Below are 104,510 nucleotides of genomic sequence, written 5' to 3' on the forward strand. Positions count from 1 at the left end.
CTCACAGGCAACAAATCAACAGGTCCTTTTAGTTCATCTTTACTTCCCATGTTTCCTTTTTTTTACTTTTGGCACACTTATATACTAAGATGGATCCTGCCAAGCACAAAATCATGTATTTCAGTACTCCAGGTAAGCCTGAGGACTGAGAAGTCAACCCCTGCAGGCTGGCATTCACTCCGCCTCACTCAAGTAGCACCAGGCCCCACTGTGTGCCAGCACCTCCCTTACTGCTTCCTGCTGCTGCGCAGATGCCTGTGCTCATGGCCCTTCAAGGTTGGGGCGGTCCACCCCCCCACAGGTCACCAGCCATTAGCCAGCTCTGAGCAAGGTCTCAGCAGCAGTGGAGATGAGCTTCCTCATCACGTTCATCACTGTTTCCAGTGCAGTGGGCAAGTTCGCCAACTCACCCAGTCTAAGACCAGGGAAATCGCCAAGTTGTGCCTTTAGGTCTCACCTCACAAAGCAGCCCCTATGCCACGCGAGCTCGAGCCAAGATGAGCAAGCTGGCATTTGCTCCTTCCATGCAGCGTCTACACTTCAGCCTGACCTTCCTCCCCACCCCAGCGGGGCAGCCACAGAAGATGACCGACACCAAGTGCAGGTTGTACAGGTTTATTTTTCCAATACCACAAGAAACATACAAGAGCAGTGCTTTCCCTGGGCAGCCCCATGGACCAAACCAGTTTCAGACTGTACCCTAGAGTGGCCCCAGCAGTCACGACTGAAGGAAGAGGAGGGTCGACCCGCTTGGACCTCTGCTCCCTGTCTTTGGTAAACAGACTCTTGAAGTTGACAACTTGGACTTGGCCAATACTGCACTTAAACCACCACATCATTGCCAACTTCTCACTCATGCTTCAGATGATAAAAATACCACACTGGATGAAATGGGGAGGGGACCTCTCAGATAAAGAGATCTGCAGAAGTCATACCAACTTTTATACTTCACACATAAGCACTCACACAGGGAGACTGAAGTTAAACAAGGACTCAACTCTGCAATAAGTCAAGGTACAAGAAATAAGGCAGGAAGCAGGGTGAGAAAAGACAGCTATGGAGACATCTGTTAGAAATGTGTTAGGAGAGAAGCAGGCAGCAGGCCTGCCTGTTTCTTCCCCTACCTGTGGTCAAGAGTATGTCAAAAGGAGCCCTATGGCCCCGGGAGAGCATGGTCCCAAGTATTACTGACAGGCGGTGGCCCTGGAGCCAGGTCTAGAAAGCCTACCTGGGCGCTTCCCAGGGCACTCACCCTTGCATTCAGAAGCACTTAACACTGGTGGTGGTGATTTGTCACATATGGCAGTGAGCAGCCAGTGAAGGTTGGAGAAGAGATGTGAGGAGCAAGACACATTTGCTCAGTAGTGGGCAGGCAGACTAACTGGCTCTGCAGGCTGCAGCAGGTCCCCCGGGTGACCCGTGATAGGGCACCAGGCCAACCTGGCAGATCACAAGTCAATCACTCCACCCTCAGTTGGGCAGAACAGCATGCAGTAGCTCTGACACAGGTGGAGAGAAGTCTATTACACCAATTTAATGCAATGATGCCCAAGACGTAAAGTAAGGGAGAGACGTTCATGTTCTCTGTACAATACATCCATTTACAGAATCGGCCAGTACTGTGTACAACATATAAATACATGATAAAACATTAGAGGTGCATAGAGCATACTTACAGAAGCCAAAAAATTCACTTTATACATCCAAGGGTAAAGAGTTAAAAATATAAAAATAAGAAACACACACTGCTTTAAAATGTAAAATGACTTTCACATACACAGGTGTGTGGAGATGCCCACTCCCATGAGTCCAAAGTGACAGGGAGGGTATCAGGCAGAGGAATTCAACTGCCAAACACCTGGACATCTGACTTACAAGGTCTACAGATGGCATTTGAAGATAGACAACCTTATGCCTGACCCCATTGTCCAAGCAGGTCTATTCAAGGTTCCAAAAGCTCCTGTGGGCCAGTGGATTGTAACGAAACAACAAAGTCCGAAATTGGCTTCAGCAACAGAACCAAAGGTTGTATCCATCAACTGGCATCAGAATGAACTGTGACCCTGAGGTCAGCAGGTGCTTGAGCCCCCTGGTGGGCACTGCTGGGAGTTACCTTAACCCTGTGCTGGTTCTTCCCTAACCACCAGCTTCCCCCAGTAGCAGGAGGAAAGGTGGCAGGGAGGGGGCAGTGGAAGACTGACTTTACTACAAATGCAACCTCCTTTCTTCAGTTTCAAGTCCCTCTGGGTGTCAGGCAGGCTTCCCACACCACACCAGGCTCTGTCTACATGAGGGTGCTGCTGGCCAGTTGGGCTTGAGCAGCCCAATGAGTTGCCCTATGGGAACCACTCCCCTCCCCCCAGCAAGACAGGAAGGTTGCTAAGTGATAGTGGGGGACTGTAGCATTATAAATGTTAGGGACAGGCAAGAGTGCTCCTGCCTGAAGAGACAGTCTATTATATCAATGATATTCTGTATACAGATTTAAGAACAATCATTATCAAAATACACACTAAATATACAACTTTTCCCATGGCCATAATTTATTATCTCACCACAAGGCACAATACACAGAGCTTTGAGGGTCCAATACAGTCATCATGACAGAATGCACCACAGCCCTGGCACATGATCATGGCTTTCAGGCTGCAAGCACACTGGAGCGAGATGCTTTCCACTGTGCTGCTGTCGGCGAACATTTGCAAGGAAAGTGATGCACTGTGGCTCGCACCAAAGTTTGCTTTGTGGCTCAGCTGCACCACACTTCCAGCAAGGCCTTTGGGAAAGGTTGGGGAGCTGGAGGAATAATTAAAGCTGGTGGAACTTAGCTGGAGTTTAGAAAGCTTCCCATAAAATGCCTGTTTGATGTTGAGTTGGGAGGGGATAGAAGAAGGCTCCAGAGGCTGACCGAGCCCTTTCCCAGGCTCTCGGGGCAATTTCCAGAAGGGCAGGTCAAGGACAAAGGGCATCGCTTGCAAGTGATCCACCAGATCCCGAGGACCAGGCCCAGCTGCATTTCTGTTCTCTGCATTCGCCTTGAGAGGCGCCCCCACAAAAGTCTTCTCACTCTTGATGCTGCCAACAGAGGCAGGCGGTGGCTTTGGAGCCCAGTCTTCCCTGGCAGTCTGTACCCCTCCAGATACAGAGTTTTTACTTGGCCCCAACTTCCTACTGAGAAAACCAGGAGGGGCATCAGCCGGCAGTGGCGTTGGCTCCACAGGCCTGGGGCACTGAAGGGTTGCAGCCAGGTTCCTGGAGCCAAAGAGCTTCTTCCCTTGACCTCCAGCACTGTTCTGACCACCCAGGGCCCGACCTGTCTGATCAGGACCCAAGGTGATCACATTTGGAGATGAGAAACAAGGGGCTCTCGAGGTAGTGAGATTTCCTGGACTTTTGTCTGGGGCAGCATTTGAATTACTGCACTGGGGCAGATCTTGGCCTTCCTTCTGTTCACAACTAAAGGGAGAGAACTGCTCTTTGGAATCCACTTCTATTTTCCCAGAGGCAGCCGTTGAATTTGTCACTGGATATAGGGAATCTAAACTTGGGACCGTCTTAGAAATCTTTTGGGGCGTTCCAGGAGTCTGGGTGGCCTCCAGCCTGGCAAGCCCAGTGTTTGCTTCACGGCTATCAAGTAGAAGAGGTTCCTTTGAAGCTCTTAAAGAACTGGGGCTGCTCTTGCCAACCACACAATTTTTCCCCCCAGGATCTTGCAAAGATCCCATCCCCTGCTCTTTCACAAATGGGAGTAGTGGGGATTCGAGTTTGCTGCCAGAGAGGGCTGGAGGAAGAACCTTCTCCAGGGGCAAGTTGCCCCGTAGCAACTGCATCACAAGTGGGTTAGTGGCCTCCACTGAGGACCCAGGCCTGCCCAGGGACACAGGTCTCGGCTGGTACTCGGTGCTGGCCAGCAGCAGGGAATCTGGGATCTTTTGGGGGACTGCACATACACGAGACACCCAACTCTGAGGAGCAACCACCCTATCTGTCCTTGTAACCAGACTATGGTCACCATTTACTTTGGAGAGTGAGGTGGAGCGGTTCCAATCATGCTTCTCCTCTTTGTCCACCACTGAGGATCGTTTTACCACTGTGGCTTCACGAGGGTCAGCCTCACTGCTGTCCTCAGAGAGGTGGCCTTCAAAGTCAGAGGCTGTATCTGTGGATTCACTGCGAGGACTCAGTGCTTCAGAGTTTCCACTGATTTTCAGCTTTTCGACTTCCACCTGTTTGCAGTTATTGCCTGTGCTGTCACTGCACGCCTGTGATGGCACTGTCCAGAGTGAAGGACAGTTGGGGAGATCCAGACCCTCTTCAGCTGTCAACTCCACAGGCAATGCAGGAATGAGGGGAGCAGCCTTCTCCCATTCTCCTCCAACCATGGGCTCAATAGATGGACCGTTCTCTCTGGAGCCTGGTTCCAGCTGTCCCACTGCCTCCTCATTTGAAAGGCCAGGCATCCAAGGAGCAGCACCATCAGAGAAGAGAGCCTCGGTTTTCAAGTCTTCTTGTCTAGTAGCACTTTCCCTCACGGGTGAGCATGAGTCACCAATTCCTAATTTGTCATCAAATTGTCTGTCCTGTAGGCAATTAGCCAATGACGATTCAGGGGTGGAACTGGAGGTCACATTCACAGGATCCTTCATGGTTGGATTACCGTCCCTGTCTAGAGCCTGACCAGTTCCTTCTTCTAACACAACATCCCCCACCAGAGACTGAACAGGACCATTGTCGGGGGGAAGAGTGGGTCCTGGCTCCTCATTATCCCTTTCCCAGGAAGTGGTGCCAGACTCACATTCAGTTCTAACATCTAGATGCAACGTAGGCTGCTCAACCAATCTCTCAGGTGCTGGGGTTTTGGAGGACAGTGGGGGCAAAGCCTGGCATGGCTGGTCCCCAGTGGGAGCAATGGGGAATTGGGAGGCATCTTCTAGCTCACTTGCATCTGGTGCCCTCTGTAGTGGGCAGCTCTCCTCCTCTCTGAGAGAAGCCAGGTGTTCCCTCCTGGCTCTGGGTGTGGCAGTTCCAGCCTTAGTGTGCTCCCCATTTAGAGGACGAGGCGGCAGTAGTTGTGTTCGCTGTAGATCTGACGCACACTCTCCAGGGGTGCTCGGGGCTCCCCCGGGCTCAGGGTGGCCACAGGCCTCACCACCATCACCACTGCTGCCTCTGCCACCTCCCTCATCGGTGATTCTGCTGCCACCTCCACCCGGGCCACCCCCCCCTCCGATGGCAGTGGTGGCCGCCTCTCCATGGCAGTGGTGGCCTCTCGCCCCTCGGACCTGCAGAGCACGGGCTTTAATGTCTGCGAGGGTCCTGGCGCCAGTCCAGCCCCGGCAGGAGGACTCCGTGATGGGGACAATGCGGGGGCATATCTGGTAAGTGGGCTGACCTTTAACCACCCAGGGTGGTTTGATACGTGAAAGTTGTATCTGCAAGAGAAGAAGCAGAAAACAATTTTAAATGACGGGGTGTTCTGACCTGGCACTGTAAAGCTAAATTGGGATTCTAGTACCTTAGGGGCCATGGCCCAGAGAATTAAATAATCCTTAAAAATGAAACTGTCATGGTAAAATGGCTGTCCACAACAATACATCATTCTGAGAAAGTTCTGCTCAATGGCTATTACATCCCATACTTCTAAATTTAATTTCTGGTGGGACTATGGGAGTCACTACACAAAGAATCTAAGACCACCTAATAAAAAAATTAAAAACCCACAGGATTCTGACCTCTAGAGATAACTTCAACAGAGTGAACAAAAAGTGAAGCAGAAAAGACCCTTATTCCCAATTGTCAAATTGGCCTCAGGAATGGCTCTTGTAGAGGGGTTCTACATGCCCACATAATCAACACAAGGGTCCTGCAAAGGGGCTCAACAAATCTCCTGGCCCTCAAAGGGAAACAGCCTCCTACCCGGATGGGCGGGACTTTGGGCTCCTCTTTGGTGGGCTGTGGCTTTTCGGAGTGAACACTTTCAATTGTGTTACGAAAGGACTGACGATCTTCAAGCCGGGGCTTCTTTTCGGGAAAGGATGCAGAGGCTCCCTCCTCAAAGGATTTCCTCTTCTGATCCTTAGGTTCCTGATCAATAGTTTCCTGATGCAAGCTGGGAATTCTGTCTGGAGAGGCTGAGGCCAGTGCCAGGTTGTCTGGATCAGTCTGGATCCGAGAAGCCCCCGTTTCGACTGGGAATCTGGGACCCTCAGGGTCAGGCACTGCAGAGGATGTGCCAGGCAGGTGGGGATTGCTTACCCCTGCTGAGTCAGTCTTAGCCTCCCCATCCTTGTAGAGGGGGATGTCAGATGCCACAGACTGTGCGTCTTTAACAATCCCTCCTTGTTCTAGCTCTTGTTTTTTGTACAGATTCCTTCTGGCTCTGGTTCGGAGATCTGGCCGAGAGCGTTTCTTGAAATGCCCATCTCGCTGCCGGGTGGCCGGACCACGCTGTGGCCGTGCTGGTTCTCCTGGGACACGCAAGTCACTCTTGATTTCAGCCTCCTCCTGGCCCACGTTCTGCTGCAACAACTCTTCTCTGGTCAAACCCAATCTGCAAAAGAAACTCGCACCATCAGTTACAGGGTAGAGAAGACAAGCCTATTTTATTTCTACCAATGACACACACCAAGGTATTACACATCTCAAAACAAAATAAATCTACACAGTGCCTAACACTAACCATAGGAAAACCTCTGGTAGCTTCCCTATGAATGGCATCAAGCTAAATGAGCCAAGTCGCAACCTCCACATTCTCATCCAACACAGAAGACACATGGCTTGGAGAACATCTGCCTTTACCCCCAAAACCAACACCCGCAGCAAGCAAGTGCCTTACTTCTGTCCATAGTAGTCCTCAAAGAACTTTTCTTTCCATTGCTCCACCTTCTTCTCCTTCTCCATTTCCTGTCGTATCCTGACTTGCATCTCATGAGTGAATTCACCTAGAGAGAAATAAAACCTTTTGAGTACATGCATTCAGGACATTCGGGTCTTATGGAAAGCAGTTCTACATCCTCAGTTTTCAAAATACATGTGACTCTGGTGAGTTTAGAGATCTTTTTTTACTCTCACTATCTTCACACTGGTTCCAGTCTCCGCGAAAGGATCTTTCACATCATGCTCTTCTCAGGACAGAACTAACATGTCTGTTACAGGGAAATTTAGCCTTCAAGCAGCAAGCAATACATTGTACAAAAAAACAAAACAAAATCCAACCAAACAAAAGAACCATTCTTACTTCCTGTGCAGAAAAAAGTTAACCTAGCAGGCCTGATTGCTTATCCTTAAGAAAGGCCTGCTTTCAAGGTTGGCCCCTGACATCTGGGAACCTGCATTTGGGAAGGGTTCCCACCCCCAAACTGGTATGAATGGCTCTCTGTGCCTAAACCTTTTCTGCAAACAAGATGGCTTATGGTGAGCACCTGCTTTCCTTTGGGGAATCTGGAATTGGGTATGTGCCAGACAAAGGCATGCTACATGATCAGCTCCCAATAAAACCCTAGGCGCCAAGTCTTTAACAAGCTTCCCTGGTAGACTACATTTCACATGTGCTGTCACAGCTCATTGCTGGGAGGATTGAGCACATCCTGTGTGACTCCACTGGGAGAGGACCTCGGAAGCTTGCTCCTGGATTCCCTGGACTTCACCTCAGACATCTTTTCCCTCTGCTGATTTCACTCTATATTCTTTCACTATAATAAACTCTAGCTGTGAAGAAAACTCTAAGCTGAGTGCTATGAGTCCTAGTGAATCACTGAACCTGGAGAAGGTCTCAAGGACCTCCCAATACACTCTCCTTGCAGCTTCCCCACAAAACTAAATTAGAAGAAGCTAACAATCACTCCAGGTGACAATGTCTAAGAATAGGGCATCTAGTAAAGATTAACACTGCAAGTCAATGTCATGGTGCACTTTCCTCCACCCATCCAGACGCCGCCACGATTACTGGAAAGAATGGGAATTAACAGTTTTAATGATGAAGAGGCAATGCAGATGGATATATACACACAAAACAGCGCCCCAATACTATGTACCTTCTTTAGAGCTATGGAGCACATTAATATCTGCCACATGTATTAGTATTTTGAGAAAAGCCTGCCTTTTACTAAATACGCCTTGGAAAAAAAGAGAAATTGGTAAAAATGAGGTTTGAAATACCAGGAAACAAGTGACACCACACATGGCAGGTACCTCTGAAACTGAGATGAGAATGTCTACTCACCGTCAGCCAGGCGTTCCCGCCAGCTCTGAGCTGCGTGGGTGAAAAACTCATTATTCAGTGCACTGCTGCTGAGACGCAACAGGCCATCTGTCCCCACCTAGAAGGATCAAGCAAATAATCAAATAAATAAAAAACTTAAGACAACAGAAGCTCGCCCAGAGGGAAGCAAAGAGGAGGCTCCCTATCCATACCTGTCTGTCCACTTCGGGCAGGAGGAAGAGGAGCTGCTGCTGGAAGTGGGATGGCAGGGCATGGAAGGTCCGAGAGTTTATCAGGGCCCGGAGGTTGGTATTGACAAGAATGGACCCAGGTGTCTCAAAATCTATCTCTTCCCCTCTGTTGCGCTTCATCTGACCTGTGATTTTTGAAGCAGTAAAAAGCAAGGTATAGATTTTCGGCTTCTTAAAGCAAAAACAAAAACAAATGCTGAGGGGAAAAAACTTTGGTGGCAGCACCCAAGCTACTCAGAATTGGCACACAATCTACTCAACTGTCCAGAGTCCACCCTAACCTACATGTTACAATTATTCTTTCCAGGTTACTGTTATTGCCACTAAACCTAAAAGAAGACTTGGGCTTGCATCCTTTCAGATAAGATTGTACCACACTATGTCACAGCCTGAAGACGACCCTCTTCCCACAGAAAACCAGGCAGGGGGTAGGCTCTAACCTTCTCTCCAAAGCTAAAGAACAGGATCCACAAAGTCAACTGGTGAAATGATGAAAGTTATCTAAAAGCAAATCTAGTTAGTGTATTACAGGAAAATCTGCAGAACCCTTCTTGTGAATGGTCTGAAGAGTTATGATCTCCATGCAGAAAGGTATTAAGGGCTGCTTAAAGCCCATGGAAATGTCAATAGCTCTCACAGAAGCCTCAGCAAATGTTATTTATTTTTAAAAATCACTTAGAATAAACCCATTAAGACCTTAGACTGAGCACTGCTGATGAGTTGGAAAAGCACACCTAGTTCCAACTTGGGCAATGGTTTATTCTAATTTTCATAAGCCAAGGCTAGCTCTTAATGTTTTTTTGTGGCCCATCTATAGCCAGCCAGCATGTGGGCTTTGAGATATAAATCCTGAAATAGCATACTGGCCTTGCAGGTAGACCTACTGGGTATGGGAGGTGCACAGTACTGAATTTGTTTGCATCTCCCAAATTCAACTTAGGCTTCCACTCAACATACTGACTGGTTACAGAAAAGGGCATTTGAAAGAGACTACAATGTTGAGAACAAATGTGGCAGGATGCTACCAAAGAAAAAAAACAGATGTTGGAATTCTTCACTGAGAAGCTCAGAAGCAATTTTTACTCAAACACTGAATGAGCAGTACCACCAAGGCAGGCACAGACTAGGGGACATATAAGGAGCAATGTGGCATCTCTGCCCTCAAGGAGCTCTCTCAGTCTAGCGGAGATCTATTTGTGGAATAACCAAAATGCAAGGTAAAAATAAACAAAAACTAGAGGGCCACCCAAGATAAACTGTTAAAAGAAGTACAGTAGACTTTCATCATTTCATTTGGCCTGCAGGGGTCCCCTTTATAGACAGAGAAATGGGTGCCAAGCCACTCACCTGTGGCTGGCTTCCGGAAGCCTCTCAGGAGCGGGGCAGGGTCCCGGGCGACCTCGGCCTGGCCACGAATAGCAGTGCTGCCCAGGGCCAGAGAGCCACTGCTGCTGCTGGATGGGCTGCCACTCTCGCCATCGGCGTGGCGGCCCGAGAACCCTGAAGGCACAGCATTCCACTGGTCAAAAATATCACCCGCCACGCCCACAGATCTCAGACAAGCTTACTTTTTCCCAGCTCTCGCTGAGATGCTGCCAGTGATACCAGGTGCTTCTGTGGCCCAGCCTTGGGCTTTCAGAGCTCAACCCCTCATGGGCTGGCTTTAAAATATCACATAAGAATGCCAAACTGCCATCTTAGTGTACAGCACCGCACCTTTTAAAAAAAGCACCTGCACACTTCTTCATTGGACCCTCATGGCCACCCTGTGAGGCAAAGGGGAAGGCATAGCAGAGCCCAGCATTGGAACTTAGGTCAGGTCTCACCACCACAGCGTGCTACCTGCCAAAGGAGGGAATTCTGATTCTACTGGCTTCGCACTACCCAGGTCAGAAACCGCTGACAGAGGGAGGCAGGTCCCCAGGACCTGAGGAAGAGGCACTACAATCAAAAGCTTACACATACCTGATGCAGATTCCACGTGGGCCCCGTTTACCTTCAGAGGAGTCAGGACAACTCGAGGCAGCATCACCCCGGTCTTTTTCTTTTGCTTGTTTGCCTGTATTCCCAGAGGGAATACAAAAGAGTCTGAGTCACCTACAAGGCCACAGCAGCAGTCCCCCTTGACTGTCTCCACTAACTGTCTTGTAAAACTGACAATGTTTGTATTGGACCAGCTCAGACAGGTAATGCCAACAGCAGCACTATCACTGGGCTAGGTGCCAGCGCCTGTGCCAAGCATCACCCAAGCTGAAAAGAATCTATCATTATCCCCATTCTACAGATAAGGCATTTGCCTAAGGTCCCAAAGCTAGTGAGTGAAAGGGCCAAAATTCAAACCACTGACTCCCAGGCTCTCCACTCTGCACTGTGCTCTACTTCTCCGTTGATTATCCAGCCATGGTAAAGACAAAAAACAAATCACTCTGCTCTCAGATCTATGACACACTTTTAAGGTGGTACTAACAGGTGGAGACCAAATTGATTTTCTCCACTCTTCAAAATGCTCAGAGTTAACTGCAGGAGGGAGAGTCCTGTCTGCGCCTGGCCTCACTTATCCCCACAGCCTAATTACCAACTCTCCTCCCTACCTGTGAGGAAGCTCTGCAGCTGTCCCTGGGATTGGAAAGAGGCCGACTCTGAGATTCTGTAGAACAGGATGCATTCGAAGACGTTTCATCAAGTGATACTGGAAGGGAAGGAAATAAAGGTTAGTGCCTAGCAACTTCTTGTGGCTCTTCACCCATCTTGTTAAAAGCACTTACCATCATTTTCACCACTCACAGTGCTGGTTTCATTAGACCCACAGCTCTCTACATCGGCTGTGTCCTCTGGCTCCTCTCCCTCCACTGCAGCCGGACTGCGAGACCACTGCAGGGCATCCTTCTGTGACAGCAAGGAAAACTCAGGTGAGCAAAACCCCACAAATCATCCAAGCATAATAGTCATTTCTAAATGTGTATTGTTTTCCCCTAACTGACCTTTCTCAGCATATACCAAGAAAGGAAGATAACACTTTGTATTCAATCACTCATTAAACATTTAATGGGTGTCTCCTATAAGCTACACCATGCCAGTTTCTGGGAGGAGGGCGGGATGTCAGGGACAGGAAGCAGGACCCTTCCCTCAAGGAGCAGAACTGAGTAAGGGAGAAAATAAAATCTATTATACTACAAAGCACAGTGAGAAAGGTATCAGAGAAATGTAGCAGCTTAGAAGAGGGGGCATCTAAGTCGTTAAGTTTACGGAAAGAGGGAATGAAGTACAGAAAGTGAGTAAGGATCTGGGAGGTAAGGCTTCCAAAAAGCTGAGTTTTAAAATATGTTAGCTAAACGCTGGTTGGTATGGCTCAGTTGGTTGAAGCGTCGTCCCGTATGCCAAAAGGTGTTGGGGTCGATTCCTGATCAGGACACATACCCACGTGAGGGTTCGATCCCCGGTCAGAAGCGCAGAAGCGCATGCAGGAGGCAACCAACTGATGTTTCTCTCAATTTTTTAAAAATCTTTTTTTAAAAATATATTCTTTTAAAAGAGGATGTTAGCTAAAAAAAAATTAAAAAGTTGTAAAAAAAAAAGACATTAGCTAGTAGGCAAATGGGTTGGCAGTGGGAAGAAAGTAGGGAGCTCTAGATAATGAGATGAGCAATGTGGCAGAACATTCCAAACTCAAGGAAACTGCAGGTTTCAGCAGGCATGTGGGGAATCAAGTATGTGAGGGGGCCAGAGATCTCTCTAGCAAGAGGGCAGATAAGAAACTGTGTGCTGACGGATTAAGATTTTGATTGTTTTGGAGTCTCTGTAGTCGGGGGAATGACTTGAGTTTTAAAAATTTCATTGTTAAGCACAGGAAGTCTGGAGGGAGGAAGAAGAGTTAGACTGTGACAGAAGTGAAAATGATCTAAAGTAAGACAGTGAAAATGAAGCTAGAGTGTAGAGGACAGCGCCACTCCAAGTTTCATCTAACAAATGCGTCTTCCAACAGGCTCAGTATAGTCTCAGAATTAAACTCCACCCATTCCCAAGGAAAACTTAGGAGCTACCTCACACTTGGAAACTAGGAAGGAGTATGATTGAATACTGGAGTATGGAGAGAAGAGGAGCAGAGATAAGTTGCGACGGGATGTCGTCTTCTTTGAATAAGTGTGAAGAAGGGTAAAATCATGTCTTTACCCCTTACAAATATACCAGAAATTTATAAGAGACATCCACAAAATTCTAACTCATCAATTTCATGGGCCCCTCAATCTACTATATTAAGTTTTCATTAATCTATTTTCATTAACTTAAGCCCAAATCAGGTCAGGCTTAAATTAATAAAAAAGAAAATGGCGTTTTAGATCTTTATCTCTTTTCCCTACCGGCTAGAAATACTCCTGGAATCAGAAGCTAAAGAATATTTTTAGTATTAAGTTTGCAATTATACTTGACTGCCATGTTCTTGGAATGATGCAACGAATTTATCTCTGGCACCAAGGGCAAACTAAGATAAGCTCATTAATGAATAGGGTAGGTCTACTACACTGGAAAACCTGACCCCAAGATTTGGTTCTGGCAAGAGTGTGGGGAAGTTATGCATACTCTGTTGGTGAGTGAAAATGTATCAAAGGTTCAGACACTTCCAGCGGGAAAGCAAACTATAAGCCAAAAATCTTAAAAGTGTACATATCTTTTAACCAAACACTTCTATTTCTGAAACTTAAGAATAATGTGTTTAGCCCGGCCGGGCGTGGCTCAGCGGTTGAGCATTGACCTAGGATCCAGGCGATCGGGGTTCGATTCCCGGTCAGGCACATGCCCTGGTTGCGGGCTAGGCAGCCGATCAATGACTCTCTCATCATTGATGTTTCTCTCTCTCTCTCCCCCCCTCCTTTCCTCTCTCTGAAATCAATAAAGACATATTTTAAAAATAATAATAATGTGTTTAAATGTAATGAACTTAAAATGAATCATCCTTCAAAAGGAAAAAATCAATTGAACTACATTAAAATTACGATCCTTTGTTCATCAAAAGACACCATTAATGGAGTAAAAAGGGCAAGCTGCCTACAGAGTTGGAGAAGATATTTACAACTCATACAACCAATAAAGAACTTGTATCTAGACCATATAAATCAGTAAGAAAAGGGCAACCCAGAAGAAAAGTAGGCATAAGATGTGAATTAGGCACTGCACCGAAAAGGATATTACTCACATTAAAAGGTATTTAAACTAACAATAAAGACACAAAATTATGCAAATTAAAACCACAATGAGGTATCATCACATCCAAGCAGTGTTAGTGAGGATGTAAAATAGGTACACTGAAAATGGATCCAACCACTTGAGAATATAGTTCGGCATTATCTGGTAAAGTTGAAGATACAAACATCCTATGACCCAGCAATGTCAGTCCTAGGTTTGGATTCCCTACAGAAATGTATGTTTATACACATCAAAATTCACATCCAGATGTTAATGGCAACACCATCTGTAACTTGGGCTATAAACAACTAAAATGCCCATCATCAGCAGAATCAATACACTGTTAGTGTACTCAATAAATGGACATTATAAAACAAAAAAATGAATTAGCTACAGCTACTCACAACAATATGGATAATTCTTAAAAACAAAATATTGGCCCGGCCAATATTTTGGCGTGGCTCAGCGGTTGAGCGTCAACCTGGGATCCAGACGATCGGGGTTTGATTCCCGGTCAGGGCACATGCCCAGGTTGCAGGCTCGATCAATGACTCTCTCATCATTGGTGTTCCTGTTTCTCTCTCTCCCTCTCCTTTCCTCTCTCTGAAATCAATAAAGATATATTTAAAAATATATATATATTGAATGAAAATATTATTGAAAATATTATTCAATTAAGAATGCATACTGTAATTGATTTCATTTGTAAAAAGTTCAAAGACAGGCAAAATTAAACTACAGTGTTGGGAATGCAAATATAAGTGGAAATCAATAAAGAAAAGCAAAAAAATAACTTCCACGAAGTCAGGATAGTAGTTACCTTTAGAGGCATGAAGGGTGTTGTAATTAGGAAGGGGTACATGGTGGCTCCTGGCTACTGGCCATGTTAGATGTATTTGAACTGAGTAGCAGTTAGAAAGGTGTTTACAGGCATACCTCTGATATTGCCAGTTCAATTCCAGACCACCGCAATAAAGCAGTAAGAAGTCACATGAATTTTTTGGTTTCCCAATGATATAAAAGTATGTTCGCACTATATGTGCAATAGCATTATGCCTTAAAAACAACAACAATGTGCCCTGGCCAGTGTTGCTCAGTGCTCAGAGTGTCGAGGGTCACGGGTTCGATTCCAGATCAATGGCACATACCTGGGTTACAGGTTCTATTCCCTGCCCCAGTTGGGGGTATGCAGGAGGCAACCAATCAATGTGTCTCTCTCATATTGGTGTTTCTCTCCCCTTCCCTCCCTTCCACTCTCCCTAAAAAAAAAAAAAAAAAAAATCAATGGAAAAAAATATCCTCAGGTGAGGATTAGCCCCCCAAAAAAGTGGCCCTGCCTACACCACAGAAATTTTGGGAGACCCCAGGAGATAATGCATTACTTATAGTTGGTGCTATATGGTTTCTATAGGATCCCATTGAGCTGTTCTAATGTTTCATGCAAGATTCAGGCTCTTTTATCACTTGCTTTGCAATCTAGAAATAGGGTTATCAGCCCCAACCTCCAGCACTGTTCTGTACAAAATATTCTTTAGTACTCTCATCTGTTTGTTCTTCCAAAAAGATTTTAGAATCACGTTACGTTCTAGGAAAAAGTCCTCTTGGGTTTTCGAGATGAATTTGCACAAAAAGTTGACATCATTGCAATATTTTATCTGCCTACTAGAAAAAGGGCAGAGACATCTTTATTTTTTCAAGTTTCCTATTTTCAGGAAATAATGTGTTGTAGCCTCAGGTGTCTATGCCTGAGGCAGTCCTGTATTGAGAGAATATCTGGTTCGGGGAAGCTGTGTTCTCATTCTCACTCCTGAAGGGGATGGCATGGAGGGAGGGTAAGCTTTATAGCCACCATGGGCCACCTGTGCTCTTTCCCCAGAGCTCTGGTGCTACTGATTGCTCAGGAGCAGGACAGGATGGTGGTTGTTGAAGGCTGGGTAGTTGTGGCAATTTCTTAAGGCAACAATGAAGTTTGTAGCATCAACTAATTCTTCCTTTCATGAACATTTCTCCACAGCCTGCCATGCTATTTGATAACATTTTACCCACAGCAGAACTTCTTTCAAAACTGGAGTCAATCCTCTCAAACCCTGCAACTGCGGGAGGTGACCAATCAATGTTTCTCTCACATCAATGTTTCACTCTATCTCTCTCTCTTCCCCTTCCACTCTCTCTGAAAAGCAATGGAAAAAATATCCTCGAGGATTAAACAACAAACAAACCAACCCCCACTTTTTCTTTGCTCGTCCATGAGAAACAACTGTTAAAGTTTTGTCGTGAGATTGTAGCAATTCAGTCACACCTTCAGACTCCACTTCTAAAGCTAGTTCCACTATGTCTGCGGTTACTTCCTCCACTAAAGTTTTGAACCCCTCAAAGTCACCCATGAGGGTTGAAATTAACTTCTTCCAAACTCTTGTTAATGTGGATATTTTATCTTTTCCCATGAATCATGAATGTCCTTAATGGCATCTAGAATGGTGAATCCTTTCCAGAAGGTTTTCAATTTATGTTGCCCAGATCCATCAGAGGAATCACTATCTACAGCAGCTATTATAGCCTTACAAAATGTACTGCTTAAATAACAAGACTTGAAAGTCAAAATTACTCCTTGATCCATGGGCTGCAGAAAAGATGTTGTGTTAGTAGGCATGAAAACAACATTAATCTCGTCCATCTCCATCAGAGCTCTTGGGTGATCAGGTGCATTGTCAATGAGGAGTAATATTTTGAAAGGAAATATTTTTTTCTAAGCAATAGGTCTCAACAGTGGCTTAAAATAGTCAGTCAACTAAGATAAACAGATGTGTTATCATCTAGGCTTTGTTGTCCCATTTATAGAGCAAAGGCAGAGTAGATTTAGCATACTTGTTAAGGATCCTAGGATTTCCAGAATGGTATTATCAGCATTGGCTTTAAGTTAATGTCATCAGCTGCATTAACCCCTAAAAGAGTCAGTCTGTCCTTTGAAGCTTTGAGGTTGGTCACTGAATTCTCCTCTCTGGCTATTAAAGTCCTAGATGGCATCTCCTTCTAATATAATATAAGGCTGTTTGGTCTACACTGAAAATCTGTTGTTTAGTGTAGCCACCTTCATGAATTATCTTAGCTACATCTTCTAGATAACGTGCTGCAGCTTCTACATCAGCACTTGCTTTACCTTACATTTTCATGTTACAGAGATGGCCCTCTTTCCTTAAACCTCATGAAACTACCTCTGCTAGCTTCAAACTTTCTTCTGCAGTTTCCTCACCTCTCTCTGTCTTCAAGGAATTAAAGTTACAGCCTTGCTCTGGGTAAGACATTGGCTTAAGGAATGTTGTGTGGCTAGTTTGATTTTATATGCAGATCACTAAAACTCTATGTATCAGCAATAAGGCTGTTTTGCTTTCTTATCACTCATGTGTTCACTGAAGTAGCACTTTTAATTTCCTTCAAGAACTTTTCCTTTGCAGTCACAACATGGCTAACTGTTTGGCATAAGAGGCCCAGCTCTGGCCTATCTGGCTTTCAACATGCCTTCCTCACTGAGCTTAATCGTATCTAGCTTTTGATTTAAAGTGAGAGATATGCAACTCTTCCTTTGACTAGAACACTTAGAGGCCATTGTACTGTTACTAATTGGCCCAATTTTAATATTCTTGTGTCTCAGGGAACAGGGAGGCCCAAGGACAGGGAGAGAGATGGGGTAACAGGCAGCTGGAGCAAGCACAACATACACAACAGTTACCAAGTTGTCTTATATGGATGCAGTTCATGGCACCCCAAAAACAATTACAAAAGTATAGGATCAAAGATCACTGATCACAGATCACCTTAACAACTATAATAATAAAGTTTGAAATATTGCAAAAATTACCAAATGTCACACAGAAAAACGAAGTGAGCAAATGCTGTTGGGAAAATGGTGCTGACAGACTTGTTGGATGTGGAGTTGCCATAAACTTTCAACTGTAAAACACGCAGTATCTGTGAAGTGCAATAAAGCAAAGCACAATATAACAAAGTGTGCCTGTACAGTATTTCCATTCAATTGGGAAAAAGCTTCAGAATATTTAATAAGAGAAATTTTGAAGCAGCAGCAAGTGAATTAACCAGCTAAATTCATACAGTATGATTCCATCATGTTTTTAAAAATTAAAATTGTGTGTTTGCATAGACAAAGGCAGGAGAAATATACCTAAGGTGTTAGCCATCACCAGCTCTAGGTGGTAGAGTTGTGAGTACTTCACCACCTTCTTGACTTTGGGCATTTTCTACAATTAACATGGAATTTTGTGTTTGTGTCTGACCAAGAAAATAACATTTAAAAAGAAAAATTAGGATACTGAGCACTTCACCAACAGCTAAGGCAAATTTCCTTTCTCTAAATCCCAGCCAGAGTCCAGGGTAGACCCAATGGCGACACCCAGTGGTGATTAAAAATCTTAGCAATTGCCGGGCGGGAAGTGGCTCAGCGGTGGAGTATCAATGTATGATCCAGGAGTTCACGCACGGTTCGATTCCCGGTCAGGGCACATGCCCAGGTTGTGGGCTCCATCCCCAGTTGGGGCATGCAGGAGGCAGCCGATCAATGACTCTCTCATCATTGATGTTTCTACCTCTCCCTCTCCCTCTCCTTTCCTCTCTCTGAAATTAATAAAGATATATTTTTTTTAAAAAAAGATTTTTAAAAACAGATATATAACAGGTAATGGATGACGAACCATTCACTAAAGCCTGAATATAAAAAATAATGTAAGAGACAATATTGGAAGATGGAAGAATTTGAGTGTGAACTACATAATAAACAGTAGAGCTGCATTAATGTTAAATTTCCTGAGTGTGACAATTGTGCTTACGTAGGTAACTGCCCTTGGGTCAATATATACCCCTGGGTCCTGTCCTTTCCCTCATTTTAAAAAAATTGAGGTATAATTTACATAAGAGTGACACGCACAGATCTTAAGTATTTTATCTGATGAGTTTTGACAAACGCACATCACGATATAGAACATATTCAACATCCCTAAAAGTTCTTTGTGCCCCTTCCTAATCAACCAACCCCCATTCTATACATTGCACCTTCCTCCCACTGAGACAATGGCAGTTCTCATTTCCATCACCAAAAATTAGTTTTGCCTGTTCTTGGTCTTCATGTAAATGGAATCATACAGTATATACTCTTTTGTGTATGGCTTGTTTCACTCTGTTTAACATTTACAAGATTCATCTGTGCTGCTGCATGCCTCAGTAGTTTATTATTTCCTAACACAGAGTGGTGGTATTCACATACAGCCATTTGTTTATTCTCCTATTGAAGGACATTTAAGTTATTTCCAGATTTTGGCTATTATGTTTGTTGTTATTTCTTAATTTATGTAACACACATCCTCCAATTGCTTCCTGAGAACAGGTGCATAGGAGGTAAATTGAGACCTTACATGTCTTTATTCTAAATTCCATACTGGATTATGATTTGACTTGGAATTCCAGAAGATATTAATCTACTGTATTTCCACAAAAAAGAGTGATGCTGTCTTGATTTTGCAGCAAGGTTGTGAAATTCAAGATCATATTAAAAACAAGTGATCCTAACATCAGCAGTAACATCACCGTTTAGAAAATGTAATTTAAAACATCAAAGAAAACAAGTTACTCAGAGATAAATTTAACAAAAGAAATACAGTCATCCTATGAAAAAAACAAAACTTCATCGAGAAAGGTTTAAAACCTGAATAAATGGAGAGCTACAACATGTCCTTGATGAAAAAGACTCCACACATTGTAAAGATGTCAAATCTCCCAAATTGATTTGTAGATTCAACAAAATTCCAACAAAGCAGGATTTTTTTTTTAAAGAACTTGAAATACATGGAATACAAAGGGCCACATACGGCCAAGCAACACTCTTGAAGAATAAGAAGACAGGAGGGCCTGTTTTTTAATAAAGCTCTTCGTAACTGAGTAGATCAGCAGTTGCTAGGGGATAGGAGGAAAGAACAGAGAATGACTGGTTCAAGGGCACAAGGTTTCTTTTGGTGTGGTTGGAAATGCTCTGGCATTAAATAATGATGAGGATTGCGTAACTTTATGAATATCCTAAAAGGCACTGAATTGTACACTTTAAACGGGAGAACTGTATAATCTGTTAGTTATATTCCAAAAAAATTTGATTAAAAATGGCTTACTCAATTAAACAGAGTTAGGAAAACATGAATGAATTTGATCACAATTTGTAAAAACCACACAAAAAGCATTAATGTATACAGAAAGTTTATAGACCCAAAGTTAAAATTCAACTTTAGACAATGGAGGCTAAAATGGCCTGTTAATGTTTTAATTTTGTTACACGAATCCTAAAGAATAAAAACTAGTAAAGCAACCTCTGTGTATGCTTGAAAAAGGCTTCAGTTTTTTTGAAATACTTAATGTAAAACAAAGTTCTATTAAATTTAAAGTCTATTTGCATTATCACAAGCACTTTTAATATTATACCTATCAAAGAAAGAAAAGAGCTGTAGATTTAAAAATGAACACTATTGGAATACAACTTAAATTGTAACCATATCACCCCAATAAACTTAGTTTTATAAATAAACAAACAGAAGAAAATTGTCTGAGTTCTCATTAATGACCAAAAAAAGTTTTCATCAACCATAAATAAAACAAATTTTCTATTGCAAGCAAAGTTTCTAGTAAATGGTGACTACAGGCCCATTACTCCTCTGAATTCCTGGGTCTAGATGGTTTTAGAATTCAGGCTTTCTTGAACTGTAGAATGGTAATATAGTGTTACAGTTTTAATATATCATAAATTAATACCACCAGCCATCCATTAACGTTTTTTGAAATAACATATATGTACATACCAAGTGAAATAAATGCGTTTAAATTAGCCCTGTCAGTCTAGGTCAGAGTTTTGCCAACAAAAAAGGTTTTACTGACAAATCTGTTAGGAAAAAATGTTTCTGTTCTCAAAATTGTTAATAACAGATTATGGACCATTAAAAAAACACGTTTCCAATAAAATTTTGAAAAGATTTTAAAGTTTTAATTCTACTTTTCTCATCAGTATAAAATGTAAAGAAAATTTAATTCAATATTTTCCTCATGTCCCACAGAGAGCCTCCAAATCACCTCCATCGTACCCATTAAAAAGTAAGGAAGTAGCCCTGGCCAGGTGGCTCAGTTGGTTGGGCACTGCCCCATGCAGTGAAAGGCTGCAGGTTCAATTCCTGGTCAAGGCATATGCCTGGGTTGTGGGCTCCATCCCCTGTGAGGGGAGTGCAGGAGGCAGCCAACGGATGTTTTGCTCTCACACTGATGTTCCTCTCTCCCTCCCTCCCCCTCCCTTCTTCTCTCACTAAAAATCAATAAAAATAAAAAAGTAGTAGTCTCCTAGAGAAATTCTCACACATTTGCACATGGAGACTACAAAAGGAAAAAAAGGATGATTACTGCAGCAGTCAAGAACTGGAAAAACAGCAAAAGATGTCAAAAATAAGGAGCTGGAAAAAATGAGGTATACTGATATGATGCACTACTAAACAGTAGTTAAAAGGAATAAAAATATATCTATGTAAGCAAATCACACATTTTTCATGGATACATATGAATAGGAGGGATTCACATTAAATTAATGACAGTGGCTGTTACTGGGAAGGAAAAGAGCTATAAGCCTGGGTGGCAGATGGGGTTTATAGGGATAGGGTTTGGCATAGAAGTCAAGGGCATTTCCCACTTTCTCTGCACAAAAACTTGAGCTTCCATTTTAAACACAGCAAAATAAACACACTGTTCTTTGCATCCTCCTGAAGCCTCATTATAATGACTATAAGAAAAAAACAAAAATATAAATGCACAACGACAAAAAGGGGAGAAAAAGGCAGATAAGAAATGTCAACAGAATTCTGGAAGATGGATTGCAGGAAGACAAGAAGTAACTGACTCAGCAAGGGGAAAAGAAAGCCAAAGTCTAAAAGCTGAAGGGAAAAGCCACAAAAAAGCAAGCCAGTTAGTACTACAAAACCCCAAGGGGCAGGGATTAAGAGGTACCAAGAACCACGCAGAAGGAGGTGAAGCATGAGAATGAAAACAGGAGAACTGGTTAGAAGTCTGAAAAAGAAATTAGACCCCTTCAGGTCCCCTCTCTGTCCCCAAGAAGACACCAGATTGATATTCTGATTGGACCAAAGGTTCTGGAATAAAAGATACCAGGCACAGCTAAAGGAGTTAGGGAGAGTGTGTGGTGCCACATTACGTCCTGAACAGGAGCAGTAAGTTGAAAACAAGGTACAAAATGGTGACACTACCACCTCCCCCCTCCCCCAACTTGACTCCCAAACCTCTGCAAATAGTGGTAGACCAACAACTCCAAACCCAACCTACTCTGAACTAGCTGACATGAGATGAGAGGATTTCTTCTCCTGGAAAAAGCGACCAGCTAAAAGAAAACCTGCAGGTACAGATAATTGGGGGATTCCAAAGAAGCATCTGGGTCCCCACTCTCTATCACTGCCAAGAAATAGATTCCACTATCACAGAATCCATCAGTTCTCTCACCAAGAATGACCTATCAAGGACCAACAGATATTTGAGCATAGCTGTTATATGAAAGATAGCAAACAAAATAAAAGGAGGAATTAGAAGGAAACAGGTAATTAAGGTTCACAGTAAATGTTCTCAAAGAGATAGCCCAAAAGCCAGTACAGAATGCTATTTTTAAAAAATAAAGGAACACCAGCGAACATGAGCAATCTGCTAGAAATTCAAAATGAGATACACACACACACACACACACACACACCCAGCAACAAATAGGTTATTTCCCAAAGAACTGACTCAAAGAAAAAGAGAGCAGGCTTCATCAAGATAGTCCCACATCCAACAAACTTAAAGGTCCCAAAGGGGAGAACAGGAAAAGACAGAATTTATGTTTTCCCAAAATGAAAAGACCTGAGTTTCCAGGTTTAATAAGGCAAAATGCCCAGCATAATGAATAAAAAAAGACCCATTCCATAGTACCATACCATGAAATCTTAGAATACAGGATTGAAAAAAAGATCCTAAAACCTTCCGGTTACAGAAAACATCACAAAGAAATCAGAACAGCATCACTCTTCTCAAGAGCAACTATGGACAGTGCAATAGAGTAACATCTTCTGGAATTCTGAGTCAAATAATAATCCAGTATGGAATTTAGAATAGACATGCAAGGTCTCAATTTACCCCCTATGCGTCTGTTCTCAGGAAGCAACTGGAGGATGTGTGTTACATAAATTAAGAAATAACAGCAAACAAAAACTAACAAAACAAAAACTGAGATCTGCATGAAGTATGGGAAAGAGAGGCTGTAACTGGAAAAAAGATGAGAAGAATTCCCAAGGTGAGGCAGGGTAACCAACTTGTCCAATTTTGCCTTGGACTTTCTTGGTTTTAGCAACAGAAATCCTGTGCCCCAAGAAATGTCTCAGTCCTGGGCAAACTAGGACAGTTGGCCACAAAGAGTCCATACTGGGCTGGGAACAGGATAAACAACAGCTTCAGGACTGACTACCTTCAGAAAGAATTTTATAGCTGTTAACAGCATTAGGATTCATCTTTTCTGTTTATAATCCATTTTGTTTTTTATTTCTCATCTTCACCATTTTACTTATTTTTAAGTATGTAAAACATTACATGATTATAGAAGTCAAATCTATATAAAAGATTATACTCAGAGAATTGACAATGACCCCCCATTTTTTCTCTTCCCACCCCACCCCCCAACTTTTCCACTCTATTCCTACAAACATCATTAGGTAAGCAATCTCATTAGTTTCTGGTTTATTCTTCTTGTGTTTCTTTTCCCACCAATGATACAATACACATCTATTTCATTTCCCCTCCATCCTCAGGGAAAAAATTGCATGTCATATAGGATTTTGCAATTTGCTTTTTTCACTTAACAATACATCCTGGAAGTCACTATCGTTTCAAAAATAATCTTCCTCATTCTCTTCTCAGCTGTAAATCCATGAAGCACAAATACTAAAGTTTATTTATGCAACCACTCCCCCAGCATTGAGATGGTTTTTAATATTGTGCAAATAGAAACACTACTTCCTTGAATAACCTTGTGAATTTGTACTTTTGTATTGCTGAAGTTATATCTTCAGGGTAAATTCTTGAAGTAGAAATGCTGGGTCAAAAGGAAGATGAAATGTAATTTTGTTAATAATGCCAAATTCCTCTTTTAAAAAAAGTTGTACTGATCTGTGTTCCTAACAGCAATGTATAAGAGCGCCTGTTTTCCCACAACCTTGAAAAGAGAAAGTGTAGTGATATTTAAAATTTTTTGCTAATGTGTATTTCAAATGACTGACATAACCACAGAGAAGGGGGCAGGAGGGGATCTAACCCAAGTAACTCTTGAACACTATTTTAAGTTTTTTTGTGTGTGTTTTTGGTAATTTCCTTAATTTTTTAAAATGTTTTTATTGACTTCAGAGAGGAAGGGAAAGGGAGAGAAACATAGATGAGAGAGAAATATCAACTGCGTCCTGCACACCCCCTACTGGGGATAGAACTCACAACTGTGGCACGTGGCCTGACAGGGAATCCGCACCAGCGACCTCCTGGTGCATAGGACAACACTCAGACCAGCTGAGCCACACAAACTGAGCTTGAACATTTTATGTACATTTGGGCTAAAGAACTAAATATAAACAAATACTGAGCTCTGATTAGATTTGTTTTTCCACAGTGAAATGGGTTGGCAATTCTGATACTATTAAATAATTACTCTAGAACTGAGCAAATAAATAGATATAAAGTAGATAATGGGGGCAGGTTTCTCACTGTTTTGAGTAGCAAATTACTATGTAAAGGGGTAAAACAAGAATGAACCCTGTAATAAGAGACTGGAATTAAAGATAAGTATCAGTATGAACCAACATATGTAAATAGAGACAAATACAAAATAGACATAGATGTGGGCATGTACACTGTTCTAAACTAAAAGGACCCAGAGCTCCCTGGGAAACAGCTGATTCCAGAGCTGAGGCTGTGAAAATACAAGTTAAGCTCAGACATCTTACTGGGTGGGCCAGAAAGCAAATAAATAAAAATATGTTCAGGAATGGGGGGGGAGACATGTTAGATTAGAAGGACACAAAAACTAGAGTAGAGGGAGTCCCACTGGACAACTCTACAATTTGTGCATTAAAGTTAAAAATTATAGCAACAGCCCGCCTGGCCTGGTACAGTGGTTGAGTGTCAACCTATGATCCAGGAGACCAAGGTTTGATTCCCAGTGAGGGCACATGCCTGGGTTGCGGGCTTGATCCCCAGCGGGAGGTGTGCATGAGGCAGCCAAGCAATGACTCTCATCATTGATGTTTCTCTCTCTCCCTCCCTCCCTCTCCCTTCCTCTCTCGGAAATCAATAAAAATATATTTTAAAAAATAAATAAATGTCAAATGAATGGTGGAATTTTAAAAGCACCACTTGACCACCATAACAATAGTGGTTGTTTCAGGAATCATTCATCACTAAAACTAGTGAATGCCAAGTTTGACGAAGACTATCTACATCTCACATGGTAATTTTATCCCTTTGTGGTCGTATGTCTACTCTCAGCCACCAAAGCTTTTTTACCGTTCCAGTCATATGTCTGCTCTCAGCCACCACAGCAAGGAACCGTACGAATCTTAACTCTATTCAGTCATGTATCAGTTCATAATTTCTCTGAAAGCTCTTAATTCCGACCAGTACGACACCCATGTCCAAATTTAATATGACCGCAAAGGGTTATTTATAGTGGAGAAACATGACAGATACCATCCTAAACAAGTGACTAAAGTTATCATTATCAAATTCAGGCAAACAGAAATCATTTATTTATCCCCTAATACAATGCACTGGGAAGAAACATCATTTCTGAAACATTCCTGTCAAAAATGTACTACTTGTATCTGATAATGAAAAAACACCAGGCTCTGGCTGGTTAGCTCAGTTGGTTAGAGCATCATCCAGATACACCAAGGTTGTGCGTTCAACTCCTGGTCAGGGCACATACAAGAATCAACCAATGAATGCATAAATGGGTGGAACAACAAATCACTGTTTTTCTCTCTCTGAAATCAATAATTTTTAAAAAATCTTTCTTTAAAAAAAATCAGCCCTGGCCAATGTGGCTCAGTTGGTTAAGCACTGTCCCATGCACCAAAAGGTCACCAGTTCAATTCCTGGTCAGGAAACATGCCCTGGTTGTAGGCTCAATTCCCAGGAAGGGACATGTAGGAGGCAGCAGATCGATGTTTCTCTCCCTTCCTCTCTTTCCAGAATAAAAATTTAAAAATACATTTTTTTAAAAATCAGATAAACCCAAACTGATTAACTTTTTAAAAAATAAATGCCCTACAGTCAGAGAAAGACAAATATCACATGATCTTACTCATATATGGAATCTAATGAACAAAATAAACCAAGGAACAAAATAGATCCAGAGACACAGAAGCATGGAACAGACTGACAAATCTTAGAGGGAAGGCAGGGGTGGGTGGGTGGGGAGTGAGTAACCTAGGAACTTACATGCATATATGCATAGCCCATGGACACAGACAATAGTGTGGTGAAGGCCTGGGGTGGGGGTGCAGGGTGGAGGGGATCAATGTGGTAAAAAGAGGGACACTTCTAATACTTTCAACAATGAAGATAATTAAAACATTAAAAAAAGGGCCTATACCCTTAAAAATATTAAGGTCACAATAATATTGTAATAACTATTACAGTATTAGTTGGGTACTAGACTTATCAGGTTGATCACTTTTTTAAGTTATATAAGTATCACTATGTTGTACACCTGAAACTAATATAATATTGTATATAAACTGTAATTGAGAAATAAATAATATTACGGTCACAAAAAATTTGTGGGAACTTTTCCAGATTAAAAGCAATGAGCTGGCCCGGCTGGGCGTGGCTCAGCGGTTGAGCATCAACCTAGGATCCAGGAGATTGTAGTTCGATTCCCTGTCAGGGCACATACCCAGGTTGCGGGCTCGATCCCCAGTCAGGGCATGCAGGAGACAGCCGATCAATGACGACTCTCTCATTGATATTTCAACTCTCTCTCCCTTCTTCTCTCTCTGAAATCAATAAAGATATACTTTAAAAAAATAATAATAATTTTAAAAAAATAAAAGCAATGAGTCTGTCTGGCTGGCTGGGAAGGAAAAGAACTTGCATGTTGGTGAAGTTGGGTGGGACAACAGATGAAATCTGGAGTAAAATATTTTCCCACTAAAACCTGCATGCAAATTTTCTCAGTAGCTTTATTAGTATAGTCCCAAACTGGTAACAACCCAAATGTTCTTCAATGGAAGAATGGCTAAACAACCTGTGCCCATAAAATGAACTACTGCTCTACAATAAAAAAAACACAGTGTTGATACACAAACTTGAAGAGATCTCAAAGGTATTACGCTGAGTGAAAAAAGTCAATCTCAAAGAGTAACATATTGTATAATTTTTATTTATATTATATTCTGGAAAGGATAAATTAGTCTAGTATTAAGTATTCTATAGTTGCATAACAAATTACTATAAACTTAGTGGCCTAAAACAACACACATTTATTAATCTCACGTTTTCAAGGGTGAGGAGTCTGGGAGTGGTTTGGCTGGATACTATATCAGCAGCTCAGTTTCCTTTGCCAAACTTACATGGTTATTGGCAAAAAACAATTTCTTGTGGTTTTAAGACACTTTCTTGCTGGCTGTCAACTGGGGCCTACACTCAGGGATCACTGCAGTTCTTGCCATGTGGCCCTCTCACAATACAGCAGCTTGCTTCTTCAAAGCCAACAGAACTGCTCACTTCTTCCGTCTCTGACCTTCAAGATCCTCTTTTAAAGGGCTAGTCTGATTGGGCCAAGCCAACACAAGATAATCTCTTTGGGTTAACTTCAAGTCAACTGACCTTAAGTAGATATGCTAAATCTCTTTGCTTCTGCCATATCCTATTGGTAAGAAGCAAACTATAGTTCTCATCCCATGCCAGAGAAAGAGATTACAGAAAGGCATGGGTATTAGGGAATCACCTTAGAATTTTGCCTAACACATCCAGCCTCTAGCAATCCCTCCATCTGACCACAGTCATATGAGAGAGGCCAGCACAGATAATCTAAAATAATCTGGGCCAGGCCAGACCCAAAAAAATGTCCATCCAACCCAAGGAACTGTAAGTTAAACATACAATTGTTGTTTTAAGGCACCAAATTTTGGGATGGTTTGTTATACTGCAAAAGCTAACTGATACAGAACATATAAAATACTTAGGCATCTAAAATAATCAGGTGAGGCTCAAAGATAAGGCAGATGTCTCTATCAATGGGGCCAGTAATTGCCAAAATAAACTGAATACACACACATTTCTAATCTAAAAATAAGACAAGAAATTAAGCCTCAACCATTTAATATACAGTTTAACACTGCTGCCCTTTCACATTTCCTATGTCACATTCAGTAGCCCTAAATTCACTTGTTTTCAGCATTTCTTATGCCTAATAGGTGGAGTAACAGACTTTATTTAGTTTTAAATCAGGCTTAAAAATATTGCCATAAAGAAAAGGAAGTTTGGAAATAATACTGATAATGCAAGTACAAAAGACACTAAGAAAACAGAAGAGCTGACATTTTTACACCAAGCATATATAAACCCTTCATCAGGTATGTTACAAGGTAATATCAACCATGAGCGAATCATGCCTGAAAAGAAGTTAACCAAAAGCATTCAAAATTAGATAAAACTAGTTGAACTAGTTGAAATCATTAATAATTTCACTCTGTTAAGTAATTATTTTTAAAAAAGAGTATAACTGGCCCGGCCGGGCGTGGCTTAGCGGTTGAGCATTGACATAGGATCCAGGAGATCAGGGTTCAATTCCTGGTCGGGGCACATGCCCGGGTTGCGGGCTCCATCCCCAATGACCCTCTCATCATTGGTGTTTCTCTCTCTCTCTCCCTCTGCTGCCCTCTCTCTGAAATCAAAGATATATAAAAAAAATTTTTTAAATAAAAAATAAAAGAGTATAACTTTAAAATACTTTTAAACTTCCATTTTAGGGTGTACTTAACAATGAACATATTATAAAAGAATATATGCTAACTTACATCTAGTAGTATGTGTATATAATGTATAAATAAACCTGTGTGTGTGTATACTGAATGAGTGATGGAAAGAGTCTGAAAACTAGAGCACTAATTAAGAGACTAATGCAATAATCAGGCCACAGGTAATTACTGTGTGAGTAAGAATGGAAGAACTGTAAGGAAAAAGACTGTAATTAGCATTAAATAAAAATGAAAGAAGAAATATAGGATACTTGTATAAAAGAAAGAAAAGGAAGTAAGAAAACATATACTGTATAGCTTTACAAAAATAAACACAGGAAGGATAAACCCCACCTAACAGCTTAAAAGTAAGACTCTAAAGGACACATTTCCACGTAACTTTATTCCCATTCCAGAACAAAGCTCAAAAAAATTGACATGAATACAAAAATATCCCCAGAATCCAAAATTTAATTTGCAATGTCTATCTCTGAATCAAAAATTATTAAGAATGCACAGAATCAGGGAAATTGGACCCATACTGACCAAAAAAAATTTTAAATAGACTAAAAAATGATGGTAAAATAAGAAGAACTGAAGTTATTATAACTATATTTAATGTGTTCAACATGTAAAACATTAACCCAACTAGAGCCCAGGCTGGTGTGGCTCAGTGTTTAGAGATATGGTTGCAGGTTCAATCCTGGATCAGGGGCAGACGGAAGGGAACTGATTGATGTTTCTCCCACACATCAATCTTTCTCTCTCTCCCTTCCTCTCTCTCTAAAAATCAATGAATACATACCCTCAGGTGAGGATTAAAAAAAAGAAATCAGTACCCAATTAGAAATATAAAGAAACTTAAATAAAAAGACAGATTAACAACAAAAGAATGAAAAATGTATACCATGCAAAAATTAACTGTAAGACAGCTGGATCAGCTATATCAATATCAAAGTAGATTTTGGGGCGGGGAGGGGGAAATATTGCCCAGGAGAAAAAGGAGAAATCTTACTGGAAAACAAAACACTTGAATGTAAGATGGTACAGCCACTTTGGAAAATAGGTGGGCTGTTTCTTAGAAAAGATAAAAAAATTACAGGAATCAGCAATTCCACTGCTAGGTATCTTCCCAAGAGAAATGAAAATGTAAGTCCACACAAAGTCTTGTATGCAAATATTCATAGCATTACTTTTATTTTTTTTAATTTTTTTTAAACGTTTTAATTGATTTCAGAGAGGAAGGAAGAGGGAGAGAAAGATAGAAACATCAATGATGAGTCACTGATAGGCTGCCTCCTGCACACCCCCTACTGGGGATCGAGCCCACAACCCAGTAATCAAACTGGAATCTCCTCCTTCATGGGTCCATGTTCAACCATTGAGCCACACTGGCTGGGCCATAGCATTACTCTTAAATATCCATCAATGAGGAATGGACCAGCAAAATGTGGTAAATCCATACAATGGGATACTGCTCAGCAATAAAAAGGAATGAACATTAAAAGATGACTAAATCTCAAATACCTCACACTAAGTAAAGAAAGCCAGACTCAAAGAGCTACATAATGTATGATTCCATTAACAGGACATTCTGAAAAAAGCAGAACTGCAAGGACAGAAAACAAATCCATGATTGGCAGGAGCTGGGGTGGGGAGAGAAGCTGACTACAAAAGGGCACATAGGAAGTTTCTGGGGTGATGAAACTATGTTCTATATCTTAATTATGGTAGTAATTACATACATGTATTAATTTGTCAAAACTCAAAGGACTATAATCTAAAAGGGTGAATTTTACTGTATGTAAATGTAAAACTGAATTTTTAGGGGAGGGAGAAGCATGTTAGCACCAAATTTACTGGAGTAAACTAAAGCCATGTATGGCAAACCTTTAAACGTTTTTTTAATCCCCACCCAAGGATATGTTTTTGTTTTTTTCATTGCTTTTAGAGAGAGAGGAAGGGGGAGAGAGAGAAACACTGATGTGATATAGAAAAATCAATCTGTTGCCTCCCAAACGTGCCCCAACCAGGGATCAAACACCCACAACCTAGGTATGTGCCCTGACTGGAAATCAAACCTCCAACCTTTTTTTGGGTGTACAGACAACACTCCAACCAACTGAGTCACTCAACCAGGGCTGGTATACCTTTAAATAGCACTGTTAAAACACCAGATAAAATGTCAAAACAGATATGAACTAAAAAACAAACAAAAGTTTTTTAAACTCATAGAACTGTCCACTAGCACATCAAAACGGGTACTGTGTGTAAATAATGCCATAATTTAAATACAAGGGGGGGGAACACAAGAAACTATTTTATACCCACAATACTCAAGCTGTGGAGCAACAGAAATTCTCATATACTGTGGAAGCAGTGTAAATTCACATGCTCATTTTGATAAACAGCTGTACTACCTAATAATGATGATCAGGTGCAAATCCTACTAGTCAGTCCCATTCCCAGCAATATACATACCAGAGAGAAGCTATTGCACACATGCATCAAAAGACATATATAGGAGTACTCAATGCAACCTGTTTACAGTGAGAACTAGAAACAACCCAAATGCACACCAAGTGCAGAATGGACAAAAAAATCAAGTTATACCCATACCATAAGACAGCATATAGCAGAAAATATGATGTATTTCAATTAAATGCACCAACACAGACAAGGCTCAGAAACAATAAGCAAAAGCAGCAAGTCAGAGAAAAACACACACAGTACGATTCCCTCGCATAAAGATATTTTTATAAGGCATGTTCAGCAACACATACATGTAGGTAAACCTAGCAGTAAAAGCAAGGGAATGATGAACATGAAAATCAGAATCGTGGTTACCTTCAGCAGGGAGAGAAAAGGGTATGCTCAGAGGCTTCAAAGAGTGTATAGGATGTTCAGTTCTTGAGCTGGCTGGTGGATACAGAAGTGTGCAGTTCATTTTTAAGCTACTATTCTTCAAAATAACACAAACTTGGTATACACTCTCTTTTGTATAAATTATGTACTTCACAATTTTAAAAAGTAAAAACAATATATTCTGAAAATAAAACACATCGTGCCCAGTAGGGTTTTATAAGAATGTTCTACTAAAGAAAACAATCTCCGTCTTAAAGAGACTACTGTAGAATCAAGAAAGGGAAAACAGCACAGCTTGTTTTGATACCAAACCAGGACAAGGTTTGAAATCGAAATATCAGCGATAAGTCACTTATGAATATAGATGTAAAAATGCTAAATAAAGTATTCACTCTAAAACCAGCAATGTGTATTTAAAAAGAAAACCATGTCAAAGTGACATTTATCCTAGGAATACAAGGACCCTTGAGCACTGGGGAAAAATCTATTAATATAATTCACTACATTACCAAATGAAAAGAAATAAACTATGATTCATTTATTCACAAATATATGAGTACCTACTTTTCTCCTAGGAGCTGGAGAGAGAACAGTTACTAAAATTAAGAACCCTTCCCCTAGTGGAGCTTATGTTCTAGTCAAAGCGGACAGACAACAACAATAAACAAACTATACACTACATAATACAGTATACCAAACAGTGATGAATACTAAAAAGAAAAACAAACGGCAGGAAACCAGGATTGGGAGTGCTATGGGGCATGGTGGGGTAATGGTGCAATTTGAGCAAGCTTGGAGTAAGGCATGCAAGTATTATTTGGAGAGAAATCATTTCAGACAGCTGAAACAGCAAGGGTAAAAGCCCTGAGAGGAACAAATAGTGAAAGCATGTTTAAGGATCACGAAGGAGGCCACTGTGTTTACCAAGCAAAGTGAACCAGGAGGAGAGAGTAAAAAGAAAACGTATGGGAGTTTCATGCAAACAGCTCAGGATTTTGGCCTTTACCCTGAGTGAAGGGGGGTGGGCAGATGAGAGCGTTTTGAGCATAGGAATGACAGGATCTAATTGATGTTTTTAAAAAATTTTCCTGGCTCTAGTGCTGAGGAGCATGGCAAGAGTGGAAGCAAGAGAACCAGTTAGAAAGTTACAATAATCTAGGAGAAAGATAATGGTGACTTAAACCAGGATGGTGGTGGCCTCGGAGTGGTAACAGGATATACTCTAAGCAAGCGGATTTATTGATGATTACACGTGCTATGAGAGAAAAACAAAGGAATCCAAGATAACTCCAAGGTTTCTAACCTAAGCAACTTAAAAAGTGGAATTTCCACTAATTAATACAGGGAAGAGAAGGTTGGAACAGGTTTGAGGTGGGAAAATCATGAGATTGGTTTTGTACATGCAAATTTTGAGATGTCATTAGTATTCAAATAAAGACACTGAATAGGCAATTGAATATATACAACTCTGACATTCAGGGAGGAATATCCAGGGTGGGACTATAATTTGCAAGTTGTCAGTGGCAGAGAAACCAAGAGACAAAGGAGACAAGTTAGCAAAACAAAGAAAGATGAAATCCTAGTGTTACAGAGGGAGATGCTGAAAATAATCAAGAGTATTCATCTCCTAAATTCTAGACAAGCCCAGAACTTAAGCTAGGTGTCATGGCAGACAAGGATGAGGTAGGATGAGCTAAGCTGTTAAAAATACGGAGATTGTTACAAGTCTGTATTAGGAGACAGAAATCCTCACTCCGGCAACACATCTAAGTGACAACCACTATCCACTGCTGCAGGAAACAAGTGAGCCATAAAACCACAACACACTGAAATTCCCACTAGTATTTATGAGCCTGATTCTCACGAACAGGCCCTCAACAAAGGATCATTAGACATTTGAATAAGGCACTTGGTGTAAAAATACACTAAAGTAGACCAAGGAAACAAGATGGCGGCATAGGCAGCAGCTGTACCCACCACCTCCAGCAACCACATCAAAATTACAACTAAATACAGAACAGCCATCACTCAGAGCATCCTGAAATCTAGCTGAACAGAGGCCCTACAACCAGCATACTGAAGAAGCACCGAGACCAGTAGGAGGGGCAAAGATGCAGGCAGATTGGGGCTGAATCCCAGGCCCACACCTGGTGCCCCGGGTTAAACCCCGGAGTGATATGTCGGCGGCGGCGGTTTCCCAGAGGAGTGAGGGATCCCAGCCCCACAGCAGGCCCCCAGCCCAGGGCTCCAGGCCGGGAAGAAACGTCCCCACAACTTCGGGCTGTGAAAACCAGCGGGGACTGTCACTGAGGGTCCCGGAGGCTGCGGGAGCCCCAGGCTTTCCTCTTAAAGGGCCCCCACACGGACTCACTCAGACGTGCTCCCCCTGAGCCCCAGCACCAGGCAGCAGCTGGAAAGGACCTGGGACATTCGGGGAGGAACACACCTGCCTGAAATTGGGGCAAGAGGTGAAGGGGCAGCTTCCTCCCAAACAGAAGAGCTGGCAGAGGCCATGGCTCCTTTGGCGAGTCCTCCCACACACAGCTGGCAGGTGGGCGCCACATTTGAATCTCCAGCACCTGACTCACACCTTTGGCCCCGCCCTGGTGATTCCTGGAGGCCCCGCCCCTCCCCACCTTCAGGCTCATCCAGGCCATTTCCAGGAGCTTTTCTGTACAAGTGGCCTCTCACGCCTTATGCTTAGGACTTTCCTAAAATCTCAAACAAGCAGCAGCGTGCCCCAGACAGCTTGATAAGGGGTCCCAGGCCTGGCACTAGTGGCAGCCTGCATTGGCTCATAGCTTGGCCTCTCCTGGACACCTCCAAGCCCAGCACAAGTAGCAGCCAACTACGGTTTGCTGTGTAGCTCATGCTGGGTGGCCCTGGGCAAGGCACTGGCAGAGGCTGACTTTGCACCTCCCAGGAGGCCCCAGAGACAGTGCACCTGGTGGTCAGGCTTGACTACGTTAGACTATAACTCTACCACATCCACGAGTGACACACTCAAGGGGCACACTTGGAGAACACCAAAGCTCCACTGTGTCTCCAGCACAGCAGCTAAATCTTAGGCTGTAGTTGTAGCAGGTCCTCACAGCCGACTGGCCTGGGAGTCAGTCCCTCCCAGTGACGCCAACAGCAACCAAGGCTCAACTACAACAGGACAGTGCACACAGACCACACAGGGGAGCACCTAGAAGGCCCAGCTCAGGTGACTGGGGAGGCTGAGCCACTGGGCCCCACAGGACACCTACTACACAAAGCCACTCTACAAATTCCAAGAGACATAGCAGCTCTACCTAAAACATAGAAACAAACACCTGGAAGCAGCCAAAAAGTGGAGGCAAAGAAACATGTCACAAAGGAAAGAACAGAAGAAATCTCTAGAAGAGGAACTAAATGAAATAGAACCAAGCAAGCTAACAGATACAGAGTTCAAAATTTTGTTTGTAAGGATGCTGAACCATATTAACAAGAGTATTACGAAAATAACTGAGAAAAATCAATGACATAATAAAGTACCAATGTGAAATGAAGGCTACACAAACTGAAATGAAGATTAATTTACAGGGAATCAACAGTAGAGTAGAGGACGCTGAGAATCAAATCAGCTATTTGGAACATGAGGAAACAAAAAACACCCAACCAGAAGAGCAAAAAGAAAAAAGAATCCAGAAATACGAAGATAGTATAGGAGCCTCTGGGACAACTTCAAGAGGCCCAACATTTGTATTATTAGGGTGACAGAAGGAGAAGAAAGAGAGCATGAAATTGAAAACCTATTTGAAAAAATAATTACAGAAACCTTCCCCTACCTGGGGAAAGAAATAGACTTACAAGTCCAGGAAGCACAGAGGGTCCCAAACAAGAGGAACCCAAACAGGCCCACAGCAAGACTCATCATTAAAATGCCAAAGGTTAAAGACAAAGAGAGAATCTTAAAAGCAGCAAGAGAAAAGCAGTTACCTACCTACAAGGGGGCACCCATACGACTGTCAGCTGATTTCTCAACGGAAACCTTGCAGGCCAGAAGGGAGTGGCAAGAAATATTCAAAGTGATAAAAAACATGGAACTACAACCAAGATTGCTCTACCCAGCAAAGCTATCATTTAGAACTGAAGGTCAGCCCGGCCGGGTGTGGCTCAGCAGTTGAGCATCGACCTAGAATCCAAGCGATCAGGGTTCAATTCCCGGTCAGGGCACATGCCCGGGTTGCGGGCTCAATCAATGACTCTCTCATCATTGATGTTTCTGTCTCTCTCTCTCCCTCGCCTTTCCTCTCTCTGAAATCAATAAAGATATATTTTTTTAAAAAAAGATAGAACTGAAGGTCAGATAAAGAGCTTCACAGATAAGAAAAAGCTAAAGGAGTTCATCACCACCAGACCAGCACTACAGGAAATGTTGAAGGTTCTTCTTTAAGAAGAAGCTAATGAACAAAACAATCTGACGAACTATCCAGAGACATTGACACAGGCAACAGATGATATTTCAGAGGAAAGAGGGAAGGGGGTGGAGGGTGAGAAGAGATTAACCAAAGAAGTTATATGCATATATGCACAACCCATGGACACAGTCAATAACGGGGTGAAGGCCTGGGGGGGTGGGAGCGAGGTGGAGGGTGTCAATTGGGGGAGAGGGGAATGGGACACCTGTAATATTTTCAACAATAAAGATACATTTTAAAAATAATAATAAAAATAAAAATACACTGAAGCATATAATCATGGAAGAGCCTAAAAGCTTTCAGGGAGAGGCAGTAGGAAAAAAGAGGGGGGCATATATAGAAGATCAAGAATCAATATGACACAAGATTTCAAAAGCTACATTGGACATTACTTTTTTCTTTTGAGAAAATAAAGCTTACACCTTGGAGGTTTTTAAATACTCCATTCCATGGGAACGAGATCGTAGTAAACACTCTATACTACATATTTCAATTTTAATACTAAAAATTACTATCTTGAATCAACTCAACTGTTTGGCATAGAGAACTGCTACCAATCAAGTTATAACAATCTCCTTCTATGTGTTTTTCCACTGCATTTATCCAGCAAACATTTACTGAGCACCTGCTATGATAGAATGCTAAGGATATAGCCAACAACAAAATAATACAGATTCTCTACCCCTAAAGGCTAGTCCAGAAAGACACATCAAACGATTATGCAAATAATTATGTAATTATAAACTTGTAAGTGATAACAAGTAAAGTTCAGGGTGCAACAAGAAAATCCAATTTAGAGATAAGGTTCCTCAGACGAACTGACATTTAAGTTGAGACCAGGCAAAAGTGGAGGGAAGAGAGTTCCAAATGGAAACCCTAAAACTGGAAAAGCTTTCAGAAATTCAAAGAACTGAAAGGGCAGTATGGTTGAGCAAGGTTTGATTTTCGGGTATATGCCATAGAAAACCATTAACAGGTATCAAACAGAAATATGTCATGATCAAACTATGTTTTGAAAAAAAATTCCTCTGGCTGCTATGTGAATTACAAAGGAGCAAAATGAATTCTAAAGGGGCAAAAGTAAAGTCAAGTAGACCAAGCAGGAGCTATTTCATATCCAGCATATGATGATAACTTGGACTAAGGTGGTGGCAACGGAAATGGAGACCAAAAAAAGAAAGAAGTTCTAAAAGTACTTGTCAGGAGATAATTTACCAAAAAAACAAACAAAACAAAACACCTGACATGAAGAGTCAAAGAAAAGACTAAACCAAAAGGATTAGCTGACACTTAAAGGCACACATTTCAAAGCCCATCTAGTCCAAAGTGAATAGAAAGAGAGCATCTTCCAAAACAGAAAAAAATAGACATCGTTTTTGCTCCATATTCCTCTCCCACAACATGATAAAAGAATTTGAATTTCTTTCACAACCTTGGGTATGTTTCTCAAATGTTTGACAACCAACTCATTTAGTCAAAACTTAAAACCTCCAAACCTGTCCCCCATGTGTTAAATTCACATCTCTCAAATAACCAAAAATGTGACTTTGTACCATTTATTTAAACTCTCTCAGGCTGTTTCCCCATCAGTTCAGACAGAGGAAACATATTTATGTTTCAAAAAGACCAATATGAGGAGCATCATGCCTGGCTGGTATATACTTAGCACTCAATTAAACATCAGCTTCCATATTTTCTTCCAGATTTAGCTATGCTAGATTAAGAAGCGACTTTCTTAGACAAAACAAGTTCCTCAAATAACTCTCCCAAAAAGTCTGATCTGAAGGACTGAGAAGAAATCGAATGCAGTTTTCATAATGGCTGACCCAAAGAAAAGTATTTTTTCAAACACAGCCCTGCAGCATGTACAACCTCATTTTCCTAGAACCCTGGTCCTTTAAAATCATACTTTAAAAATGTTTATAACCTTTATGTTTTAAAAATATACATCACTCCCCTAGCCAGTTTGCTCAGTGGTTAGAGCACTGGCCCGTGGACTGAAGGGTCCTGGGTTCAATTCTGGCCAAGGGCACGTACCTCAGTTACAGGCTCGATCCCTGGCCCTGGTCAGGGTGCATGCGGGAGGCAACCAATTGATGTGTCTCTCTCACATTGATGTTTCTCTCTTTCTCTCTCTCTCCCCCTTCCCCTCTCTCTGAAAAAGCAATGGAAAAAATATCCGCGGGTGAGGATTAAAAAATATATATACATAAAATATATATATATGTAAAATATATATAATGTCACTTTAGTAACCCTGAAATTATCAGCCTGCCCACACCCTCCTCCCCCTCCCCGCCCAGCTACCACAAAATCATCCCAGTGGAAGTGCTTTCCAAGGCCTCTGTTACCTGACCTTTACCAATTCATTCTTACAGGTCTTTGAACTTCAGGAAAAAAGACAGCTCATCTCTTAGGCATAAAACCAGAGTCTGCCCAGGGCTCCAAAAACAATCAAGTTCTATCTTTTCCCTGAGCTGGTGTGGAATCCTGTCAGATAACGGAACACCACTTTTTAGAGATGGTTCTAGGCATCCTTGAGAAATCATTCAAATAAGGAGTCTTTTACCAGCTGGGGGTCAAAGCCTTCATCAAAACCAAACTGCTACTGCCCTGGCCGGTGTGGCACAGTGGTTAGAGCATCGGCCCTCGCAATGAAAGGTCTGGGTTCGATTCCCGCTCACGGGCATGTACCTGGGTTGCAGGTTCAATCGCTGCCAGGGTATGGGCGCATGTGGGAGGCAACCAATTGATGTGTATTTCTCACATTGATGTTTCTCTCCCCCCTCTCCTTTCCACACTCCTCTTAAAATCAACAGGGGGAAAAATATCCTTGGGTGAGGATTAAAAACAAACAAAAACACTAAACTGCTGCTACCATTATCCAGAGCAAATGGAGCTGCTCTACTAACCAGGCCTTCTGTGCAGACCTCCTACAGTACAAAGTGGAACAGGGTTTGCAATGAAACAGTCAGCCTCCAGTAAACACCAAATGCATTACAAAAGGACAAGAAAGAAAAATATCCAGGGCTGCCTTACTTTTCACATAAAATAGTCTAGATATTAGAATGTGAGCACAGGAAGTATCTTTACTGATATTTTACTCTAGGAGATTTTCAACAGAGCTCCAGGGTCTGGGAAAGCTGCCTGGGATGCTTGGGGCATGGGGTAGGGGATGGTAGAACCCACCGAGATGGAGAAGCTGGGCCCTCATGCTTGTTTCAAACAGAATAGATTCACAGTCATCTATTTATATTTTGTAGCTCCATTTCATGAGATAAAAGGGTTTTACACATGATGCATTTAAAGGACCCATCAATTTCAACTCCTTAATGCTAGGGAAAAAGATGGACCAAGTGGAGATATACAGTAAGACATGAGGTGCTATGCTGGAACCTTGACTCCTGGAGTCCAGTGTTCTTACTACCACCACACATTACTCATTCCGGCATAGAAAAGAACACCTATGATCAGAAATGCCCCAATATAATTAATGCAGAGTGTAGAAATTCAAACCAACCAGCCATAATAAAGCGTTCACATCTAAGGATATGAAAAGTTACTTTTGCTGAACAACAATTTTCATTAATGAGAGTAAAACCAACATTTTGAGAGGAATACTAAGCAACTCATAAGATGCCTCAAAAAGGTGAAGTGACCAAAGGTCATAAAACCTGAAGAAAAACTCTTTATTCTAAATTGGTATAATGAAAATAAATGAAACTCAAAAAGTGGGTTCTAATCCCAACTTGACTACATCCATTTCTCACATAGATATATGGTCACAGATAAATTATTTGATCCCTTACAAGCTCAGTTTTCAATCTACAAAATGAAGGTGATTTGAGAGCCCCTGCCACACTAAAATTCTAGGATTCTAAGCATTTAAAAGATCATATATTTGATAAGACTAACACAGACCATAAAAGACACCATCTAAAAATGTCACTACAATTTTAAGTGAAAGTAGAAATTAGTCCAGCCGGAGTGGCTCAGCGGATGGGCATCGACCTAGGATCCAGAAGATCGAAGTTTGATTCCCAGTCAGTGCACATGCCTGGGTTGTGGGTTTGATACCCACTGGGGGGTGTGCAGGAGGCAGCCGATCAATGACTCTCTCATCATTGATGTTTCTCTCTCTCTCCCCCCCTCTTCCTTCCTCTCTCTGAAATCAATAAAGACATATAAAAATAAAAGCAGAAATTATTTTTTCTAACAAGATAAAAGTTCAAAACTCTAAAAGGAATAACAACATGATATCTAAAACATACCTAAAATGTTTAAATTGTTTCTAATGGCTCAGTTTCAGCCTTCAGCAATTAAGAGAAACCAGATTATGGCTACAGTCTGGGAAAGATTTCTAGTGTCAAGATTTTTTTTCACAGATTTATGTGTAACTGCCTAAAGAAGGCAAGGAAAAAAAGGTTTTTCAAAGTCGACTTGCTGAGAAGAAAAAAATAACCCCAAATATGCATATTCTATAATAAAACTGATATAAAAGGTGAAATACAAGAACTAGCTGGCTGAAGGTTTTGATGACGCCATCCTCTACTTTTCACTCAGCCAATATGTATTATGTGCCAGACAGAAGATACAGTGAAAACAAAGTCCCTGCACTTACATTCTAATGGGGGAGGCTAAAGATAACCAATTAACCAAACAAAGTAATTTCTGATACTGATAGGGCTATGAAACGAATAAAAAACCTCATAATGTTGTGGAATCAGATTGACAGAATTAGACTGGTAGTACTTAGAAAATATTTTTGGACAAAGAACCAAATGACACGAAGGTACCACAGAGCTTTCCAGGTAGCAAGTGCAAGGGCTCTGAGGGGGACACAAGTTTATGATGTTTGACAAACAGAGTAAAAGCCAGGGTGGCTGAAGTATAATGACCAAAGAGGAAGTGCTAGGAGAGCAGATCAGAGAGACAGGCAAGGGCCAGTCAGGAAGTGACATGATGTGATTTGCATTCTTAAAAGACCATTCACTCTGCCTGCTATGTACCTATCAAAAATCAAAATGAATTCTGCTACTGCCTCTCAAATGAGAGACGCCATGATTTTATTGCATCTAAGTCTAGGATTACTCCATTTGTTCTCAGTATATAATGATAATATAGTTTTGAAATTGCTGAAAATGTGGAGTTGTACATTAATATTTTAATTGTAGTCCTATAAATAACATTCCAAGGCTGCAATAATTATTTTCCTTTCTTCCTCCAATTGCTTTTCCCTTTATTTGTAAACTGTGGGTTTTAATGGACGAACACTTCAAGTGCAGTCATCTATGTCTTTTACCAAGATTTTTTAATATATTTTTAAAAGTCTGTATTATACATTAAAAAGATTAAACTGAGCTTGTTAATTAAAAGACCCTGAAGGCTGAGCCCTATATCACCATATGAGGTATTAATAAAGTGCAAATAGCCGTAAGTGACCTAAGTGACATTTTGACTTGAGCATCATCCCACAATAAAACTGAACCATGTTTGGATGATTGCAGTTATGCCTGACAGTGAGTGTTAGAATGACTATTCACCAACCCAGGTTAAACTCACCAGCACCACAACCACCAAGTCACAAAAGCATAGTAGTTCAACATGAAGTTCCTAAAAACGTAGAACACTACAAAGGAACTCACAGTGGTTTTATAGGACAGGAAATCCCAACTGTTAAAAAATGATATAAATCCTACCTCTAACCAGGCAATAATGGACACTGACAGATGACTTCAGGAACAGCTTAAAGAAAGCAATTCAAATCAGGAATTCAAAGCATGGATAGATTTCATCTATCCCATACATCTCTGTGGACTGATGCAAGCATCTATTAATAGACTCATAGAGAGAACAGACTGACAGCTGTCAGAGGGTAAGGAGTTTGGGGGACTGAGTGAAAAAAGTAGGATTAAGAAGAAAAATAAATGCCCTGGCTGGTCTGGCTCAGTGGTTAGAGTGTCGTCCTGTGCACGGAAGGGTCTTGGGTTCGATCCCCAGTCAGGGCACATACCCAGTTGCAGGTTCGATCCCTGGTCAGGGGGCATGTGTGAGGTAACAGATCGATGTTTCTCGCTCACATCAATGTTTCTCCCTCCCTCTCTCTCCCTCCCTCCTGGTCTCTCATCAATGAAAAACATATCCTCGTCTGGCCAGTGTGGCTCAGTGGATTGAGCATCGTCCCATGCACCAAAAGCTTGCTGGTTCTATTCCCGGTAAAGTCACATGCCCAAGTTGAGGGCTCGATCCCCAATGGGGGGGGGGGGCGTGCAGGAGGCAGCCGACTGATGTTTCTCTCTCTCTCCCTCTCTCTCTATAATCAATAAAAACATTTTTTTAAAAAAGAAAAACATATCCTCAGGTGAGCATTTGAAAAACGAAACAAAATAAAAAAACTCATAAACAGCAGTAAGGTGATTACTAGAGGGAAAAGAGGGTTGGGGAGGGTACAAAGGGTAAAGGGGAGATAAATGGTGATGGAAGGACACTTGACTTGGGGTGAACACAATACAATATACAGATGATGGATTATAAAATCATACACTTGAAACCTATGTAATTTTATTAACCAATGTTGCCCTAACAAATTCAACAAAAAATGTTTTTAAAATTAAAAAAATAAAGTGTCAACTATACTGTCTGTCACATTACCCAAAACAACTTTATCAGAGAAAGAACCCTGACATGCCCCAAAAAACTCCAGCGTATCAGAAAACCTTTGGTAATCATGGACAATGCTACACAAATGTATCCAGAACTGAAAAAATTCCTATTTTCAACTAAGCAAAACCACATAGATAAATATAAATCTGACCTTGATGGCCCATTAGAAGAATTTACAAACGGGGGAGAAAAACTACCAAGCAATTCTGCAAATGCTCTTTTCCTTAACACAAGAGAAAACTTAGGCCAAAAAAAAAAAATGCCACAGGATTTCAGAGGTGTCACTACCACCTCCAAAAGGAAAAATGAGAAATATGAGTTAAATAATCTGTGTCTTCCTGTCCCTCATTACAGGCAAGAACCTGACTCTTAAGACCACTACACAAAATATCCCATCACTTCCATCCTTCCTTCATGGCTGAGTGGCTCTGCTCTGGGCTACAATCTGGAATAGTAGACTTAATCTAGCAATACAAACATAAAGAGTCTGTGCTGGATTACAACCCTACTACATCCATGAGTGACACACTCAAGGGGCACACTTGGTGAACCAAAGCTCCACTGAAGTAAATCCTGCTCCACAGGGGTGTCTCCAGCACAGCAGCTCTTTGGCTGTAGTTGCAGCTGGTCCTCACAGCTGATTGATCTGGGGGTCAGTTCCTCCCAGTGATGCCAACAGCAACCAAGGCTCAACTACAACAGGACAGTGCACACAGCCCACACAGGGGAGCACCTAGAAGGCCCAGCTCAGCTGATTGGGGAGGCTCAGCCACTGGACCCTGCAGGACACCTACTACACAAAGCCACTCTACAAATTCCAGGAGACATAGCAGCTCTACCTAATACATAGAAACAAACATAAGGAGTCTGGAAATAACAAAGACTTCTATACTTTCATTAGTTCTTTAAAAATGGGGGTGGAATGGGTCATTGGGGAGAAAAAGGGACATCTATAATATTTTGAACAAAAATTTTAAAAAATAAAGTAAAAAAAATAAAATAAAAATTTTAAAATGTATTTAATTCCAAGACTAAATATATGTTTCTTGAATGTGATATTGATATTGCGGTTATATAGGATAATGTCTTTGCTCCTTTTTTCCCCCCCAAATATATCTTTATTGATTTCAGAGAGAGGAAAGGAGAGGGAGAGAGAGATAGAAACATCAATGACGACAGAATCATTGATCAGCTGCCTCCTGCACACCCCGACTGGGGATTGAGCCCGCAACCCGGGCAGCATGTGCCCTGACTAGGAATCAAACCTCAATCACCTGGATCCTAGGTCGAAACTCAACCACTGAGCCACACCCGGCCAGGCTGTCTTTGCTCTTAAGACATACATTCTAAAATATTTAAGGGTGAAATACAAGTAATAGTTAACACTTCCAAATGGTTCTGATAAAAAAAAATTTTAACTTTAAAAAAACATATATAGCCCAGCCAGGCGTGGCTCAGTGGTTAAGCATCGACCTGGGATCCAGGCGATCAGGGTTCGATTCCCGGTCAGGGCACATGCCCGGGTTGTGGGCTGCAGCCGATCAATGACTCTCTCATCATTGATGTTTCTCTCTCTCTCTCTCCCTCTCCTTTCCTCTCTCTGAAATCAATAAAGATATATTAAAAAAATAAAAATAAAAAATAAAAAAACATATATAGAGAGGGATAAAGCAAATGCACCAAATTTGTAACAATTAGTAAGAAAGCTGGATGGGTAGGGTGTTCACTGTAGTACTCCAATTTTTCTGTGTTTGATATTTTCTCAAAATAAAAAAATGGCGGATAAAAAATTTTTCTAAGTAGTTAACACAACCTTGAACTTGAGTGTTTATTGGGCAGACCTGGGTTCTCAATGACCAGGATGGTAATAATCAGCTGGTTCAGATTTTCGGTACACTTTCTTATTCACTCCTGAATAACAACAAAGTAAATGCCTGTACAACTTCTGGGAAATAGGGTGGTGATAATGAGGCATTTAACAAGAGACTAGTGATTAACACACATTCATAACCCGGAGTCTAGGATCCTACAAGTTTTTAATAAGAATAAGGTATGTCTATATGTACCATCATGGCAAATATGTTAACAAATAAAGCAAACAGCTATGCTATAAGGAAGGTATGTTCCAATTTTTTTTTTTTTTTAAATATATCTTTATTGACCTCAGAGAGTGGAAGGGAGAGGGAGAGAGAGAGACAGAAACATCAATGATGAGAGAGTCATTGATTGAGCCCATAACCCGGGAATGTGCCCTGACCGGGAATCGAACCCCAATCGCCTGGATCCCAGGTCGACGCTCAACCGCTGAGCCACGCCCGGCTGGGCTGTTCCAATTTTTTTCAAATATTAATATAAATTATTATTTAGGTTACAGGTGGCAGAATTTACGGGTTACTTTCACTTTCTCGGTTGCATCTGCATATACTGCTTTTATAGCAAGTCAAAATTAATAGACACACACAGATAATTAATCTAATGAAAATTCTACCAAAGCCATAACAGTAAACACCTTTCATTTTAGCTGAGACATGAGCTAGATGCCAAAGGCAGATCTAGGAATAGTTTCATCAAAATTATGAGCAGTATTTATCATCAAATGTCAAAACAAAAGGATAATAAAGTATCAGGATGTAGCCATTATGTACTAATCATTAATTAAATATGCATTTGATAGCTACTTTGCACACTATTCCTAGTGGATACTGAAATGAGTAAGAACTAGTCTCTACCCTCAAGGAGTTTACAGTCTCACTGGGGAAATCAGACAAGCAAACCATTATACCAAAAAAAGCACAAAAAATATCAGAGAGGTGATGTACAATTCCAACAAGCAAGACACTATGAAGACTAAGCAACAAAGCCAAAGGCAGATGAGAGGAAATGATGAGCACATCTTCAATCAACTCAGGGTGCTGCAGACTAACAGAACGCCTCAACCTTACATCGGAGTCACACAATGACATTTATTCACATACATTAAAATTAAAATTAAAAATTTAATTCAGTTCAAATATTTCTAAAGCATGGACTAAGCCAAGAATTCTGCCCAGAGCCAAATTTAAAGTAACTAAAACTCAGTTCCTACCCTTCAAGGTGTTCACAGAAAAAGGTATTTTTCTTCTCCCTCTTAAAATAGAAATTTGCCATTAACAAGCATATGTATTTGCAATATCCATAATGTGGATAATTATAATTATACATAATTACGTAAAATTGCATCGTATATAATATATAATATATAATAGAAAACTGCCATTAATAAGCAATTAAGGATGAGGAACCCAAAGGAATACCATAAAAGCTACCATTTATTAAGAACTCATTCTGTGTCAGGAACATATATCACTAGGATTTTAAACTCAGGGCAGTCTCTCCTACAGCTCAGTTCCTGATATTACATTATGCTGCCTCTTACCCCCCCAAAAAAAAGAAAAGTCCAAACTATTAGAAATTAACAGCACAGACATCTGAACATAAGACATACTTGACATATATACAAAGACCAAGTTTTATGACTGCAGACTATACAGTTAATATTTGTTCAAGTTTTTAATTTTGATTTAAAGAAAATAGGTCTATCAAGAAAACAGAACTAAAAGGGAAAAGTTTGTATATATGGACTACCGCAATTTAAACTACTATGGAAGAGTATAAAGGTCAGCATCAAATTCTCAGTTTCCTCACCGTCAATAGGTCATTCTAAACACCTTGCTGACCAGCTATTTCGAGCCAGAACTTGCCCAAGCAGGCGGCTACTATTTCATCATGACCCTTCAGCAAGGTATTTAAAATTACTTAAATTAATGTAAGTGCAGACACATGTTATCTCATGACTGGTCAGCAACCTTCAGACACCAAAACACATGTATACCAGTGACAGGTCAGCAAGGTTTTAAGTCTACATCAGGAGTGAGGAAACTACAGCCCCAAGCCAAATCTGATCTGTTGCTGAATTTTCTAAATAAACTTTTATTGGAACACAGCCAGGCCCATTCATTTGTGTGCTGTCTATGGTTGCTTTCCTGCTACAGTGGCAGAGCTGAATAGTTATGACAGATATAGTATGGTCCACAAAACCTAAAATATTATCTAGCCCTCTACATAAAAAGTTTGCAGACTCCAGGTTTAAATGATAACCATATATGTATCACAAATGGCAGAAAAATAATTAGCCTGTCACTTCAGCTTTATTAAAGCTTTATTATGAACTCTACCTAATTTAAGTTATTTTCCTTTGTAATTAGTGTCACTTAATAAATGCTAATGAGTTTTTGAATTTCCACAAGTATGTTCACAATTTCAGTTATTTTCCATAGAGGTCTTACTTTAGCTGCTCAGTAATTTATCCTTCATAATATTATTACAAACAAAATCCTAATTAAGGCACATCTGCAGTTACCCCCACATACATACTTATCCCTCTATTGCATACAAGCTACAAAGACATAGACAAGGAAAAGCTGAATATAGACACAACAGCTGATATGACTAAATATTTCCTTACACCCTGTTCACACTAGAACATCTCAGTCAATTGCCATTTTAGGACCAACAGCATCAACATCACCTACTTGCTTATTAGAAATGCAAATTCATGGGCCTCATTCCAGAACTACCACCAGGTGATTCTTATGCACACTAAAAGCTTAAGAACCACCGCATTAAAAAAGAGTTTACATTACTTACCTTGAGTGTGAAAAGGCTGATTCGGCCAGGAAGTTTATAAAATAGCCCCTCTCCTCCTCTTGAATTGGAATGTAGCATGGCATTGAGACATGCAAGAGGGGATGTCCCACTGTAAAAACATACAAGGATGGGTGAGGGTCACACAAGTTCATACGCCTACTTACTCAAAGATCTAAGACCTTCCAACTCCTTAAATCAAGAAGCAGAGCAGTAAATACAGAAAAAAAAATCCCATCACAACTCCACTTTGAAAGTAGCAAAAGATAAAATTCACATAAATCACAGCCAGGGAACTCGGAAGTTTTTTACCCAATATATAAATTTTAAATTAAAATTTACTATTAATTAAAAACAAAATCTAGTTTCCTAGCCTCTATACCATGCTCAGAAACTGCCACATAACATTACAAACACAAAGACAACATAATGAATCGTAATGAATGGTGCCCTACCAAGAAAACAAGCACACCTTTTCCCCCCCAACTAAATATTTTCTAATAAGCACACAAAAGAACAGTATTTCACTTGCTTTTCCCCTTCGGAAAGGGGAAGGATGGGTTTTATTCTACATCTACCCAGGAGCAATCACTTAAATTTGAATATACAAACAAAGGTAAGTGAAAAGGATTTGGTACCCAATAGTGCTCAAACATTAAACTAAAAACAGAGGGCATATTAAGTTATTTCACAGTCCCTGCTACAACAGAAGGCTGCAAAACAATGACAACTTAATGAATTAGAGACTACTTACTGGATCTTAAAATAAAAAAGCTGTCAAAAATACAGACAACTGCCCATTATTGTTAACTGAGTTTGGCACTAGCATGTACTTAGTGGTAGGGTTCACCTGTGCACCTTCTCTTCCCTCCCCCAGCATGTTAAAAAATACATAAATATAATAAGTAAAACCTCTTAGCATTTTTTTAGAACTAGAGGCCCTAATTTATGCAGTGTTAAAAATAATTTGAGTCTAAAAAAGACATTAAAAAAAAACCCTATTACTTATTCTGCTTTGGAACACACTGGATACTAAAAAAATTTTCACCAAGGACCAATCTCTAAAAGAAATCGAGCAGAATCTGAAATATCAAGCGAGTGTGTTAAAATCTCTGCTACAAGGAGGAACAGCACGTTGGCAGAATCCTTTTGCAAACTATGTGACTCCTACACACTATACCTCTGTCTACAAATTACAGAGCTGCTCACTCATCATAGCCACCATGACTGTTTCAGAATTCCTATACAAGCAAAAAGCAGAAACAAGTTAAGTTTCTTAATCCCATCTGTCCCAAAGGGACTAATTTACCTTCTACTGGCACAGTGGTCCAACAGCAGTGCAGACAGCAGCATGATGGGAAATAGCCCATAAAAACAAAAATAAAGCACAATTATAACACTACACAATGCATAGGTGCTATTTAAATGAATGTGATCTAGACAATCCTGATCTTCCCTCCCCACAAAATGTCAACTCGAGAATGTTTGAACTGATAACTGGAAAGTGAGTATCTTTTGACCCTAGAAGGTCAATTCCAAGAACCTAAAAAGCTTAACCAGCAAAAACACATGCTGTTTATTCTGAGTCCCAAGAAGAGACTGTGTTGAACTCTCCTCTTTCATTTAAAAAAAGACCACTCACTGGTTTTTGTGCAATTCCTTTTGTGTTTCTAATTTGTTGCTTCTCCAGGAAAACTGTATCATAGGATAACAAAACCAAGGTCACCCCAAAATTTACTATATTCATATCATAAATGGCTAGAATCAGTAGAAGAAAAAAAGGCCAGTGGGTTTTATGGTGATGAAACAAAGGACTCAGATCCTAAAACAAAGGACTTCCGAGATACAGTACAGAGAAAAGAGTACTTTTAGACTCAATATAGCCCATCAGAGTCCACCCCTTTTCTATTACCAAAACTTACAAAACAGAGTACAAGAGAAAATGTGAAGACTCCTTACATAAAAAACAAGCTCCATGTCGAGATTGGAGGGAGAGCAAGGATGGGGAAAGCCACTGGACCTCTGATGAAAACAAATGGATGCTCACACTCCCACCCTATATTCAGGAGGACATACAACTTGAGACAGTTCCACACTACCACCAGACACATGAGTGTGTGTACATATATGTATGTACATGTGGACTAAGTAACTACAGAAAGACATATGTCCTATGAAACCTTCATGTTAAGCAATAAAAGCAATACAAACCTCATTTCCTTCAGTCCTTCTGCTTCTATGACCTGCAGAATCTGTTTTGGTGTCATTGGAGCATCTGAGTAGTTTTCTAGTACCTGAAGAAATATAAATGTTCTGAATTCAGTATACTATTTCCATTTATATCCACCAATCTATATCATTGGCTATAGTTCTGCGATGAGGTATCACTGCTGACAATTTTGATATTTCCAGTTAAAATTACTTCAGAAAACAAGCTGAAACAGTCTAATTCTCAATTCTAAAAACACGTATCTTCTTAGCATACATGTTATGGTATGTAGGGCCTTAGCAATGTTGGTTAGTGCTTAACTTGATGTTAATATGACTAAACCACAGAATATATAGTACCACACAATAATTTATGACAGAAATGCGTTCAGATTTTCTTTCCCAAGGAATTTTGATTAGTACTAGTATTTTTAAATGATTTCTGCCAATGAGTTGTGAAATTCTGGTGTTAATTGCCACAGCACATTTTGCCATTTGCATGATGCTATGATTCTACATGGTTGGTGCGAACAAACAATGAAACAGAACGTCCCATTTACGTTAGCATCATCTACAAGTCATGGCAGTAGTTTCTCAGTAAGCAACTGCAGCTCTCTGACTTTAAGAGGTTAAGTTGTTTTAGAAATGTTGTCCTCCTCAGGGAGAAAAAGACAGGCTGTCAATATCTTTATACTGTCTCTACCTGAGCAAGTGCTGAGGTTACTCCAAGCCATACTAACATCCTGCAGTCATTCAACAACAGTAACAACTCCTGCTCTGTCACAAATAAAACATGACACAAGAAGCCTAACAGGACTGCTACTGAAGGTTCCCACTGTGGAAGAACATGAGCCCTTAGCACAAAAGGAAGTCAAGTTTTGGGGAAGTAGGTGCTCAGATAAAACCTCTATTTACCATGATCCCATACTTAGCTTCTCTCTTTTCAATTTTTCCATTCTCCTTTGGTAACATTATCATCTCTCACAGTTTCAACTACCTCAACTCTAGTAACTTCCAAATCCTTTAACCTGGATTTCTCCCCCAAACTTCAGACTGAAATATTCAGTTCTGTACTGGGCATTACCCCCTTGATCATCTAATTCATCTGCCCAGTGTTCTCCACTTTGGTCTAATCACCTAATTCAGAAACCTAGGGGTGATCCTTCACTCTCACCTGTACACCAGTTCCCACAGCCTGTTTCATACCAGACCCTGCAGCCAGCCCTGCTTTCCTCAAACCCATTCTTACCCTGCTGCCATTCTTCATTCAATAAATGCATGAATACTTTGTGCTAGAACAATTCTACAAATTCATCAGTAAACAAGACCAAATCCCTGCTTTCACAGAACTTACCTGCTTACTCTAGCCTGAGGTCAACCCAACAAAACAAGCATGCCCTTATCACTTTCCTGCTTTAAAATCCTCAACAGCAATCTAGCTTCCAGGGAATCCACTGGCCCACCAGAAAAACAAGACAGAACTGAAGTCAAATTCTGGCCTTCTAAACTTGGGCAGTAACCTACCCAATCTGAGCCTAGGTTCTCTCATTTATGAAGGACACTGATGTCTTCCTCTGAGTTGTTTTACAGGTTAGAGATAATGTAAGTGCCTACAGTGCCTGGCACAAAGTAGATGGTCACTGGCCTGGCATACAAGGCCCTCATAATCTGGTCTCTACCTGTCTCTCTACCTGATTGCCAAACATACCCCACAAACTTTATGTCCCAATAACTATGTGTAGTTCTACCCAATTCCCACAGTCTCCACCCTGCAAATTCTCCCTCCCTCCCCCCTCCCCCCCCTTTCTCTCCAAGACTGGGGAAGCCCCTTCCTCCAGGAAGTCTTCTCTGATTCTGCCAGGCAGAGGTAAATTGTCTTTTTAGTGTCCCCATAGTTCCACAACACACATAATTTACCTTCCAAAGCAGGGCACTTGACAGTGAAAGGAGAAACTGTTCATAATTATGCCTCGACAATAAGCAGGAACCAGGATGTCTGTTTACCACTTACACATTTATGAAGGCACTTATGATGCCTGTAGTAAAATTCTGTTCATGTGTCTAAACTTTCCCCATCCCCAGAACACCATAAGCTCCTCAAGGGCAAACCTTATTCATCTTTGTATTCCAAGGACCTAACTAAGTACCAAGTTAGGCACTGTTGACTTAAACCTACAACAAACCTTGGGACAAACTACTCATGTTCACTGCTACAGATATATTTCTTTGACACTAATTAAGTGTGAGCTGAGCTAGCAAATATTTGTAAGACAACTTTTTTTAAAGAAGCATGAATACGAAAAATTAATTACCAATTATTTAGACAATAATTAAGAAGAGCCTGAGAATCTAAGACAGAGGAAACAAAATCTCTAAAGGGAAGCTGCATTAAAAGATACAAGAAAGATACAAAGTATTAACTTTCCTTAAAACTGTATGCCTCCAGCTTTTAGTATAAGAACAATTCAGCAGTGTTTTAGCCCTAGTCTCTGTCTTTCTAGAGCACACTTTAAAGAAAGAGTAAAAAAATCTCTCCCCTTCTACTTCAAAGAGAAAAGAAATGTTTGATGTAAGAATGGTCAGTCATGAATCAAAGTGAAAGATAAAGCCCTGCAATGAAGAGTTTCTCAAAGCCAGGGAGAATCCATTTAAGGGCATTCAATCTAAAGGGAAATCCCCTTGGCTATTTCTCCCAAACAAACTGTTCCTAACTAGCAGAAGGATTTACACCCATCCAACCCGCTAAAGTCTACCTCTTACATCTAAAAAGAAAAATACTACAAAATGTTTGAAAGAATATCTACTTTTCAACAACATAATTAACATTTGCAAAAAATCAATCTCCTGGGGCGTACGGCACTAGTCTTTTCTTTCCTACCAAAATACTTTATAAAAGGGTTCCCAGTATCACTCCTGCCATTTAAACAAGGTCAGAAGAAATATGAAAGGCCCCAAGCAAGTGCATCTGATTGCCCTGGCAAGCACTTCAAATTCACCTGTCCAAAGAGTAGTTAAATCTAATCTATTGCCCTCCCATTTAAGTTTATACTAGTGAAGTTAATCTCCTGTGTAAATTCTCACAAACTCTCCAGCACTCAGATACAGCAAATATTTTTTTAATGAGTAGAGGTCCCTGAAAGTTCACCCTCACCAACCAAGAAAAATTCTAAAACAATAAGACACGCAAAATTATGCACCATATTCCCATGTGTTGTCTTTCACATTTTAGGTGCACCACAAAGTAATTTCCATTTGCATTACTATTTGTTAATGAAGAGCCACAGAAGAAAACTTACTCAGAAAATCTGGCATAAATTTGAGTTAATGATAAAACAGAAATAGCAACGTGGAGAATTAAGTTCAGATCACAGTCAATTCAAGAACTTAAACAGGCTTAACAGAATAGTACACTCCAAATTCCTAAAGTCTTTCAACTAGTAAGAGCCACACCAACAGAGCTTTGAGACAAGTAGACTTTAGAATTCTGTCGGGACATAAATAACAGGATTTAAAGGTACCTTCACCTACCTCTAACAAGTAAAACTCTGGCAAACAAATTTCCTTTTGGTGCCCAGAGCCATAAACACCTGCATAACAGAAACTCAGAAGAAAATTTCAATGAACACCCAAGACTCAACCTGGAGGAGAAAGAGAGTAGTACATCCTTTAGGCTCTCCTCTAACTCTCCTTTAGGCCTAAATTTGTTTGCAGGTGAAGGTAGCCAAAGCTTCCGGTTTTGACTGAATCAGAAAAAATAAATTAGGAACTTCAAAAGCTTCAAATTTCATATGCCAAAACAAATTAACTGAAGCACAGAACTTCAGTATACAAACAATTGTTATGTCTGTTCCTTGGACAACAAATGCCGAGGAAGCCGATCAGGAACACTAGTGAAAACTCTCCTATAAACCAAACAGCTTTCATTCTTGCACTGAGTTCTACAGACTTCAAGAGAGAAAACAGTGTACCATAGATCTGTAACAACTCCCAGCACATATTCATCTTTTTTGCACACCTTTGAGGCAGGAACCGCACTTCCCAATAAAATAAAAGATTAGAAGGCTGAGCTTCATTCATCATTACTTAAAAACTACAGGACGTCAAGAGACAAATAATGCCTATCTGCAATATAACCCTGCTCTGTGACAGTTCTGCAGAAGTGACATCTCTGAGAGAAATATAATCCATTACTACTGTCAACAGCAACATTTTATAACATGTCCCAAAGTGTTTGTTCTGTGGGTGCAAATTCAAAAGGGAGACATTTCACTTAAAGGGCCTCTGACACTTTAAAAACAAAAAATTCACAATGCCCCTCACCAGGCAGCTTCAAACACTCAAATTTACTCTCTCCCTTGCTAAGTCCCCAGCGAACGCATCTTCAAACAGAAACACTTGGTCTTTGTGCAACACTCCACGTATACCTGCACCAGGACACTAGGAATAAAGAGCACACAGATGCATTCTCTGCAAAGTGTAGTCAGTTCTTGCCTATCTCCAGTCTGATGTACGAAGTAAAACACTCTAGTTAGCGTTTCTCAAAGTGAGGTCCTTGGGCCACCTGCATTAGAATCAAGCCGGGCACCTGGTTAAAATGAAGATTCTCAGGCAGGGCTCAAGAATTTCAGACTCAGGTCTGAAGTAGGCTTTAGGACGAGCATCCTAACCACCTCCCCAGGTGTCCCCACAGAACTCTAAAGTTTGAGGACCAATGCTCAGGGTTCAAGCCTGGGAGTGAGCAAGCACTTGCTTCCCTCCACACACCTGGTTTAGACTGGGAAAGCTCAAAACGCCACTCGCGTCCTTGGAATTGGGGACGCTTCCCCACCCCTGGAGTCAAACGCACCACCCCACAGCCCACCAGGAAGCGAGGGAGGAGCTTCCGACCTTTCCCGGAAACCCAACTCCCCGCTAGAACATAAACCAAGCTTCCCCAGACCCCCAGACGCTGCCAAATAATGGGGGAGGGGAGGCTGGGGCCCCGCCGCCCGGAGGGGGAGGAGCCGGCCTGCCAGCTCGCCCCTCCGCAGGAATTTAGAGTTGGGGGGGTCGTGCAGAAAAAGGCGCCGCATCCATCCCGGCGGGGGGCCTTTCCCCACCCAGCGCCTCGGAGCTTAGTCCAGTTCCTAGAGGAAGAGGGGCCCCGCCCCTCCTGCAGTGGGCAGGGCCTCGCCCCTCCCCCTCCCGGTGGGGGTGCGCGGCGAGTCCACCCCCTAAGCCCCCCACCGAGCCCCCTTAGGCGACCCGCCTCACCAGGCGCGCGGCCTCGGCCCACGTGCGCTCCTTCTTCCTCTTCTGTTTGTCCTTCATCCTCCTCCTCCTCCCGGGCGGCGGCGGCGGCTCCACGCGGGACCTCCGGGCGGGGCGGGCTGGGGCGGCGACCGTGCGAGGCGGCGGGGGGCGCGTGGCGGCGGCGGCGGCGGCGCGCGAGAACTCGGGTGCGGCCGGGGATAGGGGGCGGGTGTGCGGGGACCGGCTGGCGCGAGACCCGGCGCGAGGGTGGCGATGGGGGAGGGGTGGCGGCGGCTCCACGCGCCCGCGCTGCGTCAGTCGCCCACGGCGGCGGCGGCTGCCCCACGATCGCTAAGGAATGCGGCGGCTCTGCATAACCACGGGGTCAGAGGTCACGGGTCCGGCCTCGGCTTTCCCGCTCCGCTGAGGTGTCGAGACAGGACTGGCGGTGGGGCGAGAAGGCGAGACGCGGCTTCCCTTTCGGCGCCCGGTTGTGTGAGTGTCTGCTGTGGGTGTGTGTGAGTGTGTGTGAAGAGTGAGGAGGGGGAGTGTGTGGGGGGGTTTTTTTTGAACAAAAACAAACCGAAAGGGCTGCTGGGAATCGTAGTCCTGGCTGCCTCTCTGGCCTCCCCCGCTCCGGAAGAATATGGCTGCGTGAAACGCTTGGACCACACTTCCCGGCCTGCTCCGCGGTTCGCCTTTCCGCACTCCCCTCCCTCCGCGCGTCTCTGAGCTCTGTAAGGAAGCGAGAGTGGCAGACGTTCGTGGAAGAGACTGGGCGGAGTCTCGCGAGGTGCGGGAACTGGCTGGGGGCCTGAGGCATTCTGGGAGGCAATGCTGGGAAGAGGCGGTGGCTTGACTACCCCCCGCCAGCCACGTTTAACCCCTTCTGTGCTTCTCGCCGCCTAGCCGCCGGGCGTGTAAGGGTGGGGATCAAGAATTGCTAGCTCCACTTCCAGTACCCACTTTGTGCCTCTAACCGACCAAGCGGTTCTCACTGACACTTCCCTTAGGTGACAAGAGGCAGGACTTTCCCTTTTGGTCCTCCCCTAAATGACTAACTGCTGCATAATAATGAGACAAAAACACTCATATCAGTAAAACGGTTATTCCACAATTGATAGTTCCCCATTTCTTCCTGTGCCTTCATGTCGCTGTATGTTTGCAGAAGCTGTATTTGCAGAAGTTGCACTTAGCAGCCTAGACCATTGGTGAATTCAATGATATGGTGACAGGCAGTGTAAAAAATATGGATTTGGGGGCCATACTGCACAGAATGCACCTGAGGCCTTTTTAGAGGCGGTATCCTGGACAGAACACGGCCCTGGAGTCAAACAGACGTAGACTGGATCCTGGCTAAACCACTCCCTGGCTACTGGCCTAAAATTAGGGGCTCAACCTGTCTGAGCCTCAGTTTTCTAATGTACATTAACCTAGTACCCCACAGCATTATTGGCATTAAAATTAACATAAAACTGGCAGATTGGAAGAGGGTATGAAGGGAAACCTTGATATTAGATCCATATAATTTGGCTCCTGGCATGGAGGAGGTGTTTAATAATTGGTGCCACCTGAGAGACAATGGGCACTGGTACTTAACCTCTTGGAGCCTTGATTGCAGAGGATGAGATGAAATGCAGCCAACACATAGGTTTTCTGTTCCTGTTTGTTGAATCAATGTCCAGAAACATGCCTAGAATCAGCCAGCTCTTAAGTAATAGGGAGGCAGGGTCAATGGCCACATTTTAAAGATTTCCCTGGATGAGAAAACATACCCTCCACTCCCTGGTGTTAGCACAGGGGAGAGCGAACGCTTAAAGAAAACTGATAATTGTGCTGCCCAGAGTTCAATGCTCCTGCTTCCAATGCTCGTCACACAGGCTTATACGTCCAATAAAATCCTGCAATGTGAATAAACTGTAGGAGGTGAAATAAGGCATATTTTTAAGTTTTCTCTCTTCCCATCTAACTTTACCCCCAAGATAGGGGAAAGGAAAAATAACCCCCTCCACCACCAAAAAATTGTTGGCCTGATTTTTTACAAAGGGTTTTTTTGTTCTGGTTTTGTTTTTAATTTAAAGCTGATACAGTAATCCCATTTGGAAAGTCATTTGGCTTCTTTCAAACATTTTTTTTCTTGAACAGCTTCACCACCACCACCACTCCTCTGATTTCCAAGTAGTAACAAGAAGATTCACTCTAAAATGTACATGTTTAGTACAGGCACTGTGATAGAATAATGCCGCCGCCTCCCCCCAAAAAAACTATACCCTAGTCCCTAGAACCAAAGGGACTTTGCCAATGGAATTAAGGACCTTAAGGTGGGGTGATGACCCAGTGTAACCATATGGACCCTTGGGAGCAGACAAGAGAGGCAGAGAAGAATCAGATCCCAAGTTCAAGGCAACTCAACCCACTGTTCCCGACTTTGAAGGGGCCTGAGCCGGGGAACATAAAGCTGACAACAGGCTCTGCCAACAAGTAATAGGGCTTCAGTCCGGCAGCCTCTCCAAACTGGATTTTCACAACCCGAATAAGCAGGAAACAGGTTCTCCCCCACTCTAGAGTCTGTGGAAAGGAACACAATCCTGCCAATACCTGGATTTTGGCCTTTTCGGGTTCAAAGCAGAGAACCAACTGAGCCACATTGTGGCCAACTTCTGGCCCACAGAACGTATGAGATGGAATGGGTGTTTTTTTGTCCTGGCCAGGTAGCTTAGGGAGTTACAGAGTCGTCCAGATATACCAAGGTTGTGGGTTCGATCGCTGGTCAGGGCATATACAAGAAGCAACTAGTTAATTCATACATAAGTGTAACAAGAAATTGATGTTTCTCCATCCCTTCCTCTCTCTAAAAATCAATAAAAATTTAAAAATAAACAAATGGATGTTGTTTTAAGCCACTATACCTGTGGTAACTTAAAGTAGCAAAAGAAAGCTAATACAGGCACTGTGAAAAATGCCTTTATTTAATTTGCAGCCAGTACTGCCTAGTTCCCACAGTTGGGTCAAGCCATGGGAGAATCCAGATGGGAATATTTCAGGGTCTCTGCCCTTGCAGAATCAAACAGACACTAATGAGTTAACATAGTTAAGATTAAAAAGAGAATATGTGTTGGAAAATTGGCTTTAGTCATTAAACCTTAAGTAGCTGTGATTTTTTTAAAAGCTAATGAGACTTAGGAGTCTCTTGTCAGAAGCACCAAAAAACAAACCTATATATTTTGGGGTGTCTGTTTTTATCACAGTGCTTTTATTACAAAGTATCTTTGAGGTCTACACAGGTGTCACAGGGCAGTGTAAGATGAACTGGACTGATAATCAACCCAGTCCTGTCTGAGGATGAGTCACTGTTTTCAAACAGCACAGTTATGAGCATAGCACATATTCAGGAATCTGAATAACAAATACAGCAGCACCACCAGGTACCCCAGAACTCCCAAAAGGGCACACGCACCCTGAACCCCACCATGAGATAATGTATTGCCACTGGCTTTGAACTAGAGCAGGCCTGGGTTTGAATCTTCTTGTAGTCATTCTCCAACTGTGTGGCCTTGTAAAACTCTCATTGACTCAGTGCCATCATTTGGACAACAGGATACATATCAAACTCAAAGGATGGAATTGGGATTAAATGGGATCTTTGTAAAGCTTTTTGCACACAGTAGACTCAATAAATGCTTCAATGAATGAAGCCCTGAAACAGTTTGCCACTCTAACAAATGTCCTCTCTCAATAACTCCATCTTCAAATGAAGTTGAGGTTCAGAGAGAGAGAGAAACACTGATGTGAGAGAGACACATTGATTGGTTGCCTCCCACATGCACCCTGACCAGGGCCAGGGATCAAACCTGCAATGCCCATGACAGGGAATCGAACCCGAGACCCCTCTGTGCGTGGGCAGACATTCTAACCATTGAGCAACACTGGCCAGGGCTAGAAGGGATCCTTTTAAAATATTCCTATCAGATTTCCCTCTTTTGGTTAAAATTCTCCAACGGTCTAGAAATAAAATTCACTTACAATTCAGAGTTGGCTCCTGGCCACCTTTCCAATCTCACTGCCCACTAGCCACACTTGCCTCTTTGCTACCCCCAACACACTCTCACCTCCAGGCCCCTGCGCTATGGTTCCTTTTCCCTGGAATACTCTTCATCTGAGTCCCAGATACCCACAGGCTTGCTCCCTAATTTTACTCAGGGCTCTGCTCAAATGTAGCACGTTACCATTGCAGACAAGCCTTCCCTGACCTCCCAATTTAATCCAAGCCATCACCTCCCCCAGCTCATCACTGTCTAACCCTTGACCTGCCTTGTTTCCCTTCAGATACAGCACATCCTTCCTTCTTTGTTAACCATCTATCTCCATGGCTAGAATGTGACATCCCTGGCTCTTTAGGACTAGAACAATGCCCAGAACATTGTAAATACTCAAAGAAATGAACCTGATGCTGAAGCCCCGGCTCCTCTTGCTGCTCCTGGGATAATCTTGCAAAGAGACTAATCACTGCATTTAACATGCTCCTTACTGAAATCTGCAACCCTCTCCACACCTTGTCAGGTCATTCCCTACCCGACTAGTTGTTCTGGAAGGGCAGAGTCTTGAACAACATATGTAAATCTTTTGTTGACTGGACAAGGAAGATAAATTTCAAAACCAATGGCAGAAGTTTAATTTCTCTGTTCTCAAACACAGCAAAGGGACCACCTTCCAGACCACTGCCCTGAAAAATCCCCCGGCCCCATTGTTAGGGAGCTAAGATCTTGAAGTCAAGTTCAAGTGCTCCTTGGAATTCCTTGTGTAGTGAGCTATGCCAGGGAAAGCTCCTTGCAGAATGGAATTTGCCAACTGAGCCCAGTAAACCTGTGTGAACAGCAGGCAAACTTAAAGCTGCACTTAGTGAAATTGCTTTCTGCTATCTCAAAGAGAAATAATAACATGTGAGGCTGGCTTAAGGAGAAAATGCTAAGTAGAGATGCGCTTCACTCCCACAAAGAAAAACAAAAGGCTTCTAGGTTTCTCCTACCTGCAAGATGTGCCATGGAGTCGAGACCTTTCCTAGCCCAGTTCTCGTTTCAACGTTCCCATCACCTGCAAGTCCCCAAGTGCTCATTCACGTTGCTCCCTTTGTCTGGCATGCTCTTCCCTCCTTCCCAAGTGGGTGAAACACTACCCATTCTTACAGAGCGCAACTCAAATGCTTTCACAAAGCTCTTCTCCACCTCTCCTGGCACATCATTCCTTCCTCTGACAAAAAAATTGTTGTGCTGAGCTGTAGGTGTCAGCACCTATTCAACCATCCAACTCAAGTACGTGTCAAACTTGGAGAAGACAATAGGGCATACCCTCAGGGAACCTACAGTCCTGTGGAGGAGACCAAAGCAAAGAAATACTTAGTTGCAAGCTGGGAAAAGGGGTAAGAAGGAAACAAGGTAAGGTAAGAGACACCATATAGCCAGGTAGAGGTGGGGGGAAACCAGAATGGATGGCTGGGAAGGTTTTGGGAAGAGGGGGCATGTAACTGGTACCTGATGGGTGAGTAGGAGTTAGCCAAGCAAAGGGCAGGGAGAAGCCTCTTGAAAGAGATCATAACATGTGAAGGTGCTAAGGCATGAAAGCTGTTGGCATAACCCAAAGGAGGCCTGTGTGGCTCCAGCCTCGGAGGACTGGGAGAGTGGTGTGAGGAGAGAAGGCAGGCCTTCTGGTAGGTCCTAATCGTCTGAATTACCATCAGTGGGTGTTTCTGTCTCCTAAGGGCTGGCGTACATTTTACTCCTCTCCATCCCCAGTGCAGAGCAAGACACCTGGTGCACAACAGGCACTCAGCAAGTTCCTGTGGGCTATACTATCCCCAGAGATGCAGGTGATCTCTCGCTCTGCCCATTTCTCTCACCCCAAAAGCAAGTCCCCAGTTGACTCGACTAACTGAAGCACCCAGGAACGGTTAACCACAAGACTGGTGATAGGAACACAGGATGAAACAGGAGCAGCTGCAAGAGCTACAGTTACATCCTTGACAAATTTCAGTGGCAGATGTGACCACAGCATGGTCCTTGGAGACCATTCTGGGGGTAAACTTCAATCAGATGGCAAGTCTAGTACAAGAGGGCATACCAAAATCACATGCCCCAAAACTAAACCATCAGTGTGGAGTTCAAAATACAGTTTTTAAGGTCAACTGTTATTCACAACACTTCTGACAACGATATGTATGGGTTTTCCTCTCCACTCAACAACCAGTTCTCTGATTCTCCAGCTACCGACTGCATATCCTATAATTCTGACACTACCCGGAGTTAGCACAGATCCACAGGTGAAGGGCTCAGTCCCACAAGCCTACTCCCACTTCAGATTCCAGTCTGAAGTCCCAGGTTGCCACTTTTACTTCTGATTAACTATAAATTGGTTTGATAATTTAGTATCAAACCTCTTCCCAGGTTTGATAATTACTACAATGGCTTACAGAATTCAGGAAAGGGCTTTAGTTACTATTACCTATTTATTGTAAAGGATGCATCTACCAGGAACAGCCAAATGGAAGAAATGCATAGTAGAAGGTGGGGTTGGGAGGGAGCGGGTAGCCTCCATGCCCTCTTTGAGTATGCCTTCCTCCTAGAACCTCAGTGTGTTGACCAGCCTGGGAGTTCTCCAAACCCCCATTGTTTAGGGGCTTTTATGGTGGTTCCATTACATAGTCATGATTAAATCATTGGCTATTGTTGATTAACTCAATCTCCAGTTCCTCTCCCCTCCATGGAGGTCAGGGGGTGGGACTGAAAGTTCCAAACCTCTAATCACAAGATCAGTTGCTCTGGCAACCAGCCCCCATCCTGAAGCTATCTAGGGGCCCACCTAGAGTCATTTATTAGCATAAACTCAGATGCGGCTGAAAGGGGCTTGTTAGGAATACCAAATGATACTCCTATCACTCAGGAAATCCCAAGGGTTGTAGCAGCTCTTCATGGACAAAGACCAAATATATTTCTTACAGAATCATACAAGGTTTGAGTAGTTTGTTGATTTGATTTTTTTTTAACAATCCAGAAGATGAGAAGACAGCATGGTGCGTGGCAGGAATTTCCAAGTTGCTTAGCATCCCTGCCCTGTACGACCTGTGTGAATTAGCCCGTCCCAACCCAGAATTCTGCCACTTCCAAGAACACACGCATAATTCCTCAAGTCACATTCTGAACTCTGACTTCATGGCTAATGGATTTTGAACTATTCTAAACTAACAATCATTTAGGCTAAGCCAAGGTATGGTTTTTAACTCTTTTTAGAAAAAAGGAGTAGAGGGACAATGCATAGTTTGAGAGCATCTTATGAGAAAACACAATTAAGAATCCTTTTCCTAAGTCACATAGGCCACTGTCCTCTCTGTGCTCTATAAATATCTTGTTGGTATTTTTAAAAGTCCTGTACTGTAATCTTTTCTAAAATAATTCTCCATGTTTCCCTCTAGTGAGAGTAGAAAAGGACTGCAGATACCTTACGAAATTCTACTCTGTTATACAAAGCCTTCACAAATGCTGTTCCCGCTTTCACAAATTCCTTTCCCTCCTCTCTTGCCCGCTAACTCCTTGTTCTCGAGATCTCACTGTAAATGCCATTCCTTCAGCAAGCCATTCTCTTATTTACCCACCCAATCCAAATCAGGCCCCTATTATTCTTTTATAATATCCTATAATATCACTTCATGGCATTTGTCATAATTTTTAATAATACATTTGTGTGTGTTTGGTTAACACTTACCCTGTCTCCTTCCCCATTAAAGTACAAGCTCTGTGTCGTCAGGAGTCATTTCAGTGTTGCTCACATCTATATATCCAGTGCCTAGTACAGCGTGGCACATAGTGTATTCAATATATATTTGTTGAGAAGCAGTTTGCCCTGGCCAGGTAGCTCAGTTGGTTAGAGCATTGTCTCATACGCCAATGCTGCGGGTTCGATCCCCGGTAAGGGCACATACAAGAAGCAACCAATGAATGCATACATAAATGGAACAACAAATCGATGTTTCTCACTCTCTTTTTCTCTCTCCCCTTCTCTCTCTCTCTTAAAAAAAAATTAAAAAGCAGCTTTTCTGTAGGGGCCTAGGATTTTCTGAACATGATTTGCCCAGTACTAGCTTCTAGTGTCTTGGGATACAAGCTGTTCATGGTATTTTCTGAACACAGGGCCCTTGTCACAACAATAAGCACAGTTTTAAATGTCTGCTCTAGGCCCTGGCCAGGGTGGCTCCTTGGTTAGAGTGTCGGCCAGAGGATTGAAGGGTCTCAGGTTCAATTCCTAGTCATAGGCACGTACCTGGGTTGCAGGTTCAATCCCCTGCCCCAGTCCAGGTGTGTGTAGGAGGCAACCAATCGACGTGTCTCTTTCACATCGATGTTTCTCTCTCTCCCCCTCTCCCTTCCCTTCCACACACTCTAAAAATTAATGGAAAAATAAACTTGGGTGAGGGTTAACAAAAATGTCGCTCTAGTCCACATACTGTGTGCTTGTTGCTTTAAACCTTTGCTAATCCTCACAATGGTTCTGCAAGGTAGGGATTATCACCCTATTTTACAGACAAGGACCCCAAGATTCAGAGAGGCAAATTAAATTCCTCATAGTCGTATGGTTAGTAAGCAGACAACCAGAATTCAGACCCAGTTCTAGAGGCCGGGGCCTGTGCTCTCTACGCAGCTCCTACTTCTCACCAGGAAGCACAACCCCCAGGGATATACTTCAGCAGGCCTGAGAATATGAGGAACCGCAAGACCAACACATGGCCCATTTCTGGTATTTCTTTTTTCCTGATGGTAAATTAAAAAATATTTTTGTATTAAAAAGACATATTTTAAAGTATAATATGTAATAAATTTAAAGAAATTTAAGAAAACAAAACACAATAGTTAAAAAGGCATTTCATGGCTGTTGCCCAGGCTGGTCTCGGGAACGTCCATGGGAAAACATGAGCAGCATTTATTTGTCACTCTGTTTTGCTTCATTTTATGTCCCTTTACCTTGTTGCTATATTTTTTAAATACCAGCATTCCAACTCAATCTTCATTTCCACTCGCACCTTCCTTTCACTAGAAAAATTAAAATGTTTAAAGAAAGTGGCAGTGTATCAGCCACTGGCATATCATTTTAAAAAGCGTTAGTCATTTATGAGGACACCTTTTTGTAGGTACAATAAATCTGATTGATTTTTATTACACATCTTAGTTTAGAATCACTTTTACATTCCTAGACAAAGAGATGATACAAATAAATATCAATTGTAAAACTCAGAGCCCCAAGTATTGGCATATTCTTTGTCTAAAGGTAGCCAAAGAGAAGGTCAAGATCAATTGTAACTCTAACGAGCCATAAAGCCCACTGCCTCCTTCCTGCACCAGGATTACTCATTTCATGAACAGCCTCAAAGGTATTTCATTCAAGAAACAAGGGCAGGGATAAAGGTGGCAGATTTCTGAATAGTAGAAGACAAAACCTTGTGAGAGAGACAATAGCCAGGCCCACTATTCTTATCCAGTCCCCTCTGAACATTTTGATTATGGCTTTTAGAGTACATTAATAGCCCCATTTTCGTCCACTGATGGTGTTCAGATGGCCCAAGGTGTTGCTTGCAGTGAGCCTTGACCTCAAGTGGGAAATGCGAGGCAAAACTGATATCCCATGTTAACATTAGGGAATCGACACTTCTCAGCAACTTGGCAACAATTTTACATTCAGTGAGTGAGGACTTATAAGAGTCACACAGGAAAAACAGAGAATGGCCCAGGCCTGAGCTGTAGAACTCTCTGGTGCCCTTGGTCATGGAGGTGTGGGTGGTGCAATTCAAGCAGCATGCAGGCAGGCATTTGACGGGGAACAATCCAACGTTAGGTCTGAGTCTCAAGAAAGTGCTTCATGCCTATGATTTCTGGCCTTGGGTTCTGGATCCAGGTGTCTGGGAGACATGTGACTTTAAAATATGAAGCCAGATACATTCGTACTGATCAGAGCAAAAAGGCTCCTGTTGAGGGTTGCACACAAAGCCTCAAACTCCTCTCAGATGATCTTCTTAATTACTGTTAGGCTGGCTTCGAGACTTCACTACCTGCTGCTGGCATGAAGGCCCTCAGATGGCTTGGAACATTCTAGCATGGCTACAGAAAGGAAAACCTGGTCCCTCAGTGGGCTTGGGAGATCCTCCATACATTTGGCTCAATTCAGAGCCCAAAGCAGCAGCTTTCTGGTAACAGTAAGATATTCTACTGTCTGCTCTATTCAACTATTTATCGGATCCACTTTGAGAAAAGCACCAGAGACTGTTGGAAAGGGACAGCTTCACCTCCACTCAGGTGTTCCACTCTTTCAGAGACCACCAGATGAACACGGCTGAGTACAAGGCACGCTTGTTTTACTGACCCTGCTTGTCAACTTGGCTTTCTTCTTTTGCCTTCTTAGAAAAGTTCTATGGTCACGCAATCACCCTTGGCCAGAATAGCCACCTTGAGACATCAGTATTAAGGTACCGTGTTATCTGCAGTGTTCAGTTCTCAGACTTGCCAGATGAATATTTTCAGCCTACAGAATTCATACTAGCTTTGAAAAATGTGGTGCAAGAGACAGGTGTAAGTGGCAGATAACCATCTTAGGCACCACCTCATCATGTGGTTCCTACTCAAACAGGTAGTCTTAGTAAATAAGAGAGAAGCAGGGTTTGATCCCAAGGAAGATGAGAGGAGGCTCCATTATGCACTGGGAATTACTGAAAAGGGGCCTGGATTCAGAAAGAATGATAACTAAAGAGATAAGCTGCCAGATGACAGATCTCCATTTGTAGAATGCTAAGACATTGCACTTGGTACCTCCTCTTTCCCACTGGTTCTGATCCAGAAATGTGCCCTGGGAACTGAGCAGCGGAGTTAAAATATAACTCAAGGCCCACCTGAGTTGCCACCTTCCTGAGGCACCATGCCAGCAAGGTACACCAGAGTGGCAGACCTGGGGACTCACACTGTCCCCTCAGGCTTGGCTTGTGGACTCAGACACCCACATAGGAGTGCTTCCAGCCTGGATGAGTCATTCAACGGGCCTTTAATACAGACAAAGGCAACAACTGTACATTAGTGTATTTCTAAAACTGAGCAAGTTCTTGGTCTCTATCTCTCTCTTACAGACATGGACACACTCAAAGAACACAGGCACCATTGTGCTTGCACACCTGCACACACTTATGAGCGTCTCTTGGGGGGAAAGGAGTAACATTCACCTAATGACCAACATAAAATGAAGCTTTGAATTTCAACAATACAAAGAACTAAAACTTATAAACCAAACTAGTATATGTAAATGGGGAATGTCTAACCCTCTCCTCTGAGCCTATTCAATCACACAGCATCTCCTGCCACCACTGTAGGCCCTGCCCAGGGGGAGCCACAGTTCTAGGATTGAATGTTTCAGCTGATGGCAGGCAGGGTTCCTTTGCTTCCACCTGTTGTCTTCCCTTAACACTGCACTGAGCCTCGTGTCCCTGTCTCTGCATCTGCCCAGTCACTCTTATGCTCTCTATGCAAATATGGAACAAAATGGGGAATTCAAAAGTGCCACCATAAGTCTCATTCCCCCTACTCCTGTCCCAACAGAGAAGGCAGAGCCAGCCTCCCTTCTCCCACACAACAGGCCACTGCAGAGCATGCGCTGGGGCAGACGGGCCTAGGAAGGGATGCTCCGAGTACACGCGCTTGGCTAAAGATGGTGACAAATGAGGAGTAACATGACACGGTGTATGGACACGGCATCAGCTTACAGATTTATGTCTTTCACAGAATAGTCATGGTTTTGAGGTTTTAAAGAAGCTGTTTTGCTAAACTCCCCGAGGGGCAAAGGGAATTGATTTCCGTTGCTTCCAACATTCATCCCTCAGGGGCGAACCCGGGAGCCTCCCTGGAAAACATCTCATGCAGCAGGTCCCAAAGGCAGGTTCACTTTTTACCGAGAAACATGGATCGTGCCTACTAGCGGCTTAGATCCAAATGAGATTTCTCATTTCAACCTACAAGAACAAGCACCTATTCAAGTTCTAGGGCTTTCACTTTTCAACCTCACTGTCATTTTATTCTGAGGCTCCAAAGACTTGGTCCCGCTCAGGTGACTCCTGATTCTGCCCTATTGTTCAATAAGAAGGGAGCCCAGTGTAAAGAACAGGCTAGAAAAGGAGAGGGGAGAGGAAGGGAAGGCAAGGAGAGGGGGAGAAGGCAAGGGAGAAGGGAAGCAAGGTCACTGGTCATTCTCTTGCTTTCCACTTCGACTATCTCACTTTACCTTACCCATGCATTTCTGAGATGCTAATTAAGGGACGTTGCCCAGAGGATCTGAATGCCAGATTAGGACCAGCACCTTTCAGCCAGATTAAGTTGGTTAATCTGCAAAGAGGCCGTCGCTTCTCCCCAGGGGAATGGTTCTGAGTTTGGGCTGGAGTCCTCTCTGCAGGTATTTGCTCATCTCTTCTCTCAGAAGGCAAATGCTGTTTACACCCCCGGAGAGCAGGAACTGGCTTTACTTTGGAACCAGCCCCCGAGACTGTGGATAGAGCTGAGATGCAGGGGTTCCTGAGGAAGAGGAGGAGGATCCCGACTTCCTTCCACTTTTAGGCCTGCGAAAGTCAAGCACGTGTTCACAATTATTCCATGGCCCATCTTTGTCAACAACACAGATCAGACTCCTTTCCCATCATCAAGTGCCATGAACATTTCAACGTGGCATGAAAGCCAGTCTACTTTCGGCTGTGAAACCACCAGACTGGCATAGCCTGGCCCTCTGCACATGGCCCACACGACCTGCCAGCCAAGGTGTGATTCTCAGCAATTGTTCTTCCACTTAAGTCCTATTTTGACTGTCTTCTCCAAATTGGCAAAAAAATATTAAGTTTCCAGGTAGAATTTCTTCCATTTTGGGGTTTTCACCAGTTGTTTTCCTTAAACTTCTAATCCAGAATTTAATTTAATATTAGATATAATTTCACTAGAACACAAGCTCCTTACTGTAGGAACTGGCACATTTGGCTTTCTGGTACTCAGTCTACCTGACATAATGCCTGAACCATAAATATTAGTGTAATAAATGAATAAACACAGGGTTAATAAGGCAATATTTTCTGGTGTATTCTGTAAAGCATTCTATGATAAACGAGCACTCTTGCCACCCTCTACTTTCATTTGTCCTTGATCAAACATGTTCTATTCAAACACAGGTCATCAAGAGACACTCACCTGGCCTTGGATTTCTTATTTGCAGTACTTTCAAAGGATGATGCGTCCACCTGTATCTCATCTTCATCCTGCAGAGCCGCATCCAACGCGGCCTGGACTTTGGGGGCAATGGCGGGGCCCTCATAGTCCCTGGTGGTCCGGCTGGGCATGTCCAGCTCTAATAGCACGATGTTTTCTGCCTGCAGAAGCACAGCCGTAACCAGCTAGGTTGGTTTCCCATCAGACATGAGAGTACAAGCAATGTAGACCCTTTCCAAAAACAGAACTGCAAATTGCTTGCTACTCAGAGCCTACTGAGAACCTGCCTAGAAGTGATGTAGTTTTGTAACTTTCTTCCTGGTGGGATTACAGATGGTTTTTATTTTCTTCTCTAGGCTTTTTTCTATTTTCCTTTTGTAAAAAAAAATTTTTTTAAACAATGAATATGTATTATACCCTAAGGGGAATAATAATAAATTAAGTAAAACCCACTTGTTGTAGACAATGTAAAAATACAAAAAGGTATAAAGAAGAAAATAGTAATCATGAATAATCTCACCACCTACAGCAGCTTTGGTGAATGTTTTAGTTGCCAAGGGCAGGAGGCAGGTATGGTGTATGTGTGCGGAGAGTGTGTGTGGCAGTGTCTGTAACCACATTTTCAAAATCAGTCTGGGGGGAAAAAATAATAAAAATAATAAGGCCTCATAATCGGCCTTGTGGATAGATTCCTTCACTTGATATCCTGTGGTGGGCCTTTTCCTAGCTCCTACATACCAAGGCACATGCATAAAGGAAGAGCCCAGGTTACACATCTTGTCCTCTAGCTCCTCCCACTCAGTGGAGTTCAGGCCCCAGCGCTCCAGAGCAGGCAGAAGGGGCCACTGCAGGGAGACGGTGAGGAGAGGGTGTGGCTCTATTTCTCAATTTTATATACTGAGATACAGCTTAAAATTTCTCTTAATGGAGTGGGTCTACTGCTAAAAACATCTAAGAGCCACCGCTTTAAATTCTACCTTTGGCTCAGGTTAGCTCCCTGGAAACCCACATATTTGATTTGTAGGCTTTAAAAGCATGTTTTTGGCTTAAGACATGAAATAACCAGAAAGATATGCACCCTCTGAAACTGCTAGAAAAATGCTTCTGAGGCATCTGACACATCATTCATCTTCCACTATATAAAACCCTATCTAATATATCTTTTTTGCTTTTTTTCCTTTATTTTAAATAACTCGATGCCAGGAAGAACAGCACCTGAGGAGCTAACTAATCCTAATCTGTTTTGCTGTGGTTGCCAAGGGAGACTCAAAAATATTTTAAATGAAAATCTTTCATTATCAAAAAAATAGAGGTTCCCTACTGAGAATTATAAAATACAGATGAGCAAATAGAAGAAAATTTAAATTGAGTGCACTTCTATTAACCAGGAATAACCAGTTCACATTTCTATATATTTTTGCCCCAGATTTTTTTAATTCACATATACACCTGCAGTACCAATTGTTTCATAACATAACAATACATCATGTCTCCTGGTTCATCCACTTACCAGTTACCTACTAAGCCACAGGACTACTCATAGAGTAGGTGGGAGGGTTTAGTAGAGAAAGCAATAAAGCACTGAGTACACTGCCTGGCACACAGCAAGAGCTTATAAATAGAAGCACATACAATATTATTATATGTTTGGGTCATTAAATGGGCCTTAATTATGGCACTTTAAATAACTACATGACTGCCCCACTTTATGTTAAATGGAAGTACCGTAACTCCTTCAGCACATCTCCATCTCCCGTCACTGACACCAGCACTCTTCCCAGGCTTCCCACAGGCGATCCTAAAGCTCATCATTAATGTTTATTGGCCATTATGGGCAGGATGCTTGTACTCTCCTCCTTCCCTAGTCCTGATTTTCTAAACCTCATTCTATTTTACCTTTTTATGTATAATGATTTGTTGCTGTTTTTTTTATTTGTTATTTTTTGTTAAAATTGTTATGTTAATATAAGTTTCCTCAGGTGCCTCTGGAAAGAGTCAGGATGAAAACTGTGACTTTGCAGAACGGCGCTAAGGGTTTACATGAATCTAAACTCCTCTAAAAGAGAGGGCAGAGGAACGCAAGGACAATCTCCTCACCCGATATCGGGCCTCTGGACGAATCATCATGGACATTCTCGCATGCTGGCTCAACGGTCTCTTATATCCCACAGCGGAGACTGGCCGCTTCATCATCTGCTGATTCCTGGAAAGGGACTGCAGTGGTTAAAGCCCTGGCTGGCGTGTTCCACAGTCCCAGGGTTGGTCCTGTGGAACCAGCACCCAGAAGACCCCGAGCCTGCTTAAACAGACCCTGGAGCAAGTGACCCCCTGGACTGAGGGCTGACATGGAGGCGATGCAGGAGCTGCTGATACCACCTGCCCGAGCTGCTTTCTTAGATGGTCGGCATGAAGCATAGCTGTCAACACTCCCCACCCCTGCGTCCTTGGCAGACATCTCCCATTTTTCTAGCAGGACCCAGACTATACTGAGAGTCCTTCTCAACGCTGGGTCGGACTGACACATAAGATAACACCTGTGTACTGCCCCTCACTTGGCCTAGCACGCTTCACCTGACAGCTGGGGAAGCTGAAATGAGGAACTTGGGAAAGGTCATTAGTTCACTGTGACAAAGTCTCCCAGTTCCTAATACTGTACTCATCATCAAACTTTTATCTCATGGAACTATGACCATCACAAAATCAGAGATACAACTGGTTGCAACTTTAAATGAATCAAACTGCATTCTTACCATACCCCTCTGGCCAAGTCCAGCTTATCAACATTCTTTCCCTCTTCCTAACCTTAAGTCTACTTAAAGGCAAGTGACTTACTCCAGTCTGGTTATAGGATGTAATTTCCAATGATCTTCCTCTTCATCAAAGAAGGATCTATTCATAATTTTACTTTTTTCTTCCAGAGGGATAAAGTTTTCTATAATAAGATGCCTGTAAGAGCACACATACAAGGGTGAATACAGATAAAGAAAGAATACACGTGGAGTGTTGGAGATCTGTAGTAATTAGATAAGTCAAGTCACTCAGCAAACATATACTAAGCAGGTACTATGAGTGTACCATCATACAAAGAACTGTGATACAGACACGCATGACACTTGATCCCTGCCTGAAACAGAGAGGTGACAGTGCAGCACTCTTAGGTATGACAGGTGCTGACAGTTGTCTGCCCTAGAAATATGGAGAGGTCACTTCTGCCCAAGGAGGAGCAGCTTGAGGTGAAAGAACTGAAGAGGGAGGTGGTGCCTGGGCCATATTGGAGTGACCTGTGCTCTTTGAAGTACCTTTTGGAGGGCGACTGGTACTGCTAACCCAGCTCATTAACTTCAATATGCTGAAAACAGGTTAGAAATTTAACTGCCTTCCTCCAATCCCTGGGATTGTTGCCAGAGATGGAAAATTCCACATTCTAATCATCAGGACAAAGAACAGAACCAAATGGATTTCAGTCCCTTAGACTTCTCAGAATGGAAACCATTCCTGACACAAGGCTGCGTGAGAAGTGACCAGGGAACATGGCAAACAATGAAACTGGAGCCCACTGGATTGTGTCTCGCCATGGTGATGACTATCTCCTGCCACATCTCTGCATTCACTCTTTCAAAACCTTAGGGAAGAACAATGTCAAAGGGGTGTTAACGTGAGAGAGATGCACAACAAACACCAGAGGTGAAGGGTACTGGCTGTAAGAAACAGGTTGAATCACTTTTTAGTTAAAAGATGTAAGAGCTATAACAATAAAAACACCTTCTTTAGAGAAAAAATACAGTATTTTGGAGAGATAAAATTTTCTCTTCATTTTATCTGACATTTAAGAAATTATTTTTCATACCATACATTTAGTTTTTTTCTGATTTTAAAGGGCCTATTTACACATTAGGAAATTTGAAAAATATCACTGCACACAATATCACTATGCAGAGATAGCTATTATTAATATTTTGCCATATTTTGTTCTTATCTTTCTCCAGGTGCGCATACCTAGAAAGAGGATTGGTACATACATTTAAATTTTTTTTATTTCAACCTTTTTAAAAAAATTATTATTATTATTTTTAAGCATATCTTTATTGATTTCAGAGAGAGGAAAGGAGGGGGAGAGAGAGAGAGAGAGAAACATCAATCATGAGAGAGTCATTGATTGGCTGCCTCCTGCACACCCCTGAATGGGGGTAGAGCCCACAACCCGGGCATGTGTCCTGACCGGGAATCGAACCCCCATAGCCTGGATCCTAGGTTGATGCTCAACCACTGAGCCACGCCCGGCCAGGCTTAAAAAATTATTGATGTTAGAGAGAAGAAGGGGGGAGAGAGAGAGAAAAACATCGATTTGCTGTTCCACTCATTCGTGCACTCATTGGTTGTTTCCTGTATGTGCCGTGCCCAGGGATTGAAACCCACAACTTTGGCATATCGGGACAACACTCTAACCAGCTGAGCTACCTGGCCAGGGTAAATATATATATTTTTAAAACTGACTTGTATACTTTAAATAGGTGAACTGTAAGGTTTGTGAATTATATTTCAATGAAGCCTTTTAAAAATAGCATTGTGGTTATGTATGTAAATATGTAGGAGTGACATAACATGAGATAAAATTTGCTTTAAAATATTTTTACAAAAGACAGATGACAAAAGATGGTTTATCACTGAATCTGGGTGATGGGCATTTGAGTATTCTTTATACCATTCAGAAAATTCCAGTTAATAAAAGACTCCTTATCAATAGATAAAGGTGAGGCCAGAGTCTTGAAAAGCTTTAGGAAGGCAGAGTGAAAGGAAACTTGGAGATCATCTGGTGAAATCATTCAGTTAACAGATGAAGCCCAGAGACAGAAAGTGACTTTCTCAACAATAAAGAGATGACAAAGTGGCAGGAGATGAGCTGGAGAGAAGGGGCCCTGTCCTCAGGGAAGTGTTTCTTACTTAACAAACAACAACCCAGCAAGTGGCTGGGGCGCCATGGAAGACCCAGAACTTACTTGAGTTTCAGCTCCCTGGTGAGCTCATTCTGAGTCTGCTCCAGCTCCTGACGCTCCTTGATGTGCTCTTCCTGGAGATCGTGGATCTCTGCCTTCACTGCCTGAAGCTTGGAGAAGAGCTGGAACCCAGGGGAGAGGCAGTTGAGGAGGGCAGCTCTCCAGACAATGAGCTCGCCCTTTCCCCCAAGCCTCAAGACACCTCTCCCTGGTCTTGTTCCTTTTATACCTTTTTGAGTTTTTTGGTCTTGATGTCCACCTCTTGTTGCAACGAGCTGTATGTCTCTTTAAGTTCCAAGGTCTCCTCATCTCGACTTTCCATCTGTTGCTGGATTTCTCTTTCTCGACGTTTCTGAGCAACATTCCAAAATTCATCAGCTTGCCTAGGGACAATGTCTATACAAGAATAATAGGGCAGGGCTGCTCCAGATCAGGGTCTCCCACTAGGAAGGAACGACCACAGCTCACTTCCATTCCCTTTGAAGAGTCTAATATAAGAGATACTTGCTTTGTAGCATGAACGTGCCTTACCCCACCACATTCTCCCCAAAAAGGTATGAAAAGTTACCTGCTCTGCAATTTCCTGTCGTTTTTGCTCCAGGATTTTCTGCTGTTCATTGGTATGATCTACTATATTTTTTCCTCCAACAAGCAGCTTACTCTCCATGGCCTGAATGAGAAAAAAGTAGAATCCATCTTGTGAATGATCTCCCTCAGAAATTACCTCCTCACAGGAAGCTTGGAATGGGCCAAAGGGGGTGCACTCTGGGGGGAAAATATATTGTGTTCAGCTGTGTCCTGTGCATCACTGGGATGGGTCTGAGGTGGCTCCACCTTGCGAATGCTGAAGATATTGCTTCTCCAGACATACACAAACTTCAGCTTTCTTTAAAAAAAATGTTTTCAGTATGAATCACAAAGCTGAGAGTCCACTGAGGGCCACAGACAAGTAAGCAGGCTCTTACCATATGTGTCAGAAGCCATCATGAGGAAAAGACCAAGTAATAATGGGAGGGGCACACTGAGGGAGAGAGAATTCAGGCTTTTGGAGGGGTCAGGGAAAGCTTCCTGTCTCAGGGACATCTGCACAGAGTGCTGAAGCAAAAATAGGAATCAACTAAGAAAAAAATATTTGTGTGAGAGGGTAGGATAGGGAGTGGTGATACATGAAGTTGGCAAAGCAATCAGGGGTCAGTCGGTTCAACAACCTCAAAGCTCTGTTATGGGAGACTAAACTTGATCCTGAGAACAGCAGCAAACACTGTCATGTTCTTTGAGCATGATGGCACACAATCAGATTTATGTTTTAGAAACATTACTCCCATGCCACAAGAAGAATGAGTGGAAAAGGGTAGGCTGAGTGCAGGGAGACCAGACAGGCAGCTGTTCTGAGGGTCCAGGCCTGGGCTAGGGCAGTAGTGGTGGGGAAAGCAATGGGGATGATGGGTCCAAGAGATCCTAATGAGACAGGAGTCAGAGGCGGTGGGACTGACTGGGCCCTAAGGGAGAGGGAGAGGCAGATCCTAGGAGTCTGTCTAGTTTGAGAAAAAGGTAGGCAGGTTCTGGGTGCCTGGGGGCATCTCTGTGGAAATGTCTAGTAGGCTGAGGGTATCAGCTTGGATGTTAGGAGACAGTTCTGGGTTGGTTATATAGACTGGGAGCCTTCAACATTTAGATGCTTGTTGAAGACACTGGGATGATTTGCACCTGAAAAGCATGGAATCCAAAAGCTCCACAACCTTGCTTTTAAGAAACTTATTAACATTAACTGTAGCCCTGCTGCCATCTTTCAATGTGTCTGTGAGACTGTTTCCTTGACTCTTAAAATAAAGAGGCTGGACTGATTGCTACTCCCATTTAACACCCACTCGCCTGCCACACACACACACCTTCCAGCTCTAAATTCTTTTGTCCTATGATTTTATAGCAGTGAGGGGTTGGGAAAGACAGAAGTAATGTCATTCTCCCATAAACAAAGCTATCAGTATGAATCACCAAAGCTGTGTTAAGAGATTCAGTGATCTTGAGGTAATGCTGAGTCCGGCCACACTGGGCTTCTGAGAGTTGCCTAAATACACCAGGTAGTTTAGGGAGTCTAGGCGTTCCCGAGCCTGAATAACAGAAGTGATCCTAAAACACAGCACACAAATCAAACATGGGCACTCCCAGTTACACTTCACTGCAGGAGCAAGGAGGGGTGACGTGGTGTTTGACATAATGGAACCCCATAGAAAGCCCTTCCCTGGAACAAAATTACCTCCTAATTACTTTGTACACGAATCCATTTTTACATTACGTCTTGAAAGTCCTGGTAAGGACCCCTGTGTCTGAAGTAAATTAGTACCCAGCTCTGTGTAAGGGCCACTGTGAGCCACAGATAAAGTATGGCTTCATATAGTAAGGGAAGGGGAGGTGAGAGAGAGATCACTTGTCATTTTTAAATTAATAAACATAGATACATTTTAGAGTAGAAATCAAAAGTTTGCATAAATCCAATGCAATAGAACCCACTCAACATGTCAAAGGAATTCTGGCTTGTGGTCTGGCAGTAGTCATCCTAGGATGCCAGGGATAGCTCTGCACCCTCCTCTGCCATTAAAGCCCTGCGGCAGCCAGGGTCCAAGCACCTGATGGAGCAGTACAAGGCCACCAGGGAGAAGATTCAACACAGGGAGCCTCCTTGCTCTAGAGTACTACCCTGGCACACAGGGTTGGAGGTTGGGGGAGGGTTTGACTACAGGGAGCATTTGTGGGGTGATGAAACTGTTCTGTATCTTGTGTGATCACTGCACTGCATATTAAAATCACACTGAGCCCTGGCTGGTGTGGCTCCGTTGGTTGGGTGTTCTCCTGTGCACTGAGGGGTTGCCGGTTCGATTCCCAGTCAGGGCACATGCCTGGGATGTGGGCTCAATCCCCAGTAGGGGGCGTGCAGGAGGCAGCCAATTGATGTTTCTCTCTCCCCCCCTTCCTCTTTCTCTAAAAATCAATTTTAAAATATATATAAGCCACAATGAGTTACCATTTTATATTTACTAGATATACAAAAAAAGTCTGATGATCACAAGTGTTGGTAAGGATGAGAAGCAACCTGATCTCGTAGGCTCCTGGTGGAAGTTTCAATTCACGGGGCCACTTTAGAAAACAACTTATCATCTAGTAAAGTCGAAGCTGCTCATACTCTAGGACCTAGCGGTGCCAGACAAGTAATTCTTGTATGAACATGTTCTCCTGGAGCCAAGTACAAGAATGTTCATAGCAGAAAAAGGAAACAACCCACAGTCTCAGGAGAATGGAATACTCGGAATTCTCCGAACAGTAATAATGAATGAATCACAGGTCAGGCATCAATATGGGTAAATCTCATTAACATAATATTGAGTGAATAAAAGCAAATTGCAGCAGTGAGAATCCATTTATATAAAAGTAAAAAACGATGTGAAACTAAAACTATCTTTAACTTAGAGATATATACATATATGGGAAACTATAAAGAAAATAAACCAACAAATCCAAGATAATGGTTACCTGGTGGGGGGACACACAAAGGATTTGTAAAGACATGGCTGTTGTTCTGTTTGTTACACTGGGTGGGTGGAGGGTAACGTGGGTGTTAGTTTTATCGCTGCTTTTTATACCTTGCACATATGTAATAATTATTCTTACTGTGAATTCAAAATTTAATTTTTTTTAATTTAGAAAAATTTTTGTTTTTCATTCAATACAATTCGACAAATGTTTATCGGCACTAGATACATCATCCCTCATATCATTTTTTTCTTTTTATAAAGCAAAAGGCTTTGAAAGAAACAAAGGGGCCCAGGAAGGGAAGGGCCTAGTACCTTGATTTTGGCGCCCAGCATCTCAGCAGCATCCTTCTCGCGCCGCAGGTCCTCCATCTTCTTCTCCTTCTCTCTCAGCAGCTTCATCTTCTCCTCTGCAACCAGGCTGTGGTCCTCGACGATGGCCCGCTTCTCAGTCTCCAGCTTCTCCTGCTGTTCTCGCCAGTAGTCGTCCTTCTCGTCGCCTTCCTCCTCGCCCTCCTCCCCCTCCTCCTCCTCCTCTTCCCCGCCGCCCTCCCTCCGCTTCTCTCGCCTCTTTTTCCTGCCAATGGACCGTTTTTCCAGTTGGGCCTTAAGCCGAGCAATCTCTTCCTGGAATTCTCGAAGAAGGGCATCCTTGGGGTCCTCGTTGACTCTTGGCTTGTTCTTAATGTTTTTGGCACGGTTGGCATATCTCAGAGTGGTCAGAGTCTCTTCCACATTGTAAGAGGCGGGCCCCACATTGGCCACCATAACAGTTTTAGCATTGCCACCGAGAGAGTCTTGGAGGAGCCTGGTAAGCTTTGAGTCCCGATATGGAATGTGAGTGCTTTTGCCATCCACCAGGGCAGAGATGACATTACCCAAGGCTGACAGGGACAGGTTGATCTTGGTCGCTTCCTTCAGTCTTTCCCCTTGGGCACCGGTCTTGGCTTGCCGCTCGCTGCCAGCAAGGTCTACAAGGTTCAGTTTCCCTACACGGATGTGGTTTTCTCCATCGAGGCCCACCTCACTGCACTCTATGGTGATGACAAAAATTGCATGAGAACGCGAACTGTGCTCATTCATGTTGGTAGCACCAACCGAACGGTTCTGGTTCCCCACATTCATCACGTGCTCTATTTCCTTCACGCTCTTGGTGACAAAGGAAGACAGGTCTTTCACATACACTCCAGTGTCAGGCCTCTCTTTGAGCTCAAGCCTTTTGGTCTGATCCTTTGAGAGCAGATCTCGGATCTCCTCCTGGTAGATCTCTAAGTAAGAAGCCCTGACCAGGTACTGTTGATTCTGGGATCGAGAGATATGGGTGAAGATGTGATCAAATGAGTTAGGGATGACCCCTCTTTTTTCAGGGTCACCACGGACTCCTTCCATTGTGTAGGTTTTCCCAGTCCCGGTTTGTCCATAGGCAAAAATCGTCCCATTGAAACCCTGCAGAACAGAGTCCACGAGCGGTCGGAATGTCTCATCATAGAGTTCAAACTGCTTGGCATTCCAGTCATAGACTGCATCAAAGGTGAAGGTCTTGGGCATTTCGTGGGTCACTCCTCTGGGGTTCTTCACAGACACCTGCCCCAGCTTCACATCCACATCTACCACCTTGTCATACGAAGCGGCCTTTTCCTTGCCATTCATGGGCCGACAGCGAACCACCACCCTGACTGACTCTGAGCTTTTTAACTTGGACATGATGAACTTGGACCAGGTCAACCTTGAAAGCTATGAATGTCTCAGGATGCTAAGGTCCTAGAAAAAAAAGCAAAAGTAAGTAAGGGCAGTACAGTTGTCATTCGAGGCTGCTCAAAAGCAGCTGACACACCCAAGTCACTTTCATCTTGCTAGCCTTCTGATAGCTACTTTTTTTTCTTTTTTAAAAACTTTTATTAATTTCTTTATTTTTCAGCTACAGTTTACTTTCACTATTATTTTATATTGGTTTCAGGTGTACAGAGTAGTGGTTAGACAATCACATACTTTACAAAGTATTTCCCCTAGGAATTCCAGTACCCTACCCACCTGGCACCATACATAGTTATCCCAATACTACTGACTATATCTGACAGCTACATTTAATAACTTTAGTACACTGTATTTTCTCACAGGATCTTAACCAACTTCAGTGGAAAAAATGAAAACTCTAATCCACCAATAGTGTTAACTAGCTTGTCCTCCCTTCAACCAATATTTTATCTTATACTACAGGTTGAGGCAGCTGGAAACATTTCAGAAGCCTGAGTAATCTTACATCCTGTTGAACTACTACAACCTCTGCATAAAGCAATTTGGAACCATCTATCAAAATTTTATTTATTTATTTATTTTTTAAATATATCTTTATTGATTTCAGAGAGAGGAAGGGAGAGGGAGAGACAGAGATAGAAACATCAATGATGAGAGAGTCATTGATCGAGCCCGCAACCTGGGCATGTGCCCTGACCGGGAATCGAACCCTGATCGCCTGGATCCTAGGTCGATGCTCAACCGCTGAGCCACGCCCAGCCGGGCTCTATCAAAATTTTAAATGCACATACTTTTGATCTAGCAGTTGCAACGCTAACAATTTATCTTACAGATACAAGGATATTTGTTGTGGCAGCAGTAGACTATGGATAACCCCAATTCCCATCAAAAGGGGGCTGATTAAATAAATTAAATATATTTAACCCTTTGGGGTCATATTAAATTTGGACATGGGTGTCGTACTGGTCGGAATTAATTTCCACTGAAAGAGGAGTGATACATAACATGCAAGATTATGAAGGATAAACAAGAGAAATTATGAACTGATACATGAATGAATAGAGTTAAGATTCGTACGGTTCCTTGTTGTGGTGGCTGAGAGCAGACATACGACCGGAAAGGTAAAAAAGCTTTGGTGGCTGAGAGTAGACAAACGACTGCAAAGGGTTAACATATGTAGTGGAATCCTATGCAGTTACTAAAAAGAATGTGCTGATCTAAATGTAGCCCTATACTAAGATATGTTAAGTGGAAAAACTAGATGAGGAACAGTGTGTATCGTATAGTTTACACAGTGCGTTAGGAGGGGGATATATGCATGTTTATGCTTGATATGCAGACCACATTATTAGAAGTACACACGTAAAAGCAGTAATAGTAGCAGCCTGCAGGGGAACTATGGGCCTAGGGGACTCAGAGGTCTACAGAGATAAAAAACACACAAAACTTCCCACTGTATGCTCCTTTGTACTGTTTGAATTTCCTATCTTGTGCTGATAATACTTTTCCATTCCAAAATCATAAACAATGGTTTGTGCAAAATGTATTCAAATAAATGAGGATGTGAGATAACACATTACATAGAAAGCAATTACCTAATCAACAAATTTAATACACTTTGAATGCAAATAAGAAAATAGCCCTAGCCGGTAAGCTCAGTGGTTTCAGCGTCAAGGGCAAGTACCTACGTTGCAGGTTCGATCTTAGCCTCGGTCGGGGCAGGTGCGGGAGGCAACCAGTCAATGTGTCTCTCTCACATCGATATTTCTCCTTCTCTCTCTTTTCCCCTCCCTCCCATCCACTCTCTAAAAAGCAATGGAAGAAATATCCTCGGGAGAGGATTATAAATAAATAAATAAATAAATAAATAAATAAATAAATAAATAAATAAATAAATAAATCTTCATTTGGTGCCAGAAAACTCAAGGAACAGAAGAAAGGGTGATTAGAGTCTTTTGGAAGAAGTAGGGAGCAAGGACCTCAAACTCCTGAAAACCTCAGTGCAGGGTTTTTTAAATAGGTAATTCACATGGTTCTTGATTCAAAAGGCCCTTGGGTGACAGTTCCCTCTACTTCACCTGCTTTCCAACCACTCAGTTCCCTGCCCATGAGGCAGTGTTATTAGGTTTTAATCTTCCTGAGCTAATGTATAACAAGCAAGTATGTATTAACATATACTTTCCCCCTCCCTTTGTACACAAGCATAGTATGTTATACACAGTAATGCAGTGTCCTGCATCTTCTTTTTCTCACTAAACCATGTATCTTGGAGTTTGTTTCTTCAGGAAATCTAAAGCTGCCTCATTCTTTATGAAAGCAGCTATATATCCCACTGTATGGAAGCATCATAATTTATTTAACCACTACCCTAGCACTTCAGCTGTTTCTGATTTTTCCTATGAAAAACCTAGGAACACAACCTTTCATGTGTGGGAAAGTATGTGTAACATAAATTTCTAAAAGTGCAATTCCTGGATTACAAGACATATGCATTTGTAATTTTAATAGACACTTACAGCAGTGATACGATATATTTTTTATTTGTGAGAATGACCTATTCCCTGCCAACAAAAGGGAGAGGGCCAATGTGAAGCAGTGGCTGGCCACTCTAGGCATACATGCTGAAGCTTAATAAACAGTGAAAGTCAGTATGTCTCCCATTGATCTTTCATTAAAAAAACTGTTCTGCTGCTTAGCACATGGAAACATAAAAAGCTGTTTTCATACTTCTTAGTTGTTACATGTAATAAAATAATGTTGTCTAGAATAAAGAAGCGGAAAACCTCTTACCCTCCCTGAACCCCTTTTCTGTAAAATCTGTAAAACTGGAATCACTGTTCTTCCTTTAAATGAGGGATGGGGAATGTCCAAACTGTGGGCCATATATGGCCACGAATATTTTGGTCTGGCCCTGCCAAGGCAACCACAGGTGGAACTCGAAATTCAATAAATCTAGGAGCTTTTTTTAAAAAAATATCTCTTTATTGATTTCAGAGAGGGAAGGAGAGGGAGAGAAATAGAAACATCAATGATGAGAGAGTCATTGATCAGCTGCCTCCTGCATGCCCCCTACGGGGGATCAAGCCCGCAACCCGGGCATGTGCCCTGACCGGGAATCTAACTTCGATCTCCTGGATCATAGGTTGATGCTCAATCACTGAGCCATGCCAGCCGGGCAAGGAGCTCTTTTCATAGCTAATTTTTAAGTTGATAATTTTGTATGGCCTGTGAATAATATTATAAATATACAAATGACCTTTGGCAGAAAAAAGGTTCCCCACTCCTGCTTTAAATGATTATGAGACTAATAGGCACTTAGAAAGATGGAAGTGCTTTGTGAACTAATATAAAGCTGGATTAAAAATAATTAACACATCCATCTAAATGACCTGGCAAAGGGTCATTCTAGAGATTACCAGTCAGCCCTAATTTTAGGCATTAAACATCACTAGATTAGCATTTTCCCTTCTTCCATTGGGAGTCATCATCCTAAAAAAATAAATCAGATTAAATTGAGATCCAAATACCTAACTAATGTTCAATTAGAAGTAAATCTCAAGCCAATTTTTGGTTTGTTTGTTTTTGTAAATCCCCACTAGAGGATTTTTTTCCACTGATTTTTTTTTTTTTTTTTTTTTTAGAGAGAGTGAAGAGGAGGAAGGAGGGGGAGGCGGAGAAAGAGAGAAACATCTTTCTGTTGCTTTCTGTACGTGCCCCAACCAGGGATACGCAAGGCAGGTATGCGACCCGAACCAGCAACCTTCTGGTGCACAAGACAACTTTCAATCAACTAAGCCACTCCAGCTGGGCAAATGTCAAGCCATTTAAAGAAAACTATGTAAAAGGCAGCCCTTTCACCCATCCCCTTCTAGATGCTATTAAATTTTTGCCCGAAGAGAAGGAACCAGGTGTTGGAACGGCCAGTCCGCCTGCCGAGTCTTCTTTCCCAGGGAATGGCTCCAGGCTACAGCTGTGGCTAATCCCTTGCCTGTCTCTCCCTCCGTTTGAACGAAATGTCTAGGTGCCGCCCTGGCTGGTGTGGCTTAGTGGGTAGGGCGTCGCCCACACACTGAAGGGCCTCAGGTTCGTTTCCCGGTCAGGGACACATACCTGGGTTGCATGTTCGATCCCTGGCCCTGGTCGGGGCACTCGAGGGAGGCCACCAATGGATGTGTCTCGCTCGCAGAGATGTTTTTCTCTCTCTCCCCTTCTCTCCCTCTCCCTCCCTCCCTTCCACTCTCTGAAAGGCAATGGAAAAAATGTCCTCGGGTGAGGAATAACAACAAAACGTCTAGGTGCCAAGCTCAAATCCCATGCCCTTAGCCTCCTGTGGGGAGGTCTCTGCTGCAGTGCGTGGTACAGACAGGCAAGATCCCTGACTTGAAGGAGTAACAGAAAGGTAAGGGGGTGGGTGGGGAACGGGTCATCGAAGATGACCCATTCTTCTGCACTACAGACCCCAGAAGGGGCAGAGCTGTCCAGCTTTCACCTATCAAAACAATGTGTCCCCAAGCTCGTTAAAAAAAGCCTGCAGCAGGCTGACTGATGTTCAGCTGCTTCTGTTACAGCCCCCTGTATTTTTTGAGCTCTCCAAAACAATAAAAACAAAAGAATGATAATGACCTACAATATTCTTAAAAATCTTTTAAAAAGAAGGAATTCCCAAAGCTCCAGTCCCCTTAATTAAATCTCAACTCAGCACACAGAACACCATTTCTTTTCTGAACTCACTGAGCTCAACTGAACTAGTCATGTCTTATTGATGTATTATTTCAGGAAGATGGACTAATTTAATTTCCTGCCACCAGGGCTTAAAGTCTTCCTCTGGGTCAGCCTCAAAAAAGAGGGTTTTCTTGGAAGGAATGCCTTGCTACTCTCTTTACTTTATTACCTTCCTTACTCTTCTTCTACTGGTCCAATTACAGTGATAAATCTTTAGAGGAACTAAGGGGATTGCCAGGAATGACGGAACCACCGGTCAGCAGCTCATCACCTTCATCCTAAATTCTTTTTCTACTAGAACCTGTCATTCTGATGTTAACAAGTACCGTTTTAATGGCTACTGCACGTGAAAAATTGAGTTTTTCCACAACTTCATCTCTTTGTCCTCAGCAGAAATCAGTTACACATTTCTCAGGAAAGCCACATTCTTCCAGACCACTCTCTACCTCTTCCCTGTTTGGATTCATATACACTCTCACCTTTGCTAGTTCTCATGAAGTCTTACCTCAAATTCTAGAACTAGGTGTGGATTGACTTCTCAACAACTATTGGCTTCCTGTAGAGATTCTAGGATAAAGGTCAGAAACTGGCCACATTCTACCTGAAGCATTTTATTTGACCCACCTCTGGTTAAAATAGAAAGAGAAAAAACCCTTCAGCAATTCCACTTTTATATATGTGTATGTCTTAGTGAAAAACCTTCGCACAGAGGCACAAAGATGCTTTTTGAAGCACAGTTAAAATAGGAGGAAAACTGAAAACAACCTAAAAATCCATTTATAGGGGAATCAAAAAATAAAATATGATATGCTCATATTATAAACAGTAAACTATTCAGTAATTAAAAGGAATAAATTAGAGCAGGAGTCAGCAAACTACAGCCCACAGGCCAAATCTGGCCCACAGCCTGTTTTGTAAACAAAGTTTTATTGTAACACAGCTATAATCCTTTGTTTACATATTATCTATGTATGGCTGCATTAGCTATAAAATAGGAGTAGGTGCAGCAGAAATAGTATGGCCCACAAAACCTAAACTATTTACTACCTGATCTTTTACAGAAAGTCTGCCAACACTGAATTAAGAGTGTTACAGGATGGGGAAAAAAGTGGGTTTACAGTTGTATGCAAAACACAGAGTTTATTGTTAAATTATTACTTATTCATTATTGTATTATTTTCCATTTGAACAACTGTAAACATAGTTTTGCCCCACACTGTATATATTTACATGGATATATAAAAAGGTTGAGTAAAAAAGCAAGCTACAGAGTAATAATTATAATTAAAAACATAAAACACTATGGTGCTCATTTCTATATAAGTATAAAAAATAGGACAAGAGGATATACAATGATTTATGATACTGGGCAGAGCAACTGTGGAGAAGGGGACTAGAAATGGGAAAGATGTTTCAATTTTATCAATAATATTTTATCATTTCTCTTCCAAAACAATAAAAAGTGGGGGAATGAGGCTGGAAGGAAATAAGAGAAAATGTTAACTGTCAATTCTGGCTGTTTCCTATTTATTCTCCAAATGTTTAAAATTTCTTAAAAAAAAAAAAATCCCACCCATCTTACTTTTTAAAAAAAATCCTCACCCAAGGATATATTTGTTACTGGTTTTGAGAGAGAGAGAGAAAGAGAAAACATCCACGTGAGAAAACATCAATTGTCTGCCTACCCTATCTGCCCCAACCAGGATGGAACCCACAACCTGGGTATGAGCCCTAAGGAGGAATCAAACCCACATCCTTTTGGTATATGGGATGATGCTTCAACCACTGAGCCACCCAACCGGGCTCACATTTTTAAAAGAACAACAAAAAACAGAAAACATCTGGCTGGTGTAGCTCAGTTGGAACGTCATCCCACACACCAAAAAGTAGTGGGTTCAATTCCTGGCAAAGGTACATACCCAGGCTGTGGGTTCTTTCGGTGAGGGCACTTGTGGGAGGCAACAGATCAGTGTTTCTCTCTCACATCGAGGTTTGTTTTTTGTTTCTTCCCCTCCCTTCCCCTTTCTCCCTTCCCTTCTCCCCCTCCCTCCTTCCCGTCTTCTCAAAAAAAAGAAAAGAAAAAGGCAGATTTTTCTGCTTCTCTGGAAGAATGGGATACCACGCCCCAAGTGGCAGCAATGTGAACTGAGCAACAGGTGCCTCTCTATACCTCCCCGCCCCCACGCCCTGCTGTCTCATACCCATCATGCTTTGCTCATTTATACTTCCCGCCTGGCTCCTGCAGGAATCTCTATCTATGACCAAATTCATGAACACATGATGGGATTAAGAAAAGTCCACCATGCTAGTCCATCTTTTAAAATGACATTTACCAAGGTCTTGCTGCAATGACATGGAAAATGCTCACCATAAATGAAAAGCAGTTTACGAAATTGAATGCACGCAGTCAAAACAGGACGTAGCATACTCTCTCTCTCCCATTTTTTTTTTGGGAGGCAACCTAATTTTTGGAGGCCTTGCTTCGGCAAGGCTGGAAAAGCGGTTAAAAAACAGACAAGAGTATTAAAACCAATACTGCCCAGCCCGGTGCACTAAGCTCAAACAGAGCTTTGGTTTTTTCCGCCAGCTTCAGGCGCTGTCGCCAAGCGGAAGAGAAAGAAATAGCACTGCCTCGCAACTGCCTGCCGGCAAAAAACCAATCTGCAGGCACCGCACGAAATCTGTAGTATTTTTTTTTTTTTTCATTGATTCGAAACGACGGAAGTTAGACATAAAGTACGTTTGTGATTGGCTGGGAGCTTGGGACTGCAAGCGGCTTGACATACTAATAGACGTTTTTTAATCAATGTGTCCCAGGAGAACCACCTCCCAACTGCCTTGCCTGGCTTGGAGTTTCAAGGACTCTAGTGTGTGAAAGGCAGCCGGAGCCATAGGTCACAAGGGCCGTCAAAAAAGCACTACAACACTGGGGGGCAAGAAGGTAAAAGTGACTCCCTCATATGCCGGGCCCAAGTGGCTCGGCGGCTGAGCATCGACCTAGGACCCAGGAGATCTCAGTTCTATTCCCGGTCAGGGCTCATGCCCGGTTTCCGGCTGGATCCCAGTAAGGGGCCTGAAGGAGGCATCTGATCAATGGCTCTCTCATCATCATCATTGATGTTTCTCCCACTACCTTCCTCTCTCTGAAATCAATAGACATTAAAAAAAAAAAAAAGTGACTCCCTTATTACACAGTCCAAACTATCACCCTGTGCAGGTTTCTCCCAGGGGAAACAGCTGTTTCTGCTCTATCCACCTCATCTCCTTTCACAATGGTTGCTAATTGTTTTGAAGTATCAGAATTCCTTGTTTGCAATCCCTGAACCACACCAAGAGAGAAAGTCAACTCTGAGTCCCTGGTTCCGAAGATGGCCAGTTATTACAATGGGAGTTACCACAATTTTCAAAACAAGACTACTCATCTCCAGTTGAAAAATAACATCACTGCCCTGCAGAACTTTAAAAGGACTTAAGATTTGTGTTGAGGGACTAGTTCTATATGTGAGTAAAAAACATCTATAAGGATATACAAGAGCCAGATAACAACAATGGTGGCATCTGTAGGGAGAAGAACTGGGTGGCTGAGGGCCAAGAGTGGAACAGAGACTTTTCATCATATACCCTTTGCACTTACTGAGTTTTGAATCGTAAAAAAATACAATTAGAAGAAAAAAGTGATGGAAAAGTTTTGTGAAATTAATTAAACTAATATCCAGGTGTTATTTTTCTCTTTTCATCTGTCCATTTTTACTGACCACCATGAATATAAGGTAATAAAAAATGTTTTAATTGATGAACAAAGGGCCCGGGCCCTAGGAGCAAAATTACTTGTCTCGACTTTATGGTGAAGCTTCATAAAAGAGCTTCGATGAGGCCTACAGCAATGCAATCTTTACCTTTCTAATATCAATGTAGCATGTCAGGTAGCCTCAGCCTGAAAAGGCACTCAGGGCAAAGATGTCAAAATAATAGACTAATAAAATATATTCTTTTGTTATTACAGGCACTGTTTATAAAGTCATCTTTTTTGTAAGCCAAAGAGCTGTGAACTGTGAACTGTGTAGTGTGAACTGTGTAAAAACTTTCAAACTGCCCGTTATACATACAAAAGCCACATGTATCGAACTGGTACAAATTATTTGTGAAGCGTAATACTTGAAATGTAATACTCCTTGCAACAGCAACTCCATTTCTCAGAATTATTTTAAGGACATCACTGAATAACTGAAGATGTGCAAAATGTATAGACATGTTTATGTTGATCACAGCACCATCTCTGCCACTGAAATAAGGGACCAGTTAGCCCTAGGCAGTTTTTCTTAGTGGTTAGAGCGTTGGCCTGTGGACTGAAAGGTCTCAGGTTTGATTCCAGCCAAGGGCATGTACCTCAGTTGCAGGCTCAATCCCCAGCCCCTGTCAGAGTGCGTGAGGGAGGCAACCAATCGATGTTTCTTTCTCTCCCTCCCTACCTCCCACTCTCGTTCTCTCTCTCTTTCCCTTTCTCTCTGAAAGGCAATGGAAAAAATATCCTCAGGTGAAGATTAAAAAAAAAAAGAATAGCAAGATACCTCTAGGTATTTACATATGGGAAGATGTTCATGACATTTTGTTGAGTGAAAAAAAAAACCAGGCTACCAAACAGAAGAGTTATCATGGTGAGAGCTGTGTATATGCCCATGTGCAGAGAAAGCTGTGGGGGAAACAGACTGAAGTCAGTGACAGTGATCAACAGGTCAGGATCTGAATTTCTGCTCTGCCACTTAGCTATAAAATTTTGAGAAAGTTACTTACGTCATAACTTCTATAAAATGGGGTTAATAACACCACCTACCTTAAAGAACTATTCTAAGGACTAAACAAGATAATAAATTTTAAATGCTTAGCCTAGCGCAAAATGTGTAATAAAAACTCAGGAAATGCAAGCAATACTGATTTCTGGGAGTGAGCTTGCAAATGATTTCTTGGCGTCCTTTGGCCGTTTTAAGAGGTGCATGTATTCTGTTTCCTAATATCAAGTGCGGAGATGGCAATAAAGCTATTTTTTCTCTGGCAAAAATGTTTAGCAGCTTGATTTCAGCTTAAGTGTCTTAGGAAGACAGGCTACTTATCTGGAAAGAAACCCGAACAAATAAATGCCTGCCCTGAATTCAAATTGATGCCATGCACTCCCTGTCATTTGATGACTGAAATGGACAAAGAAAGCATCTATCAAAGAGGAAAAGAGGGAGAGAAATTATTTTTTTGTATCCAATTGTGAAACAGTCATAGAATACATATAAAAAATATATTCAAGTCTAGAGGACAATTCTCATTCAGAATCAACGCGGGTCTTGGGTTTTGCTGAATTCAATAATAAAAATTCACAGTATGTCAAGAGCTTAACGTGTATCCCTCTTCTAATCCTCAAAATCACCTGATGAGGAACAGGTATTAGCCCTCTTTCAAAAATAAGTATGGGAAGCTAAGAGAAATTAATTTGGCCAAGGTCACACAGCAATTAAGTGGAACTGTCAGGATTCAAAACCAGGTTTGTCTTATTTAAAACCCACATATAGCCCAGCCAGTGTGGCTCAGTTGTAGAGTGTCAACCCAAAAGGTCGCCGGTTGAATTCCTGCTCAGGGCACATGCCTGGGTTGCAGGATCGATCCCCAGTCGGAGGCCTGCAGGAAGCGGCTGATCAATGACTCTTTCATCATTGATGTTTCTATCTCTCTCTCCCCCTCTCCCTTTCTCTCTCTGAAAATCAATAAAGATATATTTAAAAAAAAAAAAAAAAGGGAGGTGGCCTGGAATAACAAAAAAAGATTCAGACACACCTGGGACTGAAACCCAGTCCTACCATTTCTAGTTCTAGAACTCCACGCAAGTCCACCCCTCGGAGCCTATCTGCTCCACTGTGAAGTGGGAACACCAATACCCTGCACTTTGGAGCTGTGTGAGGCTCAGAGGAGGCAAGCATTACAGTGCCTGGCCCACAGGAGGAGCTTCTGCCCTGACTCAATTTACAGGAGGAAAAAGACTCAGACTTGGAGTGGCAAGAAACATGGCACAGAGTTAATAAGTGGCAAAGCAAGCAGAAACCAGGTCGAATTGACTCCAAGGTTCATGGCCTTTTTCTACACCAGCATGTCCTAAATGTCAGTCATGGGATTGTCTCTTCACAATTTTTGCCATATCGGGGCACCACCTGTACTATTATTTACTTGAGGTTTTTCTTGAAAGCTACTTTCTTTTAATACAAATTTATTTTTTAAAAGTAACTTTAGCCCTAGCTGGTTTGGCTCCGTGGTTAGAGTCAGCCCTTGGACTGAAGGGTCCTGGGTTCAATTCTGGCCAAGGGCATGTGCCTTGGTTGCAGGCTCGATCCGCAGCCCTGGTCAGGGTGGGGTGTGTGGGGGAGGCAACTAATCGATGTATCTCTTTCACATCAGTGTTCCCCCCACACACACACTCTCTCTCTCTCCCCCCCCACCCCCTTCCACTCTCTCTAAAAAGCAATGAAAAAATATCCTCTGGTGAGAATTTTTTTTAAATGATAATAATAATCATAATAAGCAAATGCCTTAATGATGATGATATACATAAATGAACCAATAAAACAATTTTTTAAAGTAACTTTATATCCCTACGTGAATGGAAAATCAATATCATTTATTGCAAATAGAAGGTAACTGTGAAAATAAATATCAGGACATAAGAAAGTTACTAAATTCTAGTTAGACACTGTAGTTTCCCCAAGGCTGAGACCTGGTCTCTCCTGGCCAGGAAGCCAGCTTAGCAAGTGTTAAGAAACAGGCTGGAACTAAACAAATATTCTCCCTGACGTAGTCAGAAGAACCAAAAGAATTTAAAAGGGAATAACTATTACTATGTCATTCAACATAATTCAGGGTGGTGTATTTGAATGTCACCTAAAATCTCCTGTCCCAGCTGGTTTAGCTCTGCAGATTCTAACCCCAACCAGATCCTCAAAATCAGAATCCCAGTTTATCAAATCCCTAGAGATCTGGGTATACATTAATGCCAGAGAAACTCTGCCCACATATGCCACCTCTACAGTAAACAGTTCCCAAAGTTGATCAAGCAGAATTCCCTATAAATCACAGAATTTATTTCAGTAATATGATGACTCAAATACTTTTTGAAAATCCCTCTCCAAAGTCCATGAGAACTATCATAGTTCACTGTCCAATTCCATAATGATATGCTTGCTCTTTTGGTTCACACAGTTCCCCAAACAGAGAACATACATATTATTTCTGATTAGTGTCACCAACCAACAGCCTGTTCAGAGAATGAAGGGTTTAAATGTTAAAGGCCCATGTTCTGGGGCACACTCATAGGGAATTATGTATCAGAAATAAAAACAGATTCAGGAGAAACAAGAAGGCTGAGAAACACTATTTTAAAAGATACTTCATGTGAATTATATCTCAATAAAGTTGTGTTTTTAAAGGTCCTTGTAGAGGATCCAAATCAAATTTTAAGAAGGAAAATGTACAGCTCTCATTTAAAACTTTTAATATTCTGCCTGGCCAGGCGTGGCTCAGCGGTAGAGCGTTGACCTAGGATCTAGGTGATCGGGGGTCGATTCCCGGTCAGGGCACATGCCCGGGATGCGGGCTCGATCCCTAGTAGGGAGCCTGCAGGAGGCAGCCGATCAATGACTCTCTCATCATTGATGTTTCTATCTCTCTCTCTCCCTCCCCTTTCCTCTCTCTGAAATCAATAAAGATATATTTAAAAAATAAAAAAATAATAAAACTTTTAATATTCTAACTTTTCCCAAACCATTTATTTATAATTGTTCTGTTATGAGGCTGAGAGAGAAGCAAAGATGTTCACTGTAGCAAGCACTCTGTGATTATAAAAAGCTGGAAACAACTGTAATGCCCAATACTAGGGAAAGTTTACTAGTTCATAATTACTAAACATGAAAACACAGGAAAATGGTTATGAAATATTAAGTAAATGTCTGCAAATGCAAAATGGAAGATACACTTTGAACACATAAAAATATATCTGCAAGTGGATAAGTAAGTTGAAATTGAGTTAGGATACCATTTTCACAGGTAATCCCTTCCTACAAAATTGTAATAATGTCTGCCTCATCAACCTTAATTAATTAATTAATTAATTAATCCTCACCCGAGGATATGTTTTTATTGATTTTAGAGAGAAAGGAAGGAAGAGAGAGAGAGAGGGAGGGAGGGAGGGAGGGAGGGAGGGAGGGAGGGAGGGAGGGAGGGAAATGTCAATCAGTTGCAACCCATACACACCCCAACCGGGGATCAAACCCGAATCCTGGGCATATGCTGATGGGGAATCGAACCCTCGAACTTGTGGTGCACAGGACAACGCTCCAACCAACTGAGCTATACCGGCCAGGGTTGCCTTTTTAATTTTAGACACTGCGCATTAAAAACATTATTTAAGGAGGCTGCTTTTACAGTTAAAACTTTTTAACAATTAAAGGATCTAGTTTAAAGAAATCATCAGAAATGTAGACAAAGTTTTATGCAAAGATAATTATCAAGATATTCTCTGTAGCATTACTTATAGCATTTAAATATTGAAAGCAGCCTAAATGACAATAAGGGAAGTAAGTAAGAACTGCACATCTATGAGCTAAAATATATTTAGGAATATATTTGCCTTTGGATAGTAAGACGTTAACAGTAGCTATTTCTGGGTGGTGGAACTTAAGGTGAATCTTATTTAACCTTTTCAGGATTTTGCTCAACGAAGGTTCATTGATTTTATAATCAGGGAAAAAAATTATATTAAAAAAATGCTGGCGCCCTGGCCGGTGTGGCTCAGTGTTTAGAGTATCAGACCACACACCAAAGGGTTGCGGGTTGGATTGCCAATCAAGGGCACATACCCAGGTTGCAGGTTCGATCCCCTGCCCAGCTGGGGTGGGTGCAAGAGGCAACCAATCGATGTGTCTCTCTCACATCAATGTGCCTCCCTGCCTCCCTCCCGTCCACTCTCTCTAAAAATCAATGGAAAAAATATCCCCTGGTGAGGATTAACAAAAATAATAACAATAATAAACTTTTTAAAAAATGCTGGCAATTGAAGAAATAAGGAAAGAAAAACACCTTGTATTTCTGAAGCTAGAATCTGACCTGTTATTGTAGATCTTGCAAAACCAGTAAGTACTTCCACTAAGATCTTCTTGTGGTTATCTAAAGGAACTTGAGCTGGTATTTTATCTTACCTGGATGGAATCTTTTATGATTTACTAGCTAGATGTTTTTGCTTAGGTTATTGAAATGTCTTATAATGTAATGATTACTGCAATCCACTAAGCTGCTGCTGCCTGTGTTATGAGCTTTTAGTTTCTGTTTGTCATCCATAAAAGCCCCAAAGCAAGCCCTTCCTGAAACCACTGTTGAAGGTGATACGAAGGATCCCAGAGTTGTCATGTCTCAACTCCCAATAATCAATTTCTATTTCACTTGGACCCACTTCCATTTATACACTATGTTCAACTATGACAAAATGCAAGTGCTGCAAATATCTTGCCAAACACTTAAAAAACAAAACCACACCTACCGCAATGATCACTGGTGTTCTCTAATGCAAACTATCATTTAAATAAACCGGCATGCTATAGACAGACCTGCCCGTGCGTGAAGAGCTCGAGGTCTGCAATCAGTGTGACAAAGTGAGGAGACACAATGTGTCACCATGATTAACTAAGCCTTAAACTCTAACATCCCAAGCTTCAGTGCAGATGTGTGATGCTGATACAATGAACTGACTGTAATGATGTCATACTGCCAAGAAATATGCTCTAAGAGCCTCGCCCCCGCAGGTCTGGGAGAAAGCCCAGCATGAAGTCACCAAGGAACAAGACAGTACCATACAATTCAAAGCTCAGTCTTTCAGGCAGGGCTGGAAGAATTTGGAAGGCGGCCCATGTCCTTATTTCACACATATAGAGATGATGGCCAGAGAGGCTGAGTTACTTGCCCCAGGTTACACAGCAAGCGGCAGAATTGCTACCAAAATTCATGCCTCACTCAGATCCCACTGTCTTTTCACACCAGGATTTCCAGGATGGCACAGGCCTTAATCAAGAAGTCTTTCTAAGACTCTGGGGGAGATAAGGAGCTGTTGAAAGGAAAATAATGAGCCTGCAGGGCAGAGAGGGAAAAGCAAGGCACTAAAAAATTGAATCTTTTGCAGTTAGTCAGCAGGTGGTACTGGACTTTAGGGGGCCTCTTCTCACCCAGTATAGATATTATCACCAGAATCAAAAAACAGTTTAGAGCTGAATGACTCAGAAGGCAAGCCCACAGTTCCTACCTGCTTCAGTTGTTTCTGCCCTGAGTGAGACTGCTAAGCTAGGACGTGTGAGAGGTAGCCCATCGTACATACTGGGTATCTGCTTTTTGCCTATCGGTCAAATAACTGAAACCCATAGTTACGTTAAAGTAGCTCAAGGGTGTTTCCCCTGATTTCTTCATTCTTTGAAGTCATTTTTTCATCAGCATTTAAAATTTGTCGCCCAGGCACAGAAGAGAAAGGCCTCTGATAAAACATCAGGAATGAACTGCCCACCTGGAACACAGGTGAATAAGTGAGTGGCAGAAGGAGCAATGGACTTGGGGTCAGCAGATCTGGGGAAGTTATTTGACTTTTCTGTGCCTCTACTTTCCTCTTCTGGAAAGTGGGAATCATAATAATACCCATGTTACAGAGTTGCTGTGAGGATTAAATGAGTGCTTGGCTCAATAAATGTTAGCTATTCCTATTAGTTTTATTATCATTATCACTGGGTTTGCTACTTATAACCAAACAAATGCATCTCAAGCTCTAATACGCACAGGAAACACTCAGGGTGGGGATGGGATCTTGGTAAAATGAAGACTGGTTTATTAAATCTATGCTTAAATTCTGCATTTCAAATAAGCTCTCAGGGGTCCAACTGGTGTGACTCGGTTGAGCGTCATCCCATGCACCAAGAGGTTGCCGGTTCAAGGTCTAGGTTGTGGGCGCAACCCCCAGTATGGGGAATGCAGGAGGCAGCTGATTGATGTTTCTGTATCTCTCGCCCTCTCCCTTTCTTTCTCTCTTAAGTCAATTTTTAAAAATACTTTAAAAAAAAAAAAAAAGGTCTCTGGGGACATGCAGAACACACTTTGGGCAGAAAGGATCTACCTAACCCAGCATCTAATAGGTGCTTAATATTATAGATAAAAATGAATAACCTCTCAGCATCTCAATGCTTCATCAATAATACATATTCCACATGATCTCAACTGACTGAACATTAGTAAATGAGAATGCAGATGAAAGAGCATTCTAAACTGCAAACAAAGCTGTACAAGTGGAGGTGGGAGGATTATAAGTCTTAAAATTCACAATGTTGAATTTCTAACACTGTAAAGCCTAAATTTACACATGCAAGTATTAGCATTTATGAAAAGAAAGCTTGAATTCCCTTGCTCCATTCAAAAATCCTCTAGGAATTCTGGCAGAACACAACAGCTTTTCAAGGGATTCTCAAATCAGGAGCTCTGAAACTTTAGAAATGCCAGTCGATGGCCAAGGAAAGAACCACTTTGGCAGGGAGAGTGTGGCCATTTGAGGCACTGACAGTGAGCTTCACTTGTGATCCCATGCTCTCTCCCAGAGCTGGCCAGCCTCCTTCCAGCCTTCATCAGCCAAGATCTTGAATCAGCACAGCAACGCCAACAGCACGAGACAGATGGACACTGCCCTGGCAGAGCCCACACCTGCCACTCCACAAGCTGGCAAAGAGCCAGACTTCGAGAAAAGAAGGGCTACGGATGTCCAAGGTGGAGGCTTCAGTTAGAAGCACCAGGCTGTCTTCCTGCAATGTAATGTGGGATTTCCTCCCCACAGACTAAAAGATACGATGTTTATACTCGTGCTTCTCCTCCAAGAGGTTCAGAGCGAATCAGAGCTAATGCTTCCTCACAGGGCACCTTACCAAAAAGTTCTTTCATCAAGTAAGTAAAATGATTTGTTTTATGACTTGTCCTCCACGTCCAGTTTGATTAGCTTGTCATGCAACAGAAGTGAAATACCAGGTTTTTACTCTTGTGCCCTTTTATCATTAAAATTAACACAAAAATTGGGGGGGGGGGAGTTCTTTCATCATTTTAGAGGCAGATGGCATCACCAACACCTACCCAAGTGCTCAGGCCAAAAACCCAGGAGTCATCCCTGATTTCTTTAGCTCATCCCCCCAACCACCATCCTGCTGGTTCAACCTCCAAAACACACCCACTTATACCATCTCCACTGCCACCACCCTAGAGGCCACCATCATTCTCACCTTGCTTCCTAACTACTCTCCTGGTTGCCATTCTTTTATTATTATGATTATTATTTTTTTAATATATCTTTATTGATTTCAGAGAGAGGAAAGGAGAGGGAGAGAGATAGAAACATCAATGATGAGAGAGTCATTGATCAAGCCCGCAATTGGGCATGTGCCCTGACCGGGAATCGAACCCCGATCGCCTGGATCTCAAGTCAACGCTCAACAGCTGAGCCACGCCCGGCCGGGCTATTATGATTATTTTTTAAAATTCTCACCCGAGGATATATTTTTTCCATTGCTTTTCAGAGAGAGTGAAAGGGAAAGAGAGAAAAACACTGATGTGAGAGAGACACATCGATTGGTTGCCTCCCACACACACCCTGACCGGGCCGGGGACTGAACCCGAAACTGAGGTACTGCGCTTGGCCGGAACTGAACCCAGGACACTTCAGTCTGCAGGCAACACTAACCGCTGAGCAACACCTGGCCGGGCTGGCTGCAATTCTTATGGCCCTTAAAATTCATTGGCCACATAGAGGCCAAAGTGATTTTTTTAAAAACAAAAAAAAGATCATGTCATTTCCCTTCTTAAAGCCTCCAACGGCTTCCCATTGCTTTTACTGTAGCCTGCAAGGCCCCAGCCCCCCATCAGCCCACCTCTCCATTCCTTCACGTCCCTCCTTGCTCACCCGCTCCAGCTACTCTGAGCCTTCTTCCATTTCCCAGAACTTAACAAGCTTGTTCCCACCTCAGCGCCTTTACCCTTGCTGTTCCTTCTGCTACATTTTCAAACGGTTGGGACCTTTCTGGCAGCAAATCTCAGCAAAAACGTCACCGCCTTAGAGAGGCCTTCTCTGACCACCCAATCAAAATAATAGCTCCTCAATCTCTTGAGAAGTTACTCTCTACAACATCACTGTTTTCACAGTACTTATTCCTACCCAAATTACCTTGTTCATTCATTGGTTTATTTTGCTCTTGCTGCCACCAGGATGTAGGCTGCATGAGAGCAAGGACCTCATGTACCTTGTTGCCATGACCTCCCCAGACTAGAACAGGGCCTGGCACACACCAGGTGCTCAGCAAATGTTGAGTGAACGAAACTGAGGCACCATAGGGGCAAGAGTACTGAACTTGGAGTCTGAAGGCTTGGATTCCAATGTGAAATGGGACACTACCTAGCAGCACATCTTCTCTTACCTCATGTCCTGTAACTGTAAAATGGGGTCCTCAGTCTGCTCCTTACCTTCCTTGCAGGGTTACTGACAAGACCAAATGAGTAAAGACACATTTAAGCATTTTTGTAAACCATTAGGCATCATAAACAGAGCATTGTATTATTAACGAGCAAAAGAGAAGGCTGCTTCTCTGGGACCCACACATCAGTGGATGAAGCTTAGAGAGGAAAGTGAGGCTTCTAACCCTGGCACTCAATAGAAGCCTAGGGACACAAAAGAAGGGACCTGAATGGGCGTTACTCTGCAGCAGGGGCAAATACAAGAATGAACTCATTTAAAGAAGTCAAATCACTTCAAATGCTGGTCTGCAAACTAAGCTCTAAGGTCCTTGAAGGATAGGGAGTTGGGGCTGATGGCCACATCCTCCCTGTGCTTGGCATAGAGGGATTAAATAAACATTTACTGAATTGGAAGTCAAGCTACCAATCCATGATGGCATCCTACCAACAGCTCTCATATTCCGCTGCACCCCAATCTGGCTTGGGAATGCAAATTCCTTGGGCAACCCGGTAATAACACTGACATTTGCACAACACTGTGATAGCTACTGTTTTATTCACCAATCAGAAATAGAATATACAGGTGCTATGTTAGGCCTACATAACAATAACTAATACTTACCAAAACTGCCAGGCATTTTACCCAAATGAGGCTCAAATACATCCTCACAATGGCCCTACATGGTGGATACTATTATTATTCCCATTTTACAGATGAGGAAATTAAAGCACAAAGACGTGAAATAAATTGCTCAGTGGCACACAACTTGGAAGTGGCAGTGCCAAGAACTAAGCCCAGGCAGCCTGATGCCATGCTTTTAAACCACAAGCATGCGATCAGAATTGCATAAGAGCACTGAAAGGGCCTTCAGATATCATCTAGCCTGGTCCTCTCATTAAAGAGGAGGGGACTGAGGGACAGAGAAGCCCCCTTTTAAACATTCCAGCTCTTTCTGAGGTTCACACTTTGGATGGTATCTATTTAAATGAAGCTCTATGTAAGATCTTATTTCTTTGCCACTGGCAGACAAGCCTCTAGCCATAGCAGTTCCAGTAACAAAAGAATACCCTTGTGGCTTGGTAACAGCTACCCTTGAGAAATCAGAGACATCAGGATATGGGGGAGAAAAAACAGGATTTACCTGGGTGTCCCGCTCCATCACTCAATAGGTACAAGATTCTTAGGAAAGTCATTCACTTTTCTGAGCCTCGGTTTCTCATTTGTGAAATAGAGATAAAAATCACCACCTATCTGGCAAAGTCTATGTGAAGATTAAATGAGATAGTGTTCCCGAAATTGCTTCTTAATCATATACTTGTAAATGGAATTACATGTTAAGCACTTCCCAAAAGACATAAGATACCCCTTTTCTTCTGGAAGGGTCAACGAGACCCAAGTAGAAAGTAAGACCACATAACCCTGGCCATCTACAAGAACATGACCTCAGGGCTTCTTGAGGATACTTGCAGAAGTCCACATCTTGCTCTGAGCAGAATGGAGAAGTAAAACTGGGGATGGGAATGCCAATGACAGTGGGAGTAATGCCCGTATGAGCTGGCACTCTGCAAACCTAAACCCTACCTGTCTCAAAGTCAGCTCCTGGAAGCCTTGCCCAAGCCACCTCACATGCCTCCTTATGGCTTGCTGAGCACTTCCCATGTGCCAAGCCACTGGTGGGGCTGTCTCCCTGGATTCCCACGGTGGCTCATTAACCCGCCTTACAGATAAAGGCTCAGAGACACTCGTGCCCGAGGCCACACAATTCCTAAGTGGAGATGCAGAGTCTCAAACTCAGACGCTCAGACTTCAAGCCGGATTCTTGGCCCTCACGCTAGGGCGCCCTAAGAAGTCTCCCTCTGCTCACTTAGGGCACTTTCAACATACTCGCCTCGTCATCTTAACCACTCTCAGCAGCCAGCGTTAGGACCTCCTTGGCCAAACTGAGGCCAGAGAGGGGAAGGGGACTTGCCCAAGGTCACACAGTGAGCTGGAGCAGCGCCGCGGTTCGGACCCCAGGCTTTCGCTTCCCCACGCCCCTCCGAAGCTGGGTCCCTGTCCACAGTCTCTGACCCCCCGGGGGGACCCCAACCCCGCTCTGCAGGCTCTGAGGGTCCGGCCGCACCTCCGCCCGGGGAAGGAGGGGCGAGGTCACCCAAACGGCCGGAGGATGCCCGGGAGGCAGGGCAGAGGATGCTTGGGGAGCGGCCGAGCCGGCGGCGGCGCCGGGCCGGGCTCCGGGGGGGCCCGCGGCGGCGGGAGGAGCGGCCCTGCCCCGCGGGCTCCAGGCTCCGCCCCGACTCACCTGCGGCGGCGGCCGAGAGCGGGCGGCGGCGGCGAATCGCGGGCTCAGCCATTCCCTGCTGCCCCGGATGGGGAGAGACGGCGGCCGCTCACTTCCTTAGCAACTCGGCTCGGCGACCCACTTCCTTAGCAACCAGTGTCAATTTCAATAACTTTATTGGGACTTGGACCGCAGACAGGGAAAACCTGCGGGGCGGGAAGGGGCGGGGAGGGGCGGGGAGCCGGACCCGCTTGGTCTCTCACCCACCCAAGGAGTGTGAGGAGAGAGCACTGCGACCTGACTCCACCCGCTGGTACCCGGTGCCTCAGTTTCCCCACCTGTCCAATGGGTCGCACTGCCATGGTACCCCCACGCCGCCTGACCTTTCCTGAAGCGCTTGCCCATCAGTTATCCGACTTGCGTCTCGGCCGGCTGCTGACATCCCATTTAGGGTCCACCCGGTCGGTCAGTCGAGCCAAAATCATGTCCCCTCCCTCTCCTTCACCCCCCACATCCACTCAGTCAGCATATTGTCAGCGTATCCCTTAGTATACCTCTCGAATATTGCTCCTGTCTGTCCACCTTTCCCATCTTCAGTGCCACCACGCCAGGCCAGGCCCGGCTCCCTCATCTCGGCACTGCCTGCAGTTTCTACCAGTTCTAACGGCCTTGGTCAAGTCGCTTTTCCCCCCTGAGCCTCAGTTTCTTCATCCACAAATTGGGCATGACTCCTCCTGCTGGATGATCTCACAGAATCCTTGGGGGGGAGTCGATGATGGAGTGAAATGCAGGGAAACAGTCCTATAGGAGAAGCAGGGCGATTATACCAAAGGGCAACTAGAGTCATATGGGGGTTGGGGAGTGTGAGGTCAGGGAGCCAGGCAGATGTGGGTTCGGATCTCAGCTCCGCCACTAATGGCTGTGGGGTCTTGGGCAAGACGCTTGCTTTCTCACAGCTAGAGAGTACTGGGCCCAAGGAGCACAGTGTGGTTTCAAAGTTCATGAACTTGAGAGTCAGTCAGACCCCGACTTGAGATCCAATTCTTCCATTTATGTGTGATCTTTTGACCTTGTGTGGCTTTTTCCAAGGAGCATCAAAAGTAAAGAAATTCAAAGGCATATTCTTTTTCTGTTTGTTTGTTTTTAATGTTTTTATTGATTTTTAGAGACAGAGGAAGGGAAAGAGACGCATTGACAAGAGAAACATGAGAGAAACATCAACTGGATGCCTCCTGCACGCCCTCTACTGGGGACTGAGCCCGAGACCCTGGTATGTGCCCCCACCAGGAATTGAACCATGGGTGCACTGGACACATGATGCCAAACCAATTGAGCCACACTGGCCAGGGCAAAGGTACATTCTTGACCAGTAGGAAAGTGTGACCAGAGGACAAAGAGAGAGAGAGCGAGCACATGGATTTAGGAGGGAGAGAGATATTCCACAGGTATAAGGAGTGGTCCAGGGTAAGGAGACCAAGGGGAAGTCCACGGGAGCTGAAAGTCGCAGAAAGGACATTTATGGAGTACTCATAATGAGTTAAATACATCAGTCCTTACAATTACTGACTATGAATGTACTATTATCATCTCCACCCTATAGATGGGAAAACTGGCCAAGGTTACATCATCACCACATGAATCCAGAGCCCACACTCTCACCTCTGCCTACAGTCAGGTGGCCCCAAGCTCAGTCCCTTTACCTCTCTCAAGTCCTCTGCAAATATTGGGTGTGTTTCTAGAGCAGTAAGACAAAAATATATATATATATATATATATATATATATATATATATATATATATATCTTCCCCATCTCTCTGGAGGCTCCCAGATTCATGAAAAGTACACAAACTCACAACTCTGACTTGAGATGAGGCCTGTGGAAGCATGTTCAGCACATCAGTGACTGGCAGACTAATAAGTCTTGGTGATCCCTGTCCCTGTCCACAACTCTGATAGCTCCCCATCACCCAGAGGAATAGGCTGGAGGCTCTTCCTGCCAACACGGGCCCACCTCTTTGTTGGCTGTACAGTATTTCCCTTTTCTCTGTGGCCGGGCTCCACGAGCTCACCAGCCTCTCTGTGCCTTTGTTCCAGGGGTCCTCCCTGCTTGGAATGCTCTCTCCCCTGGACCCTTCTCTCCACGCACACATAACATATCTTTGTTCAGATGTGTCCATCACTCTCTGCCCAAAAGCAAGATCCTGCAGACTTCCTCTGTCAGCTAAGTTTTGTCTCAGCCCTGAAAAAAGGAAAATGCTGTGTATTCTGGAACCTAAGGGGACAATGTGGCCTGCACTTCTATCAATTAAAAGCAAAGTCGCCCAAACCTTGGAATGCACCTCAACCACTCTTATCAAGAGTTATCTTTGTAGCCCTGGCCAGTGTGGGTCAATTGGTTGGAATGTGGAACCATATGCCAGAAGGTGGCAGGTTCAATTCCTGGTCAGGGGTGTGTGCAGGAGGCATTTGATTGATGTTTCTCTCTTACATCTTTCTTTCTCTCCCTAAAATAAAAAATAAAATTAAAAAAAAAAAAAAGTTACCATTGTAGGCAGGGCCGGAATCAGTGCATGGAAACCCCAGAGAGGCCCTCATGATAATTTTCATTTTATTTATTGCATTTATTTATCACTGCATATTTATTTATAAATATTAGTCCTTTATTTATTTATTACTTCTAAATTATTTCTTCATTTATAGCACTGTATTTATTGGAGCATTCTATGTGCCAGGCACTGTGATAAGTGCTTGACAGCCTATCTTATTTACCTCTTTAAGAGATAAAAACTGTTATTATCCCCATTTTACAGAGAACTGAGGCTCTAAACAATTACTCAATGAGTAAGTGGCAGAGCCAGAGTCAGAGTCTATACTAACTCAACTTCAAAACCCGTGACTTTGGCATCTTGGGCTCACAAACTGGTGGACCATGAGCAGCATCTACCACCAGCTGTGTTTTATTTGGCCTACTATGTTTTTGTTTTGTTTTGTTTCGTTTTTAATCCTCACCTGAGGATATTTTTTTCCATTGCTTTTCAGAGACAGTAAAAGGGAAGGAGAGAGAGAAACATCGATGTGAGAGACACATTGATTGGTTGCCTCCTGCACGTGCCCTGACCAGGGCTGGGGATCCAGCCTTGGATGGAATCGAACCCAGGACCCTTCAGTCCACAGGCTGATGCTCAAACCACTGAGCAAAACTGGCTAGGGCTGGCCTGCTATGTTTTATAAAATAGAGAATTGCCAACATTTTAAAAAAGCAGAGCCCGGCTGGGTGTGGCTCAGCGGTTGAGCGTGGACCTAGGAACCAGGCGATTGGGGTTCGATTCCCGGTCAGGGCACATGGCCGGGTTGCGGGCTCGATCCCCAGCAGGGGGGCGTGCAGGAGGCAGCCGATCAATGACTCTCTCATCATTGATGTTTCTCTCTCTCCCTCTCCCTTCTTCTCTCTGAAATCAATGAAGATATATTAAAAAAAAGAAAATCATATACTTAAAAAAGCAGATTTCCCATGTACATTGGGATATCCAGCTTCTGAGATATCCAAAGACTTGGCCACATGGGTTCCCACATGGCAATAATTGCCTGGAAGGAGTAGCAGTTGCCCCTGTTAAACTGGATATGTGAGTTTCACTTTGCCATATGCTCCCGAGCTCCACACCAACCTGGCTCATTCATTTTTCTTGCTTCCCTGGCCCTTGGAAGCATTTGAGTTTATGATTCCTGGGTCCACATTTTCTAATTGTTGGAATTGCCTTGCAATGTAGTGAGCTCCCCATCACTGGAGATGTACAAACTGAGGCTAGCTGGCTACTTGGTAGGGTGTTGGAAGGGGATTTCAAGAGGCAGTTGGGGAGCTGGATCAGATATCATATATAATTCCTTCCAGCCCTGCAGTGCCAAATATTTACTTAAGACTTTGCAGTATATATTGTTAAGAATTAACTTCCCCTCCGGTCTCAACTTACTATTTCAGCCTTTCCTTTCCCTTCACCTTGGTTTTTTGATCTATTTATATATTTTTTAATCATATGATTATGCTGTATGAATTCTTGCAAGGTTCCTCAAATCCTTTTTGGAACAAGGCATGAGGAACAAATAAATCCATACATAAATATTTACATAAAGGGCTTGGTTCCAGGTAAGGAAATGAAATAAAAAAGGATTATAAGTTGTAACTGCCAAGTTATCTCAGTTTCCCTGAGGTCCTCAGGTTCAAGGAGATAAAGAACAGAAGGACCTAAGAGTCTGGGAGGCAGCAGCTGTGAGCATGTGCCTGTGTGCTCCCAATCCACTGTCTCAGGAAAGGCAGCCTCAAAGTTTTATTTCCCATTCTTTACTTAGAATTGATTTTAAAATCATATAACTAACTGTGGCAGGGGTTTTTTTTGTGTTTGTATGTTTTTTTTTAACAGTTGCAGATTCCTTGACACCCCTCCGATTGGGAGGGAAAATTTATGTACTCTTTTCTTAAGACTGAGTAGGATGGTGGCTGATTTAACCAACAGAATATGGCAGAAATAATGCTACGTGATTTCCAATACTGGGTCATAAAAAACATGCAGCTTTGCCTGGTTTTCTTGGAATATCCTCTTTCCAGATGCTTCCCCTTGGGACTCTTCCTCTTGGAACACAACTACACCAAGCCACACTGAGAGGCCATTTGCAGGTGTTCCACTCAATGGCCCTGTCTGAGCCCAGGTGCCACCAATGTAGTCACCTAAGCTATTTTAGTCTCCCAGTTTAGGCCCCAGACATCATGGAGCAGAGACAAACCAGTTCTACTATGTCCTGTCCAAATTCCCAACTCATCAAATCTGTGAGCAGAATAAAAGGACTGTTGTTTTACATTACTAAGCTTGGGGTAGTTTGCTATCTAGCAACAGAAAATTAGAACAGTGACCCAATGATTCAAACCATAAAGAAAATACAGTGCAAAAGTGGTTAGTTCCTTTCACAACATTTCATTCTATTTCCCTCCTTGGCAGAGGTAACACTGCTAATGGCTTTAAATGTATCCTTTTAGATCTTTTTCTACACATTTACATATGTATGTATACTAGAAATATATAGGTTTTGTGTTTCTTTTTCATTAATGTGAGATTCTAGAAAAAGGCAACTTGCTTTTTTCTATTAATAATATATCTCTGTGATCTCTTTAAATTTACAAAATTTAAGTAACTTGAATTGGCAATCCGTGCTCTGGTAGCCAGCTTCCCAGATGAGCTTCAGTGACCCCCACTGTATTCAAATCCTTGTATAATCCCCTCTGGTACTGAATCAGCAATGGCTTATGTGACTGAAAGTGTTCCTGGACCCAATTTCAAGGCGTGTGTGTTGCTTCCTTACACCAACAAGCAATTCTCAAATATCAGGAGGTGCCCAAGAATTCAACTAAATTCTGACACTATCTACCCGGAGACAGAATCAGATGGCACGGGTGAAGGGCTCAGTCCCACGAAATCCCCTCCACTTCAGAGGCTACTGATGGGAGGTCCCAACAACACTCTCCTTGGGTTAAATTTGCCAGAACAGCTCAGAGAACTTGGGAAAACCTGTTTACTCTTTAGATTACCGGTTTATTACAAAGGATATTAAAGGACATGAATCAACAGCCAGATGA

At 42.6% G+C, this 104,510-nt stretch overlaps 2 protein-coding genes across 2 annotated transcripts; both read right to left on the reverse strand.

Moving 5' to 3' along the window:
- Positions 1 to 599: 599 nt before the first annotated feature.
- ASXL1 (ASXL transcriptional regulator 1) lies at positions 600 to 55,339 on the reverse strand. The gene is made up of 12 exons (XM_081149186.1): positions 54,824 to 55,339; positions 49,574 to 49,656; positions 47,366 to 47,474; positions 11,217 to 11,337; positions 11,043 to 11,140; positions 10,417 to 10,510; positions 9,799 to 9,951; positions 8,413 to 8,576; positions 8,222 to 8,318; positions 6,836 to 6,941; positions 5,917 to 6,550; positions 600 to 5,432 (listed from the first exon to the last, which is right to left on the reverse strand). The coding sequence occupies exons 1-12, from the start codon at positions 54,878 to 54,880 to the stop codon at positions 2,547 to 2,549; spliced, it is 4,602 nt and encodes a 1,533-aa protein (XP_081005312.1). The 5' UTR covers positions 54,881 to 55,339; the 3' UTR covers positions 600 to 2,546.
- An 8,631-nt stretch (positions 55,340 to 63,970) lies between these two features.
- KIF3B (kinesin family member 3B) lies at positions 63,971 to 99,018 on the reverse strand. The gene is made up of 9 exons (XM_081149856.1): positions 98,908 to 99,018; positions 76,901 to 78,346; positions 73,627 to 73,728; positions 73,288 to 73,410; positions 73,062 to 73,180; positions 70,897 to 71,010; positions 70,162 to 70,267; positions 68,047 to 68,225; positions 63,971 to 67,430 (listed from the first exon to the last, which is right to left on the reverse strand). The coding sequence occupies exons 2-9, from the start codon at positions 78,287 to 78,289 to the stop codon at positions 67,334 to 67,336; spliced, it is 2,229 nt and encodes a 742-aa protein (XP_081005982.1). The 5' UTR covers positions 78,290 to 78,346; positions 98,908 to 99,018; the 3' UTR covers positions 63,971 to 67,333.
- Positions 99,019 to 104,510: the final 5,492 nt, after the last annotated feature.

The sequence above is a fragment of the Miniopterus schreibersii genome (genome assembly GCF_964146895.1).
Source record: "Miniopterus schreibersii genome assembly, chromosome: 10".
In the NCBI taxonomy this organism is placed as follows: Eukaryota; Metazoa; Chordata; class Mammalia; order Chiroptera; family Miniopteridae; genus Miniopterus; species Miniopterus schreibersii.

Bases quoted from the DNA above. Each gene is read 5' to 3' on its own strand.
- ASXL1 (XM_081149186.1), bottom strand. From the start codon at position 54,880: ATGAAGGACAAACAGAAGAGGAAGAAGGAGCGCACGTGGGCCGAGGCC. The intron at 9,952-10,416 runs GTATGTGTAAGC...CTGTGCCTTCAG, and splicing joins CCACGTGGAATCTGCATCAG to GGTTCTCGGGCCGCCACGCC. The intron at 8,577-9,798 runs GTGAGTGGCTTG...CAAAAATCACAG, and splicing joins CTTCCGGAAGCCAGCCACAG to GTCAGATGAAGCGCAACAGA.
- KIF3B (XM_081149856.1), bottom strand. From the start codon at position 78,289: ATGTCCAAGTTAAAAAGCTCAGAGTCAGTCAGGGTGGTGGTTCGCTGT. The intron at 70,268-70,896 runs GTAAGTCACTTG...GTCCCTTTCCAG, and splicing joins CATCCTATAACCAGACTGGA to GAATCAGCAGATGATGAAGC. The intron at 68,226-70,161 runs GTGAGGAGATTG...GTGCTTCTGCAG, and splicing joins GTCCAGAGGCCCGATATCGG to GCAGAAAACATCGTGCTATT.